This window comes from Embiotoca jacksoni, unplaced genomic scaffold (genome assembly GCF_022577435.1).
Source record: "Embiotoca jacksoni isolate LCO1_2020_lvr unplaced genomic scaffold, fEmbJac1.0.p SCAF_7, whole genome shotgun sequence".
NCBI lineage: Eukaryota > Metazoa > Chordata > Actinopteri > Embiotocidae > Embiotoca > Embiotoca jacksoni.
In genome coordinates this window covers 11,751,367-11,856,910 of record NW_027185425.1, presented here as the reverse complement: position 1 = coordinate 11,856,910, position 105,544 = coordinate 11,751,367, and the positions used below count along the sequence as shown (strand labels likewise).

The following is a 105,544-nucleotide window of genomic DNA, read 5'->3' as shown; positions in this document are numbered from 1 at the left end:
AAAAAAAAAAAAAAAAAAAAAAGAAGCTGTGTCGGTCATGTACAGTTCTGTATCTAAAAAGTATAGACAGCACAATTTTGATGTACACAAAACCACACAAACACACTCAGATCTGGTGGATGTCCGGATCAGTGTTGGAGATGACCTTCCCTCAGATGTAGCGATCAGGATAACCGTCTACGTCCAGTAAAAGTCCGGTGAATGCCACAGAGCGGCTCCCCATAATAAACCTGCTGTCATCTCCAGGCGCGCCGCTGCGAGCGACAGTGATTCACTTCCTTTTTAGCTCCTAAATGAGCGCTAATTGTTCCCCGTCTGATTCTGTCGAAGTTTGATCGAGGTGAAACCAACCTGTTTCAGCCGGCACCGCGAGCATGCCCGACCTGCAATCAAACATCAAAAGCCCATTCCTGCAGACAGCGGCTGTATCCATATGTTTTGCTCGCTTGCGTTGATCTCCAGTTTATGGATCAGATCCGCTTCTCCCGGCTGTCCATTCGTGTCCGGCTCCCTAAGGCGTCCTTTTACTTACAGTAATCTTACATCGAAAACATCTCGTGTTCACAGTATGAGTACTTCTGTCACCGTCCTTCCTTGTTCTCCGACAGCGCTTCTCGCTTTCCGGTGAAACGACAAATTGGCCTCAGCACAAGTTCAGAGCGACCTCCCATCCAGAGCAGCGGGGCATGCCGCTTCTGGGGCTCAAGCTCCTCAAAGAACAATGCACGGCGTGGAGCTCCTGGAGTAGGTTTCCTATCATAGATTAGGCTCCACCGCTGACTCCCGGACAGCAGTTGTTGGTTACACTTCAAAGCGCTGTGCGCACGCGGGGAGAGAGAGAGAGGGAGAGAGAGAGCGCGCCCCTCTCTCTCTCTCTCTCACTCACACACACACACACACACACACACACACACACACACACACAGACACACACACACACACACACACACACAGACTCAAAAGTACACGGACCCAGCTGCATTAACATATGGTGTAATAATGAATTCACTAGCGCGCTCCGTAAATGTATTAAATGTGACAATTGCGCATAAATCTATTTATTATGTTCTGCCGCATGCTGTGCACGCACTTATTATTGTCTTTAGGGTATTGGAGGAGCTCTCCATGGTAACAAAGTGAAGCAGGACAAGGTGGAAGTGGCTGACTGATATTAACTTTTGAAGGCTGGTGTTGTGTTGTCACAAGATGATCTATGGTCTATGTTCAATATGTAGGAGAGTACATTTGTGACCTTAGGCAGTCAAAGTACTGTTTATCCCATCAAATATACAGCAGTATAGTGTGGTATAGTGTACTGATGCTACAGTATATTGTAATAGCCTGTAGTATAGCACTCACTATAGTATACTATTATGATACAGGCTACTAAAATAGGACATAACACTACAGGGCCCATCAGCTTGTACTATAAGTACTTTTTTTTCTACAAAATATTGTGGTAGCTTTTATTATGCAACAGTATAGTCGCACGAATGCTATGATAAAATTACACCGCAGCATACTTAACATATCAGCAAGATACAGCAAGATAAAAATGTAGTTAATTCTAAAAAAAAAAAAAAAAATACATTTGACTATACCTATTTACCTTTGGTGCTGTTAAAATACACTTTAAAGCACTTCAGAGTAGACAAACCCAGAGCTCAAAAGAGAAACAGAAGGGAGAGATTTCTTTACTCTACCTCAAAGTGTTGATAGAGCTGAATCACATCAGCAGAGAAAGCAACGTGTCTTCTGTCCTGTTTGCAGAAACCCGAAGTTGTAGCCAAGCATCAGCAGACTTCTCCCCCTTCTGCGGTACACTGCAGAAGAGATGCACTTCACCTCTGATGCTGTGATCCCTAAACGTTGCCTGAGATCTCTGTCAAGGTATCACACAGCAGAGCAGTGGGGCGGTGTGTGTGTGTGTGTGTGTGTGTGTGTGTGTGTGTGTGTGTGTGTGTGTGTGTGTGTGTGTGTGTGTGTGTGTGTGTGTGTGTGTGTGTGTGTGTGCATGTGTGTGCGTGCTGTGTGGGAGAGAAGGAGAGAGGAAGAGTCAGAGATCCTTCACTCTGGCAGATAATATTTAAAGACTTGCCCCTATGGAATGTTACACCGGTGCAGTTAGAGGTTTTCCATCGGCACATATAGATGTTTGTCTGTTGTTCAGTGGAAGTGTATGTTTGGGGAGAAGGAGTATGCTCTACTACTTTTGACTAATTAAACAAAGTGAATTAGCCATCTCCCCAGCCAGAACGAGTCATGGCTGGTTACACATCATTCATCGTGACTAATTCAGAGAGAGAGATGTCACTCAGCTGGGTGGAAATGTGTGTGTGTGTGTGTGTGTGTGTGTGTGTGTGTGTGTGTGTGTGTGTGTGTGTTTGTGTTTGTGTGTGTTTGCATCATTCCTCTTGCACCTCTAGGCACGTTGCTGTACAAGTTCACTGCTATGTGTGCACTTGTGGTTTATCTACTACTATTTTTTTGCGTGTCTTTAAGTTTTGAAATGATCCTGTCTCTCTCCCTCTGTCACCCTCTGCTCTACTATTTTATCACTGGCTTGATACGTCGTCAATAAGGCTGGCATGCTAAATGATAATTAAGACCATTACACGCTCACAGAGCATGCTACCAGTGCAGCACACGGCTCCCTCAATCGGAGCTTCATCTCAGGGGACACCCTACTACTCACACAGTCGTGTATCTCACCAAATTAGGTTAGATTTTCATTCCACCTCATTCGCCATGGATGTGATGTGGTTATTATAAACTCATGATATGGTTAGTGAGCCTGCTGCCATTAGAGGGGTGGAGGCATCGTGTTGGTGCGTTAAAGGGGAAATGGATTGCCGACACTCGGTGTGCACATTTTATGTCACACAGACTTCGTGATCTTAAGTTTGCACACAAGCGCTTTACATGTGATACACAAATGCAAACGTATGCATTCACATACACCTTACTTTTACATTCATACACCTCCTTTTTCTTGTCTAGTGAGGGAAAATTAATCACACTTACTTACCAATTTACACTTTTACTCCACCACATCTTAGGTAAAATATTGACCATTTTCTTTTGTTAAATTTATTTGACAGCTGCAGTTACCAGTGATTTCACAAAGTAAAAATGAAATCTACGATAAACGTATACAATTTGATATATTTCTTAAGATTACACCAGTGGTTTCGAAAAAAAATTTTTTGGCTTGTTGCCCAGTTACTGAGAAGCAGTGTCTAGTTGTTGTGTTTCAGATGTCTGTGAGTTGTTAGCACACATGACCTTGCAGTAACTACTGAACTGTATATTTAACAGTTTAACCCCACACTCACAGAGTAAAGAACAATAATTCCATTGTTAGAGCTGATTAACAACGGAATTATTGTGCTTTGATTCATCTGTATTAAAAATCCAATAATGTGATATATATTCACAAGTCACAGGGGATTTTCTTTTCTGCAGAACCAAGGGCATTTTGCTTTTAAATATTTCTTTGTTTCTTCTCAAGTAGAATTTTAAATACAGGGCTTTTACTAGTAATTGATCAGGATTGTAACGCACTGGTACTCTATCTTAATATTTCTTCCATCATTTTCCTTGTCATAGCTCTAATCTGAAACATTTGAACCAAGAAACCTCTCTTTGCAAACGTATTAGATGTCTATACAATAGTCTTATCGCTGACATTGTGCCAGAGCTCGACTTGAAGGCAGCTGTCTCTCCTCTAGTTTCTCCTTGGGGTGTGTACAGCCTCATCTGTCTGTTAACATACCAACATGGCTATCAAATACCGGTGGAGAAAAACATAGCCTCAGGGTGTATGCATACAAATCAGAAAGTCTTCGACAAAAGAGGTTTGAATTCCAGGACCTGCAGGCTTCAGATGAGATTGTGAGCTCAGGATCAGAGGTGAGATGCTGCCCTCCTTACCTACTTGATTGAAAAATTGATGGCTTATGTTTTGTGTGAAGAATGAAAAAGCTTTGAATTTTTGTTTAAGATAAGGACGACAAGATGGAATACAGGACGAAAGGAAAGAAAGAAGCACTTGGTTCGAGGGGGGCATATGGGTCTGATTCGTGACATTACATTTCTATAATATCTTTTTTTTTGAAGGTCTTGCTCAGTGTTGATTGTGAGTTGTGATTAGTGTATGCTTGTGAGAGAATGTGGCTTTGTGGATATTGCACATAAAATATAGACTACTGTAAAAGTATGTCCCAACTCTGCATATTGAACTCGAGGGCATCATAAAAATCATCAAGTTAAAAAGCAGGGATTGTGTAGGGGACAAATGTGGGACTGTATGTTATACAGGAACAAGGCCAAATCTGGTTAGAGTTTAGCTCACACTGTTTTTAATGAAACAAAGAACACAGAGAGGTGGAGCTGAAATTATAGTTAAACAACACATCACTTATCCAAAACTGAATTTAATATTAATTAAAAAAAACAAAAAAACATCATCATACTGGTCTCATGATTGTGCACTCTTTAAACTTTTTTGATGAAATTTAAAACTTAGTGCTTATAAATGGACTGTTATGCATACATCTTGAATATATAAACACAGTTTTCTGTATGTTCAAACCGCTATAGGTGGAATTTCAAAATAATGGTAACTTTAGCGACCTCTGGTGGCAGCATCAGAAACAACATCTGACCCAGGGAAACTGGAAAAAAGGACTGATAGAAAACAATATGTTCCACCAATTTTTCCCCTTCCCTCTAGCTTGTCTACAAACAAAAATAGACCATTTTAACAGAAGACATTGTGATTTGTCATTTGAGGTGTGATTTATAACCTGAACAATGGTTCAGTCCCAGTAATCCATGTCAGTGAACATGATGAGTTTGACAACTAAAACTATGAGAAACGTTCATTTATACCATCACTGTAGATGGACCACTGATGTAGCAGATATTTAGGTGTTAAAATGAGCATAAAAACAGGTGAATAATATTGTCAAATGTTTATGTATTGTTTTATAGACAAAGATAGAAAAAAAAAACCCAAGGTTAGTTAAAAAACGTAAAGATCGGAAAGATAAATGGTGACAGCAGTGCAACTCAATTACTTTTCACTAATGGGCCTAATCCTTTTTTCCCAAGTGGCTTCACATCAAAAGGCCATACCTTCCTAAAATACACTTTACATCTCAGTTGTGTCACAGCTACAATGATTGATTGATAGATGAACGACGACTGAAGATTAATTGGAGTAAAGAAAATGTAATTTGTGGAGGTTTAATAAAGTTTCTGGTGAAAGCAAGCAAAATGACTCACTTTGACTCAACTCTCATTTTGCTATGAACTTACCCATGGCACACCAACACACACACACACACACACACACACACACACACACACACACACACACACACAACAACACACACACACGCTCACTTAAAATGTGCGCTTGGAGCAGTGATCAGGATTAAATGATGCATTAAGCATTTAATTACTCAGGTGAAGCATCGGTGTGCGTTGGCTGTCTGCTTTAATTTTATTAGCCGACACGTTTATGGAACGTGATCTCAAGTATCTGTGTGTTTGGCACTGCCTCACCTCAGGGACATGATTCACACATTTCTTTACGTGCATCTTGCATCTTGAACGCGTTTGTTTGAACGTGTGTACAGTTTGTGTGCTTGTTTGAATCCGATGTGACGTATGATTCAGAGCGCTGAGCCTCAGAGCACCTGATGACTATACTTTGTCCAGATGACATAACCGCAGTAACAGCTGCTTCACTTTTGTGGAGGATCTGAGTGGGAGGCGCAGTGCTTGACTTCTGGTGTTAAGTCCCATGCTGTAGCACTGTCGGTAATGGGATTGACCTAGAATGGAGTTTGGTGGTGTCTGTTAGGTTTTGCATGCGTATGTGTGTGTATTTGTGTGTACATGAATGTGCTGAAGGTTTCTTGTTATTTCCTAGAGGTGTCTTGTACTTTCAGCATGAGGCTTGTAAGTGAAAAAAGTTGAGGTGTGATCCTGTTTCTTGATTTCCTGCGACTTTGTAATTACTTGAGGTTTAGATGTCAGTGACGCTTGCTCTGGTCCTCATCAACAACATGAGCTTTCAATTTGACACCTTCAGAACTACAACAGAGTATTTTGTGCTGGAATTTTCTAGGTGGGAAACAAAAGTCTGCATGTACATTTACATTTCAGGAGATACAGTTATCTGAAAAAAATAATACAGCCCATAGAAATTATTGAGTTTTTCACCAGACAGTATTTGAACTGGCAAACACTTTGAAACAGGGCCTCATACTACACTTATCTATAAAGGCGATGGACAAACAAATGACATAACATTTACATTTTGTTGTCATTTTTAATAATCTAAATAAATAGAACTGATTATTGACATGGAAAGTACACCCCAACAGTTATCACACCTTCAAATACATTCAATTAGAATCACTCCTCAGGGGATGACAGGAAGAATGTGTCTTATGCCTCTGACATCGAGGCTTTGGTATTCCCTGTGCTATTGAAGTGTCATCATGCCAAGATCTGAATAAAGAGCTCTCAGGGCCTTCAGGAAAAAGGTTGTGGATGCCAAGAGGTCTGACAAAGGTTTAAAAAGATCTCCAGATTATTTAAAATCAATCATTTCACTGTGAGGAAAATCTAGTGGTGTAGATTTCAAACAACTGCAGCTTTGTCCATGACTGGTCACCCTCTTAAATTTAGCTCAAGAGCAGCATTTGATGCAAAAGGAGAATCTCCAAGAACCCCAAAATTGTACTATTGGTCTCAAAGTGCATGCGTCTACAATCAGAAAGAGATCACACAAATATGACCTGCATAGGAGGTGTGTCAGGAAAGAAAGAAAGAAAGAAAGAAAGAAAGAAAGAAAGAAAGAAAGAAAGAAAGAAAGAAAGAAAGAAAGAACCGTTTCTATCAATAAAGACCATTTCAGCAAACAGTTTGCCAGTGAACAAAAAGACAAAAAATGTGCTGTGGACAGATGAGTCAGTTGATATGTTTGGTGCAGATCTAAAACAGCTCTTAAGGAGTAGAAACTCGGATCTTACGGTTTGACATTGCTTTGTTGCCACAGGGACCTGGCAGCTTGTAGTCCCCAATTCGGCTATGAATTCTGCATCATATCAAAGTGCTTGAAGATAATATGAGACCATCTGTCCGCAAGTTGAAGTTGAACTAGAAGTGGACTTTTCAGCAGAATAATGTTTATGCTTATTATGTCCGTCCGTTCCAGTCTCGTGAACACGTTATTTCAGGAACACCTCCAGAGAATATCCTGTGGTTAAAATGTTCACTTGGACTCAAGAATGAACTTATTCAATTTTGGTGGTCGAGGTCAAAGGTCACTGTGAACTTACAAAACGACTGTGGCCATAATTTAAGAATTCATGTGCTGAGTTTGACAAATTTCACACAATGTCTAACAGGATAAAAAGATGAAGTGATGACATATTATATCCTAAACATCAACTTAACTGTGACATTATAAGGAACAGAAGGGAAGACCATATTTTACATTTGGTCTAATATTAAACTTGTGATTCTAACCTTGGGTGATTGTGATTGATGATGTGTGTATAGAATTCATGTTTTAGAATTTGTAGTTTCTTTGCAGCAACATCCACATTTTAAGTATTGAAATAAATTAAAGAGCATTTATGTGCAACACTGTATTTTCTACAGGCTCTATGTGGATTTATGAACTTAAGTGTTTCTTGGTGTTTTGTAGTGTTGCTTGGCATTAGATACTCCACATGAGGGCGCCACAGTGCAACTGATCTGGTCTGCTGAAGTTTCTTGTGTCGCTCGTTGTATTTTGACTCCAGCCCATCGAGGCACGTTTTCCATGCATGTCATGCCTATATGTTACCATCGGATGGCGCAAAAACTCACGATATGTCTTTGTCCCTTTGGACAGTGGATTGCCTGCTGACAGGTACTGTGGGCGCTTAGAGAAAGCAGCGTGGACTCTCTACCAAACAACCATGTAAATAACTCGTGCGTCTCTGGAAGCTATTCATTTGCAGTCTGTTGTGCAACTGAAGCAATTTTTGTTTCCGTTTTATAAATGTATCTATTAACTGTTGTGCAAGTGTAGGTTCTGTGCATAAACTTTATTGGATATGCTCACTCTCACTGCCCTTTTTCTAATTCTTTAGCACGATCGTTTTCCTAAGAATACTGAGTGACTGATAGATCAAACACTTATTGATGTGCTGATAAAGACAAAGAAGGTGGAATTCTGGGAGAAGCTAAAGGGGAAATCAATTAAAAACAAAGTGTGACTAAAAGTTGTGTTTCTATATTGTGATGCCACTGTGTCGCCACACTAAGAAACTCCCCCATTTGCGCTTTTAATCCCAATTGTTGTTGAGAGTGATTGATACCTCCCACCATTGCGTGCTGTGGAGAGACGACCATTGAATCCAACGGCATAACAATGGCATCGCTGACAGGCAGTCTCACTCTCCCTCGGTCCTTCCTGCCTTTTTACCTGAACTGCACCTGTGGGCTTCATCATCTCCCGCTGCTTGCACACGCGACGGACGCACCGGGTGCGCGCATCACGTGCACTCCCGACCAGCTAGGGTTCGCATTGTGCTGAGTTGACTGGATAGCTGCGGGTTCATACAGCCTCGGCGCCTTAAATGGGAGCACATCACGCATTTGGACGACTTGCACCTTCTCTCCAGTAACTTTGATGGGGACTTCGACATTAAGCAGGGAAAATGCCTGTGATGAAGGGATTATTAGCGCCTCAGAACACGTTTCTGGACACTATAGCCACACGGTTTGATGGCACCCGTAAGTTTGCTTTCAATTATTTCACTCTAATCATTTCATCAGCTGTATTAGTTTTGGATTTGAGTGTTTGTTCCTTGGTTTACTTGGGTTTTATAATTTATAAGGGGCGTGAGAAAGCAGACTCACCCTTGGGTACATTAGTTCCTTTCTTCAACACTTGCAATTTTGTTTTGTTGTCCCCGACGCAAATTGCCTTTCACTTAAAGTTGACACCACATATATCAAGCCCATTTGTTTTTCCCGAGATAGACTTTAAGCTTTCAGGTAACACCATATTGTGTTTAAATCAGACAGTAAAGGAAAGCTGGAGAGCTCCCATAGCATTATTCTGCTGAGGCTGTCGCTCTCCGTGGTGCTGATCTTTCAGCACCATGGACAGCGACAAAGGGTTAACAGGGCGCTCACACACCCAGCCTACAGCTTCTCACCACACATTTGGACAACTTGTTCACAAGTTGCAGCCTCTGTGGTATATTATGTATAGATATGTCATTGTGAATCGTTTTGAATGAACTTTTTTTGAGTTCACACATTCACTTTTGCAATGAAGTCCATCTTTCTTATCTCGGATTTATTTCTTTTTTTTGGCCGACAATCCTGCGGCGGGTGCAATCTTTCCCCCCGCCGGTCTGAAACCAGCAGTCACATTTATCAAAGTTAATTGGTCGACAAAGTCATTACAGCAAGACCTTCCTCAGGCTGGGGCACAGGCATTTCTCAACTTTTGTCTGGTCTCTTGCTTCTCATCTTAGTAGTCCTCTGTTTTCATGATGTTTCATAATCATCAGAGATATTTCCTTTAATCTTCTGTTTCTCTTGGAGGATTCTTGGGAATCATTGATGTTTTCCTGCTGATGTTTCCTCCAGGTTTATTTCATGTGAGCTGCCCTACTCATTTTCTCTTCTCTGCTTAGTTTCAGCTTCTCCTCTGTTTTCACTTTTAGAGTTTCAGCAGAGGTGCTGTTGTTTGTCTGTTTGGGTAGCTGTGCAGGCCCTTAGGCTGTAGTTTTGCTAAGATTTCTGTGATTTAGAGATTGTGGCTTAAGTGTCCTGTCTTTGCTCATTAGTTCAGATGTCACTTTATACAATAAGAGTATATTGTATAAACACACATAGAGTCCCCTTTGTGTGCCTCAAAATCTGCCGAATATGTCAGACAAAGCACCTTTATCTGCTCACTCTGTTCCCATACTTGCCTACATCCTGCATTTAATTGCAGATTTCAACCCAAACTCACCATCCGACTTTACTTGTATCCCCCTCTCTGGGTTATTCTGCCTTTCCTCTACTGTGTTCATACCACTCAGAGACACAATAATAACCAGAGACATCCATCCTGATTCCAGTCCCAATATCTGTGGGTTGAGCACCACTGTATGAGTGAGAGCAGGCTATATGTCGAGTGGCGACAAACATTCAGCCGCCTGAGCAGGGGCTCTGTCCTAACACCAGGGAATTGGAGTGGTACTGTACTTGGCACAAGTGGTTTGTCAAGCTCCATAGAATGAGCTGCTGTCCTTGAGCTGGCGAGGCAAAGGAAATTAACGTTGGATTTGAACTGCAAGATGGGGCAGACTGGGAGCAGCAGAGCCTGACGGGACAAATTGGGTCTGATGGCTTGGCCAAGAGCAAATATAAGAGAAGAGCTAGGTTCACTGTTATGTGATCCCCCTTGACGTCATCCAAAGCCCAGGTGGGCAGGTTGGACCTGGAAACAGTGATAAATGGATGAAACTGAGAGTAGGCAACTCTATCATGTGATCTGATTTGTATTCAGAGAAAAGGGTTTTTACATTTACTGGTGGCCCTCTAAATGGATATAACTCTTTTTCATGCTCACAAAGAGTGATATTCTCTTCCATGCTCAGACACAGGTTTATAAAATTACCTACCCCTTTCATAACCAGAGCCAACAGAGACAGTTAATAACTGGAAACACTCAGGATCCATTCTATTAACAGCTTTGAGGAGACACAGAATGCCGGCCTGCCCATTTGAATAGTTCAGATGAGGGTTGATGTTTAAATAATTTTTCTACATTTGGAGGAAGTAGCTGCTGTGCAATTACTCAAAATTCCTCGGGGAATGGAGGAGAAAATTTTTTAAAAAAAATGTTCTAATTATGTCTCCAGCATCCCACAGCTGACACAAAATTGCAGATTATTTTGAGCAAAGTCATTTCATATATCAGGAGGTGACATTTTAAAACACCAAGAGTGTGTGTAAATCACTGTGTGCTTTGTGGACTTGTTGGTTGACAGACGAAAACACCCCTGATCGCTGCAGTTGGGTTTGTTGTGTACCTGTTTGCCCGTAATATAACTAAAATAACAGAGTCTGTCTGTGTCTCTGCTCTGTGATGACTGTGAAAATCCTGTGACACCTTCTGTCATCCCTCCAACCACATGCATCATCCAGGGGACTAATCTTACCTCCTGCACCTCACGGGTGCTATAAATCGAGGCGGGTGATGCTCGTCACAATCAAAGATGGTGACTCAGGTTGTATATAGTAATTTGAAGAGTATCTATATTTAGGCCTTCTAAAACAATTTCCTATATTTTACACAAATCATTTAATCTATAAAATGTCAGAAAATAGTAACAAAAAACAAAACAAAAATTTCATTTGAATTTATAACACCTTTCATACAACAAATGCAGCTCGAAGTGCTTTACAGCAAGAAAATTACAAATAGTTTTTCACATAAAAACAGATTTAAAGGAGCATTTAAAAAATATAGATAAGAAATGAGATGCATAAGAACAGATAAAATGCATAAAATTAAACACAAATACAGTTAAAATATAAAATAAGCAATATGCATTTTAAAGGTAGTTCAAGTGCAAGCAAGTGCAAGAGAGCTTCAAGAGTAACTAGTTAAAGGCTAATGTAAAGAGATATGTTTTGAGCTTTCTTTTAAAAGTATTAACTGAGCTATCACAGCAAATTTCTGGAGTGAAATATCCTGGAGTTAAACAAAGAGTTTGATTTGGGGAGTTTATTTTCTAAGTTAGACTACAGTTTGTGTTCGGTGTTACTCTTTGGTGGGGTAATATTTTGGGGTTCATTCGCTGAGTGTTGAGGAGCATCATTCAACACTACTACGGTGAGAGCATGTAAAGTGAGAACAGTAAAGGACCAAAGCAGCTGCCCTGTGGAACCTCACAACAGCTGTCAGGGTTCTCTGACACTTGATCTCCAATGCTGACCTAAAGCTTCCTCCCTTTGATGTATGTTTTGAACCAGTTTTGAACCAGGTAGGCGGCCATCTGCCTCGACCGGTTAGAGTGAGGGGAATCCCAATACATTTTTTTCTAGGTCAAGTTAATTTTGTCGCTTGTTTTGTCCAACCAACATCCAAAACTCAAACATATTGAGTTTCATATGATTAAGGACTAATTTCTGGTAAGAGGACTTAAACAATTAATGAACTATCATTATAATTGCTGATTAATTAATGAAATAATGAAATAATCATTGATTTTTTTTTCTTGGTTTTTAAAAAGCACATGACCTAAAATACGGTTTTATATAGTCGAGTAATACATCATTTTTGTTTACTTCTAAATAGTATTGTATTATGTATGTTCTGTTTTGTAAACGTATGGAAACATGAATTCAGAATTAGTTGGCACTCACAGTAGAGTAAATATTTGGTCATGTCAGTGCAGTTAAAATGCATACCTCTGAACTGAAGCTATCACAGCAGCCTCGTCACCAGTACAAAATACTTGCTGACTTGACTCTCTGTCAAACAATGGTGGCCTGCATTAGGGAAAGGGAGACTGTACTGGGCTGCCAGATTCAGCAGACGGTTTGGTGGTACAGTTGTAACAGAGGCCTGGGCAAAGTCTCCCAGTGTGCTGCCTCCCTCCCATCCTGCACCATTCTTCCAGACTGCTATTTTCTAGCTCTCGGCATACACTGTATTTCCAACTCCTCAAGGCAGGTAATTACTGTCACAGTAACACTGTGTGTTGAGTCGGAACACGACGGCAGTCGTAAGGTTTAAGTGTGGATATGAATGAAAGAGAGTAGAGAGTAGAGCAAGAAGCAGGAGATTGTGCAGCATTTTCTACTCCTTGCTGCTTTGTACCACTGAAATTGTGTGTGTGTGTGTGTGTGTGTGTGTGTGTGTGTGTGTGTGTGTGTGTGTGTGTGTGTGTGTGTGAATTTTCTTGAAATGCAGCATATCTAATTATGTGGTTAATAAGTATCGGTGGGGTCCCACATTGTGATTACCACTTGCTGCCAGGTGAATGTTTTAAAAACCCATTTGAGTATTGTGCACGTTAGTCACTTTCAGATGCAGCACATCCCACTGTCTCAGTATATTCTGTTGGTGTCCCTGTGGCTTAGTCACACCAGCAACCCTATGACCTGCAAGAAGGCAGAGGAGCTAATTACTGAGGATAAAACACCACAGGCCGCATACTGACACATATGTTTCACAAAGGTTTGTTAAAGGATAGATAGATAGATAGATAGATAGATAGATAGATAGATAGATAGATAGATAGATAGATAGATAGATAGATAGATAGATAGATAGATAGATAGATAGATAGATAGATAGATAGATAGATAGATAGATAGATAGATAGATATGTCATACAGCACCAAAACGAACAGCAACATTTTCATTTCCCTTAATAGACGCTTTAAGGGGGGGTTATTTTCCATTATAATTATGCTAACCTGTTAAAAAAAAAAAAGGCAGGTATGTCAGAAGATGACTGTGGAAGAAATAATGAGTGCACTTATGAGACTGTGAGGGAGTAATCAATCATCAATGACTGTAGTGCTGCAGGCCCTCACTCACTGGCAGTGGATTGGCACTACTATTCCAATTGTCTCCAAAACCCAATTAATATTGAGACTTTCTTTTAAAAAAAATAAACAGAAATAACGGTGTCTTGCTGGAGTTGATACAGCCCTGAGGTCCGCCATATGTACTATATTATAGCGTGATTTTTACCCATTTGCTGTTCATACAGCAAGCTTTAAAAACAACAGTGTTTAAAATTGATCTTGTGTAAGAAGAAAGTTGCCTGTTTGCATTGCCTCAGGGTCATTTTTCAGGACACCTGGTGAATTACAGCTTGTTTAGCTCATATTAATTAGAAATGCGCTGTTTCCTACAACGTAATCAGCTGCATGTCATGTTTAAAGTGACAACATACCCGGAATCTACCTATTCAGTCACAGTAAACCAGCACACGTAAAAGCATTGGCATCGACTGTGGAAAATGTAAATTAGTGTGTTGAATTAATAGCAACCCAGCACTGTCCAGTCGCTTTAACAAGGCTTTGATAAAGTGTTCAGTTAAGATGACACAGCCATCATCCTCAGTACAGACTCAGCAGGCGAACACTGTCCTCACTTTAAGGTCACTGGACTTGATTATTGCTGTGAACTTAAAGGGGGAGAGAGAATCTCGTCTGTTCCACCAAACTTCTGGGACCTCTGCATGAGAGCCTCGCCGTCACCGTGGACGTTCTGCCTTGTTATACCCCCTAATTAGTGAGATTTCTCTCCTAATCACCGCCTCTAATGGACTGTCCAAAACGATCGACAAACGGGATTTCACCAGCGGAAGTCTGGACCAAGTCGGCCATTTTTAGACTTAATTAATTGTATTGGGTTTTCTAAGAAAAGAGAGGGAAGCTATATGACAGAAGTTTGTTAGGTAGACAATGGAGGGTGATAAAGATATTGATTTAGATAGAAAGAAAGAAAAAGCTGGGGCCTGCAAATGACAGGAATGTAATGGCCTATGTAATGTTTCATCCAGTGAGAACCGAAGGGAATTGATTAAGGCAGAAATGATTAAGGCTGTGAATTTGTGTAATAATTTTCTCTCTTCCGTTATGGTATGACCCGATTAACACCGTCTGATTGTGTGTGTATGAGTGTGTTTAGGCCTATTCTGCATGTTTATGAGTGTGTGTGTGTGTGTGTGTGTGTGTGTGTGTGTGTGTGTGTGTGTGTGTGTGTGTGTGTGTGTGTGTGTGTGTGTGTGTGTGTGTGTGTGTGTGTTGTGACTTTGACACAAAAATACAAATAATTGATAAAGAAACTAAAATTTGGTGATACAAATGTGACATTAATTCCATAATCCCATTCTGTTTGTTAACACTGCATCCAAAAGACAGACTGAAGAGTTGTAACCTTGGTTGCCATGGTGTGTGTCAGTGGTTACTGTGGCAACTGTAGTGACTTTTTTTTGTGGTTATGTAACAGCTCGTTAGCACTTTCTTAGAGAACGACATGAATTTTGGCAAAAAGGTAAGGAGGTCTTTCCATCCATCTCCCCCACTTCCCCACCAATCTTTACCACGCTCCATCTCCATCTTTCATCAGTCCACCTCTCACAGTTCCATCTCACTCACTTTCAAGTTTTCACATAACCCTCTGCCCCTTTCCCACCCTCATCTGTCTGCCTCTGTGTGTTTCTCAGCCTCCCTTTCTATTCCCCTTGCCTGTCCACATCCCCCTCATCTGTCACTCTCTCATGTGTTTTGCCATCCATCTCGCTCTCTCTCCCTTCCTGCTGTGTAGTTCTGATGGTTTTTGCTTCCCGACCTTCCTCCTCCCTCCTTCTCTCTCTCTCTCTCTTCTCTATTTCTGTGTCTCCATTGCTTCCTCATGCTCCATCACTCATCATTGGAATTGTTGTTATGGCTTAAATCTGTCTCCGTGGTTGCTTCAGGTGGTGGCACGAGGCTGTGGAGGAGCTGGTGAAAATTCATATGGAGCATTTGTGAGTGTGTTTAAAACTGGAACACAGCAGTGTGTGGACAAGACACCACAAACACACACTCACTTATTCCCCACTATACCATCTGTTTCTGAGAGTGTAGTGAAGGAAAATACCTGATGGTGCAGCTTTGCTTCCTCTAACCCACCTAGTTATTTTAGCACTGACCTGCTGTGGAAATAGATTCAAACAAGTCCCCAGACTGAAATAACACAACATGTCGTTCCTCATACTCAACTGCAAACAACTGCCATGACCTTTTATCTGACCTGGTGCCCTTTTTGTAAAGACACCATATGTTAGAGTTGCAATAATTATTCATGTTTTCTCATCAGCATAGAGTTTAGGTTTGTTTATATAGGCCCAAAAACTGCTTGATTAAGGTTAGGGAAGACCATATTTTAGGTTAAACAAACACTCAGGCTTTGTTCAGACTGCAGGCAAATTCGATTTGTTTCTCAAATCACATTTATTAGTTATTTGCATATGAGTGGATCAGATTTGATGTGGCCAGACAGCACCAACTTATCTTGCTGTGATAATGATGTGCAAAGAGCTACGCTGGTGACACGGCTTTCCAACATGGAAGTTGCCAGCTCTGAAGTGGCAGCAGACAGTTTGTTTCAGCTTCTGCCCGTGAACTGTTGTTGCCAGGGTCTTTTAGAGCTTCAAAATCTACACTCTCCGATATCTCTGCTTCTGCTCACTCTGTTACTCTGAAAATGACGTCGTCACCGTGTGTCGCGTTGGGAGTGACGCAAGAAATCCAATCTGAGCCACCAGAGCGCCCAGACTAAGAAGCATCTGTAGTTTGCATCCGGTTTGCAAACATTGCATTTCTAGTGTTGTTGGTTTATTTTTGCTTTTTGGACTTTCGAAAATCAATCCAGATACAATCTGGATGTGACAAAAAACGGATTTGGGCTGGCAGTGTGGGCAAGGCTTAAGAGTCTGCATGAGCCGTGCTTGCACTTCTGTGAGGCTGTACTACGTGCATTTAATACAAATGAATAAAAACATAATTGCTGAGACATTTAATTTGGACCAAAGCTAATCTGACCCACTGACCAACCAAATATGACAGCCATAGTGCTGCTTGTGCTGCTGGCTTGGCTAAAAAAGAACGACTTGATTAAGTTGTTAAACCAGTCGTTGTTTGCCAGATCATAAGTGTTACTAGTCAGGAAATGTAAAACATTGGTTATTTTTCAGTTTTTTGACTGTTTTCTAGTGGTTCTGTAAATAATCTGTCCCAGAGAAGTGATGCATTTCAGAGGACGCCCATATAAAGTGGATTTTTCCTCATTAGGAGGAGGTGGGTTGGGTCGATGTTTTGAGATTGCTGTTCACATCCTGTTTCCAACCAAAAGTCAGGATAGGTTTTTAAAACTGTATTTACCGTTTTGTGCTTAAACCTAACCAGGGGAGCTGCTTTAAGAAACACTCGTGTGAGTCGTATTTCAGGTAAGAAAGACACAACCTATATGGTTGTAAGGGTTGAAGGACTTGCTATTTTTATCAGTGTTTGAATAAATAACTGATGCCAAATTCTTTAGGAGATATTGAGAAACTAACCAAGTCTTCAAAGAACAAAAATTACGTTTTGACTATAATTACACTTGTATTGGTAGCTTAATGTTCACCATCAAGGTACTTCAGTTGACTTTAATTGCTCTGTAACCGTCTCTTTCTCTTCTATCCATGCCCTTTTTTCTCCTCTGCTCTCCTGCTCTCTTTCTTTGTCTCTGCTTCTCCTCCTCCCTCTATTCTCTGTGTACATGTGGGGTTTCTCCAGCAGCTGTCAGGCAGTAGTGCAGAGCAAGAGGTGAAATGATCTATGAGCTTCTACATCGGAGAAATTAGCCAAAAGAAAATAAGGTTTTGGGAGGATACAAAGAGGGTGAGATGGATGAGAGGGGAGACAATAAGGAGTTAAAAAGAGGAGCAAAGGAAAGAGACACTGGGGGAGGTGGGAGAGGGAAAACAGTGAGATAAAATCAAAAAGTACTCAGACAGAGAGATGATTCCGATTTTTTTCTTCAGCTGAGGTTCAGGGTGCAGAGGAAAGATAAAAGTAGACAGATGATGCTTTTGTAGAGGCAGCGGGAGGGGGAGGTGAAGGTGAACGTGTGCGAAGAATGAAGGAAATAAATGGATCAGGGAAAAGAGGGAAGTCTGTTGGAATTACAAGAGGAAGGAGGAGATGAGGAGTAATTAGGTGGAGAGATCCAAAATTGTAGGAGGGACATAAGGAACAGCTGGAGATAAAGGAAGGAGGGAGTGAAGGTTGATCGGGGGAGGGATAGGGACAGTTGGAGTGATTGATGGAGGGGGGTAGAGGGAGGGAAGAGAGCACAGGTAGGGAAATCTAGATGGGGGGGGCAGCCAAGGTGGGACATAATGCATGGTGCAATAGCAAAGGAGGGAGGGAAGGAGCCGGAGAAAGTAGGACAGTGGCAGGGAGGGGGAGAAGGAACAGTATAGAAGAAGAAAGATGAGGACATGTCATAGAGAAGACAAAACAACAAAGATACAGGATAAAGGAGAAGAAAATGGTTCTGTGCCAAAAACAAGTGTCAACCTATTACAATGGTAAATGCTGAAATACCATTTGAAAATATTATACATTTATCAAAATAAAAAACACACAGGGTGGCAGTTTGTGCTGATATTATCAAAAAGGGACAGAGGCAATTAAAACTTTGAAGACTTATTTTAAAAAACTATTTTTATTTCTGTATGAATAAAATATTTATGGCTAAATATATGGTGAAAAGTGTTCTTTATTAAAAGTTTAACTATAACAACAACAACAAAAATCCAGATTTGTTCATCGATTTATGCAACATACATTTTTTTTCCAACTGAGTCTAGGGTCAATTCAAACCAAATCAATCTTTGAAATAACCAAAACTGTTCCAACTTTGGCAAAATACATTTTACTTTCTGGGTTGTTTTTTTGCCACTTTGTTCACTTGGGTGCAGAGGCCGGACATACTGGGATCCAGTACTCATTATTTTTCCTTTTTATAGTACTTCTGTTTATTTATATATTTATTCAAAAGACCATATTTATAAGGAGAAACAGACTTCTTCTCCAACTGTTTTTGGTCCAAGTAACATTGATTTGCACACACCGGACTGTGCTCGTGTCAAACAAACTAAAACTAAAACCTACCAAGTATGCCATTCATTTGCAATATGGAAATGTCTCGAATGGAGATTCTCAGCCTTGTGTTTGCTTGGTTCTTGTATATATTATGAAATAATAAGGATATTTCATATACTGTACACACACAAAATACAGCATACCTGTCAATTCTGTGCAACCAAAGGAATCCTCTGCCAAATGCAGTATAGTCAATATTTCACTGTAAACATTCGTTTTCTATCAGCACCATCCTCCTATGCTCTGGTAGCTGCCACCAGACAGGCTGCAGCCCTTTGTTTAGGGCCCCGGGCACTCCAGTAGTCCTGTCGGTGTCTCTCTTGCTATGCCCGAGTCTTAGGGGCCTCAGGTTTGACAGAAGCCGGTCCCAACGCGGGACCTGCTCTGACCATATGTCTGGGCTATTTAGCCAGAGTATTCTCATGTGTTTTTCTCTTTTACAAATGGATATCACAATCACTGTGATGTTTTCATTCTCACTATGTTTCCAAAAATATTGCTTAAGGACAATGGATTTAATTTTCATATCATTGTTTACTACCTCTATTAGTAAAAGTAACATTTTACTAATCACTGAGATGTGGGAACCCGGATATTTAAAAAGAAGCCAGATGAGAAAATCGTGAGCAGATTAGTTTTTAACGAGCCTCTAGGTAACACAAACTTATTTGAGGGAGAAAATAGAGGTTGGCTGCACTAGAAACATCTGCCACAGTTGTACAGTTTTCTTGTGCAGTGATGGGTTCTCATTTGAGGCACGCTCACTTTAAATTTGATCTCCAAATAAAGAGGTGTATAACCTGGTTAAACTCTTCAGAAGGCTTGTTTTTAACCAGTTTGATTGATGTCTCACATTTCTGCCTATTCTCACCTCTTTTATGGTTGCCACTGTGTTCACAGATATCCTTAATTACTTTTCTAAGTACAGCATATCTTGATCTACAAAAAAAGGCAAAAATGAATTAGTGCAAGTCATAATCTCTAGATCCCAAGACAAAACAAAAACTGATAATTGTTCTGATTAATAGATATTGTCTTTTAAGACAAAGCCTGATGTCACATATTTCTCTGATCCCCACACATTCATGATCCAAAAGAACAAATTAAAAATACATACATAAATATCAGTGACATATTTTTCATTATGATGCTGCCAGAAACTCATTAGAGCACTAAATTTGCCACTGAAATGGTCCCCAACCAATCTACTATGTTTAAATCATGTTTGTTAAAAATCACAGTGCTCAGACATCTTATGAAATAAATAAAGATTTCACAAAGTATTGAGAGACAGACTTTTGTTTTTTGTTCTGTCATGGAAATAAAAATAAAGATTATGGCCACCATAAAATTCCAGTCAGCCAAACTAATTTGGAAGAGATATTAAGGGGATCATCGAAATTATGTCCAAAACAGTTTGTTGCTAATTTTACTTCCAAGTGATGTTGCTATGTTCCCACATCTTAGCAAACATTTAGCTGAGCTTTAGGTATAGAAATTATGACATTCATCCCAAAGCTTTAAAAATAGCAGAGCTCTACTTTATTCGCTATTACACAATACAGGATATGGTGTAAAATTACAGGAATCACAGTATTTTAGCGTGTGCGGGAAGCGTGCAGAGGCAACTGTTGATTGCCAGATGGGATTATAAAAAGGAACATGCTGCTGATTCCTCGTGAGAGACGCATACAAGAGTTTTGTTCTCCACTGTTGTATTCCCAGCTCAAATCTAAGGTGCTTTCCTTCAACAAAGCCTGACATACAACATAAAACAATTAAAGATCTGGGTTGGTGGAAAAAGGAATTATTGATGCAGGAAATGGATTTCTGTAATGAAATGTAATTGAAACAAGTTGCTCTGCGGGATGTCTTAAGCAGTGGTTATAATAAAGCCCATGTCGCTTTGTGTGTTTGCGTATATGAATTTGTGATCATGTGTGTGCGACTGATTTATTTCTTGATTACACAGATGTCTCAAGTGGATTCTGTATAATCTCTGGATGCCAAATGTTTGTGTTTGTGTGTGTGTTTGTATTTTTCTATGCATTTCAGGGCCTAGTTCTGGCTGGTTTGACTGCTTATCAAATTACAGCAGGGCACACAAATACACACACCTATATCCACACACACACACACACAGAGACATGATAGAAACCACCGTAGTCCGCTGTTTTGTATAATGGGCATTGTACTGTAAACATTAGCTGTCTATCAGCACAGCTCAGCATCACTGCGCAGCACCAGCACTGTGGGTGTTTGTTTTTATAGATGGGTGTGTTTGTGTGCCATAATAGATAGATTCAGGTATAAACAGCTGGTCCACTTCAACTGGGTATTTAGTGCTACAGACACAACTAGGCTAATTAACTGTGATAGACTTCAGCAGTCAGGGGATTCTTTTTTCTCCTTCATCAATCCAGCTCTTCCCAATTTATCCTCCACTCCTGCCTTTTCTGTCACTCTTTTCTTTTGAAATATTTCTCCTAAACACATAACGCAACTCCCCCTGAACGTATTATCAATTCAGGGTCAGTGTCTTGACACTAGGGAATGAGTTTCAAGAGCAGGATCTCTTATCTCTTCAGTGTGCAGATAAATCAGTCGCTTATTGAGGTAAATTGTAACAGGTAGCGAGGAGCCTCTTGACCAGTTGAATTTGCTTCCATATTTTTTATGTGAAGTTCCATGGGTTGGTGGAGATAGCTGAGAGGATAGAGCAGTGGTCTCACAGAGTGAAGGTGGTGCAATTTTCAAAGATGAGTTGGCTAAATTTCATACTGTCCATCTTCCATGTTGATGAAAATAATCACTATAGCTGCTTTTATCGATATGGATCAAATGATAACGTGTCATTTGAAAGGTGTCTGCAAGAATGCAGGTGAGTTAAAAATGATTACCAGTGTTCACTCTTCACCTTATCTTAATGGAGAATCCCATTATTTACATGATGCCGTGTGTATTGGCTGGTGTCAGGAAATCCATAAGCATTACAATCAAAATTTCTACAGTGAATAAAACTATTTGCTGATGTTTTCAGCATAAATTTAATAAATCAAAGGGATGACCATTTAAATTATTAGACTAACAAGACTTTATCAAAACAGCATATTACTGATCTGAGAAGGAAATGCCAGAGGGCTTTTAATTTTAAACAGTAGCTTTAAATTGAAAGAGATAAAGGAAGTTGTGCCATTCAGCCTAATTCAGATGTTTTTTTCATTTAAACTATAACTCCATACAGTTCTAGTCGTTTTTGGCAGGACAAACAACACTATTATTCATAATCAATAAGATGTTCACGCAGAAGTGGTATCAGCATGTTGTGCGGTTAAACTGGATTGTAGTCACAGGTTGGTTTTTTTCTGATGCTAACATTACATCAACAAACTTTTAACCGCGAGCAGTGGCACTTACGTCAGTTTGCTTCTCCCGGGCTACAAATTGTGCTGCTTGGATTGGATTTAACTTTTGAAGCTCTGCTGTATCACTTTAACTTGTCCTCATCATTGTATGGTTAATGTAATGTTACTGAGACTAGCCGCTGACAGAGAAAAGCATGCAGGCGAGGACGGGATCAGGTGAGGGTCAAGCAGTGCCCCCTGGGTAATGCAGTTCATTTCAGATAATAACCTGATAATAATACCGGCTATTCGACTGAGTGTGATAGTTTCCATGAGTTAGCTCAAATGTTAGTCACGTCAACTAAGCTGATCTATCAAAATTGCATTTCAAGCTTGTTGAACTGAGCCAAAATGACAATATAAATAAATTATAGAATGTTTTTTGCTTAGTCAATTAAAGCTTAAAAACCCAACCTCTCTTGGCATTGCTATTTGGTAATATTTATACTTTGCTCTGCCAGACATTTGCAGTTCTATTAATCTGTGATTGTTAAGGGACTGGTACTGGCCTCGAGGGAGTCTTGAATGAATAGTTTAAAACTGTCATTTTGTCTTCTTGCCCAGAATTAAAATAAACTGATTGGATTTTTTTATTCCACTGCATTCAGTGTAAAGATGTCTCAAACATTCTTTGAGGAGGTCAGTGTCTTTTCTTTCTTTTGATTGGAGCTGGGAGTTGAGTTAACCAAGGCTAAACTCTCCAAACTGTTTTCCTTTAAACAGAATCATCAAAAAGACATAAATGACTTTGAGTTTGGGCAGGAAAAAAGTATAATTCTATCACGACTTTGAGAGTGATGTCAGCAGCTCAGCTGCTCATGCCTTTTTTCATCTTCCTTCTTTGTCCTCCTTCTTCTGCAGACAGCAACTTCATCCTGGCCAACGCTCAGATGTCGAAGGGCTATCCCATTGTCTACTGCTCTGATGGCTTCTGTGAGCTCACAGGCTTCTCTCGAGCGGAGGTCATGCAGAAGAGCTGTGCCTGTAAGTTCCTGTATGGGCCTGAGACCAGCGAAAGTATCATCCTCAGCATTGACGAGGCCTTGGAGGAGCGCAAAGAATTTAAGGATGAGATCATGTTCTACAAAAAGGCAGGTAAGCAATCGAAAGCTAATTTTGTTTCCAGTTGTGTCTTGGTGGTTCGTTCAGTTGTGATCATTTCCTTTATGCTCATGCTCTACCATACAACACAGGCTCTGTGCCTTCCCCCGCCATTCACCAATTAAGTGTTAGAATGAAGGACAGTAGACAAGCACAGAAAGCCATTAGAGAATGAGTGGACAGAGTGATCACCATGTGGGACTTTGCCTTTTATATTACCATAAATGGATGGCAGTTCTCCGTGGCTATTTCTGAAGAAGCTCCATTTAAATTGGCATAGATGGGCCCATAGATGAAGCAACTGCAAGAGGAATGGAAGTATATCTTCTTTTATTGACCCATTCTCATTAAATGGTGATTAAACAAAGCCATCAGTCAGAAATGTCCCCCAGTTATTATTTAATGCTGAGAGACATTAAACTTTAATAGATGTCAGCTAGTGGCCCCTTAACCCTGTCTCCTTCAATTACACTGAGCCCATTTACTAACTGGTGTGTGCTGTATGGTTTGGTGTGTGACTCTGTGATTAGCCGGCTGACCAATAAGGGCAATTATGACAATTATTTAACACCACTGATGAATCTGTTGATTATTTTCTTGATCAATTAGCTGTTTGATCATTAAAATGTCAGAAAATTGAGAAAAATGTCGACCACCAAACTCAAGATGCAACCTAAAATGTCTATAACAAAAATATATTTAGTTTATCATTGTAGAGGACCTAAAGAACCAGAAAATATTGAAATTAAGAAGCTAAAGTCAGGGAATTTTAGCATTTTTTTTTCATTTGAAAATGACTCAAAATTATTATTTTCAAATAGTGATTGGTGATAGATGATTCATTTTCTGTCAATCAACTAACCAGTTAAATGACTAATCATCAGCTCGCCTGCCCAGTTAAAAAAAATGCAGCCGGAAATAATGAGCACATCTATGCATCAGTGGCTACACGCTTGCTGTGTTCAGCTCTGCATCTAATTTCTGTCCCCCAATCCGTTAGAAGCTATCCTAGACTTTCTATTTCATACTGGGGTTCATTCTTGACCTGTTTGACTGTCAATCTGAGCTCTTTTGAGACAACATATAGGCTACCATAAATCTAATAGTTATTATGATACAATAAATAAGTCCTCCAAAAAAATGGAAATCTGTACATGTTCGACTGGACAAACTCCTTGCTTGACAGTCTGCCTGCTATTGCCTTTTTTTCCACTTTATTCATTCAGCCTGACATTGTGTTCCTCTCCGCCAACATCCTGCTGAAAACAGGGTTATTTTGTTTTATTTTGTCCTAACCCCTCGGCAGTGAGTAATGAATCTTTCCCCACATCATCATTTTCAGTTGGCACTGAGAAGTGGTCGTGGTTGCTACGAGCAGCTCATGTTTTTCACATTAATCAAATGAACATGTTGATTTAAGAGTTGTTGCTTCTGTAAGTTGACTCACCTCTTATCAACTTACAAATGTTGGTCTATTGTTTCTCTAAATGGGGCAACAGCCATCAATAAGCAGCACCAGACCTACTTGAAACCACACAACAATAAATCTGAGACGTCGGCTGAATTTGAAGGTCTGGAAGCAGATTAGCGAACTCCATCTCTCGTGGGATTTGATCAAAAGCTCCACAGTGGCGATTAAATGCACCTTGTGGTCATGTTGTTTTGACAGAAACTGCAAAGGTTGCCTATATGCTCTCTGACAATGATTAACACTGGTATGATGATGTGTGCATGTGTCAGATATTTTACCAGTTTTCTAAATATTTTCTTTGATTGACTTTAAAGCAAATTTAGCAGGCGGCTCAGTGCAGTTTGCCTACACACAGCTTTGCTAATACAATCACAGATGTGACTGTCTACACAACTCTGTGTCTCGCCTTGTTGTCTTTTATCGCACCCTACCATCTCCTTTTCCCTTCTTCCCTTCCCTTTTGTCATCTTTCATCTCCCTCTGATTCTCTCATGACAATGCTATTTTCTTTTCTTTTACCATCTCCACATTGTTCTGTCGGTGCCAGACTGCCATTTATGTCTCCCGTCCTTATCTTGCCGCCTCCCTTCTCTGCCTCAACCCGCTCTTTTCGTCTGCCACAGCAGAGTCCTGAAAGTAAACGCAGCTGATTGACTCAGTTTGTCCTCCGTCTGTCTGCCTGAGAAAAAAAGAATGCTGCGTGTTCGCAATCAGGAATTCTCTCCCTCGCGCTGCGTGCTTGATAGTGCTGCCTTGTCTCGCAGGCATGCACACGTACACGCACACACGCACACACACATGTAGAGATAAAAATACTGTGACTGAGTTATCATCAGGCAAGGAAGATTTAGTGAGTGGGAGTGATGAGAGGAAACTCCGTGGAAAATCCCTCTTGATCAGCGATTCATTTCTACTTACTGAATAGAAAAGAATAAAGGTAGAGCAAAAAAATCTACTCTGAAGGCTCCCATCATGACAACATCAATGTGATATAAAAAGATTTTTGACATAAATTCTCACTTCAACAAAAAAAAATTGCAATATATTTAATAATACAAAAAAAACACAACTTTGACTTTATAACTTTCTCGCTCATAAACCCAAACAGTTGCCCATGTGCAGATCCAGACAACGTGAAGCAACATTAGTTTTCATTTCCAGTTTTCTGGCCATTCAAGTCCAATATTTACTCTCCTTCCACCTCTGGTCTAGTCTCAGCCAATATCATTGCAAAATATCTGTCTCTTAGCTACTGTGCTAAATGCTAAATGCAAGCTGCCCAATTGTCTGCTTATTGGTGCTGGGCAGACAGCCCTCAGTGGGTTTAACCATTTTGCTGGAAACAGTTTCCTTCTCTTGCTGAAAACAAGATTAATGAGAGCTGTGAAAGTAATTCCAAAGCTTTGATTTGGGAAACCAAAACAATAAGCTGAAAGAGACTAAAAAGTTGAGGCAAACTGCAGTCAGGAGATAATTCTGTGTGTGTGCTTGAAAATGAGCTGGCACAGGATGATAGAGAGTAAATACGTTTTCTGAAGAGAAAAAAAAAACTCTGTCCTGGGACATTATTTTGATAAATCAAGCATTGAACAGTAATACAACAATCAGCACAAGCACACTAATGCTGGTGCAGAAACACACCGATGCTGACCTGCAGTTCCTCTGAAAAGCAATCTATTTAGCAGGAGTTGGAACCTCAGAGATGGGTTCATCTCTTGCTGTGCCTGGGGAACAGTGGCTGGGTCTATTTAAAGGCTCTGTTTCCCCCGAGGGACTTCTAACTGTAGGAAGGCTCGCTAATAAGTCTGTGAGTCTGTGAAACTGTTGCTCTACTCTCTCTCTCTCACACACACACACACACACACACACAAACTTGTATACACACATAGTAAACCCATTCAGAGTCTAATCAAAGATGGTGTTTAATAGTGTTAATAGGAGTGTTTTTCCCTTTCAGCGGTGCTGTTCTGGTGCCTGCTGGACATTGTGCCAATTAAGAACGAGAAGGGCGACGTGGTGCTCTTCCTGGCTTCATTTAAGGACACCACCGACACGAAAGCCAAAGTCATCCAAGAGGACAAGAAGGAAGGTCAGTATGCGTGTGTGTGTTTGTACTGCTGAATGGATTCTAATAGTTACCATACAAGAAAGAAAATTACCCCAAAAGACCCTAAATATTTAATTTTCAATTAGCATGGTTAAAAGATTCCTTTAAATTAGACTGTAACACAATGTCTGTGGTGAAGCTGAGAGAGATGGACGTTAAGATTACTTTACCAAAACTGCAATCTTTTTTTAACCCTTCAAACCCCGAGCTTTTTTTTCTAAATTTCCACCTGACAAAACATCCTTAAATCCAGTCAGTACAGCTACAAAACTGTAAGGATAGACTGAATGACCTAGGGCTCTATCAATAACCAACACCTGGGAGAATTTTGAAATACAAATCTCCTCGCTCTCATCACCAGGCCAGAGTGAGGCTGGAAAAACTCCAGCAAAAGTTAAAATTTGTACTTCCACTGAATCTGTAAATCAGAGAGTAAATAACATCCCTGTAACAATAAGTCAGTAAACACTGATGTTAATGGACCTGCTAAAATTCTCAACTGCAACTCAACAAAATTTGATGCAACAGAACTGAAGCACAACAAAATGCCTCATCCATTTTTGTCACAGTACTAGGTGGCCTCTTCAGTGAATGTGCAACGCTTGGTAACCTTCGAAAAATGGTGCCAGCTGTGTTTTTATAATAGATACAGCTCAATCCCGGTGCAGGGGCCTCCAGGGTGGAAAAGATTTGGTTATTTTGACAGATTTGTTCTGTAAGAAGCTGATTTTCGTGCTCAGTAGATTAGGTTTGTGTTTCATTTCAAATTAACCCTGTCTTGTTATATTTCTTTTACCAAATCCTTTTTAAGGAAAACATTAACCTGGGTTTTTTTCAGCTCAATATTGTTTCTAGTAGAATAAGTGCTGTTTTTTTTATACTGCACACAAGTCATAGGTAGGAGGTTGGGATTGGCTGTAAAGTGCTGAACATAAAAACCTGGGTTTAGGTTTAGCCAACATAAAGACTTCTTAATCGTTAATAAAGTCCTGTCTTGGGATTTGGGACACTGTTTAATTATTATTTATTTAACTAAGGCTTCAGCCTTTCCCTAACTGTGAACATAGTGCTGTGGTCACAGTTTGCACCCTGTGATATACTGTTCGATTGGAACCTTAAAAAGCAGCTCTTTGTTTGAACTTAATCCCTTGCTTGCAGTATTTTAATTATCTTCATTACTGTATATACAAAGAAAACAAAGCCACACATTTTTCCCTCAAAGTCTATATCCTCAAAGGATTACCTTCAGGACAACACCTAAGCTAAAGCCAGAGAGAAGCCAGAGAGAAGGTCAAAGTGTGTGCATGTTTGTTTGTGAAGTCAGCAAACAGACTTTTCTCTCAGGCTGGAGTCTCCTTGGATTTGCCTAATTACTCTCATTACTGTAAATAAGGGAGAAATTGAAGCGGACCGCAACGTTATTTTTGCAGACGTAATGAAAAGCTTTTCATAGAGGAGGAAAGAGTCTGATGCTGCATGCCTCAGACCAACGCCTCACTATAATTGCTTTGTGTCTGTTTAAATGGGGTTATACCTGTAATGTCTCACTAACATCTTCAATATGTTCTCAGTGCAGACATTGGAGGGCTTTTTTGAGTGTTTATACCTCTGTAGACACGTTACTAAGTTTTTAACTGTTAACTTGGTTTAAAACCAAAGTTACAAAGTGAGAAGAAAAAAAATCAGAATTTTGTTTGTTAGAGCTACAAAAAATAAAATCTGAACAAGCAGGAACTCAGTGGGGCATTTCCATCCATGCTGGGGAAGCCTTTCAAGAACGGACAGACACCTCGGATTTGACCCATTTAGCTCGCTGTCTGGACGATGTGGACAAAGTGAGACAAAGAGGGAAAACAACTCTCTGGCATCAACAACCGCTATTCTCCTCCTTTTTTTTTGTTCTTTCCTTTTCTGGTATGAATTTTCACCTTTGGTAAAGCCTCTCTCGACTTTGTTTGTTGCTTTTTAGTGTTCTTTCCTCACTTCTCTGCATCTCCATCTCCTTTATTTCACATCGATTTCGGCTGCTTTTACTATATGTATCCTTTCCCACCTCTACTATATGTCCTACATGCCGCTGCCTTCCCCCCCTTATACACAACACTCCCCCCACCCCACCTATACTCCCTTTCTACCCCCACACGAATGGCGATAAAAGTGGAGGGAAATTCATTAGATCTAAAAATAAGCATGTCTCTGTCTGTGCTCCTGCGGTGTCGCGTCCCCCAAGGCTGCACCGCGTTATGGATGGGCCCTGTCTGTTCGCCTAGTCTGGGGTCCGTACACACACTCACAACACACAACACATACACTTTTTCCAAAGGACACTCAGAAGCCGTTATCACTTCTATTCTCCGGCTTTGTTATTGTCGTTATCCCCCCCTCGAGCCAATCTGCCCTTAGTCCTTTCCTGTTGGTTCACAGCAGTGAGAATGAGGATGAGAGCCCAGCAGCAATGAAGTGCCTTCTCCCATTACCCAACTCCTCAGTCTGAACACATCACTGCTGCACTATCTACTTTATCTACTACTACAATACACTTGGAGGAGACACACACAAGAGCATGCCTGCAAGCATACACACACACCCACACACCCCAGTAGCAATCTACCACAGAAAATATATACCTTACTAAACTGCCTCTGTGCCCCACTGGCGACTTATCAAAGCTGAAAATTGGACGGTCTTGTTGGAGATCGTGTTTACACAATAAGATGTTATCAACCAATATGTAATGATGAATATTGTGAATCAAAACTGGTAACAAATGTTCTTTGATCGTACAAGCAAAATGAGAGTAAATGCCTTGTTTTCCTTTTTCACATTTCACTCTCTTTGCATTTCCCAGCAAATTGCACAGTTTGCTTAGAATTGAGACATTCTTGCTTTTGCATATTCATGTTTTCCTATTGAGTACAGAATATTATGTATTTCATCAAGCATAATGACTGATTCAGTCATCAGGAGTGAACCCTGGGGGGTAAAGTATTGTAGACGAGTGTGTACTGACTTTGTGCTTGTGTGTGTGTGTGTGTGTGTGTGTGTGTGTGTGTGTGTGTGTTTACAGAGCGACGGCGCGGCAGGGTGAAAACAGGCTCTCCATTCAGCTCGGCTCGTCTGCGGAGCAGCACTGTGCTCTACCACATCTCTGGTCACCTCCACAGCAGAGAGAAGAGCAAGATTAAACTCAACAAGGTATCATCAGACTCTTCAAACAATGGATGTACCACGAGGCGGGATCACTCAAATGTGGTCGGGGAGCGGACTGTGTAATATAGGAAGTGAGAAGATAACTGCTGTTATTAAAGCTCAGTGGACAAAGTAAAGGGCAGGGAGCTGAGAGAGATGTATGTGTGTGTGTGTGTGTGGGGGGGGGGGGGGGGTAAGGGGGGGTACTGCTGGGGAGGATACTGCAAACTCTCAGCTTCTTGCTGAGGCTTTGCAGTAGATAGTGTCTTACTTTAGTGTATGAGGAATGTGGGTAGTCTAATTGAGGTAATGTTAGCACTGGGGTTTAGCCTTGGTGAGGAGGTGGTTAAGTATAGATTTTCCTCATCTGAACTTCATCGGTAGATTTCCAAACAGAAAAAAACCCCTTGTATACCATGTTTTTCACGTGATCACATGTAGCACACATGTTTAACACATGATGCAACATATGATAACATGGGGAAAATATGTGTCAAAGTTTTCACATGGGAATCTACATGGGTTTCACACATTACACCATACAATTTTTCTAAAACCATGTTCTCCATGTGCACAATTACATGTCATGTGGTTACAGTTTTTGCACATGTAAAATTAATTAGTTTTTTTCTATAAGGGTTGTATCTCCAAAACAAAGAAATTGGATGTTCTCTAAGAGAAAAAAAACACTTGGATGACTTCTGTTTTCTCATACTGTCCTTTGCAGAATGTGTTCGGGGATCTTCCTGCTCTGCCGGAGTACAAGGTAGCAGACGCCAAGAAGTCCAAATTCATCTTACTTCACTACAGCACATTCAAAGCAGGTTGGGACTGGCTGATTCTGCTCGCCACTTTCTACGTGGCTGTGACGGTGCCCTATAATGTGTGCTTCATTGGGGATGACGATGACCTGACTCGCAGCACGACTGTCAGTGATATTGCTGTGGAGATACTGTTCATCATAGGTTGGTTGCTGTTTATAAACGATTTAAGTAGCATGAATAATTGAGCCTATATAATAACCAGCATTCACATTAATCAAACACTCCAACTCTGTTTGTCTTTCTGCCAGACATTGTTTTCAATTTTCGCACCACTTATGTCAGCAAGTCAGGCCAGGTCATCTTCAATGCTCGACAGATATGCATCCATTACCTGACCACGTGGTTTATCATCGACCTGGTGGCCGCATTGCCCTTTGACCTGCTCTATGCCTTCAAAGTCAGCGTGGTGAGTAGCCATTGGCTTGTTGTTTAATCCCTCATGTTTAATATACATACATTCAGGTGGAGAGAAAATATTTAGATAAATTACAACTTTAGATGATCCAATAAAAATATCTAATCTGTGAAGATATTTTATAAGTAGAAAAAAAAGCAAACCATAAAACAGATAGTAGAAACATGGAATCCACAAAGAAAAATGCTAAAAAATAAAAAAAAATACATATAAGCTAATAAAACATGACTTTGAATGCTGTTATGAAAAACAAAATCTCATGATTGATGTGTTGCCAAGTAACAGCAGCCTCTAGTCCTGTCATTGTAAAGAGCAACACCTCCATCACATTTGACATTTCATAAGAATAGATTATCTAGATTGTTTCCAGAGCTGCCCTAGTGTCATATTGATTCCACATACTGTACATGCACTGACAAAACAATCAAATCTGAATCATTACAAGATTTTTCTGCTCTGCTTGAGTCAGATACACGGCCCCCTTAAGAATAGCAGAGTGCAGGAAGAAACAGTGATCTGGAGCAATTAGGTAGACGGTCTTGTCTTGTTCATGGGTGAATGATATCACACAATCGAAGCACTGCACTGTAGGGAGGTTTTGATTGGTTGTTGAAATAAGTTTTTGCTCTCTGGTCCCTAATTTAGAGAAAGAGAGGCTTTTAAGGCTGTTTACATGCTGAGACACTGTAATGTGAGTCAAAAGGTTCAATACATTATATTGGATGGATGCACGCAAGCATTCAGTCTAAAATAGGTGGAGTTAGATCAGCCTGAAGTATTAATGAATAAGGTAGAACAATAAGGAGGAAACTATGCAAAAAAAATATGCAGCTAAATTATTATGATGAAAATTTTAAAGTGAAAACTTTTGAAAGGGAACTGTAAAAAGAGGTGCTTAATGACAGAAAATAGAAAAATAATTACTGAGAAAAAAGAAAAGAAAGCATGGACAAAAAAGTGCTTCTACTATGAACGGAAACGGGGAAGTAAAGGTGGGAGCTGTGACAGGCTGCTCCAGGCACTTTGGACCCAGACTCTATTAATGGAAATACCACACGCTCTCAGTAGGTCAGTATTTGGGTCTATGGCTACTGGGCCATAAGTTCCCCTCGCCACCGGGGAGAGCAGGGATGGCGGGTAATCGCCCAACGTTCTGCGTGATGTCCCCTCGAAGGACGAAGCGTTCAGACCGATGTCCCCTATGTGGACAAAAGCCAATCTTTCACCAAAATGAGCCACAGGGCCACAGCAGTGTCCCTCCCTGGTGTTCTCCTCTCTTGTTTTTGTCGTATGTCTCTGTCATTTCTGCTTTTGTGGCATGTTTTACTGTCTGTTGAGTGGTTCCTATTCCACCCTAACTTGTATTTCTGCTCTTTTTCTTGTTAGAGCAGTAGTTAAATTGTACTTCTTTCCCTTCCTGTTTTTGTCAGTGTGGTGCTCTTTAACGTAATTGCAAATACAATAGGTTATTATTTAGGCTCCTATGAATACATCTCCTGGGCCTGGATGCCTTGTTGGTATTGGAGAACAGTGTTTTTGGCCATACACTGCTGAATGAGTAGAGTAAATAGAAACAAGCATGATCAATCATGCTGCTGTGATAGGCTTGTATGACCAATGGTGTGGCTGCAGGAGCAGAAATAATGAGCAGTTCTGTAAAATTATAGGCTCATGTGCACAAACACTGCCTTAAAAAAGCAGACGGAAAGCAAGCAATCAGGTAGCTAAATGTAAATTTCACACCTGATAAGCAGAGGAAATGAAAATGTGAATGGCAGGGGTAGATGGAAGTGGCAACTTGAAGGAAAAGTGGCAGGAGGTGCATTGCCGGGAACATCACATTGTTTACTGCTCATGCTGCTGGAGGAGAATGGGATAGGGCGCAGCCTGCTCTCTCCATAGGTGGGATGCAGGGTGGTGATAGATGGTGGTGAGGAGATGGAGCTTCTCCCCAGGGATTCTGTAGGAGGCTTCATTACCCCTTGTGCTGCACCAGTTCTCTATTTCTTACAGGGAGTGAGGATAAACTGCCATAAAACATATTGGAGACATGTGCATGCACAGCTCTGATAAGGACCGTCCACACATCTCCTCCTCTTAGCTTCGTGCAAATGCTTTGAGTCTCCTTCACCATCTCTCTCTCTTACACACATAAAAACATTTTCTCTCCTCGCTGTCTTGATAATTCCTTTACCTTTAGTTATTACTTTATATATACATTTTCCATAGAGTTTATGTCCCACTTTCCCTGTCGCAACCAACCGCGTCCTCCCTTCCTCTCCCCACTACACTAATGCAACATGCATCAAATATCCTCCTTGTCCTACATCCCTCTAAATAATAGCTAGTGTGTGTGTGTGTGTGTGTGTGTGTGTGTGTGTGTGTGTGCGTGCGTGCGTGCGTGCGTGTGTGTGCGCACATCTCCGATGGGGATACACGACGGCTAACCCCAAATGATAGACTGTTAGTGGCAATAACCTGAGGAGCAGGTGCACAATGGATGACATTCACACCACATTAAAGTGTGAAAGGTGTGAAAGGTGTGAAAGGGAAATTAAAGTCATGCGTGTAAGTCACAAGGTGAATGCAAGAAGACTCTGGCCAAAGCAGTTTCATTTGCTGAAGAGTCAAAGAAAGAAGCATGCAGTTTGAAAAGCCAGAAAGCCAGAGGAGTATGGTGATGGTGAGGATTGGAAGTTAAAAAAACAACAAAACAAACACACCTGCAAGCGAGAGCCTGATTGCTCTAATTGATATTTTTATATTCAAGGGTCCTTCATCAGGAAATCTTCATATAGATCTTGCCGTAGAGATGTTTACAAGCATTCATCAAGTTCTAATTATAGAACCGGAGAGAATTTGAGCTGCCTGAAGCATGTTTAAGAGTTTCTTGTCACTTAAGTCAGTGCTGTGTATGCAATTGTGTATTTCTATAGGTGTGAATTAAGCTGGTTTATCACTCTTTTGCGCTGTCGATAAAAAGAAGATGATTGAACTCTGCTCCTCTCTTTCAGAGTTTTACCCTCTTTATATCTTTATCTGTCTCTGATTTTGCCCTCAGCAGAACACTAGAAAAACTCAAGAAATGAAAAGGAGGTTATGTATGTTTGGTTTTTGATTAGTACTTTGCAAGAAATGAAACACATGCTGCCTTCAGGAGCCGTAGTTTGGGAGAGACTGGGGGTAATGGTGTGGTTTTGGAATATAGTGATGACAGTGGTGTGTTTTGGTCATACAGCCCATGGAAATTTTAAGCTGTTTTGACATATTTGCAAGAGCAAACATTTGATTTTCTTTGAAACATTACCTCAAGATGAAAGTGATATATATTAACTGACAAAAGGAAAATTATAATTTTTTATCAATTATTTAACAAAAATATGAATAGATGAAATATTCTTTTCTTTTCAGAAGCTAGTATTGCCACCGTTTAGCAGAAATAACTTCTTGTAGGCGTTTTGCATAATTGTCCAAGAGTCTCTGACATCAGCTTGCTGAATTTTTGTACCTCTCTTCCATCCAAAATTCCTTTAGATGCAAGATGTTTGAGGGTTTTCTTGCATGTACTGCCCGTTTCAAATCCTCCCACAACATTTCAATAGAATTCAAATCTGGGCTTGACGAGGCCACTCCATAACCCTCCGTTTCTTCTTTTTGAGCCATTTTTTGGTGGATTTATTTGCTTGGGATTATTATCCTGCTGAAATGTCAACTTTCTGACCGATAGCCCCTCATTATCTGCAAACATTCTTTGATATAATGCAGAATTTATCGTTGAATCAGTGACTGTAAGCTACCCAGTCCCAGAGGAAGCAAAGTAACACCAAACCATAAGATTTACACCACAAAGCTTCAGAGTTGCTATAAGATTCTTCTCCTAAAAAGCTGTTTTTGGTCTGCACCAAACATGTCTACTGTTATTGTGGCCAAACAACTCTATCTTTGATTTGTCTGTCCAGAGCATTGTATTTCAAAAGTCCTGGTCTTCATGTTCATTGGCAAACTGTAGTTTTGTTCTAATGTTATTTATGGACGTCAAAGGCTTATTCTTGGCATGCAGGTCAAATTTGTGTGATCTCTTTCTGATTGGAGACACATGCACTTTGAGACCAACAGTAAACCTTTTGACTTAGATGCTGAACTAATGGAGCTATTCACATATGTCTATTTTGATTTGTCTAAACTGTATATCAACAAACAGTAAACCTAATATATTAACACTTGAAAAGACATTCAGCCCTGAACTTAACTTGGGAGTGGACCACCTGCAGCATGTTAGTTATGTGAACTCTGAATGTCAGGCACACAGAGAAAGAGACAAATAGACTCAGGAAAAACTTTATGGACATTTTTACAGTCCACCAGCCAACAGATGTGGCGACCTATTGGGATTTGTCCCGGTATTCCCGATGGTCAGTTATCCCATTAGCCATCTTTGTAAGCTGTCACTACATACCATTAGCATTAACAGCTTTTTACTTACCAGTCTGGAAACACGTTGCAGCATCAAACTTAATTTTTTTGCTCGCAGAGAGCTCTTTCCAGCAGTGGACGCAACCCCAATGTTGATTCTTCTTCTGCTTCGGTTTTGCCAAGCGTTTCAGCCATCGCTGCATTTACTTAATGACGTTGTTGCCTTGTAGTAGAGAATGGTGTTGCAATGCAGGAGGGGCTGCGGCTAGCCGGTTAGCATGCTAACCTCAGCAGACATCTGGGCAACACTATAGACCTTTTCACAGCAGACATTTCTACTCATCATTAAAAGGAATGCACAGGTGTATTAGTGATGGGTTAGTTCCATTAAGTGTCCCAGTAAGTTATCACAGGTAACCAACATGTACAAAAGCAGGACTTCCCCCTATTTGGAATGCAGCAATGGGATTATTATCCTGATCGCTGTCTTTGAGATGATGTCAACAGTCATTTCTTCACATTCTGTGGATAATCTTAGATCATTTTTTTGTGTTTTAAACTGAACATCTTTCCTATTTCACCTTTGATGACAATAACTAAATTAAAATAATAATTTCCCCATCTGCACTACAAATTAATTCACCTTGGTGTATTACTCTTTATCCCCAGGTGTCTGTGGTGCACCTCTTAAAAACTGTGCGTCTGCTTCGTTTGCTGAGGCTCCTTCAGAAGATGGACCGCTACTCGCAGCACAGTACAGTGGTGCTGACCCTGCTCATGTCCATGTTTGCCCTTCTGGCCCACTGGATGGCCTGCATCTGGTACATTATTGGCAAGATGGAGATGGAGGCCAACGCCTACAATTGGGATATTGGTGAGTACATGGGAGAAGGATGCCGAGTAAATCCAAAAACACCTATGAGCTTCCTTGATGTTAAAACAAACAGTGAATTGCAGTGTGTTCCATCATCATCCCTTTGAGCACAGCAGGGGTGCTATTGGGCACAACACCAACCATCTTCAGGCACCGTTGGTGCTTGGATTGGTGTGACTGGGGAACACAACATGATATGAAGTAATGTGTGTATTTTTACGGACCCATTTAATTTTACAATTTACCGCCTTGATTTAAAATACAATTTAGTCCTCATTGGTATTACACTGAATCTGCTGAACACAACACATAGCAAAATCAATGCAAAGCTTAAATGAGATGTTAATGCAGTGAATTAAAGACACATAGAAATACAACAAAAACAGTCCATGTCTCCTACCTGTTAGCAGCTGCTGCTGCGGCAAGACCTGGGTGGCATGAGAAGTGTGCCTGCAGTGAGTTGTTATCAACTTTGTCACAAGATGATAAAGGAAAGTGGACCATGGTGGCGTCAAACATTAGGTTGAAATGTGCCACTCAAAACCAGTTGCAGATTGGGGCTTTTAATCAATAATGAGATCTTTAAAGAAGGGAGGAAGTTTGGGGGTGGAGGGCGCTGTACATTTATCTAGCTGAGGGAGCCATTATCCAGCTTTTTCGAGTTTAGCACTAAATCAATATAAAGGAAACACAGGGCTTTTATTAGCAGAAATCTGTACACTAAATGGCTCGTGGCTCAGAATAAAGACTATAAAGCTAAATTATGGATTTTGTGTTAATCATCTGGCATTATAAAATAACTTTTTTTTTAATCACATAAATCTTACAAAGGAGAATCCATTCTCCTCCATTTTTTTCCACTCTTTTGTGGTTTTCAGATTGAATTCCTGTTTTATCTATAACATATGTGTGGTGCTTGGGAAACATGCCAGTATCCTGGTGCATAGATGTTTCATGGCTTATTATTTCCACATTAACAATGTTTCTGAAAAGATATTGATGCATGATCTGATCTTCACCTGTGGATGTGTTTGCATGGTCCTTCTATAGCATTTTAAGCTTTAGAGGTGTGTAGTTGTGTACAATTACAAAAAACCCATCTTGGATGAAACGTGTCACATAGGTATAGATTTGTGGTTTGGTTATAGATTTCTGCAATAATGTTACAATCCTTAAAGGTCAATTGGAAAGAGACCACACGGATGTGTGTTTCAAACACACAGTAGTCAATTGTGAGATTCCTAAATAGTTAATAACAATGTTACAAACTCTGTCCATATGTCACATCATCATGTCAGATGGTACTGTATTTATGTTTAGCAGCTAAATTAAGTTTATGATTTCCTCATTGATTTTATTGATTCCTAAGTCTGTTGTAAAATATTCATTGGATAGGAAATGTGAAAGCAACAACTACATCAGTGTGTGTGTGTGTGTGTGTGTGTGTGTGTGTGTGTGTGTGTGTGTGTGTGTGTGTGTGTGTGTGTGCCTGTATGCAGGTGCTTTTGTGTATTGTAAAATCGGTGTGAATGGCTTCATTCTTTTCATTATTAATGATGGAGCCTTCAGGCTTCACCCTCAGTCTCCAGGTCACACAAATAATGAGGCCCCCTGGGCTGATCTCTGGTCAGTATCGATGAGCTGCACTGCTCGCAATTACCTTGTTCTGGCATTTTCATAACTGGTTCCAGGTCAGCATTGACTGGTTCATGAGAGCAATGCAGATTTCTCTTCACCAATTACTCCATTTCAGTGTCATAAAATAACAGGTCGGTACATGAGGCAGGATTAATGTGTTGTATCCTAATTATGCGTTTCTGATGCTGAAGTGAGCATTGAAGTCAGGCAGCTCTGAGCTGCTTCCATCCAATTACCATTCATCAGTGTCTGCAGGAGACTCTCCTGGGTTCAGCTGTATGTCTCCACACTGTACTGACCAGGGATCAGTTCTGGTTCCCAAGCATCTGATCTGCTTCTCCTGTGAAATCCATTGTTCTGGATGGAAATAGTGCTGTTGGGTTTATCTGTTTCTACACACTTCACTGCGTAGAGATATCCCCAAAAAATGGAGATCCATTTGTGGACATTTTGTAATAAGACATGTTTTGTTCTTTTATTTATAGCTGTAATGAAGTAGTTGCTACTACCTGTCCATCTAACCATCCATTTGTTTATTTACACCATTTTAAAAACAGGATGGCTCCATGAGTTGGGGAAGCGTCTGGAGTCACCGTACTATGATTTAGGAGGTGTTAACGGGACTAGCAACGGTCCCTCCATCCGCAGCGTCTACATTGCTTCACTCTACTTCACCCTCAGCAGCCTCACCAGCGTGGGCTTCGGCAACGTGTCGGCCAACACTGACACTGAGAAGATCTTTTCTGTTTGTGTCATGCTTATAGGAGGTACGCAGCACACATGAGCATCAGTTGTCATACATATGTAAAGTCCCATTAATACAGGTACACGTGTGTTTTAGAAATGACTCCCTCTTTAGGCTTTACACAGATGATCCAATCAGATTGAGATTACAGCGTGTGGGATTATATTGTAGAAGAATATTCACATTTACTACTAATGCATCTTGGTTTAAAGGTTCAATAGCAGGGTTTTCCCAAACATTTCAGGACCTATGAAACACCACAACCAAGTGTTTTTTCACAGCACCTAAGCCAAATGAACAGAAAAAACTTTTTGGAGTGCTGACCATAGACTGAATATAAAAAAAAAGTGTGTGTGTGTGTGTGGGGGGGGGGGGGGGGGGGGGGGGGGGGGTCTTGTGGTGCAGTCAGGTTATGGCTATTGGTGGGCAGGATGTAGTTTCTACAGGTCAGATCTACCGCTCACTCCTCCCCAGCTCCTTCAAATAGGCTCACTTCTGGCTTCAAACCTCTCCAAACAAGCAAGATGGCGATGACCAAAATCTGAATTCCAGGCCTCATACCAAACAAACCAATGGGTGACGTCACTCCTGGTTGCCGCTAGGCGCTGACTATGTGAGGAGGAGAAAATTGCAGTTCAAATCCATTCACTATAAGTCTTGTTCTACCCATGCTTTGTGGTTATTATATTTTACGCCATACAGGTTTTTGTTTTACAAATAAATATTGTAATGCTAATAGTCCAAAACTATGTAAAAATGCATATTTTTGCTGCTGCCTCAAACCAACCTCTCACTGATGGTTATAATAAAAAAAAAATCTGATTTTTTTTTTTTATTTTTTTTATTTGATTATAATATGATTAAATCAGACCTTTCCAGAGTGGTCTGATCTGGTCTAAACTGGATTGTTTCTATAGGTCTTGTTTTGGGGGGTGAAGAGAGGTCTCACTGGTGGGGTTTTCCCTGTGGACACTCGCCACTCTGGTTCGACTAAATGCTAAATGTCCCTGACTGCCTGAGGGCAGCAGCAGCAGCAGTAGCAGTAACAGACACGCCACACATACACATGCTTGCACAAACACACACATCCCCTGTGGGTTAACACGAAATGAAAACCAACACAATTCATTTACACTCTATTTATAATAGAGCAAAAGTCAAATGTGATGAGCTTGTGAATGAAATTGAATTCATGATTCATTTGAATGAATTGAAAAGCAAATATTGTTTTATTCAACTGCACAGTTCAAAATACGAACAACAGTTTGCCTAAAGAGAAATCATTTTACTTTGATTTATAAATTAACCATCACTGTTACCACAACTGTTTTCAATACTGTGGCTAAAAGCTCATCAGTGGTACACCTCAGAAACAGTGATCAGTGGCACATCAGTCACACTTTCATGTCCGGCGGTGTGCTACACAGCTGCGGCACAGGTGAAAACTGGATGAGATTAGGAGAATACATTATCTCTGGGCGTAGAAAGGTCAGGCATCTGTCATACCGATAAAAAAAAGCCTCTGTCAGTCCTGACACTCCTGTCTGGGAGGAACAGAGGTGCAGGACATGAATGTCAAAATAATATTTAGCTCCTTTGTCGGGTTATTTGATCATAGAAATCAAGGGGAGGACCACCTTGCAGCCTTCAAGCAGTTGTAAAACTGTCCTTACTCTTGTGGCTTATTCATAATTGCTCAGGTTTATGTATATCCACCTATGACTGCTCTTTGATTCGTCCCTGCAGCACTGATGCATGCCTTGGTCTTCGGTAATGTGACAGCCATTATCCAGAGGATGTACTCGCGCTGGTCCCAGTACCATACCCGAACCAAAGACCTCAAGGACTTCATACGTGTCCATCATCTGCCGCAGAGCCTCAAGCAGCGAATGCTGGAGTACTTCCAGACAACCTGGTCGGTCAACAACGGCATTGACTGCAATGAGGTACGAACCAAGAACAATCGGATTCATTTGTGTGAATTAGAAATCAGAAAGTTTTTTTGTGTCAAAGTCAGCCCAACATCATTATCACATACAGTGTGCGCTTAAATTGGTGTTAACCCTTTGCCTCCTTTCCTGCTTTGCTTGTATGGTTGATACCCAACGGCGCAGCTCAGTGAGATCAATAATTCAATTGAAATTTCACATCTTCTCACAAATCAGCCACATTTAAACTCATCATGAGGGTGTAAATATATGATCAATACTACAAGATCCCTCATAATGTAAGAGCATGTTGTTGCTCTCAGCCTGAACTTTCAAGGAGAGAAAGACATCTCTCTTCTTACATACAAAGTGATATTTGGATGACAGTGGTTTTCAGATCCAGACTTTGTTTTGTTTTCGGAATCTTGCATGGAACAGGCTGATTTAAGAAGAATACATGCAGTACACAATGGACAAGACAGGTTAATATAGTATATAAACTGAAAAATAGAGAGAGCTACATTTGCAAATGTGGAGTGAGGACAGAGTAGAGAAAACACAAACAGAAGAGCAGTGCGATTGGCACCATTCCTCGGGAGCCTCGGGGAGACAGAGGCCACCAGTCAGTAGTCTAATAGTAACTCGTCCCTCCAGGCTGTAAGTGCCTGTGAGACAGCTGTCAGAGCTCAGACCAGGGTTTGGATGGAGTGAGGATGATGAATCCCAGACAGATGAATTATAGATGGGCCTGTTGATTAAAGTCAGTCCGGCTCCGATGACTCATTGATCAACTCTGTATGACGGTGAGCTCCAGGTTTTTGTCCTGAGAAGGAGATGGACAGACAGATGATATGCAGTGTTTTGACTTTTTTTTTTCAAATTTGTAAGGGTTAATGCAGATTGTATTTGACTGTATGTCACATACAGTTGTTTAGCAATATTAATACGGTGTAGTTAGTCTAATTACTATAATTTAAATTGTTTTGTCATGTTTTCTTTGAGGGTCCGTCATTAAGTTAATGTCAAGTCTTAACTCATGTTTCCTGTTAAACCAGAGGTTAGAAATCAAATCAGAGCCAACCAAGGCTGGAAATGAAATCCCTGAGTTGAAGATTGCTATTTCCACAGCTGTCATGCTCCCCACACTCCTGCCTGCTTTCTCTATTCTTTTCTCTCGGTTTCATTCTCTTCCTTTCTCCCTCTACAAAAATCATCTCCGCAGCTGCTGAAGGACTTCCCAGATGAGCTGCGATCCGACATCACCATGCACCTTAACAAGGAGATCCTGGAGTTGTCACTGTTTGCTTCTGCCAGTCGTGGCTGCCTGCGCTCCCTGTCACTGCACATTAAGACCTCCTTCTGCGCTCCTGGAGAGTACCTCCTCCGACAGGGCGATGCTCTCCAGGCCATCTTTTTCGTCTGCTCGGGGTCCATGGAGGTGCTGAAAGATGGCATGGTGCTGGCCATCCTGGGTATGATAAAGAGATGAGGAGGGAGCTTGGGGGTGGGAAGGCAGACACAGGAATCTCTCTGTGCCATCATTGTAATTTTACAAAGAAACTCCCAGCACCAAGCTTCATAATAAAGCTCTGTGCGGCTCATTGTGTTAAAGTTGGGTCTTGTAAATGAGCTCATTGTTGAGAAATAGGAGCATTACAGTGTCCTGAAGGCTCCAGCTTGTTCTCAGAGTGTATTGCGAGTAAGCTGCCATAAAATCAACTCTAGTTAGATACTAGTAAGAGGCTAAGGACTTATCTAGTTGTGCATATAAATGGGGGAGCTATATTCTTCCTTTCCAAAGCTTTACTTGTGTGAAACCTCATATGTTTTAATGTTATCTTGAAACAAATTCACTGAAGATGAGCACAGCTGTAAGAAAGATGTTGAGGCACAAACCTCTGCACATTGTAATACATACTATTGAGCCCATTCAGTCCATGATTGTCCACCTGAGCATGGTCAAGTCTCTTCCATAGCATTGTAATTCACTCTTCTGTCAGGTTTAATCTGTGATTTCCAGTTGAGTCCAGCCCATTTAATCAGTCCAATTCACTGGAGTTGGGTCATTTTAGTTCCATCAGGTCTGAACCAGTTTAGTGCTGTCCAACCCAGTTCCTTGTTGCTTGTTAAATCCTGGGGCCACATTTGTTTGTATTTTCACACGCAATTTTAAATTAATGTTTGCTCAAGCAACAGCTAATTACTGTATCTGCTGCCAGCATTGATGTCTGTGTATTCTATACCAGAAACAGAATAACATCATTCTTAAAAGGTCTGTTTCACTAATTGGAAAACCCTAAATCAGCAGTTTCAAAAAAGTAGTATGCTAAAATAGAAATTGGCTTCTAATTAATGAAGGAATGAGATTCCAAAACATCTGCAAAAGCTGCAATTCAGCTCAAACTAAGAAAAAATATTTACTTTGTCTTTATTCATAGAAATTATAACAAATAATAACAATATTCTTTCTTTTTGAAAGGGATGTTCTACTCATGCAGTAGGAGTCATTATGTGAAGTTTGGATTAATGATAAGGCAGATGAAATAGCTTAAAAAGATGCATTTAAGAAAGGGCAACTTTAAACTAAAAAAGGTGGAGATAGAAGTAGACAAATTAACAGTTCTTGCATTTACAGTTTTGGTAAACATGAAGATGAAGTTAAAAGTTCTCAGTCCTCTGATGAACTACTTCCCTTTATTGAGTAAAAACATTTGAAATACACATCCCATCATCATCATCTTCACAAGCTTTGTATTTTAATGTATATCTGAGTCCAAATAGTATGCACATAACAAATGTCAAAATATTCTCTGTTATTATAAGGGTACTTGATATTTTGAATAGGTTTATAGTATCTTTATCTGCACCATAGAGGTTACGTTTTCTGTGGTTTGTTTAAATGTTTGCTTGTTTGTCTTTTTGTCAGCAGGATTATCAAAAAACTATCAGCCTGATATTCATGTAAATTGGTGGAAGGGTGCATTATAGGCCAACGACAATCCCAATAAATTTGTGTCAAGTTCAATAGTGACACAACATAGGCCAAGTCTATACAATGACTCCGTATCACAATCCACTCTCACAGGAACCAGTAATCCTCTATGATACACATGCACTTGCTCAAACTTAATACAGCAACCAGTCATTATGAAGCACCAGAGGTGTACAAGGAAAGAAATTCAGCCTTGGACTTATCCGCTGGGACCGGACTGCCCCAGGCACGCTCTAATGCACACCCTGAATGACAGGTACACAGAGAGGGCCGGTAAAGAGATAGATAGGGCCAGGTAAAAAAACGAATGGACTTTTTGACGGCTCACCGATGCAGCCGCCGACTGGGATTTGTCCTGGTCTGCCTGATGGCACCACTGTGGAGCACTTTGGGTTTTTTAGAAGACTGAATGCGGTACAATTGTGAAATCATGACAATTGGAAAATATATCCAGACATATACAGTATGTGATTGCAGATTTGCAGATTTGCAGATTTGAGTGTAAACCTCCTCCAAGTCCAAAGCTCCACTCTTCAATGATTTGCAAAATCTACAAGTGCAACCACTATATGTGATATATCACCAAAACTATTAGAATGATGTAAAAATATTATATAAAATAAAAATTGGATCTCCTGCAAAATTTAATGTGTTCTTCCTTTCCACCAAGTTTCATGAAAATCCGGCAAGTAGTTTTTCTGTAATCGTGCTGACAAACAGACAAACAAACCACACTGAAAACATAACATCCATGACAGGTAACAAGCTACTTGTACAAATTGTTTTGGCACCAATTTAATGCCGCTCAGATGGACAGATGGTTATGTTCTTTTGTCATTATCACAACTTTCTTTCTGGACAAATTTGTACCTGCTTATGCTGGAAATTATCTGATGGTTACGAAAAGCATGAACATTTGTGTGTATTGAAAAGCATCATAGATATGAAAGCCGCATCTGAGTGCAGTAGATAGATAGATAGATAGAGAGAGAGAGAGAGAGAGAGAGAGAGAGAGAGAGAGAGAGAGAGAGAGAGAGAGAGAGAGAGACAGACAGACAGACAGACAGTTAGATAGATAGATAGATAGATAGATAGATAGATAGATAGATAGATAGATAGATAGATAGATAGATAGATAGATAGATAGATAGATAGATAGATAGATAGATAGATAGATAGATAGATAGATAGATAGATAGATAGATAGATAGATAGATAGATAGGTAGATAGATAGATAGATAGATAGATAGGTAGGTAGGTAGGTAGATAGATAGATAGATAGATAGATAGATAGATAGATAGATAGATAGATAGATAGATAGATAGATAGATAGATAGATAGATAGATAGATAGATAGATAGATAGATAGATAGATAGATAGATAGATAGATAGATAGATAGTTACTTTATTAATCCCACAAGGGGAATTTTTTTTTTTTGCTACAGCAACATTATAGGTACAGGAAAGCAATAAAACAACAGTAAAATATTAAATCTAAAAATGCACAGTATATACAATAAAATAGAATAAAATAAATAGAATAATTAAATTAAATTAAAACTAACTAAACAATAGTGCAAAGATTTAAATAAACAAGAAAACAGACAACCAACGGTGTTATTGTTGTGTGATGGATTTTGCCAGATGTGAGTTATTTTACAGTCTTATTGCAGTGGGCAAGAATGATCTCCTGTATCTGTCCTTGTGACAGCAGAGCTGGAGGAGTCTTTTGGAGAAAGTGCTCTGCTGTCCCTGCAGCAGGTGATGGAGAGGGTGGTCAGGATTATCCAATATAGGTAATAGTTTATAAATCTGAAACAAGATGCAAACACATTTGAGCAGTATCTCCAAACACACATCTTCACTGAAACACACCCTGTGGTCCTGAGTCACCGGAATGACTTTTGCTATCTGATTTTGTGTGTGTGTGTGTGTGTGTGTGTGTGTGTGTGTGTGTGTGTGTGTGTGTGTGTGTGTGTGTGTGTGTGTGTGTGTGTGTGTGTGTGTGTGTGTGTGTGTGTCTGTCTGTGAGTGAGTCAGACAAAGTTAGTTAAGGATCTGAAACTCCATCTATCACTTGTTTGGTGTGGTACTCACAATTTATATGCCAATCTTTGTGTTTCTTTGTGTTTCTGTGTGTCTCACCCCATAGTTTGTCTCAGCACCTGCATGGTAATGCTCTTGTTGGATTGGGAAAAAAAGTTAGCGTTGTATTTGGGCATTTGTGTGTATCGAGTAGGGGGAATTGTTTACCGCTGCACAGAATGGCGTGTGTTTGTGTGTGTCGGTGGGTGCATATGTGTGTGTGTGTGTGTGTGTCCGTGTATGTGTATGTGTGTAGGCATGACAGGTGGAGAGCATTTTCTCTGTGCTGACTGTGCAGAAGGTTAGGCTGACATTGAGTTTCTGACTGAATGAGGAAAAAAAGGAAGAGAAAGAGAATGTGCGTATTGAGATATTTGGAAAAAAGTGAAATGATAGTTGAGGTTGATGGACTAATGGAGGGCAGAAAGGAGGCAGGGGGAGTGTGAAACGAGAGGATGGAAATTAGACAGACAAAGAAAAGGATTAACATACAAGGTGGGAATGGATGGAAGGTTGTTGGGTAGACAAGAGGGAAGGATGAGAAAAGAAAGAAAGAGAGGAGCAGGGAAATTCAGAAGTGTGAGCAGAGTGTAAACTGGAAAATAACACTGAGCTGAGTCCAGTAAAGGAAGGAAGGTGAGAGGAGGAAAGGAAGGAAGGAACTCTGGGACGAGGGAATGAAAGACAAATAACAGGAAGAAAGAAAAAAAAAAGCCTAAAATAAAATTAGAGAGGGAACAAGGAAGGAAAGAAAAAACAGAGAATAAGGAACAAAAAAGGAAAACTTGGAAGAAGCAAGGAAGTATGAGGAGGAAAGGAGAAGGGAAATAGGAAGGAGAAGGAAATGATAGGAAGTTAAGAAGGAAGGAAGAAGAAGGAAGGAAATGGGAAGAAAAGAAAGAAGGGAAGATGGCAGGAGGAAAACAAAAGATGACGAGGAAGAACGAGATATAGGGAGGAAAAGAAGAGAAACAGGAGAGATGAGATGATAGAAAACAATATTTAGACAGCAGGAAGGAAGGAGGTAAATAAAGAAGTAAAGAAGGAAACCAAGAAGCGGAGAAAAGAAAGGAGCAAAAAATAAAGGAAGGAAAAAAAAGGAAGGAAAAATTGGAAAGTACAGGCAGAAAACAGCAGGAAACAAGATATGAGGAAAGTAAACAAAGGATTAAAGAAGGTCAAAAATGTATTAAAAAAAGGTGCAAGGAAAGAAAGAAGAGTAAGAAAAAAGGCAGGATATATGGAAAAGGGAGGCAGTTATAAGGACACAAGACAGTGACAAAGGGCGGAGAGGGGGAGAGTAAAAACAGTCATGACTGCCAGTCCATCAGCCGCGGTGTAATTTCACAGTTCACAATGACCACAATGAATAATTTATTGCTGCTTAAGGGACATTAACATTGACGGCGTACTTAGCCTCATCCTGTATGTACAGGAACAGCTGTCACAGCCACTTCACTCCAACTGTAACACCTCCTAAAAGCAGTGAGAGAGGTTGTGTTTTGTAAATAAAAACAAGAGTTATATTCTGTTTATTCACTGTCTCATTATTCCTGTTTGGATTTACCCCGTCATTAGTGATGGGCTTTGGACCAATATTAGCTCAAGTTGTATCTCTTCTGCCTCATAAATTTCTCACTTTTTGGTCTATTCATTCACAGATGACCAGTTGTGCTCTAAAGATTTTAATTTGAACATCATCTGACAACAGTTAATCAGTGAAATATTTGAACATACATTTAAAAAAAATGAACAGAAAAGCTTGTTGTGAGGTGTGTTTATTTCCAGCTGCCTTGCTGTTCTTTGTTTTTAAGTGTGGTGAAAAGAGCTGCGAGAAGTAGACAAATTTCAAGTAAAAGAAATTACAGTGATGTTAGATGATGATGGAGTTTAATGGCAGTTTTATGTCCTCATTTGGGGGCAGCTGTGGGTTAGATGGTAGAGCGGATTGCCCACTAATCATAAGGAGGCTGGTTCGATTCCCTGTTTCTCCTGTCCACATGTTGAAGTGTCCTTGGGCAAGACACCGAACCCCCAGTTGCTCCTGATGGCAGGTGAACACCTTGGTGAGTGACTCAAGTCAACAATACGTCAAACCTCTCTTGGATTCATAGTGGTCAGCGGATTAGTAAATTAATATTGGTACCATAGTCATGCCTAATAAACCTTTCATAAATAAGATACACATATAAATATTGCATATAGACATATGTAATTTCTAAGCCATTTATTAGACCATCTTCTGCTTGTTTTTATGGTAAATAGTCTACACTTATAAAGAATTTTATCACCATAGCCGTCTCAAAGTGCTTTACTGGTAGCCTCCTATTCACACACTCACAAGGATTGTGCAAGTTGCTTGCCTGCCATCAGGAGCAACTTGGGGTTCAGTGTCTTGCCCAACAACACTTTGGCATGCGAACGGAGAAACCAGAGATTGAACCTCGACCTTATGATTAGTGTGCAATCTGCTCTACCATCTGAGCCACTGCTGTCTCCTCTTGAGCATGATATGCAACCCAAAATTCAAGACTTCATAACAATGATAACTTTAGATTTGGTGGATTACTGTCAGACGTATGTAACGGTGACAAATTTACTGACTAAAATTCTATATTAAATAAAGATATGTCAGCAGCGATGCATGCAAACACGATGACTTTAGCCGAGTCTTTGGTAGACAAGTAGTGTTCTCAGTGTCTCAGCATTATGCTGCTGTACAGGCTCTCACACCCTCCAACATGAGTACTCCCTCAGAAACCCTTCAGTAAATGGAGTGTGTGTGTTAGAGGATACTGTGTCTGCATCTTCAACCCCTTTTACCAGTGAGCAAACATTATGCTGTGACCCTTATTTTGACCTACCTTGTTCATTTCTCTCTTTCTCTCCGGGCAGGTAAAGGCGACCTCATCGGGGCAAACATGTCCTTGGACGACCGGGTGATAAAAACCAACGCGGATGTGAAAGCCCTGACCTACTGCGACCTGCAGTGTATCAACCTGAAAGGCCTCTACGAGGTGTTGGACCTCTACCCCGAGTACTCTCACCACTTTGTCCAGGACATCCAGCAGGACCTCACATACAACCTGAGGGAAGGACATGAGACACACGTGAGTCCATCCAAGTAGTATTGATCCCCAAACATGGAATTCCCAAATATTCCACCCAAACTGTTTTTTACAGAGATTTTACATCCCCATGCACCCAAGAGTCAACAGTTTTATTGTGGAGATGAAAAAAGATTATAGGAAGTAAAGAGTGACGTGGGGAAAAAACATACATGTACTGATGATTATACAACGAAATAATAACTAAACGAAGTCATCTTTTGGCATCAAATGTCAGATCTCCATAAACCCTCATAGTTCCTTATTATTATTTTTTTGTATTCGAAAAAAACTTGAAAGCAATGAAGCCTAGGTATTACCCTCAGCAGTACAGTGCAGGAGAAGCAATTAGTGTGCACTTGCTAGTTTCTCTGTCTAATGATTAATGGTAATTTAATAATGTGTGGGGTTAACTGATGAGTTGAGAGAAAGAGGAACTCAAGAAGGGCTTCAGTCTGGAGGCCTATAAAAGCACTTTGAGGGTGGCTGGAGAAACTTTAAAATGTGTGTGTGTGTGTGTGTGTGTGTGTGTGTGTGTGTGTGTGTGTGTGTGTGTGTGTGTGTGTGTGTGTGTGTGTGCGTGCGTGCGTGCGTGCGTGTGTGTGAGAGAGAGAGAGAAAGAGAGCAAAAATAGCCGGGATACTAGAAGCTCTGCTGCTGTAATTACAGTCAGGTGTTTCTGTCTCTGCTGCCAGAACATACACACATACACACACACACACACACTTACACACACACACACACACACTTACACACTATGTGCTGCAGGGCTTTTAGGTGAAGCTAATGTGCAGAGGGGCTGCTCAGTCTCAGGACTGAGTAGAGTTTAAATGAAGACAGGAGGAAGCAGGCGGCTCGGGACGGAGGCTGAGATGTTGAGATTGCTGTTTGGTTATTACTATGCTGCAAATGAGCGCAATACAATAGTATGAGTTGAATTATTTCTCATCATCACATATTCTCGTGCTCACTTTAACAAACAATCTACAGTAGGACCTGTGAAGTATGTATAGGAAAGAAAAGACCACATGTTGATTGCTCTCTCCTGCAGTCCATTTGCAGCATGCTTCCTCTCTGCTTGTCTTCCAGGTCAAGGCCAGGCTGTCCACAACAGCTCTGGAGACTCAGGTACCAAACCACTGGCACCCTAAAACACACACACACACACACACACACACACACACACACACACACACACACACACACACACACACACACACACACACACACACATTATTGATTTACAATCTAAAGGCAATCCCCCTCTTTCAGACAGGTCCCATTTATTCAAAAGACGTGTCCGATCCCCTCACCTGACTCGTTGATACTCATCCACGACATGTTAATCATCTCACAATAAAAAATAATGAAACTCAAATCAACATTCAAGCACGGATACATTTTTCAATCCTGTAAAAAAAGTCTCTGGGTCGACGCGGCAGTTGACCTCCATCATTGATAATGGACACAGTCATTCTTCCAGACTTAATTTGGTGGGGAGCTTGATGGAGGGAAAAGATCAATTCAGCACAAAATTAGTTGAAGTCATTAAGTTGCGGCAGCACCAGAATGGAGGGCATTGATAAGCTTCATATAATGTCGAGCTGCTCACATATTTTGCAGCAGAAACAATTAATCTGTCGGAGCCATTAACCTCACTGCTGGTATTTTTGTCAGAGAAAGATTGGTCAATGGGTTACTATGGACCTTATTTCTGTTATCAGATTCTGTCCTCACCTTATATTTGATCAGCATCTTAACAATTTAGTAACGGCACACAGCAGACCCTTGACAATAGACACAGGTCTCTGTGTTTATTAGGACAGATGTTAGAGTTCACCCATGTTGCCTTTACTACTCTGTAGGTCACAGCTGCAGCCTAAAATGTGAAAGTGAGGCTTTTTTGGTTGACCTTGTCGCTCATAAATCCAGCTGAGTGGGCTGCTCCTTGCACTTACAAGTCATTAGGGTATTTCTCTGCAATAAAAAAAACAACAACATTGTGTCTTTAGGGTAACACCATTAACTGTGCAAACACAGCTTCAGAATCATTGGAGGAAACAGGAAATAATGTGAGGGCAACATTTTCTGTGACACCAAATATGGAGAATTACAAGTTTTTCAGAAAAAGAGGCATTTCAGCAAAGTGGATATCATCAATGCTGCAGATGACTTAAATTGAAATAAATAGTGTTGAATTTAATGTCAGCTCCCTGCTTTTTTCATAGTTGTGTAATATTCTAAACTTCTCCCGGTAATGATCCTCAAAGGTTGTCTAATCACAGACAATTGATATTTGTCACTTTAAACAGTTTCTTTCATTCTTTTTTTTTCTCCATTTCTTTTCCAGTCAGGGGAGAGAAGGAATGGGCGAGTGTTTCAGGCCCACCCGCCTCTCATTGAGGCACAGGAGGAACACAATGAAGATGTGGAGGAGGAGGATGATGAGGCCATGTCTGTGTCTCTGTCACTGGAGCAGAATCAAGCGGTGAACCTCGGGGAATTTGGTGAGAAGTCTCCGCTGTGTCAGCCCAGCCAGAAGACCATGGCACAGAGCTCCTGCAGGTCTCGGAGGAAGATCCAGGAAATCACTGTCACCACTTTAGACCCTTCCAACCTCAGCCCCAGGTGAGTATATATAATCGCCATTGATTTATCTGTGGGGCTGTCCGGGCCTATGCCTCTGTAACTCAGTGTTAGGTCTATTTTTTGTCATTCTTTATAACAGGACATGTGATACAAAGCAGGCCTGAGTCAAAAGTGTCACAAGTGACCAACATTATGTCTCAGTCAAACGGAAGTGAGAGCATTTTAAAGATTTTAAACAAATATTGATTGTTTTATTTTCCCCTGTTTTCAGTCTTTATACTAAGCTAACATTTTCCTGTTTCCAGCTTCTTATTCAGCTCACACACATGAGAGTGGAATTAATCTTCTCTTTTAACTCTGTAAGAAAGCAACATATTTCCAAAATGTTTAACTGCTCCTTTAAGCCTGTGCGGGAAAAACCCACGCATTTCCCATGTTTTCCACATTTTGCAACATATGATAACAATGGGAAAATATGTGGAAAATATTTCACAAGGGAATCTACTTGGGCTTCACACATTACACCATGAAAATGTTACAAAACCAAATGTTTCACGTGTACAATCATATGTGAAACATTTGAGTTTCAGTTTTTGCACATGTAAAATTCATGTGGTTTTTCTGAAAGGGAGACCATGACAAAAAGTAGCTATATCACAGTGATACAATGACCAAAATGTAAACAATAGTGTCACTGTTAATATCATCCATATTGTTTCAGAATTATCCATAATTATTACATCATCAGTAACAATCTTTACTTTGCTACACACAAACACACTCTTCTGTCTCTCTGCAGGATAGTGGATGGTACTGAAGACGGTGAGGGGACAGAGAGCTCTTTGGCATTTTCCTTCTCCACCAGTCGAGGTTGTCCTGTCAATGAAGGAACTAGTGCCTCAGCTTCTACCACAGGTCTTCCCACCACACAACACACAGCAGTTCACCTCAGACATGACCTAATCCCATTTACAATCCCAGTAAAAAATTTTTACTCGTAACACTTCTGCCATCCTCTGGAGTATAGTCTGTCAATGCCTACAGTATTTACAGTATCAGCTGCCTCGGTGCAAAAACTGTAGGCTGCTTCTTTTTTTAAATGATTCATAATTTGGTCATTTGCCACAGATTTGCTGCAAATCAGCACAGCAGAATTAGCAGCTAAAGCAGAGGAGACCAGAGGACAACTGCGACACCTCGACCATCAGGTAGGGCTATGTGTGTGTGTGTGTGTGTGTGTGTGTGTGTGTGTGTGTGTGTGTGTGTGTGAGTGATGTAACTCATACAATTTTTGGTTGAAGACTTTGTTCAGGTTTTGGATGTAGCAAGTAGTTGTTAAAAAAAAAAATTAAATTTCCCCTTGGGGATTAATAAAGCAACTACCTACCTACCTAGTTGGCTTGGGTTAGGGTAAGTCTCCGGGAAATGAATGTAAGCCAATGTTATGCCGTCTAAAGTGTCATAACCATGATTGTGTATTTGTGTGTGTGTGTGTGTGTGTGTGTGTGTGTGTGTGTGTGTGTGTGTGTGTGTGTGTGTGGTGAGACAGAGAGACAGAGAGAGAAACAGACAGGTGGGATCAAGTAAGCACAAGCCATATGGCTGTATCAGCATATCAGACACAAGACGGATGAACAGATTAAGAAAAGTAATGAACCGAAGAAAAAGATCAAACAATGAATAAACTCATGAGTTCTTGATCTGCAGTGTTTCTGTGTCATAGATTTGAGTGGTCCACTGTCCACCTTGGAACAATCTGTTCACACATACACACACAAACTCTCGTGCAGTATCCTATGGTTTTGATTGGCAGGTGGCGAAATTGACATTAGACTTCTGGCAGGTTAGGAGTGTTTGCTTCCTCCTGCTAAGCCGTGTGTACGAAGGGATGAGCTGATTGGTGAGGGAGAGATAAAAAGATACATGAAGAGAAGAAGAAAAACAATGAAGAAATAAAAGTCCTCTTCCTTTTTTTGTCCAATAAAAACCTGATGGTTGAAAAGCAGAAGCAAAAACACTACGAGATAAAGTGTGAAAGACAATGCGTGGAACACCTTCACTGTGACACACACCGGCTCTGTTGTGCTTTTTCTGTCTCTGTGGGTCACCAGTGTTCGACAGGAAGTCTCTCAGCATGGTCTTATAGTTTGTTAATCCACACTTGGATCCATCCACACAGATCACCATAGGAGACAAAAAGGAGTGTTTGTTTAAACCCCATCGCATACACACACACAACAAAAACATGACAGATAAGGGCATTGTGTGTTATGTGGTGCAAATAATGAAGTACCAAAATATGGTCAGTTACAAAACAAGATTTATTATCCAAATAAATCAAATTTAGAGCAATTTGTACCGGCATCAGCGCGTTTGCTAAATGTTAAGGCTGAAATTTACATACTGCTGCAGACAACTCCCCAATATTTCACCAAAAAACCCAGGCACCAATTTTTTTAAGTCAAAGTTAAATACAAAAGGCCTGCAGAGATCATTTTCCACAGAGGTTTGCTCTTTGTTTTTCTCTGTTTACAGGCAACAGAGCTCAGTTTTCAATATACGATATGGCCTTCTGAACCAAAATCTGACAAGGTTAATATCTTTTGTTTATTCTGACCTGAACCACACAAAAGTAGTAACATTTGAATGAACTACAAATTGTGTGCACACAGCAGTGAAGCAGCTCTGTGTCACTCCGTGGCCTCTTAGCTTTACCCTTCGACTTGAAACTAAAGCTGTGCATCGGAACGGTTTATTCCAGTGGGACATGAATAAGGCATTAACAGGATTGAAGAGAGGTCTAACATGGCGACCTTTGCACTTTATAAGGGAAATCATAATGTACAGCTAAACTGGAGAGCTGCAACAATGAGAGCAGTGCCTGAATAGTGTGAGTAAATGCACTTATTAATGATACTGGCAGAGGCAGCTGGAGATACATTACAACATGATACACATGCCGAGTGGGACACACACATGACCGCTCAGCAGTCGTAGTGACCCACATTTGTAAATGAGCAGTAAGAAACTAAATCAAATACACAATGTTTGAACAGGAGATTGAATTAGTTTTTTAGTTGGTAGCTGACCAACTAAAAAAATAATTAAATCAGTCAAGCTCAATTTATACAAAGTATTTATGTAAGACACAATTTTCTTAAATGAAACGTCAATATTCCTTGAAAATAAACTCAAGTGTAAATGCATCCTTCAGATATGACAGACAAAGTCTATTTATTTATTGCCTGATCACACTGGTGGAACAATGGGCAATTACGATTGCAGTGCAATGTAATCAAATAAATATGGCAGATTATTATATTTATGCACTATAGTTTTTCTCATAAAGACTTTTTTAGACTCAAATATTTTTTATAACTCTTATGGATAAGTTATCATCAGTGTTGTTTGGTCTATCAATGCTGTAGCTGCTATAACATGTACCTGTTGCTGCTGTGGGGTTTGGTCATCCACTGTGGCTGTAATCTCCACAGACGGTCGTCTCTGATGTGGGAGAACCCAAATCCTGTTGACAGCATGTCAGATTGAACTGTCCTGCCACTCTCAGTTTTACTATTTTTATTGGAGCCAGAGTTTAGACCCAGGCTTTTATCAGCCACTTGTAAGATGCAGAGATGGGGGAATTGTGAAAGAGGGAGAGAGAATATATTTCTGTTAAATCTATGGTATTGTCAGGGACTCAGTATAGTAAGTTAAGTAAACTTGGTATCACAAGATGCTAAAATATTGTTGAAAGAAACTTGCATTCTTACTGGGCTAATGCATTTTTACAACATTTTCACATGCACATAATGCTCTGTATTTCTCACAATATGTGTCCTTGTAACTGAGAGAGAAAATCTGATTTGGTCTGTCCTTATCACACTACACTTGTGCGCTCACCCTGATAACCTCTTGACATATTCACACAGCGACTGGAGCAATTCCCACCTGGAGTTGTGTGTCCTGCTGAGGGCTGATGTGCACCCAGTGTCCCTGATGTGCATGATTGGCCTGATGAATCGTCATGAGTGCTTTGACTGGCAGAAGCAGATGGCACATTGGCAGGATTTCACGGTCGTGCCCTCTGTGGACACGCCACGTGCAGCGAGCAGCTAATCACCAGCCTCCATCATCAGAGTAATGACCAATTACAGCAGCTTGATGTTACATGCAGGACGACAGGCACAAGACTGATATTTTGACCCAAAATGACTGACCTGAAAATATTAAAATACATGTACTGTAAATCCTGGGGCTTTTCCCGTTTTCCCTGTTAGTCAGGATTTCCTAGAAAGTTTGCCTTTATTACATCACCAGAAAAGTCGGCTCCATGGCAGGGAATTAAATGTAAGTTAAAGGTGTTATGGCTGTAGGTTTGTTTATTAAGCCTGGTGAGTCATGTTCCTCAAGCAACGAGAGGCAAACTGGGTCTAAAGCCTCATAACCACAAGTCAGCCAGACCTGAATAAAGAACTTCTTCATGTTGTTATTGCAGGTATTAGGTGTTATGTGTGGCTTATCAAGAAACATTATGGAGCATATTATTAACTGCTCTAAAAGTGGTCCGTCATGTACTTGCATGCAAGTATTAGGTTCACCATAATAGAGCAGTGTGGAGAAGACTACCTCCGGGTTTAAAGTTACAAGAGGGGCAGGTTTTCTGATTCTTATCGGTGTACTTTCATAATGCATTTTCACATATTTATTCAAGTTCTACACATTAAGATTGTCATCTTGGTTGACTTGGCAACATCAGCGGTTACCACAGTAACAATGAGTGTGTTTTAATACTACAGCCAATATTCTTCAGCAGCTATATTCAGAAATATAACAGAAGAGCAGCTCTTGTGCTGCATGGCCAAACTAACTCACATTGTTATGGAAAAAAAAAAAAAAGGTTACAAATAATTACAACCACGATCTAATTTCATGCCGCGCACGGTGTGATTTGTTATACACGCAGCAGCACGACAGACTGAAGTTTGTGAACTTGCTGAGGAGTTGGAAGTATGCCGTTTGTTTGTTGTGCCGCTTTTCATTTCACTGTGGGTCTGTCGTATTCCCTGTTACTGTCAAATTGTGGTCAGCAGTGACAAACACACTGCTTTACTCATGGTTGTTTCACAATGAAAGCAACTTCATGGTTTGCCATTTGAATGCTTTTAATGTAAAACAAGGAATTCATTTGCATGAACAAAAAGTAAACACAATGTAGAATATACTTTAAAAATAAGATAAAGTTTTGCTCTGCACACATCATTTTCAATAAATCCCTCATGCATCTGAATCCAGTGCAAGAATGATGGAGTCCACCACTGACCATAAAACTACAGTGTAGAGACATAAGATGCATCAAATGGCTAATGTTGATCGTAAATGTTACCAAAAATCTTAAGGAATAAATACTTTTTTGAGTCCCTGGAATTGAACCGCTGATGGTTTTCTCTTCTTAAGTTAAAGATGGTTTGTGTTTGTGTCCGCAGGTGAGCACCCTCCGGAGGGAAGTGGCTGACCTCGGGCAGGTCATGAAGAGAATGGTTCAGCTCATGGAGACCCTCATGCCATCAGTGCCACAACCTGCAGTAGTTTGCCCCACGCACTGCTCCCCGGCACACCACACGTACCTGCACCATCCGACCTCCCCTCAGTCCTACCCGTCACCACCCTCCTCTCAGACCGCCTCCATGTGGACAGACACACCCATGTCACTGCCCTCCTCTACCCTCACAATCTCCCAGCAGCATGGCACAATGTGCCATGTGGACTTGCTCACACATAGACCCCAGAGCCTCCAGTTAGGGTACCCTGCTGTCCACAGCTCAGCTCCACCAACAACTTCATCAGCCGTCCAACTGCAGCCGTCCTCCATCATTTCGGAGCCACACATGCCTTCGACAGCCGTCGGCTCACCAGATTTTTCCCTCTGCAAGGACGGGGCTTCTCAGCCCATCAGGTTGAGGGTACACAGTCCACCTCCGCAGGACGGGGGAGAAGAGGGCCCTCTGCAGAGCTCTGGGTCTTCTCCTCAAACTGGACTCAAGGGGTTCTGCCACAACCCAAATGCGAGTTTGTAGCATAACTCCATCAGAACTTTCTTGGACTCTGCAGGACTTTTTCCATGATATTTTGGGATGTGTTCCTGAACTAAAGATCGGACTAATCAACTGGGGTCCCCCATATCAGTGGAAGACGTTTACAGGGATGCAACTCAGATTTCCTTTTGTTTTAAAGGCACGTGTTTAAAAATCCAGTTGCATGAAAACAAGTATAGAAGGTTTAGGTGTGATAGCTTTACCTTATAGAAACTTAGTGTTGTTAGAAGGTATGTAGAGGTCTGGGTCCGATGTGGAGCTGTACGGTGGCAGCTCACCTCCAACCTCATCCCCTCCACCTTGAGGCTCCTTCAAAGAGCGGGACTGCCATAATGGAGGACGAGATGGATACATTGGAGGAGGAGAGAGCTGTTTCTGTGCTCTCTTTTTTTTTCTCTCCTGACTGAAGATGGTTTCAGGCAGGCTGGGTTGGTTGGAGGAAGAGAAAGCATTGTGAGTGGCGGGTTTAAAGACAACGAGAGGTGGAGGGAAGGGGGGGCAGTCTTCCCCTCCAACCCCCTATCTCTCTGCCATTTCCTCTCCTCTTAACCCTTCTTTCCTTGCTCACTGAACCCGTGTCGGATGGTCTGGATTGCGTGGAGCAGTGCACGGCTGGTTGTGGCTGGTTGGACTGGGAACACAAGATGGTGTGAGCGGAGAGATGGAACTATCTTGCTCTTTACTGCTGGCCCTCAGGGAAGGAAGGGGGCGATAGAGGAAGTTGGATATGGAGGTGGAGGGGGGGGGGGGGATGTTATGCCTCTGGCAGCACAGCCCCTGCTGTCGTCTGTCACACTGAGCACAGGGACTCTGTCTCCCTCTCTGTTTCTCCTTTCCAGTGTCTCTCTGTACACTTACCATTCTCTCTCCCTCCTTCTCCTTCTCCTTCCCCTTCCTTTCTCTCTCTCTGCATGCCTTTCAGAGCCTTTTAAGTAGTGCCTGTAGACACACATTAACATGCTGCATGTCACCCAGTGGAAATCCAGCTTGCCATTTATCTATCTATTTATAGGAACCACGGTTCAATATTTTAATCGCTGAACCTGGCATTTACTGATGCATATTTATTGGATGTGGGCTCAGTTTAAACAACTTGGTTATTTTAGACACAAGGTAGTTGCCCCTGTTGTGAAGTGGCCTGGAGCAAATATTACCAGTACTAAATTGGTTCACAATCCACAATGTAGGCTATTTCCCCCTGATTTTCTGAGATCCATTTTCTCAGCTGTTCAGAACGAAGGCAATATTCCCACATAAAAGCACAATAAGGAAATAATAAAGACGCTTTTATATTTCTATGAATGTATCAATACTAAAGATGTATTTTTTTACCTCAAAGAATGCAAGAGTGTGGGATGGCAGTAGATGATGCTGCTGTATAAGGCGCTATGGCAGTGCTGTTTGCCGTTATCAGCCAATGCAATCCTAAACCAGGACAAAGGTCATGACTCTCGTCCCGACGGATCTACTGTTCTCTTTTGAATTCACGTAGGTTTGACTCTGCTTCTTTGCAAATGGAATGTACTGTAATCAATCTTCTTTTTTTCCCTTAACATTTTGATATTTATTAGATACAGAAAAAATGTTATGCTAATAAACAACAAATATGACTGTTGTGGACTGTTTTTTTGGTTTGTGTTCAGAGAAACACTCATCAAAGCAGGAAAGAGGTTATTAGAGGTCATCACATCCAGTGAACAATACACATGTAAAATACATGTATTATACATTAAATAATAGGGATTGATGATTGAAGGTGTGAGTAGGGCTTCACAATGTCCTTCATGAATATAAAATGTGTTTGAATAATAGTCCTAACTTTATGGATCAACAAAAATAAACTCCTGGGAAAGCATTTTATCTCATAAATGTTGAGACATTTCACGCACAAATGTCAACCTCGTGGTTGCATGGGAGGGAGGTTTCTGAGGATCCCCAGAGCCATTAGGATTCACCCTCTGGGGAACATGAATTGCAAAACAAGAATTTCATGGCAATTCATCCAGCAGCTGTTGAGATATTTAGGTCTTGATCAAAGTAGAGGTTCAGTTAACAGTTAAACCAACATTGCCACACTGCTGGGTTGCCTAATAAAACCATACGGATCCTCATTGGCATAATAAAGTTTTATACATGATGGCAGACATCTTTAAAAATCTCAGACTGGTGAGGTGTTAAAACTGTCCAAAATGCTGCTGGCACATACAATCAAATATAAATACTGCCTGAGGATATGTTGTGTGTATATCTGCACACATACATACTGAGATGTTCTGTTTTCATGACCACGTGTCCTTGGAAAACTTATATTTGTGTCATTGATTTGCAGCTGACATGATGCTGAGTTGTTTCTGGACTCAGATGTTAGATCTTTCTCATACGACATGACTACCAAAGATGTTGCTTGCTGTGTTTATGATAGTACTGTGTATTTGTTTTGTGTATTCGTGTGTAGATGTGTGTGTGTCTGCCGTTTGTTTGCTGCGGCTACAGTTCATCTGAGGTGAAAGTGCGCTAACAGCCATGTCCCACTGGTGACGTAGGTTGGGAGTGAAAACTGAGTACGTATACGTGTGTGGGGATCACATTGACTCACCTGTCAAAGGTGCAGCTGCTCTCATCTGGCAAGGTGCAGCTCCACTGTGTGTTTGTGTGTGTTTATCTACGTTAGGTAGTGATGTGAGGAGAATACTGGATGCATCTGAATAAAATACATGCCCAGTGGAGATGATGGAGATACCAGCCCAATCGTGTCAAGCTGTGTGTGCATGTTTGTCTATGTGTGTATGCATGCAAAAGCATTTCAGAGTTTGATCAAAATACTCCCCACTTGGAAAAGATTTTGTGTGTTTTCCTGATAAATGCAGGTGGGTGGGAGTGTGTTTGCGCTACGAATGATTATTTGTGTATTTAGCACCTAAAGCACATCTGTGGGAATGCTGTTATTTAGCCTGTAGTCTTGAAGATCCATCCATATTTAATGGTGTACAGACAATCCCATCCTGACTGTTTATGCATCGTTTTATCCACCTGCTAGCAAACTCATCTTTTATTCACCACTTTCCCACTTTATCTGTCATTAGCAAACTGAGGCCCATCTGGCTCCCTGCTCTGCATCGTTCTTTCCCGTTTTCACGTATAATTTTCAATGAAAGTTGTGTCTGAGTCAGAGGGATGGACAGAATAGAGAAACGCTCTAAAGAAACAGATTGTCTCAAAAGGTGTGATGTGGTATATGATACACATTTAACTCTGTTTTATAACCCCTTTTTCACTGTGCGTCTGTGTGTTTTTTCAATCCACTCGATACACGTTGTTTGATAATGGCCCTGACCCAAATACAGCAACTATTCATCCCTGTCCGCTCTTTTCATCCGAACACACACAGAAATGCAGGGTGACCATACGTACACACACACACACACACACACACACACACACACACACACACACACACACACACACACAAACAAACACATATTCATTCTTCCATTCAAATGAGCACTTCATCCCAGTGAAAAGAGCCTCTTCACTTGTCCCTCGCCCCAGATTTCAGCACTAAAAAACACCATCACTGTGCAAAAGGTGAGAACTTCTCTGTCAGCTAATAAAAATCCACCCATTTCTCTCCTTTGATCTCAGCGGACATAATGGAGACACGTAGAAATCTGCCAGCTGTGGTGAGGTCTCTACAATGAAGCCTTATAAAGAGTTCTGCTTGCCCAAGAAAGGAAGCTAAGCTGTGTGTTGAACCAAGTCGGCATTATGTTTGTCTCATTGTTTGTGGTCTGACTTGTGTGTGGTTCTGTCCACATATACCAACGTTCCTGCGCTTGTCAAAGAGCACACATACACGTGTTGAAAATGGAGAGGTTCTCCACACAAGGGCTTTACATTTCTCTGTTCCTCTCTGGCTGAGACGGCGGCTGCTGTTGCACAACAAAACACCTATATTTGCATTGGTGTAGAGGAGGAAGGGAGGGGGGAGCTTGCAGGACATCTTGTGTGTTTGATAAATGAGCCTGAGCTGCTCCCCTGGGTGCTATGGTACAAGTGGTGGGAGGGCTGGCACAACAATGCACATGTCATGGGGGCTTCTTCCCAAAGAGGTGTAAGTTTGGTTATGCCCATCAACCGAGCACACAGGGACGGTTGCTAAATTACCTCTTTCGTTGTTAACCCGTCAGGGAGTAGTCTGGCATCAGCATGACGAGCTCTTCAGAAATAGTTGCCTTCCATTGTGTTGAGGTAAATGTGATGTACGGGTCCCTATTGAAAATTCTGGACTAAAATGCTTCGATATTTATTCAAGAAGACAGAAAGCTTTCCTCTGTCTCTGAACACCTGGCAGCATTTTATCCTTTAAAACACTTTAATGCTGTTAGGCAGCCATAGATGGTGTGCCTTCCTATTCAGTTGTATGGAGGTCTGGGTTTTGTTTTTTGTTTTATGTTGGATAACAAGCCAAAAATGATAATTTCAAACTGTTCCAGCACAGGCTATTTCATAACCTGAGATACCAGCTAAAAGTAGTAGAATTGTTAGTAAGGTTCTGTCTCAGCATGTGTTTCTTCTCTGTGAGTCCCAGTCAGTTTTAATTGCATTTGTTTGTCACCTTAACTAAACTTACAAGTATATGCTTCAAATTATTCTCTATTTCTCATGGCTGGTTTATATACACCCTTTAGAAATGTCTATGTAAAATTATTCTATCATTTTGCACCTGTCCTCGATAGTTTAGAAGAGAGAAAGGAATGCCTGCTTCTATCATGCAAGCAGGAAAAGGTGTAATCTCTATATTTACTCTTCGCCAGAAGTCTTTTTTTTCATAGATGGATTATCAAAAATCTTTTGGCTTTTTGTATTTACAACCATTCATTGAACTATTTTAATTTGTTAATTTAAAGTAGAGCTTTTGTTGAGATGAGAGCTTTGGGTTTGTGCACCTACTTTATCCCAGTGATGAGTTACTTCAAGTGACTATCAACAATTATTTTTACATGCTAATATAAGAGATAAATGATGTATTAAATGACAATGTGAAAACACTGTGAAAGGTATTGTAATGAGCCAGATATTTCCTTCCGAAGTCCAGAAAACAGTTAATATTGGTTTTACATTCATCAGGGGACCCAACACAGAACTCTAAATAAGTGATGATGTTTCTCTATAGATGGGGGCTAAATGTTTGCAAAAAAGCTGTAATTTGAGCTTAAAAAGTGTCATTTCAATGTCGTGTTGATTATTTATGTCAAAAAAAAAAAAAAAGTGGGACATTGTTTGCAATTGGAACTCAGGAATTGACTCAAGTGCAGTGGACACATCACCCTGTCTCCACCCGCCTGTTGCTCACAGTTTCAGTTGTTGTTGTGATTAAAGTCTGGAAATCTTAGCATGAAGGATCGTTCTGCCACTGTATCCAAGCGTGATGTCATCGAAGTCAAGCGTTTATTTGTGTAGTTATAACAATGGCGGCGGTGGTCCTCCCCCGTGACCCTTTAGGGGCTCCGTCCTATACGAACAGTTGTAGCAATAATAGGAAGTATAGAGGAAATGAAGGAGTCTGCAGTGGCCATGGCGTTGCACTCGGCTCACATTGGGGGAAAGTCTCTGCTGTTTAGTTTGGTGAGTTTCGGCGCACAACATACGTCACATGGTAGTCAATGCCGATTGGTTAAAGGCTGCAGCAGTAGTTTCCAAATGAACCCGAGTTAGGATACAACGACTGGAAACAAACGGCAAAGGATTCACAAGTGAATTTGGGTCTGGTGATGTCAGGATAGGACCACAAAAGCAGGTAACAGTCCAAAATCCAAATCTTTACTTCCTGTCCAGAAGTCACACATTGTGAGGCAGTCAAAGTCATAGCAAACACAGCTGGCATTGAAGAGGCAAAAGCCAATCCAGGACTTAAAAACACATCATACACCGAGGAACAAACTTAGTTCACAAAATTCTGGAAATCTTGACTGCAAAGCATATAAAGACAGTCTGGTGACTGTGAAGTGGAAAAGTTGGGTTATATATACAAACCCTTGACTGGTAGGATAACAGCACAGGGGTGGACTTGTGTACAGTCTATGGGTGTACAGGGATTGGTGGGAAAATGGGCAATGGCAGGAAGCAAAAGTAAAAATGATGCTAGAGATGGATGACTTACAAAATAAAACTGGGTTAAACAGAGTCCAAATAGGATTTGACAAACAGTCTACTTTTGTTGCTTTGACAGACTTATGAAACATTTCTTTGTGTGGAAACGTAAAGTTGTGCACATTCTGCACGCTTGTTAAGTCCATAGTTTTCTCAATGTAACCAGGGAAATAAGTAAGAGGGTTGCTATTTACTTCTTCTTATAGAGAAATTCCAAGTGTATTTTAAGAACCAGAATTGTTATTTTTAGTATTTGATGTTACAAAAATATGGGTGTTACTGAAATGAACTCTCAGAATTTACAGCGTACCCTCATAAAGTGTTTGTGTCACCAGGAACTTTCTAAATGAGACATTCAGAAGCTGTTTTTGTCTTTGACCTTAATTGCTACCGCAAGCCAAGTTTTTTTTGTCACATTTTAACGCACTTAATCTTTGCACAGTGTCAGCCCCGCTCCCAAGGCCCATCCGCACAGACCTAATTGCACATCACGAATCACTGGAAACAACAGTGTCTGTTTTAAAGAAGACCCAAGGCTCTTTCAAGACTCGCACAGTTAGTGCAGACACCCCCGTCCTGGATGAAATAGCCCCATGGATCTTCATATAGACGCCACAGCTTCCTCCACCACAGCAGCTGCTTGATCCATCTGAGTCACTCAGGTTCCCCAGAAGAGAGGGGGGAGAGGAGAGAGAGAGAGAGAGAGAGAGAGAGAGAGAGAGAGAGAGAGAGAGGAGGGGGGGGGGGGGTCAGAAACAAAGGGGCTGGTGAGAATGTGACATCAGCACCAGCCATCAGCATGTGGGTGTTTACTGTATTTATCCAAGTCACCTCAGCATGGAGGAGAGATGTAAGATGCAGCTGAAGGAAGACAGTGGGGAGGGGAGAGCAGGCAAAAGGTCACATACAGCATGAGAGAGGGAGGACAGGTTCAAGACTGGAGAGAGTACAGCAGGAGATTCAGCAGCAGGAAGATCTGAAACAGACAGGAGATAATTGCAATAAAAAAAAAAAAAAATGTAAACACATAAATGAACAAAAAACACTTTTAGTGTCTTTTTGTACTATAAATGTAGAAATGTTTAACTAATTTATTGATAACCTTTTTTGAAAAAGTCTTGAATACACGCCAGTCTTCGAATTTAATGGCTGCCACTAAGTAAGCGTCTGATGACAGGACCTTAAGTTGCCATATGTCCCAACTGTTTAATATATTGTATTCCCTCCTGAACCAGCATGCTCGTCTTGACTCATTATTGCCGAGAGGCTTCACAGAGATCAGCGCATGACTGTGATGACTTTATGTAACTTATCAAACCCTCTGCTGGGGAATATTTCACACATCTTACCAGACTCTGCATCAGAAATTGACATCAGCGTTCTCTGCAGACTGTTGAATTGAATTCATTTAACACGAAGTAACTGGATGTTTTGGCTCCCATCTCAGATTATTTTTTTCAGACCCATAAAATGGGCATCAAGTCTGTCCCATAGTGAATTCATAGCGGACTCACTAGCACAACCAATGGTCAGCATGTGACTCTTGGGTGTTAACCTTGAAACTGTACTAACTGTATAGATCTTCTCTTCTGTTGATTTGAAGATGTGTGCAAAGCATCTTCACAAATACGATGTATTGAAAATGTGAAGCTTACTTGCAACACCGTCCATATTTTGAAGCATTCTGATGTCATACAACTTGTTCAGAATCAGATTTATTGGTCAAATTCCTTCAACGTCTTCACTCCACATATTATCTGTGTCTCGACAGACATGAATGGAAACGGCTGCTTCACTGGTTGGTGGAGGCAAACAACAGTGAGGCAGTAATTCTAGTTTTTATTTGTTTATTTCAATTATGAGACTGACTGCAAAATATTAACTTCATATGTCATTTGTTTAAGTACAACCCCTCCATCGATAGACACGGTCTTAAAGGGGATCAAGTTTTTTTCTCATTCAAACATGTTGAAAAAGTCAACAATTTAATGGGATATTTTTGGTAATTTTGGCCAAACTGTTGTCATCCCAGGATTAGAAATACCGTCCTTTTGTCAAAGTCTGCTGACATCACAGGGAAACGTTGCCTTAATGTTTCAGTGATATAGTGTAAATGTAGTTTAAATGTACCTTGTTCAAGTCGCCTTTGTACCTCTCACCAAATGACAGACCTAACAGCTTTTCCGGGAGATTAATTTTACAGTTGATACAGATTTATCAGACAATTTTAAAGTGATAGTACACCCAAAATCCAAATATAAAAACCCACCTCTTTAGACAAGAAATCCAACATGAAAAAGTTCATTTTTCTTATTTATGCACAACTGATGAGTGTTTGATACTTAAGAGATATTTGGGTAATTTATCTGTTTTTGTTTTGCTGCTATTTCCTATCACTCTTCATTGTTTTACATAAAATTCCACAAACCTACTGCTTTATTATGCTTTGTGCATACAACATAAATTGTTGTTTTTTTGAGGTTAAAAGAAGTAAATACAACCCCTACATCTTTGACCTTCTCGTGGTCTGGGGAATCATTGCTGGATTAGTGTGTGACTTATTGCATCCTTTGAAGACCAACAGCAGAGACGTTGCGCTTGTTTTACAACAGCTCAGTAGCCTATAGTTACATAACTGAAGAAGACACGGTAATCAACAACATGCTGTTTGCCTTAAATGCCTTGAAGCTACAGACATATACCATCTGACTGGTTTTTATTGAAAAGGTCATGTGTAAGTGCTACGTGCACTGTAGGTTAAGAAGAACGTAAAGCTACTGTATGACAGACTATAGATGGATATTTGAACTCAGTGCCCGGGGCAACAAGAGAGTCACTGAGGACCAGGTCAGGCTCTTTCCTGCCTGCAAGTCACTATCCAACCTTAAGATGAATGTCTTAAATTACTTCTGATTTATTAGACTGTGACTTAAATGCGTTGACACAGAAACACATGACCCTGTTGTCTGGATGTTAATCAGAACTTTGCTTGTTGTAGACAGCATCCACTTCTCTAAATCACATGCACATCAGAAAAGTGTGTAATTATGTTAGCTGTGACTACCGAAAGTTTATGCCAGAACGTCTTTGTGGAAATTTTCATAAGTAGATAACATGGGGAGTTAGTCATGGGTGACAATACCAAAGTGAGTAGTTGGAAAGGATTGAGAGCTGATGGCTCCCTCTGCTGTTGACAGCTGATAAAGTTTGAAAATACAAGTGTTGCTTGGTAAAGGACTTACAATTGTGCAGTAATACAAACACATTACAAAAGAAAACGTTTTAGATTACAGCTTTTCATTTTTTGAGGTGTTATTAATTAATTAATTATTTAATTAGTGATTAATAATAACTGAGCTCAGCTGCTAATACTGGGCAAGCTGCTCACTGTTGCAAAGTCATGGCTCTTTGGGCCACTTGTACAGAACAGAGTAATCTTTAATGATATCAGTAACACCATTCATTTTCCCCCCAGGACAAGTTCAGCTCTCTGATGTGGAAAAGGCCTGTTAGGGTTTGGTGCATCACGTGATTCCCCTCTTCAAGATGTCAACCTCCAATACGTCAATCAGTCAGGTAAGTGAAGTAAGGTGAGTTTATTACATGTCATGCAGCAGGTGACTAAAAATATGAAGACACCCAAAGAGAAGAGGGAGAATTATTGACAGAGCTGCAGAGGTACAAGTTCAGGTTTTTGGTACCGTTTAACTTTTTGGGGGCGTTTGAGCTTAGATTTGTTGGATAAACAGCAAAGTGGCAAAACTTTGATCTGATTCAGAATTCACAGATGTGGTGGCTTTTAATGTGACCCTTTCTACTGTATAATTACTGTTTAATGACATGCTAAAAAAAAAAAAAATACACAGGAATTAATGAAAGCATTTAGTGAAGTAAAACATAATTTATACAATTTCATCTATTTTTTAAAATACTGTATATGATGAAATACTTATAATACAATACAATAACATATATTAAAGTAGATAATCGTAATAGATCATTGTTCTATTTATTATTTAACACAGTTAATGATATTTGCAATCCTTAAAACAGGAACAAAAACGTTGAGTGGCAAAGTGGAGAAAAAATGATATGTTGTATGTTTTTCTACACCATTATGGACACATTGTACGTACGCCACTATTAATAGTATAAATGTGATAAACTGGTAAGATGTGCTGAGGATTGACATCTTGTAAATGCTCTCGGTGCTTCATGTGTCAGGCACCTTTAGGAGCCACGAGCTGCTCAAAGTGCCATTGCTGTCTGGAGTGATGTGTGCACTGGCGCAGGATGAGACTTTGCAGCGGTCCTCCTTCCTTTACAGCCTCCAGACATAACTGGGAGTGTTGGTGAACAAGCTGGCCGCTCAGCTGAGGGGTTGAAGCGGATAGAGGGCGTTGGCCTTAGAGATAACCATATAGACATCATAGTACAACGAGGAGAGTTCAATTCTCTGGCTTACCTTTATGAACTTCCACTGTAGTGTGCTGATGGTTGGTCGGTGGGCGGGGCATGGAGAGAGTACCACCCTCTCTCCCCTGGTATCTAAACACAAAGCCCCCATGGGACCCCATCGTATTTCACCCTCAGAGTTCAGATCACAGTGCTGCAACAGGAAGAGAGATCATATTTGCAACTGTGCCTCTTTTCTTTTGTCATCACTGAATAATTTGTTGGCATGGTTACCTGGCTGCCTGTCCCGCTGCATGGTGCGGTACTCATGGCCCCGCCCTGCAGTCCCTGCCCGCGGGGGTAGTCTGCACAGCTGCCAGTGCCGACACTGTACAGCTTCAAACGGGCACAGATAGGACACATCACAGTCTGTCATGTCCATCAGAGAGGAGTATTGATCCTCTGTGTGTGTCTGTGAGTGTGCGCTACCTCGCCTGACAGCGCCGGTCTGTCCTGGGGGATGTAGAGTTGTGGAAAGACTGTAGTCAGGAACCAGTGGAAGTTCCTACAACCCAGACTCCTCTTCAGCTGCAGACGCTCGGTGATGTTCGGACTTTCAGACTACAACAAAGAAAGAGAGTTTTCAGTCTGTGGTGCACTCGACAGTCAATCTTTTAACCAGGTGCGTTGACTCAAACACACACCTGCCTGATAAAGTGAGCAAGTGTGTCTCTCCGATAGAAGATCTTCCTGTAAGCATCCATCCAGGTGTCAGCAATGCGGATCTTGTTCCTCTGAAGCAGGTCCTGGTCAGGGAAGCGATACGGCAGGTGGTGGCGATTGAGGTGGGCCACGCGGGAGCAAGGGACCACCTCCATGGAGCCGCCACATGACCACACCTAGTATTTTGGAGATGAAGGAAAACAAAACAAAAAAACACAAAAATGTTTTTGCACGTTTTTATGGCCCACAATGGGAATTTATACCATTTTATTTTTGCATTCGTCAACTGCCTAAGATATTCTCCGAGCACGACCTGAGATTTCCATTTGCAAAAGGCATCATCTCACAGCACAGCATTCCTGAGTCCCTAACAGACGGCAACTGAATCACTCAGGTGAAGCTTCGCTGAAAGATCTTACAGGACTTGAGAGGAAAAGCAAAGGCATCTGTCTGGTTAGAGTGTTGGAACTGGAGGATTTAGCTGGAAAGTTGACAATAAATAAGTTTTCTTTTACCCTGATTGACAGCTCAATTTGTTCGGACCCCCAAAGCAGCATCCCGGGGTCATAGGCTCCCACACTTTGGAAGAAATGCCTGTCAATGGCCACGACTCCGCCTCCCAAAGCGGGGCTCCTGTCACAGGCACAATCAGCATTACTTTTAATGATGTGCTGGTGTCTCTGGGGCATAATGACATCACAAACTTTAGTATACTTCTTCAAGGGGAAAGGTCAGTTCTACATTTATCTACTTGATAACTGACACATTTCCACCCTTGAACAGCTGTAAACTCACTGCACAGGTTGAACAGACATCTCTGGGTCGGGATCTTGCAGTTGAGGGTTTGACTCCCAGAAGAAGTCCAGTCTCCAGTCGAACACTCCTCGAACTGGCCACTGGGTGGCGTTGTACTGAAAGCTCTGCCAGTCTATCACGTCCATGATGGGGGACACCACTCTGGTCCTGCAGCAGACACCACATTCATCTCAGCAGTCCTTTCTGTATTCAAATTAGTCTTTTTATTCACATTTATCACGTGTGATGAGTCAAAGTGAGGCTGATGCTTTGAATGTAAAGTCTGTTCCTGACAGTGAAACATCTGAAAGAATTAGACATTTTTTAAATATGAAACAGCCTTCCTCCAGTTTCACTTACTAGTCAAATTCTGTGTGCATCCTGGTAAACTAAAAACTGGGTTTTTTGGGGGTTTTTTTTAATCGGAGTATGTGCCTGTTTGTAATTGCAAATGTCTGTTTCAAGCTCTATATCAAAGAAACCAAGTCCAGAAACATGCACTGTTCTTTGTTCTGGCCTGAACTAGATCACATATGCTCTTAGAAATATTTCTTCCAAGAGGTTGTGTGTGATGTGATGCTCTGAGAAAAGGAATGAAAAGATTACAAAGGGAATGGGAGAGAGCAAGAAATGGGAGAAGGGTCAAACATGTGGCTGAGAGAGTTGAGCGCTTGCAGATTCCAGGCCTGAGAGTTCAGCCTAATTACCTAGTCTAATTAGAGCCACACTGCAGGCAGCCTGAAACATAAGACTAGAGCCAAATCATGAGAGCTCAGTACACACACATGGATCCCCCTGCTGTACTAATGAGCAAGGACAACTGATAACTCTGAACCCTCCATCTTCTCACTTCTCACAAGTGCTCCTGTCAAATAGCAGAACACAAGCAGACGGCCGGTTTGGGCTCAGCTGCTGGGTTTAATTCCCCCGGCCAAATGTTTATCGTGATTTTAATTATTCTTCATCACAAAACTCTGGCCAGCTAACATTTATCATTTAACCAACAGGAAAACTTACTATGAGTGATTCTGCAAACTGTGTTCGTTATTCTTAAAGAATACCTGTTCAAGAATTTATTTTTGATTAGAGTAAACAGTACCTGTCCTGGGCAACTCTCTCTAGCAGAGGTTCCAGCCAACCCATCTGGCATTCACAGTGGGAGTCCATGAACACCAGGACCTCCCCCACTGCCCTGGCAGCACCCAGTGTACGGCATCCTCCAACACCCAGGCGCCCGGTGCTGCGAATCAAACGCACCCCATCCAGATGAGACACGTACTCACTCAGTACAGTCTTCAGGTGACCTAAGAGCACGGAGAGAAAGGGGGACAAGAGGTCAGCACTTTGGATGGACAGATGGATTGATGCATAGATGGAGGGAGAGACGCACCGTGCTGACTTAGGTCGTCCACCAGCAGGACCTCCTGCAGGTACTCTTTGGGTGCAGTGTCGAGCACGCTATGCACAGTGCGAAGCAGCGTGGACCAAGCCTCGTCATGGAAACAGATAACAACACTGGCCGACGGCAGAGACTCACTGTATTGCTCCCCCAAACACCTGCTTAGTGGGGCGCAGTATACAGTCGAAACAGCAACAACTGCATTAACTTAAAACGCTCTTTATGACCAAAAGGAGGTAACTTTTTGTTTCTTACTCATGCCCACTAGCCACTGTGCACTCACTCAGGATGTCGCGCCTCTGGCAGCCGCCGATGCATTGACATCTTCTCGCTGACCACCTCGTTGAAGCCGTACTTCTCCACTGAAGCCAGCTCCATATCCCTCTCCAAACTCGTCAGGTGTAGTGGCACTGCTTTCCCCATTTGCCCGTGCGTCGGTGGCCCGGTAACCGTGGCATCCCTATTGGCTCCTCCGGGCAGAAGCACCTTGTAACTCCGCTTCTTCTGCTGCGGGATCTTGGTGCCCTGCATGGATGGCACGTATAAAAGCTGGTCCTCTTGCAGAGATTCTAGCGGAGCCAAATCGACGCCCAGCTCTAACGCCGGGTCGCGGGAGTCCACGATGACTTCCAGGTCCGGTGGACTGGGCATCCGCTGGAGTGGGTGGCGGGGAGAACCAGGTTTCTGGAGACTTTGGTCCCTGTTAAAGAGATCCGAGAGCGCCAGCGTAACCAGGGCGAACCCGAGGAGTAGCAGCCAGAGGCAGAGCATCTTCCTCCGGACAGCGGTAGCTCTGCCCCACAGCCTCATGCTGAAGAGTGCAGACGAGCGGGGCACGGTGCTCAGCAGTCAACCCAGTGCTCTCTTAATTTGCACATTTTTGACTTTTGCCTCAACTTTGAAGTCGATTACATCTCGTCAAAGTGATGAAAGTCAACAAGGATTATCCAACAGACAGAAACAATATATATCAATAAATATTTTTGCACACACTCATCAGAGCTGTATCCATAGAGAAGCAGACCTGGGACAAAAGTGACAGACAGGGCATTTTCAGGATAAGCCCTCAACTTCTAAATGGTGGAGGTGCGCAGACTTTGCCCCTCATCCAACTCGTCCCGCGGTCCTAAAGCCTGCGCAAACTTCATTTCAAGTGAAAGATGCACCTGATACAGCCACCTGTTCCTCCATCTGTTTGTTCAATCAGTTCACAACGAAATATACGTCTTGATTAAAAAACAAACATCTTGGCGAAAAAGCCTGTTGAGGACATTTCCGCGTGACGCACACATTATCAGTCACAGTCGAACGTTATTATTGTGTTTTAAAGTGTTGCATCACGAGTCTAATACCTGGGGATCTGTGGAGCTGAGTATTTAGTTTTAATATCATATGGTGGTCTTCCCGGAAGGACTTCTAAATATCCCAAACGACACGTACTTTTAATGAAGGTTAAATGCTGTAGGATTATTTCAAAACTCACCATTTCCTCACTCCAGCAACAACAGTAGTTATAAAAGAGCCCACATTGCAATGGAAAGAGACGGTGCTTTTATGCGTCTTCCGGTTTGTGTGTGCGCATGAAGTCTGCTCAGTGCAGGCGTTTCCCCGGTGCGTCACACATCAAAGATGCTCTCTCCGGCCAGCTGGCGGCGGGCCTCGTGGTCCCATGACCGTCTGTCAGTGCCGGGAAGTGGGGCGGTCGCAGCTTCAGTCTCCCCGGTCCTCCGAGGAGATTTTGGCTGCTGTTTTCAACTGAGTGACCCAAAGACCTTCGTTTGTGCGTTTGTTTTTGTTAAGCATTTTTTTTAATCGTAACGTGGTAATGTGCATAGTTGCCATAAACTTGTTTTTGTTATTGTATCACGATGTATTTTTTTTCCCACAGCACCAAACTGAGCTTGTAAAAAAAAAAAAAAGTTAGAGAGAAACAGAAAATGTCCACGTCATGTTAGGATTTGAATGGAAAATGGCACAATATAACGTAATAATTTCCTAATGCGTTTTCCAATTGATCTCAGGATGTTATTTTCTTTACGGATGTTTCCAACATGAGGTCAGACTGTGTCCAATTTTTCTTTATTCCACATCACAAGAAATGAAGAACTTCAGCTTTTCAACTTCTGTTTTGTATTTTGGCTGACTGAGGCTGAGTTGGCAGAGCAGCCTGTGGAGCTTTAAATTCACTTTGGCTGCGGTCAGTGACCAGCTCACTGTCCTGCTGGTTGTGACCAGACACCAGAGCCGCTACTGGCTCTGGTGTCTGAATGAGTAGGTGGGATTAGCCTTCCTCCCATTATACACAGACACTCACCTCCCCTCTGTTCAGGATGACGGGGCACAATGACTTGTGATAATTATGATTACAGTACACAGAGGAGGGAGAGGGACACCTGGCGAGACAGACGGAGAAGTTGAAAGAGCAGAGGAGGGCTTCAGAGGGCAAGACGGAGAGCAAGATGAAGGTGTAACAACCTGGAAATGAAAGAGACAAGATCAGAGTGAGAGGAGTGACCGGTTCCTGACTCCATGTTCTTGTGGGAATATGTTTATAAACCACAGGATTGAAAAAGAAAGAATGTCTTCATGTATTTCCAGCACTGCACTGTGAACACTCCCATATGTTCCACTGTGCAGCCAAAACACACACTAAATCAAAGTTTCCACTGCCAGCACATTTTCAGACACACACAAACACACAGACACAGATCCAAGGTTCAGTCCACATTCTCGGGAATGTTCCTGCATTCCACCATCCAACGAGAAGCCAGGGCTGTAAATGAGACGGCACGACAACACACACACACACACACACACACACACACACACACACACACACACACACACACACACACACACACACACACACGACAGAGAGAGGGAGAATAGATGGACTGCTGGCTGTGCAGTGCACTTCTGGCTTGTTTTTCATTCATATTTCTTTATTTTACAACCAGTGATGTCTGACGCCTACTGTCTCTGCTGAAAAAGGAGACACGCAGAAAGACAGTAAAAGACACTCTCACAGACACACACAGAGAGAGAAAGACAGCATTAAATCAGTTGGACCTAACGATCCATCTCTGGGACGATTTTAAATGATTTAGGTCATTTTCTACATTAAAAAAAAAAGGCCAAAAAGTAACTGGTTCCAGCTTCTCAGAAGCTTCTGGTTGTACAGTAATATTCCAGTAATGATTTACTAAACTTTGGCATTAATGTAGCGTACAGCTTAATAAATTATATCAAGCTTTGATTTTATGACAGAGTGAGAGAGACTCTTTTTAGAAGCTGCGGAGTGGTGCTTCCCTCTACTGGAGATCGACAGTATTGATATTCACTGCCGTTTTCTCTACATTTCATGGTTAGTTATCTAGAAAAAAAAAACATCTCAACTAGATTTTCCTCTGGAGCTTTCGGTCACATCTCGTGGCCTTCATCAGTGGATGTAGTTTTGTCACTCGTCCAGCAGATGGAATTCATCTTCTTTTTTTCTTTTTAAAAAGGAGCAAACTTTAATCTCAACATTTGCTTGTTTTGTTGCACATATATTGCTGTTTTCCAGTCGGTTATGTGGTTGGTAAAATTACTCTGATAATATATGACGACATATGAAAACAATTTGGGAGGTTGTGTGTTTTCTTGCCGCCTGACTGATCTTATCATTGTTTAATGAAACACAAATGTCACAAAAATAATCCATTAGACCTTCACATCACTATTGCAAAGTACAGATAGAAAAACAGTTAGGACTTGATTTCCAAACAGGAGCTATGAGATTAAAGATTATCGTCAATAACAATGAAGCCTGAGAGACCCATCCCGATCATTACTGTGAATTACTTTGGACCTTATAGGCATTATTTAGAGTTGTGCGAAAGTCCTCATGAATTATAGGCTGTATATTATCAGAGCATGACTTTCATCAGTAACATGGCATCATGTCACTGGTTAGTATTTTAACAATTTAGGCCAATATTATGTTGCTGCTTTAAAGTTTTAAACTCTTGCTCCCTCTCTTTAGTTTATCTTTGGATTTAATACTGAAAATCAGTGACAGAAATCACCTTTCCCTTCGACTTTTGAGCAGAAACTTCAGATTTGGGAGCCCTTTGTCACCGTTTCCAAACTTGTGACAGCAGAGGACCCGATAAAATAATGACAGTCATCACATGTTAGATGGTGTTGAAAACGCTGCTGGATATCACACGCTTTCCTTCTGCTTTTGAGGGTTCAGATGTGGCGCAACCTGCGCGGACCTCAAAGTGATGTCATGAGTCACCGTGACGCAGCTCCATGCCAGACAAACCTATCAAATAATCCTGTCATTGTTGTCCAGCCGTCACAGGTGGAGTTTATAGTTTACAGGACATCCAGGTTAGAGATTAACAAAAAACATAATTTTATAATGACAAGCGATCTCCACAAAGCATTTCTGTAATCACGTTATATTTAATATGATTCGACTAATTCAGGCAGGAGGCCAACTAATGCCTGTTCCAATGTAATATCTTTTATTCAGACACAGACAGTTTACACATGAAAATCTGTTTGATTTCCATGAAATTATGAGGCAAATAAAACAAAACTAGGTATGTGCGCATTTATAGCCTATATCAAATAAAAATGTTTAAAAAAAAAAAAAAAAGATGCATTGGGAGTTTGGGAAGTTAATAAATACATGTTCTGAGAGAAAAGAAATCGGCCTTGTAAAAGAAATAAAAGTAGGCCATGAAGAGACATATATCGTGGACATTGCACTGCGTTGTCAAGTAACTTACAAAACACGTCATATTGTTTATTATTATATAATAATAATCTAAAATAATAAATCATTAAAAACGCAATCGGGGAGGTAATCATGAGGCCTGTTCTTCAGAGCACAGCAGCCTTATAACTTGAGATTATTAAATGATTCTAAGTAAAAAAAAAAAATTCGAATTGAAAGCTTTAATTATTTCTGATTAAAGTGACGTAAAGGGGAGAAAAAGAGAACGAGCATGCGCACACGGCATGTCCCCGCGCATCATCTCATGAGTTTCCTGGGCACAGGACACTAATGAGTGAGGAGGTGCGTCTTGTTAGAAAACATCACATGTTTGTGCGCTCAGCGGAGTCGCATTAAAATAGTGGGCATCGGGACAAACAGGGGGACACACTACGAGAGCTGTACGAGGAGAGAGTGGGACAAGTTGTGTCAGCGCAGAGATAAACCTGCCGGTGCTGGAAAAACTTATTTTCTTTAGAGGTAGTGACAAATATTTTTTCTCCACTGAACGGTGGAAATGGAAGCCCTGCGATATATTTTTCTCCTGGTTTGTGCCTGCTCTGTTTATCATGCTGATGGACGCTCAAGTAAGTGGTGCTAGTTTGAACTTGAAACAGAAGGCTGATCTAAATGAAGTCAAAGTTATGATGCTTTGAACAGAAAGTCTAAAGAGGTTTGAAATGAATATCAGACTCATCAAATGTCAAATTTTAATGTCAAAGCTAAAATCACATAATTGTTGTAGACTTTTAAGGTGTCCTGGCTTAAAAAATTATGAGGTGTGTTATGTCGTAGTTTTTTCAGAATGAAATAGACTTTTCGTGTTTGGTATTTATGTCGTAATTTCTGTAATAATTCAGGCTGTTCTGTCATCAGTTGTCTGCAGTCAGAGTCCCATGAGACTAATTAAGGCGTGTGCTCTGTAGCTGACGGTCCTCGGACAGACTGCCATCCACTCACAAAATAGAAAACTCTACATCCATGAAAGTAGAAGACATTTTAACTTATTCTAATGTGATAGGGTCACATAGGATTCCAAAGGGAGAAAAGGCACCTCATACAACTCCAGAACACATTTTCTCCTCCGTTATTATCAAAACAACAAAAGAAAAAGAAAAAATTACAACTACATATTTAGTTTAAAATGTTTTTGTCTCCCATGAGCCGACTTTTCTGCGCAGATCTTTGCTTATATATAGACGTTTAAACAGATTATTTTCCCGTTAATTAAATTACATCGGTGGAATTTGGCGTCGTCTTCTGCCATCCATTTTTGACCGTGAATGATGTGTCACTCCGTCTAAATTAAGACGTCAGAAACAAAAGTGTGGAGTCGAACAAGTGAGTTTAGACATTTTGCAGGATCAGATAAATTACTTCATGATAATGATTATATACGCCTCTGTTTGGAATCTAAATTATCATCTTTATCATATAAAATGTGACACATTATTTTCTGTTTTATGAGTTTAGGCCTTTTAATCTGCAGAGTTACAGTTTTAAATCTGCATTTCAGTCAAAGGGAACTTTTAGTAAATTATCTTATTATCTAATCTCACTGATCACACTTCTTGTTATTCTGTTAATTTGACTTTAAAATTAAATTAGATATTAATTCAGTCACAACTGCCAAACTCAGGTGATTCTCATTCAGCTGGGATTGAAAGCATATTTTCATGAATTCTTAACACAGAATATTAAAAGTTCAACATTACTTTTTCTCTTTTAATAAAAATGACGTGCTAAATTACATGTAACCACACCTGCAGACCTGGTGATAAAAGTTGTTTGTTTTTTTTAAATCACCTTTTAAAATAAGCAAAGACACAATTCAAATACACTAACTAAAATGACAAAATGTTTTTTTTTTTCATTGTGTGGACTCTACACAGTCCAGAGATTCCTTCAGAGCCTATTTAAGAACTCACTGGCATTTTCTCTGCACTTTATCTCTCTGCAGCATACCGCGATGTATTCCCCCACAAACACTCATTATCAGGGAAGTTTCCATTTCCCATCCCACCTATCCCTGGCTGGGATCCTGACACCAACCCGTGGGACGATTACCTCTACCCACCACCAAGCCCCAAGCCAAATGAGCTCATGCACCGAAGAGGTGAAGGAGGGTTGCTTTTTTTTAAACTTCTGTAACATTTGCTGAAACATTTTGGATCGTTAACTTGGAGCATCCGACTCTCTGCAGGTAAACCCAAGGTCCGTCTGACCAGCGACAGTCCGGCTCTAAACGGCTCCTGCATCTCCTTCACTGCCAAGCTGGAGTATCCTCCGTGCCAGAAGGAGGACACTAATGGGGACCTGGTCTGGGATGATCACTGTGAAGATGGTACGGAGATGGAGGCCTCAGGTGCTGCCAGAAAGCCGGGCCGGGCCACGAACCGACACGCATTACATCGCAAACACCACTGCAGCATTTAAACCACCTAAGTGAACCATAAACTGCACTCAAAACAATAAAAAAAAAAAGGATTCACAAACACAATAAATGCAGTATTAATTGATTTTATTAGACACTTGGAGGCAGTGTAACAAACTGTAAACACCGCTTACAAATATAATCTTTTAAAGTTTGTGAACATGTTAACGGACATTTTCCTTTTTACAAATTGAGCTCAGAAACATAAGCATTCATTAGGTTTCAGTCCATCTGTTTAATGCAATTCTTTTAGCTCAGTCTTCCCTCCGGCAACTCCTGAGGGAAATCTCTGTCTGTTTAGATCATAATTGCCAAAACAAAACTGTAAAGTTAAGTGCCATGAAACCAAAACGATAAGATGAAAGAGGCTAAAATAGTCCATATAGTGCTAAAGCAGCTGCTTTAAGCTGGGAGGTAGTTTTTTGAGGATTTGCAACAAAAGCCAGCTTGTATACATTACATGTAATCATTTAACAGATTCTTAAAACAAAGACATTAATCTGTGCAACTTTATTTTTTCATTTTTTTATATTTTGTTTTTGAACAGCCAATGGACAGGTTCGCTCTGGCTACTTATACAACTGGACTTCCTGGTTGGATGACTACGGCTTTGGAAAGTGCACAGACACGACGAAATGCAATGTGTTCCCCGATGGGAAGCCGTTCCCTCAGAGCAATGACTGGAGTCGCAAGAGCTATGTCTACGTTTGGCACGCAATGGGTGAGATGCAAGTTTATAGGATCACTGGCAAACGCAGAAAAAAATGCATCTCCAACATCTTCCATTGGTCTCCTGTGTTCGTCCCAGGTCAGTACTATGAAACGTGTGACGGCTCCTCCTCCAGTGTGACCATCAACACCACCAAAATCCCTCTGGGGGCGGAGGTCATGGAGGTCATGGTGTACAGGAAGCGTGAGCGCAGGAAGTACAGCCCCCTCACCACCGACAACACCGTCTTCTACGTCACAGGTGGAGACAAACGTTCAGCTTGAACAGCTTCATCTTGCCTCCATGTTTTAGCCAAACAAACACAGGCAGAAACTTGGAGAATTAATTATTCATCACTCCCTCAGATAAGATCCCAGTGGCGGTCACCATCTCCCAGAAAGCCGCAGTCAACCAGTCCAAGAATGTTTTTTTCCGCGGTGAGGACGTGGTCTTTAAAGTCCAGGTCCATGACCCCAGCGGCTACCTCAAAACCGCCGCCGCCATCGACTACATCTGGGACTTCAAAGACGGCAATCAGCTGGTAACTCATCGCAACGTGACCACACACACCTACAACAAGCAGGGGACCATGAGTGTGAAGCTGGTGGTGGAGGCCGCGTTTCCTGCTGAGTGTCCGCCCACTACCGCCAGCCCGACTCCAAGAAGTCCCACATCACCGCCTCACACAGGTACTGAACAGTCACAAAGATGTAGACATGGGAAAATCTCTCACATAATGAGCCGAGCAAGTGGATCATTCTGATGGTTTACATTTTGCTTTCAGCTCACGTATTGGTGTATATCGTGGTGTCGTGTCAGCGGGTTCCCAATCAGATCAAGTCAGATCCACCGCTCGCTCCGAAGGGGGCGCCAAAGTAGAAATTTAAAAACCTTCCAGTAATGGCTTTAAAGTTATAGGAAACATGAGGCGGTTGATGCCATCAGCTAAATACACATATAACCAAGTGATGGTTGGTTTAGCTGCATGTCAGGACTAAAAACATGGGAATACTGCCAGACTTTTTCCAAAGGCAAAAAAAAAAAAAAATCTGGCACTATTAAAGGTTGCTAATTAACAAATGATATCTTGTTAGTTAAATTTGCACAAAATAGCAAAGTGTGGTTTGTTTTAAATGGTCCTCCTGGCAGACCTAATGCACCAATGAGGAATGGCAACGCTTGTGTCTGGTCATTTGCCATCTCTCCCTTCCGTCACTTAATGCCATCTGTCTGTCAAGGAAGATTTTTTTTTTTTTAAATGCCCAAATAAATATAACATTTAAACAGTCTTTGTCTCCATGTACTCACCTTGTTAATCTCAAACAGGACATTGGAACCCTGCTGTTCTCCTTACACAGATCATTATGAAATGTAAAATTACAATGCAGGGATGTGCCTGTGATGATGCCTGTGATGGTCATATCTGTATCACTGCGTCTTCTCCTCCAGAGGCTCCCACACCTCCGCCTACCCACGCTGTTACTGCCAAGATGGAGACCACGCAGGGTGAGGTTCTACAGCTCTGCGTTTGTGATTGATTTTGGATGTGAACAAAAGCTGAATTATTTTGATTTATAATACCTGCATGCATCGCATACACGTTTGTCTATTGAGTTCAGTTTGTGCCGTTTGCTTCCTGTTTCAGTGCCACCAAGGTCCAGCAGGCCCCTCCCCTCCTTTTCTCCCATCTCCACGACGACAGGGTTGCCCACGACAGAGCCCCTCCCTCCCACTGTTCCCAGTGAGACCTCCGACACCAACCCCACCAGCATTCACTTGCTCCGCACCCGGCGTCTCGGCAGCCACGACTGTTTCCGGTACGCCTACGGGACCTTCATGGGCAACATCACCATTATTGGTAGGTGGGGGGCGGCAGTGTCCTTTTCACCGTAAAGTCTGATGCCACATGACTTGATCCAGTAAATACTAATTAAAATGAAAATGGAATCAGCTTAAAGAGTTGTTTGTCACTGTGCCTTCTTTAATAAACAAGTGTAGGGCACCAAAGTCAGTTTGGGGTTGAAATAGAAAATAAATTTAAACTTTTGCAGGATGTGTGAATGACTGTTTGAAGTGTAAATTGTGCCACTAACTTTGAGTGTTCTAAAGGTTATTTATTATTTAATAACTGAATGAAACAGAGAATTATTGTCATATTTTGAAGCACTTTTTTCCATTGTTCTTGGATTATGGCAGGATAGTGTCAGAGAGGAGCAAAAAAATCCAACACATATTCGCTTGAAAATAACTACCACTGAAAATTTAAATTTAAAATGCCTTTTGATGCAAAACAAATTGAGAATAGTTTATCCTCATTGTTACATTTCAGGTTTGAATGAACTAAATAACTAACAAACCAATAACTAATACATTGAGTTAATCTGTTCTCTGTAGAGCCAAAGCAAGGCCTTAACAGCCAGCCAAACAGTCGTATTGTGGACGTGTCGGCTGCCAGAGTGACCAACACTGACATCAGCTTCCGGGTGAAATGTCTGGGCAGGTGAGCATTCGATTATTTATTTATTTATTTATTATTTTAAATGATTAAACAGTTTATCTTTTTTTTTTCTTGAAATCTCAAACTTCTATCTCTGAAAAGAGAGCTGAAATGACACTGTCAATGTCACAATGTCACTTTATGTAAATTACTTTAAACTCTCATTTACATTTCCAGCTCATCATCAGATTGATGCCTTTCAGTTAAAAGGGACAAAAGTAGTTTTTCCGATTTAAAAAAATTTGTCACGATTGTGATATAAAGAAAGTTACAGTCAAACTTTCACAGTCTTGAAAGACAAAATCAGAAAAGACAGATTTATCAGATAATCGTGTCAAATCATAACACAAGTCAAAACACTTTAATGATATTACTGTCATGTGAGTTGCATCACTGGTGGACTTTTTTGTAAAACTGTGGTCCATTCGTTTTTCCAAGAGGTGAGAAAAAAAAAAAAAAAAAAAAAGTGAAGACAAACCTTTGACTCCTTTCAGATCAAGTATGGTTATTTAGTTCTCTGGTATATTAAAAAAAACGCTTCTTAAAGAAAATGAAATAGATTCAGTTAAAGAAGACGTTGGTGTTATTCAACTCTTCGTCTTTCCACTCATCCTCAGCATCCCCACCTCAGCCTGCACCATCGTGGCCGACAGCAGCTGCACCGAGGTGCGTAACATAATGTGCGACGATGTGCCGCCGTCATCGGAGTGTGAAGTGCATCTGATGCGAAGGTTTCTGGAGCCGGGCACCTACTGCGTGAACATCACCCTGGAGGACGCCAGCAGCCTGGCTTTCGCCAGCACCACAGTCACCATCAACAAGTCCCAGGATGCACCTGGTTAGTCGCACAGACAAACACGTTGCTGTATATTTGTGGATCTTATGCAGGGTCTTGAAATGTTTAGCAGCTTTGTAGAAAGTGAACGGATTGATGTCTTGTCGCTGCGGTTCTGTTCGTCTCTCATTGCTGTCCTTTGCACCTGTTAGTGTCCAAGACGTCTCTCACTGCAGGGGTGGTTCTCTCCTCCAGCGCTGTGCTGGTGGCCATCTTTGCATTTATTGCCTATCTGGTCTACAAGTGAGTCACGCTGGCATGCACGAGTATTCCTACTATACATTTTATTAATGCGTGAAGATCTAAACATATACAGAAAGAAAAAGAAATACGATACAAATGAGACATCGTTTTGATTTTTGCTCCCACATGCACACAAAACTACTGACACAGGTTTGTTTTTATTCCTCTGATTACCACCCGACCTATATAACATCTTTATTAATCTTTTTCAACTCCTTCCTTTGCTCCTTTTTTGTCATTCTGACTATTCCGGAGTTCATTTTCCATCCAATATTCCCATCTCTCATATCCTGTATCTTTCTTTTCTTCCCCTCTCAGGCGTTACAAGGTGTACCGGCCCATTCGCAGGTCACTGGTGGAGGACGCCTCCGTCCACACCGGGGTCGGAGGTCGCATGGTTCGCCTGAGGGAGGCACTCTTCCCCTCCAATGAGGAGAGCCGTCACCTGCTGACTGAGAGAAGCCCGCTGTAGGCTTCATAGACCTGCATCAAAATGGTTCTCTTTTATACCCTAAAAATATCCTGAATCCTCGTCCAAAAAAAAAAATCATGATTGTCAAAGAAGTTGCATCATGTTTAAATTCAAAGAGCAGGAATACATATTAGTAAATAATACTAATAACTTGTGTGTGTGCGTGTCTTAATTTGGTTGTTTTGTTGGCTGCAGCAAATAGCTGACGATAAATGAAGAGATAACTAAAGAGGCTGTTAGATCTCTGACTGAGAAACTCATTTCGATCTCTTTATGGGATGAAGTAGATGCTGAGAGAAGAACTGGGTTTCAGTCATTGCTGTTTTTTGATTAAAAAAATGCTTCTGTATCACTATTGTGCCAGCGATTGCTTTACAACGCTGTTCCTTGTGCCAAAATTATACTATTAAATCATTTACACTTGAGTATAAAATCCTTGATTCATTTCCACCAGCGGTGACATGTGCATGCTCTTCTTCAGCCGCATGAACTCAAAAGTACATTTTAAACTGTAGGACTCAAGAATAATCTAAAGGACTTCAGTGTAAATTTGACATGTTGCTAATAAAGATTGTAAACTAACCACCTTTCTTTTGATGACACCCTGATTTGTCTCCAGGTTACTATGAATTAGTTGCCCTGCCGTGATTCAGCACAAATGAATCAGATCATTTTGGTTTGAAAAACATCTGATTTTAAATCAAGTGAGTACATTTCCTCAAATTTGGCAGAGATTACACTCAATTGGATTTGAGGATGAAATGATTAGATTTTGGTGGTCAGAGGTCACCGTGACCTCACATCCATCCAATCCATTCTCATTAAGGTAACAACACACACATGTTCTCACACTCAGTCTCTCTCTCACACACACACACACACACACAAATGTTCTCTCTCACACACGTTCTCTCTCTCACACACACACACACGTGTCCACACACATACGATCTAGTTCAGGCTCTTAAGAATTAAGAGCACAATGTGAAAACCTAAAGCACCCAAATACAGTTGAAACAATCAACAGTGCGCTTTCTGGAAAAAAGTAAAAGAAAATAGGACAAACCATGAAATGTTTTTTTTGTTTTTTTATTCAGAGGCATTTGACAAGTGGAGCTGTGTGTGAGGGGAGGTGAAGGGGCACAAGCATGGTTGCAGAGAGGGGGAGGAGGGAATATCATGCTGAAGTTAAGAGCACATTTCCAAAATCTCAGACCCAATCCCTCACATCTGTCCCAAACAAAGAGGATGTTCCACGTTACACAGCCAAGAAATGCTAACAGAAGAAAATAGCTACCAAATCAGCGAGTGAGTGTAGCGTCTGTGAAAGACAAAAAGGGAAAAACAAAGACAGGACTTGTATCTATTTTGAAGTCTTACAAATCAGAAACAAAAAAAGGAAGGCCCTTTATTAAAAACGGTATTTTCTTGTTTTAACTATTGAATGCAAAATCAAACACGTGATTTGACCTTTTTTTTTTTCACAAAAAACCCAAGCAAAAGTTCAAATACATGTAAGCCACACCACCAAAAATAGAAAGCAGAAAAATAACCACTGTTTGAGAATTTCATTTAAGCCAAAAGGAGTATATATAAACACTGGCAAAAGAAAACATTTTTTGATCACTTTTGATTTTTCTCTCGATTCTTTAAAAAAGTTCATGATTTTTTTTTAGCTCACGTTTTCATTCTTATCTGGGGAAGCGTAAGGAGGGGGTGGGGGTTAAATTCTAACAAATAGAAGAATGCCTCTACTTCAAATACGCGTCTAAAGAGGTAGATCAAAACAAACTGGAGGAAGGGGAAGGGCGAGAAGGAAGCAGGGAACAGGGAGATGTCAGGGATAATTTTAAGTATCACTTGTGCCCCTCAGTTAAGCGTGGTGTTAGGAAGGCGCGCCCATGTAGAAAGAAGTGTTCGGGGGACTGAGGTATCAGTGCGCGCTGGCGCTCAGTGGGGGCAGGGTGGGGTGCCTAATGCCACAACAACCCCCCACCCCCTCAGCTGAGGTAGACGGCGTTCTACTGTGGAAGCATGGATACACTCGAGCACTTTTACCACAATCAACATATTTACAGTCGGCATGGAAACAAATGAAATAAATTGTATATTTATTAAGTTTTGGATTCCTTTCTTCTTTTCTTACCCTCACAGTCAGGGTTCAGTCAGTATTTTGTGTGCCTTTTTCTGGCTTGTTTTCCCTGTTTAAACAAAATTAAACATCAAGTACATTTGTGGGTTACAGAGAAAAGTCCTTTGTTTAAATCATTTGCCTGAAGCGTAAAAAAGAGAAAAAAAAAGAAAAAAGAAAAGGGAAAAAAAAAAAAAAAAAAAAAAAAAAATCATATGCATCTATCAGTGTGACTCCCCCTACCCTCACCATGCAGTGAATGACGTTAAAATCGACTTGATGGCCTGGCTACACGGGCCACGCCGAACTGAGAAAGCTTGCTCTATGAAAAAGAAACGTAGTTGGGCTTAGACCTTGCTGAGACACTGTCGTCAAGAAGGTGGCAGATGGCCTGGGAACAGAACAGACCGAACACGGATGCTCTGCTGACTGTCTGACTGCTACAGAGAGAGCCTGTTACAGTCCGCCCTGCAGCACCCTGACCAAAGCCCTCGTAGGAAGGCAAAAAGGAAATTTTGACAAATTAAAGTACCATTACCAATAACAATGTCAGTCCCAAAACTAAATGGCATTGCTGCAGTTATGTACGGTTGGCATTATTTGCATGTCTTAGTTGTTTTGTACTTTTTTTTTTTTTTTTTTTTTTTTTTTCCCCTCCAGAAGACGGTGGACCCTCAGGGGAAAAACTGAGGCGATTTTCTCTCGATACTCCCGTCAGCCGCCAGCTGAGGGGGCGCCAACTCTTGCTCCGGGGCTGTTATGTACAAATAGACTTTATGTACAGGGTCATCTTAAGTCACACATACACATGTACAATGCCACCTAAAGCACCAGAGTTGAAGGCAAGGTCAGTTGGCAGCTGACCAAATTTTAAATTTTCTTAAAAAAATAAAAATGTTCAAAGACTATCAGCTTTATAAAGTATACAAAATACCACAAAAGCAAAATAAAAAAAGAAAGGAACATTTTTTTTTCATATATATATATATAATCATTTTCTTTTCTCTTCTGAGGTACTAGATCCTGAGGTAGTTAAGTAAAATGCATATTAAATTGGTTTTCTTGGGCAGCAGCAGTTGGGCACCATTTCCCTAAATGTCAGTCGTGGCGCTGCCCTCACCTCTAAATATATATATTCATCTATGTATATAGGTCTATCTATAAAATGCATCCGAATTTATAAAATGCCACTATCATTACAAGAGCAGGACGCCCCATATAATCCACCATTCAGGGGTCCTGTCCTAAAACAAAAATCTTTCCCCTAAACATGGCCCACCCAATCTGAGCCAACCCTCCCCCCAAATAAACCTCTGTTGGTCCGACCAGGACCTTGATAGCAATGCCTTTTCCTTTCCACAGAATAGTCATGAGAAAGCTTCATCAACCAATTAAACACTGAGAAGTAGAAAAAAAAAAAAAAAAAAAAAAAAAAAAAAAAAAAAAAAGTGTTAACTAAATCTGAAGTCAACCAAAACATCTTGTCATGTTTGAAGTACCACACTGAGGAGGTGATAGGAGGGGGGATCCTTATTTCTTCTTTGTGTTTCTAGTGTAAATAGAAAAAAAAATAAAAATAAAAATAAAAAAAATAAATGTAACACACCCGTGGGGGGAGGAGGAGAGCTGTCGAGGGGTGCGTACATGTGAGGGCAGGTGACGGTGGTGGGAGCCCTCAGAAGTACATTCTCGCAGAGCTGCAGAGAGGTGAAGTGGGTGGAGTTTTCGAGGCGTGGCGTCTCTTACCGGCCACACTTGAAAGTCCATCAAGTAAGACGAGGAGGGGTGGATGTTTGGCTGGGTTCGAAGAACCTTTGACCCCTGAGATGAGCAGGAGGACCCATTGTCTTCTTCTCCCCCTGGACTCTGCTGCATCTGTCCTTCTGTCGAGTCTTCCGGCAGACTCAGTCACCACTCCTCCAGGTCCTCTGGAGCTTTACTTCCTCCGGGGCAGTGGAGGTTGGGCTCCAGATGTGGGCTTAGGCTGCTGCTGCCTCCTCACCTGAGCCAGGATCTCCTGGATCTTCCTCTGGGCCAGCTAGACGACACGAGGAGAACATGTTAAGATCAGACCACAGAACCAAAGAATCTTCTAGGGATGCCTCAAGGTCGGGTCCAAACTCTTCTCGGCATGCTGGGAACAACAGGTGACTTCAGGGCAACACCTTGTTGAATTTAAAACCATATTTAGATAGCTGGGTTTTCATAAGATTGTTATATTTTGAATAGGAATCAACCTGCACTTGCTGTTAAAAATGGTTTATGACCATTTGCAAGGCTGTGGTGAAAGGCATACACACTGTACTGTGTTTGCACACAGGAAAATACAACATGCACTATTGAACAGACCGAGAAACAACTTTTTGAGATACTGTACATTTCTTTTCTTTACGTGACCCACCTGGCATGCAAAGAAGTGTCCACTGATCTTCACTATAACCTGGTCGTTCTCGTCAGGCGTCTGGTCCCTGGGCACCACCACTTCTGCACAGGTCAAGTTCTGCAGCTCGTTTACCTGCAGGCGACGTAAAGAGATTAAAATAATTTTAAAAAATCAAGTGTAAAGAATTGGTTGAAAACACCAATGTTTAAAAGCTTAATTTTTCATTGGTTGGAACAAAATGTAATGTTGGTCACCATTTAACCTTTATAAAGTTCTGTCTTGAATTCGTTCAGCTAGTGCAGTGATTGTTTACCGTTTTTCCACCCTTCCCAATGACTCGTCCAGCAGCAAAGGAGGGAACCTTGATGTGAGCCTCCAGCTTAACCTCCTCCTTGGGTCCAAAGAAATTCTCTTCTTTCAGCTTGCCAAAGATACGACACTGAGCCTGCAGCCGGACAGGTTCAAGTACAGATTATTGATGCTGCATTTAGGAAATGGAAGATTATTTCACAGAAAAAAACCACCACCAACAACAAAAAAATATTCCTTTACTGCATGTAATGAACTGAAACGTGTTCATAAAAAGGAAACAAGACCTTAAACTGAGCCTCTGGTGGTCCAACAATAATGACCATCCTCTCCTTGGCATCCATTCCTTCTGCAGGCGCAATCTGTAAAGAGCAAACACCGAGCATAAAAAAAACAACAACAACAAAAACAGCCACCTTCACGTCTACTTCCTATCGATCAGGTGATAACAGGAAGACAGGCGGCATTTCCGTGTTATCATCTAAATTCAGAATTTCACAGCCTGTCCGTCCGTCACTCACCTTAATTGAAGCTCCAGCAAAGTGTGACAGCTGTTTGATGTGTTGACCCTGTTTTCCGATGATGGCTCCCACTGCAAGTGCAGGAATGAAGAGGTGAACCGTCTCCGACTCCTGGTGTCCCTGCTGTGTAGAAACACCTTAGTACCACCGTGGCCAAGAGAGGATGTCACTCTCTCAGACAGAGACACACAGTAACTGCAGACCAAGGCGCATATGCAGACAGTCGGTCTAGCAGAAGTTGTTAAATTCTTTGAGACACTAGAGCGTACGCCCATTTGAAAAATCACCAGTTTGTCAGATGTGGCACATCTGTCCTGCACCAATACGTAGATGCTACAGTCAGGATGTCCAGTGTGAATTTCTTAGCAATGTGACACTATTATTCATCTCTGAAAGGGTGTCACACAGCATGTCCCCAAAGCCACTGCTCAGATCAGAGTTAAAAACTAATAGAAAATGGCTTCAGTTTCACTCAGTTATCAAAAGCCAGTCAGACTTTGATACATGCAGTAGTTGAGTGTTAAACAGATGAATTCCACCTGTAAAATCATCCGTGTGGACGGTGGTATCGAGAAATGAAGCTCATGTTCAGACGTTACTCTCCAAAAATGGAAGAGCAGCCAATAAATGCTTATTTACAGAAGCTTTGATGAAAAGTGCTGCAACACATCACTTGTTTTTAGTGTTTGAGTTGAGTGCTGGAAGGAGAGATGGCTGCATTGTCAAAACAGAACAACAAGTAGCGCTTCTCATTTTTGGATTGAATCCAATTTTTCAGTCAATATGTCAGCAGAGGGCTCACCAACAACTTGCTTTGGCAGCCTACAAATCTGGAGATGGGCTTTTGGAGACCGAGGATGCTTTACTCGCTTTTTGAAACAACTGCTAGTGCTTTATGCTTGGCAGAAATAACACTGAAACATCTGGTGAAACTGATCGAGAACACGACTTCTAACCAAGATACCTTTGCCCCTCAGGACTTGTGTCTCCCCGTCCACCTGGTTTAACACATTAGAAGCCTGCCTAGAGATCAGTAGGCAGCTGGAGGAGAACTTGGATGGAGAAGACCTTTCCCCCTAATCCCGCAGCGAGCAGCCACAAGCCGTGCAAAGCACTTCAGGATGGGTGACTTACAGCAAGGGGCTGGCTGCTCGCCGACAGCATAGAAGCCCAAAATGGCCCCTCACCCCCATAAGGACTGCACTAAAGGAAAAAAGAAACATCAAACGGAGCTGCTAAAGACCGAATCTCTGCTTTTGCTGTAATTAATTGTAGTTTTCACCGGTCTGACGCAGGGGTGCAGCAGACAAAGTTAAAATGTTTTATTTAAAACTCAACCAGCCCTGGGTTTGTGTAACGTAGGACCAATTCCAAATCGGCCCCTACACACTCCCACTCAGTGACCGAGTGTCACTCGGTGTGGAGTCGCATTGCGGCCGTGGAGGGTGTCTTCATTAAGGGGGAGTGTTTGAATACACTGACAAGCTGTGAGACTCCCTCACCTCCATTCAACGGAAACTACAGAAACAGGTGGAAGCATGACGAGATGTGGCGAAAGATGATAAACCTGGTACCCAAAACATTTTAGAAAGATATCAAAATTGAATAAATTGTTTATATTTACTGTATATTCATCCACCAAGCATCATTATATAAATATCATAGCCTACAGCACTGACATTTAGCTGAGGTGTTTTTCCTCTCAGGCTTGTGAGAGGAAAAGTTACTTAAAATATGTAAACTCTCTCCCACACTTTTATGGCCACATACTTTCTTTTTCAGACGTTATTAAATCTAATACGAATCTTGATCTCCTGAAATTGTACAACACAGTAAAGTAAAATAATCAACAATTTTCATGTACCTTTTTTTTTTTTTTTTTTTTAACAGCGCATTTATTTCAAAATACAAACCTTTATCCCGTCATGTGTCCATGAAAACAGTCTCTCAAATGTCTGCCTGACGCAAGGTAACTTACTTCTTTAGAAATAAGTGCATGGAACAAACATTTGTAGGTGTGTGGAGTTTCATTACGGTCTCAACAGCAGTGCTGCACTTCTCAGACAGCGAGGTTCATAAGCCTGCGTCGATGCAGACTCTGTGTTGGAGGGTTTAATGATTCACTACCACTTCAGGGCAGCTGGTTTGGAACGACATGTAATGTGGCGGATGGAGTGAGTGTGTGTAAGGGCCGGTTTGGAAGTGGGCCGTAGTGTATGAGGTAAGACGCAGCTCAGGAAGCAAAAGAAACGGTCACTTACTCCAAATGATGAGCATCCACCATGGGCTCCAGGAGGAGGCACATTGGACATGGAGGGGCCCATGCCTGGCGCTCCACTGGGGAACAGACCCAAAGCGTTCAGATTCAAGCCTGGAATCAGGTTGGACTGGAGCTGGAGGAGAACATTTCTGTTAGCACAATTCACATCTTAAGTCCGATGCTTGCTCATCAAAACTACAAATTCTTTGTATTTAAGTCACACTAACAGAAAGTGAAAAGAAGAAATTTAGGTTACAAGTTAGTAGACAGAAACTACAGACCAACATCAGCAGGACTGTGGCAAAAAGTATTTGAGTATTTATATTTTCAAATTCTGGATGTATTTTTAGTAGTACAATTTCTATAGAAAATTAAGTTTTACATTGTCCGTCTTGTAAACAACATGCTTTTTCCAGTTGCTGTTTTCACATCCTCTGAAAGGTAAATTACAAAAACTGAGAAAGAACTGATAATAATAATCAGAATTTTCCTGTTTTAGTCATTTCTTAACATAGTGTAGAAAAATATAAATCTTCTCTCAGAATTATAGTATTGACACATGTTAAATATGATCCCACTAAAAAATACATGAAGATTGAGGATATGAAAGTGTTGCTATGGCAGCACCATTTCCTTCCTAAAAACTGTTTTCTGGTTACTTGTTTTTATGTCAACTTTAGCAACGGTCCCAAACTGTCCATTTCACTTTTAAAGCAAATGGTCTGTGGAAACTTTCCATTACAGTGGAACATAATTCACATTTCCCATTTGAAGCACTTACGTTCATAGCAGCCATGTCGCTCTCATACGATTCCCTGATCTTCTTCATCACCTCCTCCTCGGCCCTTGAACACGCCTCGATGGAGCCCTTCACTGTGATGGTCCGCTCCGGGTTGTACAGAGTCAGGTCCTGGAGACTGGACAGAACAACGAGGCGGGGGAACATACAACGTATAAATTGGGATAAAATGTCATGATAACTGGCACCATTTCAAATTTAATGTATCCACTAAAAACGGTGTCAATAACGAGAGCAGTCATTGAACTCGGTGTATCTAGGAGTCTTACGGAGAGATTGTGATCTTGGTCCCCGTGTCCTGCTCGATCTTCTTCAGGTTGCGTCCTTCTTTCCCTATCAATCTTCCCACAAAGTTGTTGTGTGCGAGGATCTTCAGTGGGATCTCCTCAGTGCTGCACGAGGAGGATAAGATGTCAAGTGCTTTGCGAATAACATTCAGATGGAACCCGTCCTGGTATCCAAAATACTATCTGTCCTAGAAATCAAAAAATGTGGAACGTTGTTCTAAAGGGACACTGTGGAAGGTGCAGTAAAAAGCCAACAAGCAAAGGAAGAGGGGAGAGATGGATTATTGTTTTAACATTTTGAAATGCAACGAAAACTCGACAGCTTCAGTGTCTTGCATTAAGGTTTCTTTGTACAAGCTGTCAAAGTCATTTTTTTTGGTCAAATATAATCAACTTTTACAGGCCTGACTATGATGGCATTTCCACCCACAAACATCTACCAATTATAAATAATATATTATTCTGGTTTTGACAGCATTTTAACAAGTTGTTAGGATAGACGCATGTTTACCACAATGACTACTTCAGGTTTATCACATTTATAGGTCGACACACAAATAGTGAAAACCAAGTGTAACTATTTTAACATATTCTGTCTCAATTTTTTTGTTTTTTTTGTTGGTACAAACATACAATTTTGTGTCAACGGCTTCTTTCTGCATGATCTCCATGATGGTCCTGCAAGCGTTCGAACAACCGTCAGGGGTGGAGTGAATCGTGATGGGTTTCTCTGCTGCACCTGCATTTTCTTTCCTGTGGATGTCGATCCTGAAGTACAGAAAAGATGAGCACCACGTCAGCTTACTTTAACAGTAATGTTGCACTTGTAGTGTTCAGTATATAACCCCTGACCTCCCTGTACGTACTTTGAGTGAGTCTGTTTGGTGATGTTGCGGATAGTGGCGCCCTCCTTGCCGATAATGGCCCCTACGAACTGCGTGGGAACCAGCACGCGCAGCGGGATGTCCGACTGCACTTTGGGCCGGGCACCCAGGCCTGGGGAGCCGGATCGAGGGGGTCCGCGGGCGTTGAAGCCTCTCCTGCCCCCTGGTGAAGGACCCTCTGGTGCAGCCGTCTCATCTGGGATATAAGACACTTTCAAGGCATAGTTCTCCATCATAGATCCATTCAGCTTCTCCATTGCCCTGGGGAGAATAAAGAGATATCAGTCTCTGTAATAAAACTCTTGATTGCACCAGAGTGGGTTTGATTTAACAGCACAAGAAGGGTTTTAGACAGAAGTCATGGAGGGAAATGCAACAAATTGCTGTTGAGGCAATTAACGTGAAGCTTCACGTTAGATTTCTTTCTCTTCCACTTTTTAAAATAGTGCGGACAGCAAAACAAAAAGAGGTTTCGATCTAAATTGATACAGTTCATGTCTTAAGTGACGTGAAGAATAAATTGCACCTAAAGTGCCCCTAAATCTGTAGTGCAGTGGCCAAACATCACCTTTCATGAGCTAAAACAAATTCAATGTAACCTCATGTTAGCATTCACACTTAATACCCTTCTCCCTTGTTAGCCTGAAGATTTAGACTTTTAGTGAAACAATCAATTATGCCTGAAGGCTCCTTCAACCACTTGTGCAGCACTGTAGTATGATTCATGTACACCAGGGGGCACCAGATGGCTAATTTAACCCCCCTCCCTCTCTAACAGACACTTTCTCACAAGCACATGCCTTCATTCACACACACTCTCTCTTTCTCTCTCTCTCTCTCTCACACACACACACACCAGTCATCATTGCATGTCAAATTAAACCAGTCTGGAAGGAGGAAATCAGGTGCGCTGTAAGAACAGTAAACACAGGAAGTGGATGTAGTGTCCAATAGAGGAGGCTGGGTGAAGTGGAAAACTTGAGCAGATCCATGTCAAAGACATCAAGACAGATGAGATGGAGTTTAATGATGTGAATACACACTCTGTGTGTGTGTGTGTGTGTGTGTGTACTCACTGCCTGGCCTGATCCTTGGCTGCATATCGAACATTGACAACTGCAGTCTCTGTGTCAGTGTTTACTGTGGGAGAACACACACCAGAGTCAGATCTGCACATTCAATACAGTGACACAATTTACCACCCCGGGCTATTTTTTTTTTTCCTTTTTTTTTTTCCCCCCCTCATTAAACAATTACAAATTAACCCCTTCAGAAATTCTAAAATCATCTATTTAAAAGAAAAACAAGCTTGTACCGTAATAAAACATGGCACAGTAACCCTGAATGCAGTGTGAAGTGTGTCTTGCTGTGGTGGTGAAATTACATTTTAAGCAGTCTTGCAACATAAAGCTAAATCAACAGTCTAGTTACCTTGTTCACAGCTCTCTACTGCACCATACTGAGCAAGCATACTATCCAAAACCTGAAAGAAAAGAAAAGAAATGCCACAATTACTTGGTGATTTTGAAGGCTTTGACCTGAACCTGTTAGTGAGCAGAAGTTCATCCATGGGAACCAGCCCAGCTCGCTGCCAGGACACACACCATTAATTCTGAAGCTCCGAGTTCAATGTTGAGTTACACAGATACATTTATTGCCTCTTTGTAAAAGCTTATATGTCAAATTATGAGTCTCCCCTAAGGGCACTTTGTGCTCCAGGTGCTGAACCAGTTTTATATATTAAAAAAAAAAAAAAAAAAAAAAAATATCAAAAAAAAAAAATCACCAAAAAAAAAAAATATCATTATTTTAGAAGTACCAGCACAATAATTACACAGCTGACTAATGCATTCAACAATATATATTTTAAATGAGATAATTGTTGGCAATTTATAGAAAATAACAAATCCACAAAGCTCCAGTTGATAGGCGGTCAGGTTTGTTTTATATAAATACTAGTAACATTTATTTAAGAATTCCTAACATGTTGGAACCACACATAAAAAAAAGCTTATGAAAAATAAAAAAGCTGTTATCAAATCCCAAAAAAATGCCATGCCAAACTGGCAACCTGCCCAAATCTGGAGACCACAGGATTTCAATTCATAGATGTGAGCAAGAGGGGGAGCGAGGGTTTTAACTAAGCTAAGACCTCAGACCATGCACAGTTGAACCCTAGGCCACGCCCCCCAGAGCTCAACCCCACTTTCTGGCCAACAAGACCGGTCCATGCCCCCCTCCACTCAACCAACCCACCAACCAAGCAACCGCCCACCTCCCTGCCATCCCCACTCCATCATTGGCTGCTCCAGCACTGATACGAGTTCCCTGAAGCCAACAGTTGCCGGCTGCTGGCTGGCTACGCCGCCTGTCCATCTACCGAGCCCAGCCAATGGAAATCCAGGCCATTCAGGAAAGGGTGGGGTACATTCCAGCAGGAAGCAGCAGCTGGGGGAGGGGTGCGAGTTCATGCTACACATTCTGTGAATCGGTGCACATGGACGGGAAGGGGAAACAGTCCAGGCCCACCCACCCACTACAGCTTGTGAGCACGCCACTACTCTAAAATCACTACTCTCCGGCTGTAGGGCTCTCACCACGGCCCGTTTCCTTATCTACCGGATAACATGCATACAAGGCCTTTGCATCAAAAGATCTCATTCTTTTCTGCTCCTCCATTCTTCTAACCCCTCCCCCACTGTGAGGGAGAACCCTCCATGTCACCTTTTGAGAAAGCAAAAATCTGGCTCGCCACATAGGAGGAACATGGGTGGATCTGGAGCTGCAGTTAGGGGACATGCGTAGGCAAAGTGAGCCCACCATTACGAAACACTGAGCCTGTCTGTAGCCATTTGATCAGTGAGTGAATCAGGATGAAATCTAAAAGGCGTACATTAACCTTACAATTTAGAATAGTACTGAACAGTTGTGAAATGTTATAACAAAATTCTCATTAAGCTTCTGTAGTCTTTATTTAAATCACTGCAAGCACACACTACAACAGTAACACCTCTGCAGAAACGGAGGGAAAAAGCCACATAAAGCTGTGTTCATGCCACGTGAGATTGCATACGGAAGTTAACAAAATAATTGAGTTTGATACAAATGATTTAAAAAAAACAAAAAAAAAAACCTCTTTAGTGCAAATAAAAAAAACAATTTAAAATAGTTTTCTGACAAATTTAAGAGCACATAATTTTACATGTGCCCAGCAGATTAGTGTGTAATCAAAGGAGAATGTATCATGGACACCAAATTCAACCCTTATCTCACAGAAAAAAAAGACGTGCAATACATGACACACACACACACACACACACACACACACACACACACACACTTTTTTACTAATCAGACAATGGCCTTGAAATCTGACCATGTTAGAGCAGACTATTTCTACCTATATTATTCATTTTTACATGAAAGCTTTTAAGGAACAATTCAAACAAACTGCACTTGAGACTTCACAGAGACTTTGAGAGTCAGTTTGGCAGCTTTATCTCACTTTAAATCATCTAGAAATCTACCTTAAGAACATCCAGCGAACCTACGCTACTGAGGACAGTTTTGCATGATCAAGTCAATCATGGTTTTCTGAAAAAATTGTCACAGAAAATTTGTAGGGCTGAATATTGTTACCCGTGTTGAAACAGTTGTCCATGCAACTGTCATTTCGGAGTCGACTCGAAGCAAATAATGAATTTTTATTTTGGGATTCATTTTCTTAGCTTTAAACTGTTTGTACATAATGTTGAAGCAGATACTTTTTTTATGATTATGATATAACACTTGTACAATTTAATGTGACGGCACAAACCTGAGACAAGGACGTTTGCAGTTTACACTGGTGTATTTTGTCAGTGTCAGGACAGCATAGTAATTTCAAGTGGCATTTATGGATTGTGTTATTCATGATGTGCTATTCAGTTAAAAACTATCCATAAAAATACCTTGTCATGTATTCACCAAGACAACTACGTCCTTAAATTTCATTGAATTTGAATGAGCACCACTGACAGACTTAAAAACCCTGACCTGCGTGTTACTGTTCTATTGCTTGCAGGGTCACAGCCACGGTTTGAATTAAAGTGATGATTGTATTTTGTGCCCCTTCCACATGGCAAGGCAACACAGACAAGTTCAACTAGTAAATTCAAACCACCCAAACTTCTTGTACGCACAAAACAGAAAAGTACAACTTACTGATTAAGTAAATTGACTTTCTAAACAAAAATAGAAATGCCCCTTACACCATATAAGGACCTGCACTCTTGGGCTGACCAGGTCAACCCTCTCCCCTGTCACACGAATCTTTCACAACCCCTCAGGCAACACAGTTTATTTTTAATTAATTTCCACATGTTTTTTTTCCCCCCACCAACAAGAAAACCCATGGTGTGAACGGTTTTCATTTTCAAAGTAGCACGTGATCAGTGCTTAAAGACACTATGAGAGAACAATTAAGGGACGTTTCCAATATTAAGTGCATTTGATCCTTGGTACCGAGTCGACACAATTTTTGTTTTTTGTAATTCACATATCTTGGAGGTAGCCAACACAGGCATGACTTTAATGCTTCAAACAAACACTCTCCTCTCTGTTACACCCAGAAAAAAAATCATCAGGAGACCCAACTTCATCTCATAACGTCTTTAAAGTATTTTTATCTGTTCCCGGCCTCAAGATCTTGTGTAGATAAATTGTTTAAAAATAAAAAAATAATTCTTATTGTCATTGTCCAGCGGCATTAGCAATAATGACAGAGACACAGTTCTCCCACTGGTCAGTATGTTACGCTGGCCTAAGCTACCGCGCCATTCAAAGGAATCACCAAGTGCGTGCTCAATTGATACCCAAAGGGAGGCAAGGTGACTCCAGAGGCCACTAAATGAGAGCCCAGTTGGGCTGCCCCATGGTGCCCCGCCCTGGAAGCGGTTAGCAGCCTGTTAGCACTCACCTCCCACTGCATGTGAGGCGGGATGTTCCTGATCTGCAGCTTACAGCTCCTGGAGAGAACAAGACAGGAAGAGGGTGGGAGATGGATAAAGGAGGAGAGAGGGAGGGGAAAAAAAAAAAAAAAAGAATTGATGAAGGTAGATGGGAGAAAAGAGGGTGAAAAGACAGTTAATAGCCAACAATACCAAGGACACAATGATACAAATGACAGGGGGCGGGGGGGAGGGGAGGTCTACACCCCCTCTGCCATCTGCTGAGACAAACCATGTTGGAGAAGCTGAAGATGACTTCTTTCATTCCATTACCAACTCAGCAGGTGCACCAAGACATCCGGGTAAAACATGGATCGTGAGAAAAGGTAGAGGAAGGGAATCACTTATTGGTGGACTACACTGAGGGTCATTAAAACTCCAGCTAAAACACACACACACACACACACACCACGCCCTTCTCCTCAATCACCCACGGTCTCACACAAAGCGCAAAGAATGAGATAGGGAGGACTGAAGTTGGAGAAAGGAGTAGCAAGACGCATCAAGGAGAGGGCAGAGGGAAGAAACTACTGAAAAGGAAAGGATTTGGCATCTGAACGTCTTCTCCCCACACTTGGAGTCAAGCGTGTGCCCTGTAGCATTGCATCCTGGGGTTTCAACCACTGCAAGAGTCAGGCCCACCATTTCAACCAAAATAGACATTTATCCAGAAGCATCCAGCTGTTGTATCAAATAATGGGGGCAAGAGGGGTGTGAGTGTGCGAGTGCTTGTGTGTGTGTGTGTGTGTGTGGAGGGGGGGGGGGTGCCTAACAGAAACCAAAGGGAATCTCCGCTAGCCACGTCACACTAAATGGGAAGAGTCAAAAATTGCGTGCTTGTTCACAGAGTGTGCATACAGCAGAAGCGAGTGCAGACTAGCAGTGACAATGGTGCTGCTGTGCTCCGTCACTAGAAACAACAAGGGCAGAAATCCCAATTCATTCCTTTTAGTGTTATGGTTCGTAGTGCAGTTATGGTTTGCGCACAACAGCGCGAGTACACTGGCGATGCGTGGAGGCCATGCAGACAATGGAAGTTGACGATCAGTGAGTCAGAGTTTCACAAATGTCCACCTACATGTAGCTGTTGCATAAAAATGTGAGAAAAGTGCAGGACACTCCAAAGTCCACCGCCTGTTGACACACGCTAACCTAAAGGGACAAAATGCACATATGGCTGGGAGCTGGGGCATGAACACACAGACGCACACAAAACATGGGATAAAACCCTGACCACAAACCAGCCTCACACTCACACCACACATGATACATATGCAGTATGTGCAGCTACGTCAAATTTCTGTGTGCAAACATCTTTTTTTTTTTTTAGTCAAAAGTGTAAAATCTTTAAGCTACACACATTTCTCTTTTCCTTTCCTCAAGCTTCACTGAGCTGTTAAATGACGCCTAAATGCAGCTCATCTACTTGTACTAACAGCTCCACTGTTAATGGCTGTTTTGTAATCTGCTGGGTAGAAGATAACACCTTACAACGTGCAGCATTTGTAAACTCAGGCTTTAGACCAAGACCAGAAATTTAAGGGGAAAAAAAACAAAAAAAAAACGACCTGCAACAAAAACTTAAACATTCCACACAGGCATACGCAGTATGTGCAAACAAGGGCCACAATTTTTGAAATTCCTCAGCTCAGCCACTATGACCAGAAGCCGGCCCGCAGCAGTTTAATGTATTAAATTTGAGACATTAGGAAACTAAAATCTAAATGAGCGAATTGTAAAGAAAATTCCCAAATAACTTCCAAAAGGAATTTCAGCCCTTTCCGGCCCACTGTGCCATTCCTGGCTGATCTCGCCCCTTCTCCCAACACACTGTGAGCGCTCTGCATTGCAGTGGGAACGCCATGCGAAATGTGCAAATGCACAAAGCACTTCCAGTCGGATTAACCTATAGCTCCACACACATAAGAAGTCAGTCAGGGTATGTGGTGGTGGTGGGGAGGTATACATTCCCCAGTCCCAGCCTTTGATTTGGGAAGGGGGGTGGTGTGTGTGTGTGTGTGTGTGTGTGTGTGTGTGGTGTACTGGGGGGACTAGCCCCGTTTCAGGCAAGGGTAACAAGGGCCCTCTCTGCCCTGTGGGGGTGGGGCCCTGTTGCCATGGACACGGACAAGTCCACTGACAGGAACATGTAGAGCGGGGTTAAAAGTGGGAGGGGGAAGGAAGGGCCAGGAGTGACTGGGGTTGGCTCATCATGTGATGGCCAGGAGGAGGCCGGGCTCCTTATTTACTTTCAAAATGGACCAACATCCTACACATTCGGCCCTTCCCTCGGCCGCCCAGCTAAGACCTACACAGTGGAGAGCCTGCTCACACAAGTGGCTGTACAGACACGGACGTAAGCATGAACATGCAGCCATAAAAATAATAATAATAATAATAATAATAAACAATAATAAATATATATTTAAAAAAAATTAAAAAAAAATTAAAAAAAACTCAAGGAGTTGCAAGTGAAGCAGCATGACACTGCGCCACACCTGTATTCATTTCTTAATCGTCCCCCTTACTGAAGCACTCTACGTCATTACTGCTGTGGACAGTGTGGGACACACGAGATCTTTGCTCAACGCCCATCCACAGCCATTGACTATTCAGTATGCAGAGGTTCTGAATGACTGAACTCCTCACACTCTGCTTTCAACTGCCCTCTCACAGGCCCTATATGCACACCGTGCACCCAATAAGCTACATTCACACTGACATTTGGTTGAATTTAAATCATCGGAAGAAAATAAATAAATTAAAAAAAAAAAAAAGTATAACATCAAGTTAGAATTGAACTTCTGCAATCTGCATTACGCATCAGTGTCTATACCTCACAGTCACACACATTTTTAAGAGAAAGCTAAAATACAATGCCATTCTGATTTGAGCCCAGAGGGATGGAGAGTTAAGAAACCTTTTTCCTGCAGTCTGAGTAAAACAAGGGGCCACATTCATAATTCTCTGGCACCCCAAGTCTCCATCCCAGATCCCAGGTTTTTTTTGCAGGTGGGGCCCCACAGTGACCCCGTGACCTAGAATTCTTGTAATAAAAGTCAGGAGCCATTTTTTTAAATTTTTAAACAATACTGATACGATCTACACTATTGTCTCAATTTATAGAACTTTTATTACTGCTTGGTTTAGGGGATATAAAAAAAAAAGTAATGGTCATACAAGAACAAAAAACAACAACAACAACTTTACACCACTTATTGAGAGCAATTATGCACTATACTTTTAAACGTAATGTTTAATGTCCGTTTTCCTCTCTCTCTCACACACACTCTCTCTCTCTCTCTCTCTCCCCACCCCTCCTATAGTCAGGACATTTTCTTTCTTGCTGTACATGTGATGCATGTGTATGTATGGGGATGGGCAAGCTGCATTTTATTTTACTGTAGCAATTCAGTTTGGCTTATAATTACAATTAAATATCATGAAGGGAAAAAAAATGTAAAAGGAAAAAAAAAAAAAAAATGAACCCAACTGTTGGCAAAAATAGTTATGGCCCAGTTCTGCCCTGCTAAAAGACAAATCAATACACTTTACTCATAAGCAAGGCCAAAAGTTAACATATGATTGACATTTGAAACTTATGTTAATTGGGGAAAATGTGGCTGTTCGAAAAGTAGATAAACCTGTAAGATTCTGATTCATGCTGGAGTTCCTACTGAAAAATGCACACTGTCCTCAGAACAAATACATAAAAGCACAAGACATTGTCGAGAACAAGTGGGTGTCATCTTTAAATGGCAGATTTTTTTAAAAGCCAAGCACAATATATTTTTTAGAAGTCAGGCCAAGTAAAATGTAACTCCCTTTAAGATGAGTAAAGGTTAAATAGCAGAGAACACAATGTGGGCAGTCTGCAGATAAGGTGTTTTCACTTAAACCAATTTTGTTGTGTTCCTCATGCGTACAGTATATTTTCAGGAGTTACTTATAATCATAGCAGATGTTTTGTTAAATGCAGAAGAGATCATTTTGATGGTCTCTTGGTCGACAGATTCAGAGGAATGTGCATCAATATCATTTTGACCAAAGTTTGACCACACTCAACACCATGTCACCCTACGCAGTCCTATCTTTGTGAACCCCAAACTGTAGCTACCCCACCTTGATCCCCATCTAATAGCACTTCCCCTTCCTGATGGGTTCAAAGGTTAAGCCATGATGATTGGCCAAGCCCCCAGCTGATATTTGCAGGCTGGAATGCAAAGAGGGGCCCCCAGTGTGTGCTCATGTGTGTGTGTGTGTGTGTGTGTGTGTGTTCGTGTGTGTGTGTGTGTGTGTGTGTGTAGCCTGTACTCAGAATACTGTTCCCATTGACTACTGCTATGTTCCATGTTGTAAAGGGAGGGCACGTTTTTTACTTTTTTAAAGTAGGGTTGAAACTTGACTCTGTTGCTGCCATAGCCAACACGACAGGCTGCAGTAAAAGACAGCAACGTCACCAGTTATTTTTTTTTAATTTTTTGAAATGAGCAACATTTGGAGAAAGGTCTCGAGATTTGATGCAAAGAGCATACCTGGTATATTTATCCAAACTACAACTGAGATCAACAACCTATCAGGGGATTAACCTTGTATGGTGATCATTTGGAAAATACATTTCACATAAATCCCCCCCCCCCCAATTTAAAAAAAAAAAAAAAAAAAAATCCCGTTTTCTCCATTTAAAAAAAAATCCAAGCCCTTTATAAATTAATTTAAGCCACGTGTAATAGTTTAAAACATACGTGTTTCACAACGATTCTTTTTTTCAAACGTAATTTCTCACTTTGCGTAAAACAGCTGATCATTCAATCAAACGTTAAAGAAACCAAACAATGCACATTACGTGTAATACCCCTTACAAATAATTACAGCAATTACCAAACAAGAGCCATCTAATTTAATTCAGGAAAATGATTATTTATGAGCGAATTGCGTCACCAGTAAAAAAAAAAAAAAAAAAAAAAAAATACGCACACAATGTCAAAAACTCTATTTTACGTCCACAGCACAGATTACGTGGACCACACGGGAAATATACGCATTTATAGTACACTTTTTGGCGTAATTAACTGAAACACAACCACCTAGTGTAGCTAAGGGGGTCCAACTCTGAAAGTAAGGCTTTTTTATCGCGACTTGGGCCCCAAGCCTCCCATTCCACTCGCGTTTGGGAGTCCATCTCGTGCAACAGCAGCACAATGTGCTGAGGAGGGCGGAAGCGCAGGGCAGTCAGGGAGAATGACGGGCAGATCCTTCTCAAATGGACGACTCCACAAGGCCTGTACGCCTCAAATCCAGCCTGCATTCACTCTGCACACATTCCAGCCTGCACACTCAGGAGTTCAATACTCGCCCTGAGGTTTAAGCCTCAAATCATTTCAAATAATGTAGGCTACGTGTGCAAAACAACAACAACAACAACCAAAAACAACACACACAAAAGTGGATGTGCGAAGGAGAGAATGCAGGCATGTGCTGGTTAAACCTAAATGCACAACGATTTAGTAGCACCCTACAGTCATGGCGAGAGGAGGGTGTACAACAACCATACGCCCCTTTTATTTGACCCCCACAGCACTCGAAAAAAAAAAAACATACTTGAATTAATCAAAATGAAAATACAGCACTGAATTAACAACGCCCATTAGTAACAGAAACGTACGTGTCCTGCATTATCACTTGGAGAAAAAAAAAAAGGCTTCTTGTAGAAAATGGCTACACAGAGCAAAAAAAAAACAACAAAAAAAAAAAACTGGAGCTCCCACGAGTTGAACCAAACCCCATAAAATAAAAACTCGACTTACCTTAGACGTTTGGGGACCGAGTGCTCCACTTCGAGAAGTTTCCCGTGAAGTTCAACTTTACCTAGAAAACAGAATACAACTACTTCAATTTCTCATACCATTTGACCTCTCCTACGGCCCTCCTTTCATGCTTTAGGAAATGTGTTTAGGGTTAGTGTTTACTACTCATTTTATGGAGCGTACTAAAATCAAGTCAGGCATATGCAAACATGGCAGAGTCCTGGATATTTTTTCAGCTAGTGTGATATCAGCAGCACAAATTGTTAAAAGTGTGCGAACAACTAATCGTGCGAGGACACAAATGAGCCTGACATTAGCCCCATTCGTACAAAAAAAAAATAATTAAAAAAAAAAAATACGCCAGTTCTACTAAATTGATGCATGTCCTGTCTGAGAAAGGCCTAACTTTAATAACAAACCGTTAGACGAAGTGAATCACATACAAAAAGCAAATTGTGGTGTGGCTTTAGTTAGTTGGCCTACATTTGACCAACACAATTAAACCACCTGGTGTGTCAGCATGGGCGAAATGGCTTCACAATGTAGAGTACTGGCTACAGGAGAAGGCCTACACTTTGAAACCTGGATAAGAGAGCAAGTTGCAAATTGGAACTGGTAAAAGCAACACACTGCTCCCAAATCGTGACCCCCCAAAAAGTGGGCTGCGTGATAGAGATCCACAATAAAAGGTTCACTTCGCGGCGTCCACAGCCCAGCTGCCTATGCGCCCCACTGCCCTGAACGGCACACAAGCAGCATTGGGAAAGCCTTGGTATTCTCATCCTCATGACTGTGTTTACTCGACCATTTTATCATGCTACACAGAGAAATTACAAGGGCAGAATTTCACCCGAACCTCGGGAAGCCATTTGTCTGAGCCCACGGTGTCAAAAGGCCATGTAAAGGTTGTGTGAGAGAAAGAAATGCTTGGATACACCCCCCCCCCCCCCCCACACACACACACACACACACCCGACACGGACTACATGCATTTCTTATAGGGGCCCTGAAAGTAAGGCAATCTTCACACAATTACAGCAGTTTCGTGCGTATTTCTTAACCACTTTTTACACCACTAAAAATTCTCACCTGAAAGAATATCGATGGCCCTCATTGCAGCCTTCTCGTCCGGGCAATCCACAAACGCATAGCCAGTTTTGACAAGAAATGGACCACTGTGCGGAATCTTCCACTGCTCAAAGATAGTTTCGAAGTCCTCCTCGCTCGCCTCTGCGCTCACGTTGCCAATGTATAGCTTATTCATGTTCTGCGCCGAAAAGGGACAATCTTTACGCTGAGGGAGAGATAGTTATTTGCTCTCGCGGATGTGCAGTGTTTGGAGTAGCCTAAATCGCCTTTACTACTACGGAGTGGCTGTGGCGTGCTTCCCGGTCGTTCAAGCCACAGATAGATTTAAACTGGCAGCCTCAGTGCGTTTGCGCTCCCTCGCCCCTCTGTCTCTATCGCGCAATAAATAAATGCTTAATTATTAATCTCGTGTCTCCAAACGATGGCGGGCTGGGTGAAAAGGAGGAGAAACTACTTTGTGTCTTCCTCCAAACCCCTTGGCAAAGAGACAGAGAATGTCACACACGGTAAGGCTGGCGCCCGCCTCTAAGTCTAGAGCCGAGAAGAAGAAGAAGAAGAAGAAGAAGAAGAAGAGAAGAAGGGGGAGAAAAAAAAAATCCTCTGCGATTCCGGCTTTTTTGAATGAGCCACGTGTTCAAACTACAAATCAGCCCACACGTGAGGAATCCCAATTGCTCAATTAAGTGTTTGGGATTGAGGAAAATTGCACGGGAATCTGGGGTGGGGACAGCAAAGGGGAGTGAAGAAAAAAAGGAGGTGGAGTGGATTGGTGTTGGGAAAAAACCTGGCGAGCCTTGTGCGTAAAGGGATTCCGTGAGAAACTAGTGTATCTTTACTAGAATCACATTCGTGTGTCTTTCTCTGCAAACCCTCCATTCTCATTGGTCGGTTGAGGAATAGTAAAACGGCATTGCGCTCACGCACGCCCATAGCAGGGAGACGTTGATA

General features: G+C 41.3%; 5 protein-coding genes across 13 annotated transcripts in view; 2 read left to right on the top strand and 3 right to left on the bottom strand.

The window, feature by feature from the left end:
- Nucleotides 1-782, bottom strand: part of satb1a (SATB homeobox 1a) — a 15,128-nt gene extending 14,346 nt beyond the window's left edge. For 3 of the 4 annotated variants that reach the window (XM_069176441.1, XM_069176443.1, XM_069176444.1), the window contains exon 1: nt 107-782. The gene's annotated coding sequence lies outside the window, so the exon portion shown is untranslated. The remainder of the gene's footprint in view (nt 1-106) is intronic. The other variant, XM_069176442.1, reaches the window with a different exon arrangement.
- Nucleotides 783-8,663: 7,881 nt separating this feature from the next.
- On the top strand, nt 8,664-58,433 carry kcnh8 (potassium voltage-gated channel, subfamily H (eag-related), member 8). The gene is made up of 16 exons (XM_069176734.1): nt 8,664-8,805; nt 23,004-23,237; nt 26,672-26,803; nt 29,889-30,016; nt 30,738-30,975; nt 31,083-31,240; nt 36,332-36,536; nt 38,732-38,941; nt 40,666-40,865; nt 42,070-42,319; nt 48,823-49,037; nt 50,124-50,162; nt 51,385-51,662; nt 52,423-52,538; nt 52,752-52,831; nt 57,110-58,433. Exons 1-16 carry the CDS (start codon nt 8,730-8,732, stop codon nt 57,698-57,700), a joined length of 3,150 nt encoding a protein of 1,049 aa, XP_069032835.1. The 5' UTR covers nt 8,664-8,729; the 3' UTR covers nt 57,701-58,433.
- A 9,016-nt stretch (nt 58,434-67,449) lies between these two features.
- On the bottom strand, nt 67,450-72,746 carry LOC138214992 (polypeptide N-acetylgalactosaminyltransferase 15-like). Of its 3 annotated transcripts, XM_069176902.1 has the most exons (11): nt 72,664-72,746; nt 71,464-71,880; nt 71,172-71,341; nt 70,881-71,085; nt 69,782-69,949; nt 69,502-69,619; nt 68,968-69,162; nt 68,753-68,884; nt 68,558-68,659; nt 68,334-68,477; nt 67,450-68,241 (listed from the first exon to the last, which is right to left on the bottom strand). In XM_069176902.1, exons 2-11 carry the CDS (start codon nt 71,829-71,831, stop codon nt 68,089-68,091), a joined length of 1,755 nt encoding a protein of 584 aa, XP_069033003.1. In that variant the 5' UTR covers nt 71,832-71,880; nt 72,664-72,746; the 3' UTR covers nt 67,450-68,088. The 3 variants fall into 3 exon arrangements, with proteins under 3 accessions (XP_069033003.1, XP_069033001.1, XP_069033002.1); XM_069176900.1 differs by having other exon boundaries at nt 71,464-72,735; XM_069176901.1 differs by having other exon boundaries at nt 71,172-71,338; nt 71,464-72,735.
- Nucleotides 72,747-76,361: 3,615 nt separating this feature from the next.
- Nucleotides 76,362-83,709, top strand: gpnmb (glycoprotein (transmembrane) nmb). Of its 2 annotated transcripts, none has more exons than XM_069176921.1 (12): nt 76,362-76,535; nt 77,909-78,064; nt 78,152-78,292; nt 78,930-79,103; nt 79,191-79,352; nt 79,457-79,780; nt 80,541-80,597; nt 80,737-80,949; nt 81,486-81,591; nt 82,206-82,426; nt 82,576-82,666; nt 82,985-83,709. In XM_069176921.1, the coding sequence occupies exons 1-12, from the start codon at nt 76,466-76,468 to the stop codon at nt 83,136-83,138; spliced, it is 1,869 nt and encodes a 622-aa protein (XP_069033022.1). In that variant the 5' UTR covers nt 76,362-76,465; the 3' UTR covers nt 83,139-83,709. The 2 variants fall into 2 exon arrangements, with proteins under 2 accessions (XP_069033022.1, XP_069033021.1); XM_069176920.1 differs by having other exon boundaries at nt 78,152-78,313.
- A 3,034-nt stretch (nt 83,710-86,743) lies between these two features.
- Nucleotides 86,744-105,272, bottom strand: igf2bp3 (insulin-like growth factor 2 mRNA binding protein 3). Of its 3 annotated transcripts, XM_069176924.1 has the most exons (16): nt 104,597-105,272; nt 103,508-103,568; nt 97,670-97,718; nt 94,144-94,195; nt 93,789-93,852; nt 92,695-92,973; nt 92,462-92,596; nt 91,811-91,933; nt 91,524-91,659; nt 90,744-90,875; nt 89,617-89,685; nt 88,483-88,605; nt 88,249-88,323; nt 87,966-88,097; nt 87,671-87,784; nt 86,744-87,307 (listed from the first exon to the last, which is right to left on the bottom strand). In XM_069176924.1, exons 1-16 carry the CDS (start codon nt 104,769-104,771, stop codon nt 87,206-87,208), a joined length of 1,821 nt encoding a protein of 606 aa, XP_069033025.1. In that variant the 5' UTR covers nt 104,772-105,272; the 3' UTR covers nt 86,744-87,205. The 3 variants fall into 3 exon arrangements, with proteins under 3 accessions (XP_069033025.1, XP_069033023.1, XP_069033024.1); XM_069176922.1 differs by lacking the exon at nt 89,617-89,685; XM_069176923.1 differs by lacking the exon at nt 89,617-89,685 and having other exon boundaries at nt 88,483-88,602.
- Between the last annotated feature and the right edge of the window lie 272 nt (nt 105,273-105,544).

What these genes read in the sequence shown, in the direction of transcription:
- kcnh8 (XM_069176734.1), top strand. Translation starts at nt 8,730, where the DNA reads ATGCCTGTGATGAAGGGATTATTAGCGCCTCAGAACACGTTTCTGGAC. An exon ending in ATGCCTTCAAAGTCAGCGTG is followed by an intron (nt 31,241 to 36,331) that starts GTGAGTAGCCAT and finishes CTTTATCCCCAG; the next exon opens with GTGTCTGTGGTGCACCTCTT. An exon ending in GGGAAGGACATGAGACACAC is followed by an intron (nt 49,038 to 50,123) that starts GTGAGTCCATCC and finishes CTTGTCTTCCAG; the next exon opens with GTCAAGGCCAGGCTGTCCAC.
- LOC138214992 (XM_069176900.1), bottom strand. Translation starts at nt 71,990, where the DNA reads ATGAGGCTGTGGGGCAGAGCTACCGCTGTCCGGAGGAAGATGCTCTGC. An exon ending in ATGTCTGTTCAACCTGTGCA is followed by an intron (nt 69,620 to 69,781) that starts GTGAGTTTACAG and finishes TGCCTGTGACAG; the next exon opens with GAGCCCCGCTTTGGGAGGCG. An exon ending in TACAGTGGAAGTTCATAAAG is followed by an intron (nt 68,242 to 68,333) that starts GTAAGCCAGAGA and finishes TCAACCCCTCAG; the next exon opens with CTGAGCGGCCAGCTTGTTCA.
- gpnmb (XM_069176920.1), top strand. Translation starts at nt 76,466, where the DNA reads ATGGAAGCCCTGCGATATATTTTTCTCCTGGTTTGTGCCTGCTCTGTT. An exon ending in TGAGCTCATGCACCGAAGAG is followed by an intron (nt 78,065 to 78,151) that starts GTGAAGGAGGGT and finishes GACTCTCTGCAG; the next exon opens with GTAAACCCAAGGTCCGTCTG. An exon ending in CACATCACCGCCTCACACAG is followed by an intron (nt 79,781 to 80,540) that starts GTACTGAACAGT and finishes CTTCTCCTCCAG; the next exon opens with AGGCTCCCACACCTCCGCCT.
- igf2bp3 (XM_069176924.1), bottom strand. Translation starts at nt 104,771, where the DNA reads ATGAATAAGCTATACATTGGCAACGTGAGCGCAGAGGCGAGCGAGGAG. An exon ending in GCCAAGGATCAGGCCAGGCA is followed by an intron (nt 92,974 to 93,788) that starts GTGAGTACACAC and finishes TATTCTCCCCAG; the next exon opens with GGCAATGGAGAAGCTGAATG. An exon ending in CGAGCAGCCAGCCCCTTGCT is followed by an intron (nt 88,606 to 89,616) that starts GTAAGTCACCCA and finishes GTTTCTACACAG; the next exon opens with CAGGGACACCAGGAGTCGGA.